We start from the raw sequence: 140,201 nt of genomic DNA on the forward strand, positions 1-140,201 counted from the left end.
CTTCGGGATGTCAAGAAACTTAAACTCCGGCTCTCCATTTAGTGAACAGGCCCCATGTTCCCCCCCCCCACGCTGTTTATTAACCCATGTGTTCCTAGTGCAAAGCAGGCCAAGACACTCATGAGCTCGAATGTTTATTGAACAAATACCGTGTTTGTCCCGGCGGGAGCCGTGAGATTTAAATAACACTAGTATAAAAAGAAACCAAAAATACAGGTTCCGGGTATCTAGCATGGAGCCCCGGGGTGGGTGGGCTTGGTAAGGGTCGCGTGCAGCGGATACACAGGTTTTGTAACTTAATCTCCATCTTCAGGATTCGGCCCATCTGGACACGTGGCGTTATCTGGTGAATACAGGGGTAAAAAGGCGAGGTTCCCAGCCACGCCACGAAGGGGTGATATTACCTCCCCAATGGCGGCCATTACTAAAGCTTCACTTGGTGGGAACTGTTCACGGCCCTCGGAAACGGCCACTTGGACAGTTTTTTCTACAAAGAATAATAATTGCAGCTTCATTATAAATAGTGTTTTGATCCATTCCCGGTGGACCCTCCTAGAACGAGGGGCCACAAGACTCAAGATTCATAGTCGAGATGGGAGTGGGGATGGGAGTCGAGGTCTCGGGCGGGATCGCAGTCAGGGTCACAGTCTGGGAGTGGGGATGGCAGGCGGGATCGCAGTCAGGATAGCAGGCGGGATGGGAGTCGGGGTCCCAGGCGGGATGGCAGTCGTGATTTTGCACCTGGTAATGGGATTGGCTTTTCCTCCAATCACACGTTACGTTCCAATCAGCATCGGGTCTTATGATGACATTAAGGGTTTTGGAGACTTGTCATCAGATTCCTTCAATCTTTTCCACTTTCACCAAGTGGGCACTTTGGGCACATTTAGACTCACACAGGCCGCTTCCCCTAACCCCTAACCTATGCTTTAGTAGGTTAACAGCCCAGGATATACCCCTGGCAGCAACTTTACCCCGGGCGTATGACCCTTTCGCTCAATTGGCGGATAAATCACCAGTTCCGGAAGAATTTCTGCACCACGACGGCTGCCTCTGACGAGAAAACCTTATTTCATGTTCGTATGACGCGACACGTGTGTAGCTGCACAACCATTTATGAGAAAAACTACCCTTTGGCTGAATTTGGAGTGGAATCTGCCCCACGGAGGTCACTTGGGGCGTTTCGAGCCCCAGCCTGCAAGGACTGTTACTGAAGTTATGTGGCTGTGAAAGGGTTAAAAAAAACCAACCGAGTTAATGGGGGCTGCGTTAAGACCCCCCTGCACTGTAAATGCTAAAGACTATTACCCTGCTCATGCGCCGCCATCATTGTCAATATCGCTAATGCACAAAGAGTGAAGTTACGGGGAGGGATAAGCACAGTGATAACACCTTCAGGAGTCCATTCTTCCCACGTCTATCCAGTATGGCGGGACCAGCGCACCAGTCACGCGCTCTTTGTGTAGCCAAAGATCCCCACCGGGAACTGCTTGACGTGCGTCGGCCATTGCGCTGCCAGCTGGAAGAACTTGACGTCGTTCCATTCCACGCCATCGATGTTCACTGAGATGAGGAGGACATGGCGGCCACAAGGCGGAAAGGAGAAGAAAATGGGAGTCACACGCGGGCCACCGAGGACGCACCACTGAGCCCCCCCCCATCGCATACACAGCCTGCGCCACCCATTGCCTCGCATTAACTGAACACGGGGAAGGGGTGCAGCCATGTTGCTCCAAGAGAAGAAGGAGTCTTTATTTGACGTTGATACCATTTTTGGGTCAACACGGAAAAAAGTGTAAAGTTGCATAAGCTTTTGGGGCTTCAGAGGTCTCTTCTTCACATGAATCACAAGTAGACTAAGCTTAGCCGCGGCCATCTGGAGAAGAGACCTCTGAGGTCCCAAAAAGTTATGCAACGTTTTTTTCTGTGTTGGACCAATAAAAGCTACCTGCGTCGACCAAGACTCCATTTTTGTTTACTGGAGGATACTTTTTATCACACATTTTATCGTTAATCTGGAATTAAACCAATTTCATCCCATTTACTCCCGGTATAGAGTCCTAATCCGCTGACAGGCTCAGCGGGCATCATACCTTTATTAGCTAAATGAATTGCATTAGATTGCAAGCTCTTGAGACTGCGTAGGTCTCTTCTTTATACATACTCTACAGATGACATTATCAGAAAGAGGAGCGGGAGTATTATGCTTAACCCTTTTGCTACTAACTCCTAGCGACAAAGGGGCTTCTATAAATACAACAATAAAGACACAATGGGTTAAACATAAGTCAATCCACCAATGAGAAGGTTCCCCAGTCTACAAGTACCTGGCCCAATAAAACCAGTCCTCTTTCTTTGCTGCTCCCAGGAGCGGACCGTGATCTATGCTCTACAATCATTATACCTACAGTGGAGGAAACAATGATTTGACCCCCTGCTGATTTTGTGCGTTTGCCGCTGACAGACGGGATCCGTATATAATTTTAATAATTTATTTGAACAGTGAGAGACAGACCAAAAACTCCAGAATAATGCATTTCACATACATTATAAATTGATTTGCATTTTACTAGTGAAATAAGTATTTGATCCCCTATCAATCAGTAAGATGTCCGGCTCCCGGGTGTCTTTTGTACAGGAAACGGGCTGTCTCTTAAAGGGAGTGCTCCGAATCTCAGCTTGTTGCCTGTATAAAAGACACCTGTCCACAGAAGCAATTAATCAGATTCCAAACTCTCCACCATGGCCAAGACCAAAGAGGTGTCCAAGGATGTCAGGGACAAGATTGTAGACCTACACAAGGCTGGAATGGGCTACAAGACCATCGCCAAGCAGCCACCAAGGTGACAACAGTTGGTGCGATTATTCGCAAATGGAAGAAACACAAAATGACTGTCAATCTCCCTCGGTCTGCGGCTCCATGCAAGATCTCACCTCGTGGAGTTTCAATGATCATGAGAACGGCGAGGAATCAGCCCAGAACTACACGGGAGGATCTTGTCAACGATCTCAAGGCAGCTGGGACCATCATCACCAAGAAAACAAATGGTAACACGCTACGCCGTGAAGGACTGAAATCCTGCAGCGCACGCAAGGTCCCCCTGCTCAAGAAAGCACATGTACAGCCCGTCAGAAGTCTGCCAACGAACATCTGAATGATTCAGAGGAGAACTGGGTCAAAGTGTTGTGGTCAGATGAGACCCAAATCCAGCTATCTGGCATCAACTCAACTCGCCGTGTTTGGAGGACGAGGAATGCTGCCTATGACCCCAAGAACACCATCCCCACCATCAAACAGAGAGGTGGAAACATCACCGCATCAAAGGGACGATGGATGGGTCATGTACCCTCAAATCTTGGGTGAGAACCTCCTTCCCTCAGCCAGGGCATTGGAAATGGGTCGTGGATGGGTATTCCAGCATGACAATGACCCAAAACACACGGCCAAGGTAACAAAGAAGTGGCTCAAGAAGAAGCACATTAAGGTCCTGGTGTGGCCTCTCCAGACCTTAATCCCATAGAAAATCTGTGGAGGCACTTACCCCCATCTTGTCCTATTTTGATCGGCCCCTGAGGTCCTCTATTCTGCCTACTGTTTATGCCTGGGCGGATATATGCTGACACGATTTCTGTTGCCTTACTTTTGGTATGTCAATGTGGTACGTAATGTGTTATATTTCCTGCATTATTTTTGCCGCTGTACATGCCCTGTGTTCGACAATGATGGCCCACTGCGTTGGGCTTTATATCTGCCTGTGCTCTGCGGACTTATGGACCCCTCTTTTTTTTTTTTTTTTTTGTCGTCCCTTCCCACTTATCTCCTGTTCTGTTGTTATGATAAAACAATAAACATATATTTACAAAAAAAAGAACATCTGTGGAGGGATCTGAAGGTTCGAGTTGCCAAATGTCAGCCTAGAAACCTTGATGACTTGGAGAGGATTTGCAAAGAGGACAGAATCCCTCCTGAGATGTGTGCAAACCTGGGGGCAACTCAGAAACGTCTGACCTCTGTGATTCTGTCACATCCTTTCCAGGCTGCAGAGCTCCATATCTCTAGTTTCCCCTGTTTTGCTACAATCCATTCTTGTATTTCCTTATGCTCTGTCCTGAACTTCTGATTCTTTGATTCCAGTTCTGCTCTTAGCTTAGCACTCGTTATGTTTGTCTCAGTCAGCTGTCTATAGGTCTTTCTCTATGTGTTTAGATTCAATGTTTAGTGTATTTATTCAGTAGGCAGGGTTTAGTGTTAGGACTGACCGATATATTGGAGTACTTTGGCGTAGTGGTGGGCTAAGCATACTATGGCCATATGTGATGAATCTGTAATCTTATGATCTTAGAAAGGGGTTCTTTTCATGTCCTTGTCTGTTTAGTCCTGTTATTTCTGTATAGTCTTGTCATGTGTATCCTGGTCAGTCTTGTCAGCCCTGTACTCTGTTGTCGTGTCCTGTGCCCCGGTAGAGGGTGTGCCCTGTGCAGCGGTAGAGGGGGTGTCCTGTGCCCCGGTAGAGGGGGTGCCCTGTGCAGCGGTAGAGGGGGTGTCCTGTGCCCCGGTAGAGGGGGTGTCCTGTGCCCCAGTAGAGGGGGTGTCCTGTGCCCCGGTAGAGGGGGTGTCCTGTGCCCCGGTAGAGGGGGTGCCCTGTGCAGCGGTAGAGGGGGTGTCCTGTGCCCCGGTAGAGGGGGTGTCCTGTGCCCCAGTAGAGGGGGTGTCCTGTGCCCCGGTAGAGGGGGTGTCCTGTGCCCCGGTAGAGGGGGTTTCCTGTCCTATTTATGTTGGATCTTGTGTGTAGCCTGTCCCTATAACCTGTATTCCTGATTCTGTCCTTAGCTGCAAGATATCTCTGTATCCTGTTATCTGTGCTGGATACCTCCCGCTGCTATTTCAGCGTCCTGGTATGTAGCCACACAATCCTGATGGCCCAACACTCGGGGAAGTGTGGTTACTCTGCACCAGACTCTGTCCCTCTGCTACTGCGCGGTGACTCCTGGAATTCCATCATTGGCCGCTGTGGGTCATTACAGTCGTCTGTATAGACCTTGTTCATGACAGATTCCAACAAGGTTTTCACCAACAAGTACCAAGTCATGTTTTACAAAGGGGGTAAAATACTTATTTCACTGAGTAAAATGCAAATCAATTTATAATGTATGTGAAATGCGTTATTCTGGATTATTTGTTGTTCTGTCTCTTGCTGTTCAGATGAACGATTCAAATTATAGACGGATCCCGTCTGCGGCAAACGCACAAAATCAGCAGGGGGTCAAATCATTATTTCCTTCACAGCATATATATTATACCTATACTGTATATTATACCTATACATTATACCTATACTGTACATTATACACATACATATTATACCTATACTGTACATTATACACATCCATATTATACCTATACATTACATTATACCTATACTGTACATTATACACATACATATTTTACCTATACATTATATCATACCTATACTGTACATTATGCACATACATATTATACCTATACATTACATTATACCTATACTGTACATTATACACATACATATTATACCTATACATTATATCATACCTATACTGTACATTATGCACATACATATTATACCTATACATTATACCTATGCTCTACATTATACACATACATATTATACCTATACTTTATACTATTCCTTTACATTATACCTATGCATATTATACCTATACTTAGCAGCCTCCTGATCTTCACCAACTAACCGACCAATTGCAGCTTCTGATGGCCAACAATTTTGTGTCTTCGCTTTTGCCATTAATGTGTTTATTTGGGGGTCTGTCTCTCTTCTGCCCAGTTTCTCATTGTCTATTTTACCCCTTCTAATTGCCCTTTTGTGGTATTTGTAGATTGTTATTTATACCCAGACGGGTGCCGTCATGTAACAGGTTCAAATACTTGGGAAGACTGTGGAACCTTCTTGTTGGTACCAAGGGGATGGGTTCTGGGCGTAGGTTTGGGTCCCTCTGCCCCTTTAATGTATTGTTACGTCCCCGGCACAGAGTGGACATGGGACTGTGACAGAGGTGTCGCCCCCCTGGTTAATTTGAATATTGTTATTTGTACATTACCCAGTGGAATCACCATCGGTTGGTTCCGGTCACTCACCTCGCAGCATGGTGTTCTGGTTCTTGGCCGTGCAGATCAGGCGACTTATGCCCTCGATTACTTGACTACGAGATTCAGCCTCTTTCTCCTTCTGTTTCTTACTGAGAAACATGACTGGGGGGGACAGGAGATGATGAGCTACAAAGGGAAGGATCCTTAAACAAGTCACTATCATTAGTAGCAAGTGGCCCTAGGAGTGTCAGACCCTTAAACAAGTCACTATCATTAGTAACCAGTGGCCCTAGGAGGGTCAGACCCTTAAACATGGCCCTATTATTAGTACCCAGTGACCCTTAAAGGGCCTGACATAACTATCATTCATGGAGGGTGGTCCTCGATGGGGTGGTTCCAAAGACATGGCTTGGACCTTCGCATAATTTGGCAATGTACACTTGTGGTGACCCCATGGTTACTTGTACCATCCACAAGGATTGCAGAAGCTTATTAGAGATGTATGAGGAGGCCACTCGCACTCCCTCACCCCAAGCAGACATATGCAGCATGCTAGGGACCGGCACCTAGAACCAATTGCCCCGACTAGTCTTGAATCACATTTTACTTATTAACTGTTTCGTAAACTTTCTTAGGGCCCCATTACTCTATTTGTCACTCACCCTTCTTGTTCTTTTCCTGAGTAACGATGGTCATGGCCATGGAGTTGAGTAGAGTGGTCTCCCCTGGCAGGGGCAGTCGGGTGACCTGCAGTGAGCGGAAATTGCTTTTCATGGTGTTTTTGGTGGCCGTGTCTCTCCTGTCACCGTCCTTCCTGCGCTCTGTTCCCTGCCATTGCCAATAGTCCACCTGCAGTCCCATCACCTCGGTACCTGGGGCCAGGGTTCTGCGGCCACAAACAGACCACACTGTAACCCTGACAGCTGTCACCCCACGGGAAGCACCCCAAGCCTCTCACTCACTCGTCCGTTCCAATGAAAGCCAAAGACCACAAAAGCAAGAAATAGTTGGAACAAGCAGAGGCAGGAGAGATATTAAGAGCTGTCACTCCCATGCTGGTGTGGATCTGAGGGTCCAGCGCTCCCACCTGCTGATACGGGGCCCCCACCTGTATGCCAGCGGCTCATGTAATTCAGCTCCTAACCCAGGAACCCCATGATATTTCTCACTCTGCCCCACTCTCACCTCACCCCAGCTTCTGTCAATCTGCCCCGCTCTCACCCCAGCTGCTGTCACTCTGCCCCGCTCTCACCCCAGCTGCTGTCACTCTGCCCCACTCTCACCTCACCCCAGCTTCTGTCACTCTGCCCCGCTCTCACCCCAGCTGCTGTCACTCTGCCCCGCTCTCACCCCAGCTGCTGTCACTCTGCCCCACTCTCACCTCACCCCAGCTGCTGTCACTCTGCCCCGCTCTCACCTCACCCCAGCTGCTGTCACTCTGCCTGCTCTCACCTCACCCCAGCTGCTGTCACTCTGCCCCGCTCTCACCCCAGCTGCTGTCACTCTGCCCCACTCTCACCTCACCCCAGCTGCTGTCACTCTGCCCCGCTCTCACCTCACCCCAGCTGCTGTCACTCTGCCTGCTCTCACCTCACCCCAGCTGCTGTCACTCTGCCCCGCTCTCACCCCAGCTGCTGTCACTCTGCCCCACTCTCACCTCACCCCAGCTGCTGTCACTCTGCCTGCTCTCACCTCACCCCAGCTGCTGTCACTCTGCCTGCTCTCACCCCAGCTGTTTAGCCCCATCAGCTCCTTTCCGCTTCTACCTAACCTCACCACATCACGATTTTGTGACACCACTACCTCTCCAGCTCCTCTACACCCCTACTGACCACCCGCAGGCTCTCATTCTAAAAAAGGTGCCTTCTTACCCAGCGTTAGACAGGCCGCTGCTGACGGAGGGAGACGGGGGAGGAGTAGACACTGGGTCCTTACTCACTGAAGTACTCCCACCGGGTGATGAGGAGGAGTTCAAGAGAGAAGGACTACAGACGGAAGCTTCATCTGAGTCCACTGAGAGAGGGTGGAAAGGTGATAAGAGGCGATGGAGGCGAGAGGGTGGTATAAACATATCCAAAATGAGAAAATCGTGACCATGGAGAAGGGAGAGATGAACAGATGGAGAAGAAGGGACGGATGAACATATGGAGGAGAAAGGAGAGATGAACAGATGGAGGAGAAATAGAAAAGGAAACAGAGAAAGGCATTAACAGAGCTGCTGACGGTGCCATAACATGTCATAGACACCTGCACTACAATCACTGACCGCCTGACACGCACCGAGCCAAGGAGTTCTAGGGTCTCTTACAGCCATAGGGCCATACTGCCCTCCCGCAGCCTCTGGGCCATGCTACCCTCCCGCAGCCTCTGGGCCATACTACCCTCCCGCAGCCTCTGGGCCATGCTACCCTCACGCAGCCTATGGGCCATGCTACCCTCCCGCAGCCTATGGGACATACTGCCCTCCCGTGACCCCTGGGATATGCTGCCCTTTTATGTGGTGCCATCCCAGGACCCCTGGGAAATGCTGCCCTCCCATGACCCCTGGGACGTGCTGCCCTCCCATGACCCCTGGGACATGCTGCCCTCCCATGACCCCTGGGACATGCTGCCCTCCCATGACCACTGGGACGTGCTGCCCTCCCATGACCACTGGGACGTGCTGCCCTCCCACGACCCCTGGGACGTGCTGCCATCCCATGACGTATGACCCACTCTCAAATGCAATAACCATACCTGATGCCGCCAGAGGCTGCTCCACAATCCCAACCTTAACCACCTGAGAAAACATAAATACAGAGCAGAGAAATGTTAGACAGATGCACTGAGCAACAAACCGGGGAGCGGTCTGCAGGATAAAAACTATCCAGCTTGGAGGAGAGAAGAAAAAGATGGGATGTCGGAGACAGGGATATATGGGGGAGTGAAGAGAGAGAAAGATGGGGGAGAGAAAGATGGGGGAGAGAAGAGAGAGACGGGGAAAAGAGAGGGAGAGAGGATAAGAGAAGGAGACGGGGGAGAGAAGAGAGGGCATTGGAGAGAGAAAGATGGGGGAGGGAAGAGAGAGACGGGATGAGGAAGATAGAGAGAGACAGGAAAACAAGAGGGAGTGGAGATCAGGGAAAGAGATGGGGGAGAGAAGATAGAGGGAATGGGAGAGAGAAAGATGACGGGGAGAAGAAAGAGAGGTGATGGGAGAAAGAATAGATAACCTAGGGTATTCAAATGCTTGTATTTTAACTCTTTCCATGCACTAATTCTCCCACCAGCCTTTGTCAAAGAATGTGGTAGTTTTGTGTGGGTTTTTTTCCATACACATTGTATTTCAGGTATACATTTACAGCTCCTGTCACTCAACACCCCATTATGTGTTCAGCAACATCTCCCGAGTACAGTGATACCACCCATGCATTGGCTGGGTTGTTTGGAATTTTGACATATGGTCAGTCTGTGCCCATGTCCTAATACAATGCTAGCATTTTAACTTTTTCCATGCCAGGGTTTTTGGGAAGATACAGGGCTAATTTAAGGACTTGCTCATAAAAATAAACTTTTTCATTTTTTATATTTTTGGACTTTTTTTCCATGTTGTTGGAACTGGATGGTTCCCCCATGCTGACATCATTGGAGAATTATTTTTACATGTTACCATGTTACCACATTTTCATTGATTTATTTTTAGCTATTTTATTTATATAATTTTTTATATATTTTACTAATCACATTGGACTCGCATAATTGAATGCAGTAACCAATGTTCCATCTAATTTTTCTTAGTTGGCATGCGCAGAAAATTTCTCTTGTGGAAAAATTTTCACAGAGCAGAAATTTTGTGCGCACAATATCCGCGGCGCATAAAGTTTCAAAAAAATTATTATTTTTTTCTTTTTTGGGGAAAAACTGTTGTGCGCACAATTTTTGGACGTGTGCGCTCTCTAAAAAAGCTATGTGCGCGCGCACAAGCGCACAGCTTAGAGGGAACACTGGCAGTAACTGTATTCAACCTGCAGGGGGTCTGCATAGTGGGCACCACCATTTTGCGAGAGGAGAGATCACAGTGGGTTTTTTCGGTGTCGCTGAATACTGCAACATCGTCTGGGAGAAAAAAAGCGATCTTTGATTGCTTTCTGAGTCCGGTTAACCCCATGACATGCCAAGCATTTCAACTGTCTTTATGGGGATGCATTTCGGTAATGTCAAGGAGTTAAATTGCGCATAAGGCTGAATTTACTAGAATTGATGAAAAAAATGAAGAAAAAACCCCAAAACCCAGCTATGTGAGAAGTGTAACTTACCCCAATAAACGGAATAAACTTCTGGCAGGAATCCTCTTCAGCGCTATTGGGGCAAGAAAGGTAGGGGCACAGGGGCAGCAGGGCACATGGGTGTGTGGGAAAGTAGGGTAAAAGAATGTGAAGATACAGGGGGGTATTAGGAGGCATATAGAAATACAGAGAACAAGGCATTTAACCCGATGCAATGACACGTGGCATGAGGAAGTAGGGGCATGGCATGTGAAAAAAGAGGAGTGGTATGATAAAAAAGGGGGGCGGCATGAACAAGAAGAGATGAAGCATGAGAAAATAGGGGCGTGACATGGGAAGTAAGGGTGTGGTATGAGATTGAAGGGGTTGGATATGATAAAGTGGGGTGCACAGAAAGTAACACGTAGAAAGGGACCCACAGAATACGGGGGATGCAGCAAGTGAAACAAGAAAGATGGGAAAGGGGCAAAAAACAAAATGAAATCTGGGGTTAATAAAAGCAGAAATAGTTCCCACCTGATGCCATTCGACATTTATAAAAATAACATAATCCACTTTATATCTGGTGACATGTGGAACTAATCTGTAGTATAACCACAAAACATAGACACGGCACAGTGACAGCCGGAACGGATCTACGGTATAACCACAAAACATAGACACGGCACAGTGACAGCCGGAACGGATCTACGGTATAACCACAAAACATAGACACGGCACAGTGACAGCCGGAACGGATCTACGGTATAACCACAAAACATAGACACGGCACAGCGACAGCCGGAACGGATCTACGGTATAACCACAAAACATAGACACGGCACAGCGACAGCCGGAACGGATCTACGGTATAACCACAAAACATACACACGGCACAGCGACAGCCGGAACGGATCTACGGTATAACCACAAAACATAGACACGGCACAGCGACAGCCGGAACGGATCTACGGTATAACCACAAAACATAGACACGGCACAGCGACAGCCGGAACGGATCTACGGTATAACCACAAAACATACACACGGCACAGCGACAGCCGGAACGGATCTACGGTATAACCACAAAACATACACACGGCACAGTGACAGCCGGAACGGATCTACGGTATAACCACAAAACATAGACACGGCACAGCGACAGCCGGAACGGATCTACGGTATAACCACAAAACATAGACACGGCACAGTGACAGCCGGAACGGATCTACGGTATAACCACAAAACATAGACACGGCACAGTGACAGCCGGAACGGATCTACGGTATAACCACAAAACATAGACACGGCACAGCGACAGCCGGAACGGATCTACGGTATAACCACAAAACATAGACACGGCACAGCGACAGCCGGAACGGATCTACGGTATAACCACAAAACATACACACGGCACAGTGACAGCCGGAACGGATCTACGGTATAACCACAAAACATAGACACGGCACAGTGACAGCCGGAACGGATCTACGGTATAACCACAAAACATAGACACGGCACAGCGACAGCCGGAACGGATCTACGGTATAACCACAAAACATAGACACGGCACAGCGACAGCCGGAACGGATCTACGGTATAACCACAAAACATACACACGGCACAGTAACAGCCGGAACGGATCTACGGTATAACCACAAAACATACACACGGCACAGTGACAGCCGGAACGGATCTACGGTATAACCACAAAACATACACACGGCACAGCGACAGCCGGAACGGATCTACGGTATAACCACAAAACATACACACGGCACAGCGACAGCCGGAACAGATCTACGGTATAACCACAAAACATACACACGGCACAGCGACAGCCGGAACGGATCTACGGTATAACCACAAAACATACACACGGCACAGTGACAGCCGGAACGGATCTACGGTATAACCACAAAACATACACACGGCACAGTGACAGCCGGAACGGATCTACGGTATAACCACAAAATATACACACGGCACAGCGACAGCCGGAACAGATCTACGGTATAACCACAAAACATACACACGGCACAGCGACAGCCGGAACAGATCTACGGTATAACCACAAAACATACACACGGCACAGTGACAGCTGGAACGGATCTACGGTATAACCACAAAACATACACACGGCACAGTGACAGCCGGAACGGATCTACGGTATAACCACAAAACATACACACGGCACAGTGACAGCCGGAACAGATTGACGGAGTAACCACCATACATGCACACGTACCAGTCCATATACACACAGCACAGTGACAGCCACAACGGGCCATGGAATAACATGGTATATACATAGGGCGCTGTAACGGATACTGATCAGAAGTATAACTACTGTACATACACACAGCACGGTGAGAGCCGGAATGTGTCGTGGTATAACCACAGTACATACACAGTACATACATACAGTATGGTAACAACTGGAACAGATCGACGGGTACAACTGCCATACACACATATTAACATAGAACACGCTGGCAGATCGGCCCCATCAGCCCCCCGTCTAGTCGCCCGTTTCTCCTGCTGTAAAGACTCAAACCTTAATCAGTCGTTGGTCTCATCTTAGATTCAGGAGCCATATGTCTATCCCATGCATGTTTAATACCCTCACTGTATTACCCTCTACCACCTCTGCTGGGAGGCTGTTCCACTTATCTACCACCCTCTCACTATAGTGGTAGATTAGTGGCACATGACAGACTTATCAGAGTATACCCACTCCACATACAGACAGAACATGGACAGACTGAACGAAGTCAGTATAGCCGCTGTACATAAACTGTACAGCTGTAACAGGCGCTCACATGAACGGTACAGTCAGAATGGAGCAGTGATACACAGAAGTCACGCAGCAAAGTGACAGCCGGAATGTTATTAGCGCTCTCTGCCCGCTGCACACACGATCCGGCTTTCATTAATTAGAGCACAAAGTCACAATCACAAGCCTTGATTACTCACAATAAGCCTCAATCACAGCGAGTGCACGGTTTTCACGGACAATGACCGAGCAGAGCCCGTATCACACGGACTCAGGGAGATCTTACAGTCTAAAGACAGCCAGGGAGTCACTCGTCAAACAGAGCGGCCACTCACACAGTCAACAGATCAATGTGGAGCCAGATGGCAATGAGCCTGAAACACAGTCGCATGTGACGGGCCGACAGTAATGAGTCAAATGGGAGGACAGAGAGAGACGTGAGCAGTGGGGCAGGAAGGCAAGAGATGCTGGGGGAGAGGCAAGTGCAGACCGGCACAAGCAGGACCAAAGCCTGGCAAGCAGCAGGGGACACAGGACTTTCTGGAGATGGATGAGCGATTCAGGCAACATTAGTAGGGTAGAGGGTGATGAGCAGTAGAAGACGGAGAGTATTAGAGGGTACGAGGGGCAACAGTACCTGGTATAAAAATCAAAGTAAAGACTTCTCTTCCTGGACAGCCAGAAACCAAAGAAACATGAGGTGAGAATCATACATGCCACACAGACACGGCTGGAAGCGTGTAACTGGCCGTGCCACAAACCACTGCAACCAGCCAGATGCATGATGTCACCTTACAGGACACCGCAGCCAATCAGACGTATGAGGTCACTCAACAGGACACCGCAGCCAATCAGACGTATGAGGTCACTCAACAGGACACCGCAGCCAATCAGACGTATGAGGTCAGTCAACAGGACACTGCAGCCAATCAGAAGTATGAAGTCACTCAACAGGACACTGCAGCCAATCAGAAGTATGAGGTCACTCAACAGGACACTGCAGCCAATCAGAAGTATGAGGTCACTCCACAGGACACTGCTGCCAATCAGACCTATGAGATCACTCAACCGGACACTGCTGCCAATCAGACGTATGAGGTCACACAACAGGACACTGCAGCCAATCAGACGTATGAGGTCACACAACAGGACACTGCAGCCAATCAGACGTATGAGGTCAGTCCACAAGACACTGCTGCCAATCAGAAGTATGAGGTCACTCAACAGGACACTGCTGCCAATCAGACGTATGAGGTCAGTCCACAAGACACTGCTGCCAATCAGAAGTATGAGGTCACCTAACAGGACACTGCTGCCAATCAGACGTATGAAGTCACTCAACAGGACACTGCATCCAATCAGACCTATGAGATCACTCAACCGGACACTGCTGCCAATCAGACGTATGAGGTCAGTCCACAGGACACTGCAGCCAATCAGACGTATGAGGTCAGTCCACAGGACACTGCTGCCAATCAGACGTATGAGATCACTCAACCGGACACTGCTGCCAATCAGACGTATGAGGTCACACAACAGGACACTGCAGCCAATCAGACGTATGAGGTCAGTCCACAGGACACTGCAGCCAATCAGAAGTATGAGGTCACTCAACAAGACACTGCTGTCAATCAGACGTATGAGGTCACCTAGCAGGACACTGCTGGGAATCAGACTATGAGGTCAGCTAATGGGACACTTATGCTGGATGGATATACACAGACTGTCCAGGGCATCTGCCTCCGTGCGTGATCTCAAGACGTTTTATATCCATCATGAAATCTCTCCAGCTCTCCCTACAGCGTGGGCCAGATCCCAGGAATGATCCCAGCCACCCCCGGGGACAAATACTCTGCAGATATCTCTTCAACAAGAATAGATCTTTCACAACAATCCCAAAAACCTGCATAAAGTAGACCCCCAGATATCAGCTAACTACAGCAACAGATCCCCAGCAGGGAACTAACTCTGTCAGCAGATCCCCAACAATCACCTTACAGTAACAGATCCCCAACAATCATCTTACAGTAATAGATCCCCAACAACCATCTTACAGTAACAGATCCCCAACAACCATTTTACAGTAACAGATCCCCAACAATCACCTTACAGTAACAGATCCCCAACAATCACCTTACAGTAACAGATCCCCAACAACCATCTTACAGTAACAGATCCCCAACAACCATCTTACAGTAACAGATCCCCAACAACCATCTTACAGTAACAGATCCCCAACAATCATCTTACAGTAACAGATTCCCAACAACCAGCTTACAGTAACAGATCCCCAACAATCACCTTACAGTAACAGATCCCCAACAACCATCTTACAGTAACAGATCCCCAACAACCATCTTACAGTAACAGATCCCCAACAATCACCTTACAGTAACAGATCCCCAACAACCATCTTACAGTAAAAGATCCCCAACAATCACCTTACAGTAACAGATCCCCAACAATCATCTTACAGTAACAGATCCCCAACAACCATCTTACAGTAACAGATCCCCAACAACCATCTTACAGTAACAGATCCCCAACAACCATCTTACAGTAAAAGATCCCCAACAATCACCTTACAGTAACAGATCCCCAACAATCATCTTACAGTAACAGATCCCCAACAACCATCTTACAGTAACAGATCCCCAACAACCATCTTACAGTAAAAGATCCCCAACAATCACCTTACAGTAACAGATCCCCAACAATCATCTTACAGTAACAGATCCCCAACAACCATCTTACAGTAACAGATCCCCAACAATCACCTTACAGTAACAGATCCCCAACAACCATCTTACAGTAACAGATCCCCAACAATCATCTTACAGTAACAGATCCCCAACAATCACCTTACAGTAACAGATCCCCAACAATCACCTTCCAGTAACAGATCCCCAACAACCATCTTACAGTAACAGATCCCCAACAATCATCTTACAGTAACAGATCCCCAACAACCACCTTACAGTAACAGATCCTGTCAGATATTTTATGATAGAAAAGATGCATTCTATATATTCTGTATTTTACATGAGCACAAAATGGAGTCAAAGCCATTTTATTTTACTTAATCATATAGTGATTATTTCTGTCTTTGTTCCTCTATAATTGAGAACAAAGAAGTATTCATGTATATAGATGTTTCAGTGTATATATGATACAATTAATGTTATCTTCCATGAGAAAGTTAAGGAGTAGACACTACATATCCTTAGGAATGTAAATTGGAATGGGGGATACGTCTTAAGACCCCCAAAACATAATTTACTACCTAGGAGGCAACGTCTGGAGATATGGGTGACTACAAAGACCTGATTTACTATCTAGGAGGTAACATCTAAAGATAAAGTGACCATGGATGAATTCCAAACACATATGTAACGGTCTTAAATTATTTCTCAGACCAGAGCGTCTCTCACAGGTAAATTAAGAAATTACAACGGTGTAAATATGAGTAGAAATCCTAATTTTAATGGGTAAAACCCACCGTTATGATTGGAGAATTCCAATCAAGAGGTGGAGGCTATGATAATAAGCTCTGTTTTTAAGCTTATGTCTTGGAAAAAAAAAAAGAAAAAAAAGAGAAAAAGGAAAAGGACGGAATTATTCACCAAATTTACCCCAGAGAATTGGAATCTTAAGATCCTGGCACCATATTTCACTCTTGGAGTTACTTTGAGTCCCAACCTATATACCTTTTAGAAAGTTATATTCTTTCCCACTTAATTTATTACCACTGAACCTGGATTAACTTCTACAAGGACCGGTGGGACAACAGCAACAAGTGGTGGTAAATATAATTGTTTTATTATTCTGAATAGAGATGAATTTTGTCTTCTTCGTATAGAATTCCCTGTTTCCGGGAAATAGTATATTGCATTATTGTATATGGCGGCTTGTGAGACTGCAGCTTATAACCCGTGATAATAACAATAATGAAAAGGTATTTTTACCTGTAGATGAAGTTTGACATTATTTGCATCTATTAGGAATTTCACTAATACTCAGACATTATTAAATTATTTTTAATTTGTTATATTAGTTGAACTAATATTAGAGAGATAGTGATATTTTTATTACTGCCCTGATTATTATAAATTTGTGGTTGCTGAGTGGACTGGAAATTAATTGTGTGTTAGACTCATATAGTACTAATTCATATTGATAACTATCGATAATATATTGTATTTGAATTGATTCATTTTTGACATGTTTTAAGAACTTTGTGTTTTACATTATGCACTGTGTGACCCATATATAGATTTTATAAATTGTATTTACAATAAATATTTTTTGATTGATTATTTTGGTGATATATATCTGATTTGAATTATAATTTTCGGCGATCTGAAAGAATTTAGGATCGGAGATAAAATATAGGGTATCTGTCACGACACAGCGTACAGAGGAGACTCCGTAGTCAGGTAGGACCGCAGGGATGGTCCAGAGAGCCGAGGTCAGGATACCGGAGAGCAGGATAAACGAGGAGCAAGCCGAGGTCAGGATACCAGAGATCAGGATAGTCAAACAAGCCGAGGTCAAATACAGGAATCAAGCAGGAAAACGCTATCTGGGTGCTAGCACAGGGCATAGACGACCATCAGAAGGCAAGGTCTCAGTGTACTGAAGTCTCTAAAGTAGGCACAGGAAGTTTAGGCACTAATTGGAGATTTCCCGCCAAAATTTCAAAGTGCCGTTACGTCACTTCCTGCGCGGGCGATACAGACCGACGGATAAATCCTCGGCGAAGATTCTCCTCTATATACGAATCCATAGCTTGGGTCTCCGGGATGGAGAGTGGGTAAACCCGCCCCCGGGGTGGCATGGTCCCAGGAAGCAAGTCAATGGGGCAATCGTACGGCCTGTGTGGTGGCAGCTTTTCAGCCTCCTTCTTATCGAATACGTCCGCGAAGTCCTGGTACTGTTCAGGCAGAGAAGAGGTCTCCTTTAAAGAAGCTGTAACCGCGGCATGCCTTAGAGGGGTGAGGCAATGTGTTTTACAGGACGCACTCCAGGCCGTGATCTGAGTTGTAGTCCAATCAATAGCAGGATTATGCACCTGTAACCACGGAAATCCCAATATAACGGGAATGGAGGGTGAGCGGATGATGAGTAGTTGTAAACGTTCATTGTGCACAATCCCGACGGCGAGGTTGAGTGGTGCTGTAGAGCGAGAAATTTGATCAGGACAAAGTGGTCTGCCATCAATAGCCTCAACAGCTAACGGTACGGGCAGGGACAGGGTGGGAATGTGTTGTTGCTCACAAAACACTGAGTCAATGAAGTTACCGGCAGCGCCGGAATCCAGGAAAGCCTCAGTGTCAACTGATCCAGAATCCCAGACCAGACGGACCGGGACAGTCATGCGGGTAGTGAACGTGTTCGGGGAATAGTTCACCACACCTATGGTAGGTTCCCCTGGCCTACCTAGGTGCGAGCGTTTCCCGGCCTACTAGGACAGTGTCCAATGAAGTGACCCGAGAGTCCGCAGTAAAAGCATAATCCCTCTCGTCTCCGCCTGTTCCTCTCACGTTCGGAGACCCGAGTGGTTCCCAACTGCATGGGTTCCTCAGACGGTTCGTTCGAGGGATCGGCAGATGAAAACAGTGGCAAGAGGCGTGTAGTAGATCTCCCACCCTTGTCATGTAATTTCAAACTCTCACGTTGGGCTTGCCTCTGACGGAGACGCAGGTCAATTTGGGAAATATACGAAATCACGGAATCTAGGTCCGTGGGCAAGTCTCTGGCAGCAGTCTCATCCTTGAGGGTCTCAGAAAGTCCATTCAGGAAAGCAGCTACTAATGCCTCATTAGTCCAGTTCACCTCTCCCATCAGGGTCCGGAACTCAATAGCGTACTCCAGAAGTGAACGGGAACCCTGACGGATGGTGAAGAGCGAATTAGAAGCAGTGGCCCTTCTACCCGGAGTATCAAATGCGGCACGTAGACTGGAAACAAATTCGGCATAGGAGCGCACTGCAGAGACGTTCCTCTCCCAAAGCGGTGAAGCCCATGCCAAGGCTTTATCCGTAAGGAGTGAAATGATGTATCCCACCTTGGCACGCTCAGTGGGAAAGGCATAAGGAGACAGTTCGAAGTGTATCTCACACTGATTCAGGAAACCTCGACAGGTTGCAGGATCACCATTGTAGCGTTGAGGTGGAGGCAAGTGAGCAGGAACCGTGGCTACTGGTAACGGTGGTGGAGTAGGAGCCGCCACAGGTTGCGGTGCTTGCTGCGCAGGATCAGTACGCTGAAGCAAGGTCTGAAGGGCTTGAGCAAATTGATCCAGACGGTGATCCATCTCGTCAAGTCGAGCCTCAGTGGACCCTTGTCCTACCGAAGCGGGTCTCATAATGGCCTTCTGATTCTGTCACGACACAGCGTACAGAGGAGACTCCGTAGTCAGGTAGGACCGCAGGGATGGTCCAGAGAGCCGAGGTCAGGATACCGGAGAGCAGGATAAACGAGGAGCAAGCCGAGGTCAGGATACCAGAGATCAGGATAGTCAAACAAGCCGAGGTCAAATACAGGAATCAAGCAGGAAAACGCTATCTGGGTGCTAGCACAGGGCATAGACGACCAGCAGAAGGCAAGGTCTCAGTGTACTGAAGTCTCTAAAGTAGGCACAGGAAGTTTAGGCACTAATTGGAGATTTCCCGCCAAAATTTCAAAGTGCCGTTACGTCACTTCCTGCGCAGCCATCTTGTGGTTGGCGATTGCGTAATCTTCCTATATAATTAGATGTAGTCTCCGCGGGCGCCACTAGGTGGCGTGAAGAAGAACGCGTCCGGACACCAGAGCTGGACCTGTGCTCTGGCTGAAGCTGCTGGGAACGCGACGTGGATGAGGTAAGTTCCCCCTCAATCTGCAGCGGCTGCCTCCGCTGTGCAGAAGCGGGGGGTCTCCCCCTTCTCCGCGGCGGTTGCGTCTGCTGTGCAGAAGCGGGGGGTCTCCCCCTTCTGCGCGGGGACTGAGGCTGCCGTGCGGAAGCAGGGGGTCTTCCCCTACCTCGCGGCGGCTGCTGCTGCCGTTCAGAAGCGGGGGGTCTCCCTCTTCTTCGCGGCAGCTGCGGCTGCCGGACCGAAGCGGGGGGTCTCCCCCTACCTCGCGGCGGTTGCTGTTGCCGGCCGGGGGACCCAGCGGATCTCCCTGCCGGTAGCGTGACAGTATCTCCTTATATTAATATTGTGGATGTGGTACTACCATCTTACAGTAACAGATCCCCAACAATCACCTTACAGTAACAGATCCCCAACAATCACCTTACAGTAACAGATCCCCAACAACCATCTTACAGTAACAGATCCCCAACAATCATCTTACAGTAACAGATCCCCAACAATCACCTTACAGTAACAGATCCCCAACAATCACCTTACAGTAACAGATCCCCAACAACCATCTTACAGTAACAGATCCCCAACAATCATCTTACAGTAACAGATCCCCAACAATCACCTTACAGTAACAGATCCCCAACAACCATCTTACAGTAACAGATCCCCAACAACCATCTTACTGTAACAGATCCCCAACAACCATCTTACTGTAACAGATCACCAACAACCATCTTACAGTAACAGATCCCCAATAATCACCTTACAGTAACAGATCACCAACAACCATCTTACTGTAACAGATCCCCAATAATCACCTTACAGTAACAGATCCCCAATAATCACCTTACAGTAACATATCCCCAACAACCATCTTACAGTAACAGATCCCCAACAATCACCTTACAATAACAGATCCCCAACAACCATCTTACAGTAACAGATCCCCAACAACCATCTTACAGTAACAGATCCCCAACAATCACCATATAGTAACAGATCCCCAACAAGGATCTAGACTACCTACTAGAGCAGATCACAAACAATGATCCCAATAGGATGAGATACTAAGCAGGGACCCATAAGACCTGCCGGAACAGATCATCACCAGAAAGCTCCAGTCACTTGTAGTAGAGCTCCAGATATCCAGGGGTGAGCCTAGGGGTAACGGCCCCCGGGTGCTGTACTTCTCCGACACCCACGCGCATTCTGATCCACAAACTCTCTCTATGTCATAAAGCAAGTACTTACCCCAGCCATCGTTCCCATGCTGACATCTCTGCTCCTTCCCGGCTTACTGACACAGCAGCAAGCAGGGCCTCTCCAGCTACACTCCCACGCAGCTGCAGCCGGAGGTTAACAGGAGGGAGGGGGCGCTCGCTCCGTTGCCAGGGAGACGCGTCTCTCTCTAGCTGCCGGCAGAATCCAGTGAGACGCAGGACACGCTCCACCGTTGCCATAGCAACACGTTTCAAATACTGACGTCATTTTGGCGCCAAATTTGAACGTATTTAGACGCTTTAGTCCCAGTATCTTTGCTGAAGTATCAGTTGAAGTTGAATTCCTATACTGAAGCGTTCTCTGTGTTTTGACCCTTTGTGTACCAGACCCTATTCTCGCTTACCGACCATTATCTATTTGCTGCCTGCCTTTGACCCCCTGCTTGTTTTTTGACTCTGCCTCTGCTCGTGCCCTATTGTACCTCGCCTGGATTTGTGTCCTGTGTGTATTGGAGTTTTTTGCTATTAGGAACCTTTCGCTTACCAGCTCACTTACGGATCGTGACACTCTAACACCGTACTCTTACAAGTACACACGCTACGTCCCTTCACTCCCTCATGCCACCTACCCCAGACTCACCTCGGAAACTCTAACTCCAGACGCTGACCCACTAACACACACTGACACCAAACTCTACTCACGCTAACACAATCTACAAGCGTAAATACACTGTTTAACACCATGCAGTAACACGCACACACATGCTAATGCCATATCCCAACACACGCTGTAATGCCATACAATAACACATTCCAGCCAGCAACATAAGCTCACACACGCTACAACATACACTAATACACGCGTTCAACTGTCATGCAAGTAACACACACTCACAATAACACCATACACTCTCACACGCTACAACATACACTAATACACACATTCTACTGTCATACAGTAACACACACTCACAATAACACCATACACTCACACACGCTACAACATACACTAATACACACATTCTACTGTCATACAGTAACACACACTCACAATAACACCATACACTCACACACGCTACAACATACACTAATACACACATTCTACTGTCATACAGTAACACACACACGCTACAACATACACTAATACAGACATACTACTGTCATACGGTAACCCACACTCACTCATTCACAATAACACCATACACTAATACACACGTACTACTGTCATACAGTAACTCACACTCACTCACAATAACACCATACACTCACACATGCTACAACATACACTAATACACACATACTACTGTCATACCGTAACCCACACTCACTCACTCACAATAACACCATACACTAATACACACGTACTACTGTCATACAGTAACTCACACTCACTCACAATAACACCATACACTCACACACGCTACAACATACACTAATACACAAATACTACTGTCATACAGTAACACACACTAACTCACAATAACACCATACACTAATACACACGTACTACTGTCATACAGTAACTCACACTCACAATAACACCATACACTCACACACGCTACAACATACACTAATACACACGTACTACTGTCATACAGTAACTCACACTCACTCACAATAACACCATACACTAATACACACGTACTACTGTCATACAGTAAATCACACTCACTCACTCACAATAACACCATACACTCACACACACTACAACATACACTAATACACACGTACTACTGTCATACAGTAACTCACACTCACTCACTCGCAATAACACCATACACTCACACAAGTTACAACATACACTAATACACACGTACTACTGTCGTACAGTAACCCACACTTACAATAACACTATACACTCACACACGCTACAACATACACTAATACACACATTCTACTGTCATACAGTAACACACACTCACAATAACACCATACACTCACACACGCTACAACATACACTAATACACACATTCTACTGTCATACAGTAACACACACACGCTACAACATACACTAATACAGACATACTACTGTCATACAGTAACTCACACTCACTCACTCACAATAACACCATACACTAATACACACGTACTACTGTCATACAGTAACTCACACTCACTCACAATAACACCATACACTCACACACGCTACAACATACACTAATACACAAATACTACTGTCATACAGTAACACACACTAACTCACAATAACACCATACACTAATACACACGTACTACTGTCATACAGTAACTCACACTCACAATAACACCATACACTCACACACGCTACAACATACACTAATACACACGTACTACTGTCATACAGTAACCCACACTCACTCACTCACAATAACACCATACACTCACACACACGCTACAACATACACTAATACACACGTACTACTGTCATACAGTAACTCACACTCACTCACAATAACACCATACACTAATACACACATACTACTGTCATACAGTAAATCACACTCACTCACTCACAATAACACCATACACTCACACACACTACAACATACACTAATACACACGTACTACTGTCATACAGTAACTCACACTCACTCACTCGCAATAACACCATACACTCACACACACGCTACAACATACACTAATACACACGTACTACTGTCATACAGTAACCCACACTCACTCACAATAACACCATACACTCACATGTATATTATGCACACACACTTCCTCTCTCATCACCATTAGTCAGGGGTAAATCTGGTTTGAACACTGATGCCGCGGCACGGCGTCTCGCTGAGATGGACCGGTAAGGCTGACAGATAATAACCGGTTAATAGGCCGGGGATGAGGGTATTTACCGGCCAATTGCAGCACCAAAGAGAACTTCAAGCAGCCTGATGCTGGGCAACTGCAGCCCGATGCTGGGCAAGTGGAGGCTGTTTATGGACGCCTGGGGGGAGAAATCACACACACCACACAGCCTTTGTACCCCGAGCACACCATTGTGGGTCTGTGCTAAAGGTGTAAACACACAGAGTGTGGTCAGGCAATAAACATTCGCATCATCACAGATCCCTGGCGGCGCACGCTCCCGCTCACCTCCGCTGCCGGTAAGTCAGCATTGCTTCAGAAATGGAGAGCTGGTGTGTGACGGACGCCCCGGTCAGATACTGCGACACTCGTCCCGCCACATCCAGACGGTCTATAGGTGACAGGACACGGAATCACAACTCTTCTACAAAATGGTTGCCAGATTTCTACCTGCCCCAAGGAGGGCAGAAACTCTCACCTGACGCGGGAGGCTCCGTTTGGCAAAACACGTCCCTCCACGCTAAATCCATGAAAAGGGAGCTGTATTTACTGTCGATGGAGGCCAGGTACTTTGCCACAGGGTGAGGGCCTGCAAGAGAGAACACATAAACACACCCAGGCCAGGGGGCAGAAACAGAGTGCGGGGTGAATAGTTTGTGCACGGAGGGGGATTATGTTCTGTGTTGGATTATGTTAGATGAGGGTGTTAGAAAAATGTTTATGTGATCGTAAATATTATTGCTGTCAAAGACAAAAGAAAGCAGGGAATGTCTAGTCTATGATATATGGACGAGCATTATTTCAACCAACAGAGGGGTAATATGTTCTGTGTTGGATTATGTTAGATGAGGGGTAATATGTTCTGTGTTGGATTATGTTAGATGAGGGGTAATATGTTCTGTGTTGGATTATGTTAGATGAGGGGTAATATGTTCTGTGTTGGATTATGTTAGATGAGGGGTAATATGTTCTGTGTTGGATTATGTTAGATGAGGGGGATTATGTTCTGTGTTGGATTATGTTAGATGAGGGGTAATATGTTCTGTGTTGGATTATGTTAGATGAGGGGTAATATGTTCTGTGTTGGATTATGTTAGATGAGGGGTAATATGTTCTGTGTTGGATTATGTTAGATGAGGGGGATTATGTTCTGTGTTGGATTATGTTAGATGAGGGGTAATATGTTCTGTGTTGGATTATGTTAGATTAGGGGTAATATGTTCTGTGTTGGATTATGTTAGATGAGGGTTAATATGTTCTGTGTTGGATTATGTTAGATGAGGGGTAATATGTTCTGTGTTGGATTATGTTAGATGAGGGGTAATATGTTCTGTGTTGGATTATGTTAGATGAGGGGTAATATGTTCTGTGTTGGATTATGTTAGATGAGGGGGATTATGTTCTGTGTTGGATTATGTTAGATCAGGGGTAATATGTTCTGTGTTGGATTATGTTAGATTAGGGGTAATATGTTCTGTGTTGGATTATGTTAGATGAGGGGTAATATGTTCTGTGTTGGATTATGTTAGATGAGGGGTAATATGTTCTGTGTTGGATTATGTTAGATGAGGGGTAATATGTTCTGTGTTGGATTATGTTAGATGAGGGGTAATATGTTCTGTGTTGGATTATGTTAGATTAGGGGTAATATGTGTGACAGAACCCTCCATCACTGGGGTCCCTGGAGAGGCCTGAGAGCCAGCCTCCTCCCTATCGACTATGGGCCCAGGCCTTGTAGAGACTTCTGTGTGTGGATACAGGGGTTCAGTCTGCTGATGTACCCCATGTTTTAGCACTCAGAGTCTCAGAACTGTAACGTCAGCTGGACATCCTGTGGTAGGAAGAAGGCTGATTATCTGTACATTGTTAATGGTATAGGTGTGAAGTGTTTCCCCTGTTATTGTGTGAGTTAGCCCTTGTCTTAAGACCCCCTGTAGGTATGACTTGGTGTCACTGCTGCATACCTAATTATCCATTACATAACAGGTAGCTGTTAATCCTGTGAGCTCCTGTTATCCCTGTGTCCTGGCCATTGTCTGTCTTAAGCCAATTACATGTCTATCGTCATTCCACGTCTACGTCCCCAATTAATGTAATTATTTACGTCTCATGTCATTCTGTCCTTCCCCCGGATATTGTGTTGCAGGATTTGATCTAATTACTTCCTTCCTGCCATGGTAATTAGATCATGTGATATTTGTCTTGCCCCTTTTCTTACTTGTGTATATATAGCTCTGTCTTTGGTTTTAATAAATGAGTCCTGCTTTCACCTCAACATGAGTGTTGCCTGATGTTTGGGGTGGGCTGTAGCCACACTGTGTAGCTAAGCTTCGGATAGCCACAGTGCCAATGCGGCTTCGGTGCAGCGACGTCCCTCCTTCTATCTACAACGCTGGTTCTGCCCGGTGCTGAAGGGGTTACTTGTTGGTGTCCCGTCAGGAGGAAGCAACGTTTGGCGGGAGTACCCAGTCGGGGTACAGGTCGGTCCCGTCACATTGGTGGCAAGCGGTGGGATGCTTCCTTAAAGAAATTTGTTATGGTCTGATTTCCGGGGCCGGAAGTTTCCTCTTTCACACCGGAGCGGGGACATCCAAAGCACCAGGATTGGTCACCCTTCGGGCAGAGAAGGAGCAACGCCAGGATCCTCAGCTATGGAACTGGAGTTCAGACGGCGTATGCAGGAGGCACGGGCCCAACCCGATGGACCTGTATCCGCTGAGGACGAGCTGCGGTGGAGGGATCATATCCGTCGGCAACTCTGGTGGGAGACTCTGCGATGGGAACAGGAATACTTGGGTAAGTGCCTCCCAACCAGCGAGGACATTTACTGGTTCCAGCTGGAGGCACGAATGCCGTTGCTGGGAAAGCAGCCCAGGGAGGAATGGGTGTCCGAGTTAGACGGGCTGGTCCAAACCGAGATGATGTGGGATGACGGATACAGGGCGTTACGATGGTATGCAGCCGAGGCGGGTTGGTGCCTGGAAGGTACAGAGCCCACGGAGGGCTATGACTTTGGCGGCCTAGGATTGTTATGGGATAGTCTTCAGGAGGACCTGGATTTCGGCAGTACAGTGGAGTGGCGGATTATGGACATCCGAGATTTCAGGGAATTGGACCTCCCAGGTGCACTGAGAGGTGATTTTGACTTTTTAACTACACAGGAGTGGGAACTGGAAAAAGCATATAAAAAACTGTTTGACCGTGTTCACCAGTATGCCCCAGTGTCCATGGATTTTGTCGATTATTCATCCGAGGATGTTAACCCAGGATGGGGGGATGAGGCTGCGGTCTTCCCACCGGGGTCCTCCGAATGCTGGGTAGTTCGCTCAGATCCACAACCCCCAGCTGAAGCGCCGACAACAGGGTGGGGAGCCCCTGGCCTCTGCCCCGTATCTGGAACAACAACAGGAATCCAGGGAGATGCGGTAGCTAGCCCACATCCCCAGCGGCAGCAGGAGCACGAGGGAGTGGAGGGTGCTGTCCCTCCTCCCCAGCGGCTGTTGGATAACCCGGGAGACAGCGCAGTCGGGTCATCTCCCCAGCGGCAGATGGAGAACCAGGGAGGGGATGCAGGCGGCATCACTCCCCAGCGGGTGGGCGAGTGTCCAGGAGATGGTGGAGCCGGCCAGTCTCCCCAGTGGCAGCTCACAACTCTGGGAGCGGAGGAACCTGTTCTCCCTCCCCAGCGGCAGATCCCAGTTGAGGGAGCTGAGAGTGTCGTCCCTCCTCCCCAGCGGCTGACAGATGAACTGGAAGACGGCGCAGCCGGCTCATCTCCCCAGCGGCAGATCCCAATCGATGGAGCCGAGGGTGTCGTCCCTCCTCCCCAGCGGCTGACGGATGACCCGGGAGACGGCACAGCCGGCCCATGTTCCCAGCAGCAGAAGGAGCATCAAGGAGGGGGTGCAGGTGGCATCACTCCCCAGCGGTCAAGTGAGTGCACAGGAGATGGCGCAGACGGCCAGTCTCCCCAGCAGCAGCTCACAGATTCGGAAGTGGAGGAACCTGTCCTCCCTTCCCAGCCACAGATCCCAGTTCAGGGAGCCGAGGGTGTCTTCCCTCCTCCCCAGTGGCGGGCAGATGACCTGGGAGATGGCGCTGCCAACCCATCACCACAGCGACAACAGGAGCCCCAGGGAGAAGATGCAGGCATCATCACTCCCCAGCGACTGGGAAGATTCCAGAGAGAAGGTGCTGTAGGCACTTCTCTCCAGCGGCAGTTGTATTTTTCTGGAGAGTCAGAGGTGGGGCGGGGGAATACTGCTCTTGGAGGGGCAGATTATTTGGGGCACCAGTTTCGGGAGGGCATTGATGGGCCAAGTGAATTAACTGACTACGGAGTCAACCCGTTTGGGGTTTCCTCCTGTGTCAGTCCTATTTGGAAGGGGGAGAAGTGTGACAGAACCCTCCATCACTGGGGTCCCTGGAGAGGCCTGAGAGCCAGCCTCCTCCCTATCGACTATGGGCCCAGGCCTTGTAGAGACTTCTGTGTGTGGATACAGGGGTTCAGTCTGCTGATGTACCCCATGTTTTAGCACTCAGAGTCTCAGAACTGTAACGTCAGCTGGACATCCTGTGGTAGGAAGAAGGCTGATTATCTGTACATTGTTAATGGTATAGGTGTGAAGTGTTTCCCCTGTTATTGTGTGAGTTAGCCCTTGTCTTAAGACCCCCTGTAGGTATGACTTGGTGTCACTGCTGCATACCTAATTATCCATTACATAACAGGTAGCTGTTAATCCTGTGAGCTCCTGTTATCCCTGTGTCCTGGCCATTGTCTGTCTTAAGCCAATTACATGTCTATCGTCATTCCACGTCTACGTCCCCAATTAATGTAATTATTTACGTCTCATGTCATTCTGTCCTTCCCCCGGATATTGTGTTGCAGGATTTGATCTAATTACTTCCTTCCTGCCATGGTAATTAGATCATGTGATATTTGTCTTGCCCCTTTTCTTACTTGTGTATATATAGCTCTGTCTTTGGTTTTAATAAATGAGTCCTGCTTTCACCTCAACATGAGTGTTGCCTGATGTTTGGGGTGGGCTGTAGCCACACTGTGTAGCTAAGCTTCGGATAGCCACAGTGCCAATGCGGCTTCGGTGCAGCGACGTCCCTCCTTCTATCTACAACGCTGGTTCTGCCCGGTGCTGAAGGGGTTACTTGTTGGTGTCCCGTCAGGAGGAAGCAACGTTTGGCGGGAGTACCCAGTCGGGGTACAGGTCGGTCCCGTCACAATATGTTCTGTGTTGGATTATGTTAGATTAGGGGTAACATGTGCTGTGTTGGATTATGTTAGATTATGGGTTCTGGGTGCTCACGGTTTGTTCTCACCTAGTGGCAGAATGAGGAAGCGCAGGTAGCTGAGCCAGTCCGGCGTTTTCCCGGCCAGTTGTTCCACAAAGAACCTGAGGATGACGCTCAGATAACTCTGATCCCCGGCAATCAGGACCCTCACCGGGGGCGGCATCAGAGAGTTACAGTTACAGCTGGAGAACAAGAGACAGCGATCAGGACTGGGTAAGTGGAGATGAGAGAGACGTCACTTGTCTGACGACCACTTACTATCTCTGAATGCGAGTAATGATGCCGCTGAAGGCAGCCTGAACGTCTGCCGAGGAACACGTGGACACCGTCATGAGCTTCCCCTTCAGCTGCTCGTTGAGATACTGTGGAGGGGGGCAACAAAGCCAGAAATCAAAGTGACGGGGTGTTACAGCGAGTTTGTGTATTAGTATGCCTGTCAGGGGAAGGATGGCCCGGGGGGGGGGGTGGTATTTCCCTTGGACTGCCCCATGTTATTCGAACCGGGCTGCTACAACTTGGAGTGTCCACCTGGCGCAGGTAGGAGCGTAACTACTCATTACCTGACCGTGTGGTGAAAGCTCCGTTCCAGGTTAGGGTGCTAAGTGCGATGGAGTGAAGTTTGAAATGCGAGTGGAGAGAATGGGATACAGTAGGTATGTTCTGTTAGAGTGTGTGTCAGTTTGTGTGAGTGTGCGTTAATGTGAGAGTGCATGTGCTAGGGGCTGGGAAGCAATTAGCATTACCTGCCTGAACCTGGTTTACCTGCCCCTCCATCTCCTACCAATCCATGCCAGGGTAAATGCCACCCCATGATATGGCCCTCCATCTCGTACCAAACTTCCCCCCAGGATCCACCCCCTCATGTCCTACCTGCCCCTGCCACTCGGAGGTGCTGAGCAGGACGATGCTGTCTGGAAGATGCTGTTCAGATCCCAGGATCTCGTTCAGTTCATCAAACACCGACTTCCGTGGCACCTGAGAGCACGACCAACAACACACACTCACTACGCAGCGGGGCGTCTAATTACACGCGTGTAGGCAAAGCTTTGCATGTTTTCAATTCTAAATATAAAGGTATTTGGGGATTTGCCATTTGGTCTGCACTTCTCTACCGGCTATGAAACCACAATGAGCCCAAGGGACTCTTCACAGAGGCCATGTGCCCCTTTACCTGTCGAGACAAGTACTTAACAGCCAATATTTACTGTATTTTGTTAAACGTTCTTATTGGCTGAAGATCTCGAAGGTGCGTGAGACTGACCGTGTTAGCGCTACACGCCCCAGGGGTGAAGATGCATTTGCTGAGGGGTCCGGCCTGGCAGCCAGGGGTATGGATAATATATTGAAGCTTCTGGCTGTGGAACGCGTCTGGCTAAAGAGAAGGGCCTCCGTGTGACAGGTTCACCAGACTTCGGGTCTCGTCGGTGGCATCTCATCTGCTCCGCATTTGTCCTTCGACTCACAATAAACTAATGGAGCGACACGGCCTCTTTAAACATATCCACCAAACACCTTCCATTTATTGCCCCAGGAAACACGAACAGCCCCTGCCTGGATCTAAATGCCCTAAACAGGAGCTAAATGACCTCCGATAAGACCAGTAGCGTGGAGGGGCAGATAGGTGACACTCACCTGACTGCAGAGCCGAGAGTCCGGGGAGCTCTCCCCTTCCAAGCTGCTTCCTCGGTCACTCTGGGCCCGGGAGCTCTGCCGATCCTTCATAGAGATGCTGCGAGGGCCGCGGGTTAATTTGTTTTCCTGTCTGGGGGTGGAAGGTCAAGCTGCAACTTCTAACCGAGCAGATCATTACCCCCAGACAGCTCTCCAGAGTGATAACATTACAGACGTTGCCCTGTATTAGCCGCCGGCTCACCTACCCCTAACGACCCACCACACTGCCCCTCGTACCCTCCCATCAGTGTCACTAAACACTTCATCCGCTTACCTGGGAGACATGATGATCTGTGACTCGGCCCTGCCAAGCATGCCCAGGTGTGGCACCCTCTCTGCGCCATCCCAGGTGGTGAGATCGGTAGCCAGGACCCCCCCTGGGGCAGAATCATTGCCTTCCTAATAAAGGATAAAAAGCGATTGTGTGAAGGAGACGCGTAACACTCCGATACACGCGGTGTATCTTCATTTAGTTTTCTATATATTATAGCATCCTCCAGCAGGGCGGCCCCCCTGAGCTCTGTGCTCGATGCTCGGATGTGCACGTATACCACGTCTAAGGCACCTGCTAGGGAGGAGAGGCTCGATAGTAAATAACAAGACACCAATATATACCAAACTAGAGAAGGAAACACAGGACTCGGGCAAAACCAGCCAGCGAGACCCACAAAACTTTCCATCTTCGCATATTAAAAAAAATATATATATAAAATGCATGCTGGGAAGGGAGTGACAACACCGCATGCTGGCAGGTCAGCATTATAAGGGTTAACACGGTGGGTCAGTGGACCGATCCCTAACGGGTAACTCACCATCGCAGGACGGGTGTCAACGTCCTCAGATCGCGATGTTCCTGGAACTCGCAAACCATCAGCATCCTGCGAAACGACACAGATCGGTTACACGGCGGTCCGGCGGTAGGTTATCGGGGGATACAGAGAGCATGCGCGGCCCCAAACGGCTCCTGCGCTATTAGAAGTTTCCGCCGTCTGTTCGCTTTCACCAAAATCCCCAATCCTTTCCACATTATAATTCAAAGCCACCGCTTTGGTAAATCAGGAAATAATCCTGATCCACTCCGCACCGTTAGCAGGATCATGTGATTGGCCAACGACAAAGTGAACGTCTGCGCGGGGTCCAGAACGGGCAATGTCTCGGCACGAAGATCGGGAAAAAAGAGGCCAATATGGCAAAAGCCTTGGTATTTGTGTCTGGATCAGGTACTCCCAGCGGATCGGGACTCCAGACATCGTGTGGATCGCAGCAATTGCATGATGCACACTAAAGAAAATCGGAATTTATGGGGTCCTCAAGCTTCTCGCTTTAACTATTAACTTCTTCAGGAGAAGCTACAGGTCCTGACGCCCCCTTTTACCCGATCCGTCCAAAGGGATTATAACCCTAACCCTCCCCTCCACTTATGATGACTTCTACAGTTTTTCCTCGAAGCAGATCTCAAGCTGCTGCCTTTAGTTTGACTAAAACTTTTTAGGTGACTCAACCTTCCATTCTGGTTCCTCTGAGGCTGCAAGAAGAACCCAAGACTTCTACCATCTCTCCTGACATCCAGATTCATCGAAGTCACATTCTAATCGTTATTAGGAGAACCCCGGGATCCACAGCAGTTTTCGGAGAGCTCCATTCTGGCCATAGCACATCGCGCAGGCGCAAGCTATGCCAGTGGCACGCGCCGTCTCTACTTACTGCACTGAAGGTCTTGTCGGTCCCTTTCTGGCTGTTAATGCTGCCGATCTCTGTCTGGGATCCGGAGTTCGAAATCCCCTCGAAATATCGTCTGAAAGGCAGAAAAGTAAATCCAGGAAAGATCGTGCAGATCCCCTCCCCCATTTCCTAATTAACTAAACACCTTCAGTCCCCTATGGACGTACATGAAGGTCCTAAAAGGCATTCAATCAATCCCTTCAGGACGGACAGGTACAGCTCCCACTGCTGGATTCCTGCTGACTGATCGTTTGTAAAGGCTGCCGGCGCGAGGGACGCCGTTAGGTAGGGAATGCCCTGATGATGTCCCCTGTTCGATCTGTCCAAACCCTGCTGCGATATCTGATCCCCCGCATTTCAATCCTCAATGCATCCCATTGCGCTGGCTCTACATGTAAAAAATAGGGGTCATCTGGGGGTCTCTCACCTTAACGTGGGTTTCGGGGTGCTCATGACACTGTCGTTGTCCTCAATGTCGAAGCCGCTCTCGCTGTTGTTGCACTCGTCCAGACTGTCGTACAATAGCCCCAGCTCCTCCTCCTCATCCGGCTCCCGACATGTGTGCTCCGTGTCAAGAGGCTGCCCGCGAGCCGAGGAAAACGAGAGAAGACAGAGAATGACACAAAAATCTGCGAGCCGATGGGAGATTCTCGTCAGCGCCCGCGGCTCGTACTCACGTCGTCATTCACCTTGAACCTCTTCAGTAACGATACAAACTTCTGCTTGAAATTTGGCTGCAAAAGAAGAAAAATAACATTTTACCCGAAGTTACAAGGCGAATACGGCCACAAAGCACCGGGCACTCTAATGCGCATGTCCGGCTGATGCAAACATAGAAACCCAGATTGGCCCCATTTGGCCCCGTCTAGTCGCCCGTTTCTCCTGCAGTAAAGACGCAAACCTTAATCAGTCGTTGGTCTCGTCTTAGATTCAGGAGCCGTATTGTTGGTTCAATTAATGGACGAATTCTCCTCAGAAAGAGTTTTAATTTATTTAGATCATGCGCAGAATCGAGACAAGGCACACAACACACATACATCGCAGCGTTGTCTGATTACATGTTTAGATTACATGGTTTATATAACCTCTTATCTACTTCTAATATATATATATTCTGATTGGTTACTTTTCAAGCAGGTAACGCCTCTTAAGCTGCATAATTAAGAACGGCCTAGACTTGACCCTTTGCACATATATATATATATATATATATATAGAAAAGGCATAGAGTAGACGTCTTGGCGCGGTTTCATGGATAACCCATGAATATATCATAGACTAGACATTTCATGTTTTCTTATGTCTTTGTCAGCATTAATATTTACGATAACACAAGCATTTTTCTAACACATATGTCTATACCATGCATGTTTAATACCCTCACTGTATTACCCTCTGCCACCAGAGCCGTAGCTAGCTCCTTTTGTGCCCGAAGCAAGAATGAAAAATTGTGCCTGCCCGCACACACTCCCTTTACACACACCTGCCCATAAACACACATATACACATACACTGCCCTTACACACCCCTGCCTTTACACACACATATGCACATACACACACACCAGTTTACACACAAATACCTACACTGCTCGTACACACACCTGCCCATACACACAAAAGCTTACAAAAACACATACATACACACATACACTGCCCTTACACCCCTTTTCTCCCCATCTCTTACCTTTCTCATCTTCTATCCTCCATCTAATTTTGGGAGCGTGAGGTCTGTCACTCCAGGCCTCTGCTTTCGTGCTCCCTCATCACTATGCGCCGGCTATTTATGCAGAGTGCGGGGATGACATCATATCCTGTCGCTTGGCATCATTTGCTGGCATGTAGTGATGAGGGAAGTGACAGACCTTGCGCTCCCTAATGTTGGGCCGGTTAGAGGGAGATTGTGATCTCCCGACCAGTCCTGCAGGCTGCAGCTGCTAATCGGGTTTGTGCCCCCTGGCAGCTGTGCATGAGGCGAGTGCCCCTCTCACCTCACCTCAATCTGTCTACCACTTCTGCTGGGAGGCTGCTGAACTTATCCACCACCCTCTCTGTAAAATAAAACTTCCTTGCGTCACACAAAATGTACATAGCCCCTTGATACAAGCAGCAGGAATAATACCCTCGGCTCGCCTGAGCACCTTACGCACAGGGCTCTTCCAGAACATAAATCACCAGATATTTGGAATCCAGAATATGAAACGCAGGGATTTTCTGGACAAGTTTTCTATGTTTTTATTATTCTAGAGCTGAGCAAAGCAACTAACAAAGAGTTACCTGAGGACCCACCATTACCTGCCGGGGACCTCCCCATTACCTGCCGGGGACCCCACATTACCTGCCGGGGACCTCCCCATTACCTGCCGGGGACCTCCCCATTACCTGCCGGGGACCCCACATTACCTGCCGGTTAAGAGACGTGCTGCGCATTAACTTCCTGCCGAGCTTCTTTGGTTTCCTGATCTCATCCTCCTCGTCGTCCACGTCCTGCAGAGAGGGAAGATCCACCATTACTCACCTTGTGAGATGAGATATAACAGAGTCTAATAACTGCACCCTTCATCAATCCCAAACGCCCCGGACACCAGCAGAGGGGTACAGAACAGAGCTCACTGCAAAGACAGGAACACTGCCGGGAGAGGAGCTCGGTGCTGTTTATATACAGAAACTTGAGCTGAATGCTGTAGACCTGTAACCACTACTCCGTATAACAACATGTTTTAATCCAATGATTTCCAGTCCAATGATCTCCAGTCCACGCATTCCACTAAAGCTCTCTGTATGGCACGCTCTGTGCTGCACACCCTCCGCCTCCCGCGCACCTCGAAGGCGTGTGACATCTGAGCGGTGATAGTTGGCACTGATGTATTGCGTTCTCACCTGACCCTGGCACTCGTCACTTCCCTCTGGCTCTGAGGAGTAGCTGTCCTCGTACTCCTCTTCCTCCCAGTAACGGTCCATATCTGGAAAAGATGGCCAGCCGCGGACTGATTTATGGAGCTACAGGGCACTGGGGTCTTAGCCACTCATATGCCCACCACGTGACATGCACCTTGGTACTACTGACACCCTTATACCTCTCCCTTATATTCCGAGACCTCTCTCCCCCTCCCTGCCCCGCCACGTCTCCTCTACTTTTCCCTTATATTCTGATAAATCGCCTCTGCCCCCTCCCTGCCCCTGCCACGTCTCCTCTACTTTTCCCTTATATTCTGATAAATCGCCTCTGCCCCCTCCCTGCCCATGCCAAGTCTCCTCTACCTCTCCCTTCTATTCTGACGAGTCCCCTCTGCCTCTGCCCCTGCCCTATAGCTGCCAAGTCTCCCCTACCTCTCCCTTATATTCCGAGTCCCCTCTGCCTCTGCCCCTCCCTTATATTCCGAGTCCTCTTTGCCCCTGCCAAGTCTCCTCTACCTCTCCCTTGTATTCCAAGTCATCTTTGCCCCTGCCAAGTCTCCTCTACTTCTCCCTTATATTCCGAGTCCTCTCTGCTCCTGCCGAGTTTCCTCTACCTCTCCCTTATATTCCGAGTCCTCTTTGCCCCTGCCAAGTCTCTTCTAGCTCTCCCTCATATTCCGAGTCCTCTTTTCCCCTGCCAAGTCTCTTCTATCTCTCCCTCATATTCCGAGTCCTCTCTGCCCCTGCCAAGTCTCCTCGACCCCTCCCTTATATTCTGAGTCATCTTGGCTTCCTCCCTGCCTCTTGATGAGTCCTCTCTGCCCTCTCACTGCCTCTTGAGGAGTCCCTTGTGCCCCCTCCCTGCCTTCAGACAGATGTCCCTGCCCTCTCTCCCTGCTCAGGTGTCTCAGTAGACTGTTGGTGTCTCTTACCCAGGCCCTTGATCTTCGGCCGCGCCGGCACGTTCACCTCCTCGTGGTCGATGGGCTGACTGGACAGGGACAGGATGCTGATCTCAGCCACGCGGACAGTGGGCTCCTTCCTGCTGCTGTGAAGATCCAAGACTCTCATACCCTCCGTTGGGTGCTGCATCACCTGCGGAAGAGCGGCACGTAAGAGCAGAGACCACACAAAGAATGGAGATGCAGGGAGGACGGGGGGCTTCTAACCTCAGCCATGTTTATAACTCCAATAGCCAGAGACTTGTACCCCAGGATGGTGCGGTTCTTGTATCGCTTCCTCCTCTGTAACATGATCTGCAGCTTGTTGGCATCTCGCTTTAAGAAGTGCGGGTACTGGAGGAGAAAGAGGCCATGGACAGTTAGCCACGGGGCAGTTAAGCAATGTGAGGGAAATAATACCCCGAGAGGCTGCCGCTGGTTAACCGCAGACTGTATCGGGGCAAGAAAGTACCGTATTTGCTGGATTTTAAGACAAAGTTTTTTCAGAAGATATTATCTGGGGGAAAAACCATCATTCTATAATCGAGGTCGTCTTTTATTCAGACCTCAGATCCGCCACAAAGTCACTCAAGTTATGGGCTTATCACTCACCCTCGCTGTCGGGGTAACGGAGCGGATCCCGGGGAGAATTGGCCAAAGAAAGAAGACAGAAGAACGAGAAGAGACAGAAGAAGCAGAGCTGCGGGAAGAAGACAGGGACACGGAAGCGGTCGGAGGAGGAGGAGGTAGGGAGACACTGAGAGGGAGCATGAGAGAGAGTGTAAATAAAGAGGGTGTGAAACAGTGTTAGAGTGAGTTAGTGTGTGAAAGAGAGTTAGTGTTAGAGAGAGTGAGTGTGTGAAAGAGAGTTAGTGTTAGAGAGAGTGAGTGTGTGAAAGAGAGTTAGTGTTAGAGAGAGTGAGTGTGTGAAAGAGAGTTAGTGTTAGAGAGAGTGAGTGTGTGAAAGAGAGTTAGTGTTAGAGAAAATGAGAGTGAGAGAAAGCGTGAGTGAGAGCAACAAAAGAAAAATGAGTGGTTATGATTTTCACAACATAGAGTCATCACATGATTAGGTTAATATCAAGATCCAAAGTTTGAGGGCATCTTATAATCGAGTAAATACGGTACCTCGGGAATGAATTAACAGCACAGGCATGAGATACCCCACACGGGGTGACCCAGGGGCATGGATCTGCAGTGGAATACCTCCTACTAACACACTCTGACCCTTAATTCTGTACTGAAAGGCATCACCCCTCAGGGAGTGCAGTACAGACGTCCCCTCGCTCAGATCCACCAATCGAGTGTAAGAACGGATAATGAGTTTCACCTGCAGGGAGAAGCTCAGCTCCAGCTCTGTCTCCATCACACCACAAGGGGGCAGCACATACTCGTTGGAGCGCAGGACTCGCTTGGATCCCTGTAACAAAGGAGTTAGTACTGACTAGAGTAGCGTGGCCAGCTGTCAGTGTGCTCACACCTGTAGTGAACCCCAGAGCCCACAGATCCTCACCGTGCTGTCAGTCTACCCTGCGCTGTTTACCTGTAATTTCACAGCGATGACGACAGAGCTGAGGTCACGATCCAGTTCTTTGAGAACCAGGAGCTTCTTCAGGGTCAGACTGCAGAGTCTGCGAGAAAGAAAGAGACTGAACCGTTACACAGACCCAGGGGCAGAAAACAGAGAGCAACCTGCCCCCAGCGCCCCACCCCATGACATACACCGTGTCCTACCCCCAGCACCCCACGACATACACCGTGTCCTACCCCCAGCACCCTGCATCCCACCCCACCACATCACGACATACACCGTGTCCTACCCCCAGCACCCTGCATCCCACCCCACGACACACACCGTGTCCTACCCCCAGAACCCTGCATCCCACCACACGACACACCGTGTCCTACCCCCAGCACCCCACCCCACGACACACACCGTGTCCTACCCCCTGTTACAGGGTCACCGTACCCAAGGCTGGGTACCCCTGTTTGAGGGCTGAGGAATCACCAGTCAGTCCCTCATACGGATAGCACTCAGCTATCCACGGATCATCCAGACCACCATTCGTAGTTGTGAAGAACCATGTCTCATCTTCACTGTTATGATTATTATTATTTGTACCCTGTTTGAATGTGGCTGCAGCTCCGGCCTTCAAAGAGACGATCCTATAATCTGGCTGGGGCTCTTAATCAGCCAGCACAGCCCTGTCTGCCCAGACGGCACCCGCACTACAGGGGGGATAACACAGGTGGGGGAACCCATTGTATCCCTTAATCCCCTCACCTGATACATCCCCTGTATACCGATGGGATTTGTGATGGGATGTGGCTGATGGGATTTGTGATGGGATGTGGCTGATAGGATTGGGTTGGGTTCGGTGCACAGTGAATGTAGATTGTATATAAATTCTGTGTGTTTGTAATAAAGAGAGTTCTGTTTTTAACCTCAAAGCATGAAGTCCTGTCTCATGATTGAGGGAAGTGCTGGTCTGTGACTGCTTTCTTCGGACAGCCACAGCGTGTCCGCTTACTGGGAGAGGGAAGGAGCTGACGGGCGGATGTGTCCAGTCTGGGGCACAGGACGATCCGTCACAGTAGTAAACCAAGAAGAGCTCTCTTTATTACAAACACACAGAACTTATATACAATCTCAATGCAATGTGTACCGAACCCAACCCCCAATCCCATCAGCCACATCCCATCACAAATCCCATCAGTATACAGGGGATGTATCAGGTGAGGGGATTACAGAATACAATGGGTTCCCCCACCTGTGTTATCCCCCCTGTAGTGCGGGTGCCGTCTGGGCAGACAGGGCTGTGTTGGTTGATTAAGAGCCCCAGCCAGATTATAGGATCGTCTCTTTGAAGGCTGGAGCTGAAGCCACATCAGTCTCTGGGCCGAATACACAATAAAACGTCTTATAAAATATTACCGGGTCATGGTATACGGAACCAGACACAAAAGCGCTCCGTGACCCGGCTAAACTTCATATGACACATGAGCCAGCTAGCCTGGCCCTGTCACACCCCCAGCACCCCACCACATACACAGTGTCCTACCCCCAGCACCCCACCACATACACCGTGTCCTACCCCCAGCACTCCAAGACACACACCGTGTCCTACCCCCAGCACCCTGCATCCCACCCCACCACATCACGACATACACCGTGTCCTACCCCCAGCACCCTGCATCCCACCACATACGCCGTGTCCTACCCCCAGCACTCCAAGACACACACCGTGTCCTACCCCCAGCACCCTGCATCCCACCCCACCACATCACGACATACACCGTGTCCTACCCCCAGCACCCTGCATCCCACCCCACCACATACACCGTGTCCTACCCCCAGCACCCTGCATCCCACCCCACCACGACATACACCGTGTCCTACCCCCAGCACCCCACCACATCACGACATACACCGTGTCCTACCCCCAGCACCCTGCATCCCACCCCACCACATCACGACATACACCGTGTCCTACCCCCAGCACCCCACCACATACACCGTGTCCTACCCCAAGCACCCTGCATCCCACCCCACGACACACACCGTGTCCTACCCCCAGCACCCTGCATCCCACCGCATACACGTGTCCTACCCCCAGCACCCTGCATCCCACCCCAGCACCCCACGACATACACCGTGTCCTACCCCCAGCACCCTGCATCCCATCCCACGACATACACCATGTCCTACCCCCAGCACCCCACGACATACACCGTGTCCTACCCCCAGCACCCTACCCCACGACATACACCATGTCCTACCCCCAGCACCCTGCATCCCACCCCACCACATACACCGTGTCCTACCCCCAGCACCCTACCCCACGACACACACCATGTCCTACCCCCAGCACCCTGCATCCCACCCCACGACATACACCGTGTCCTACCCCCAGCACCCTGCATCCCACCCCACGACATACACCGTGTCCTACCCCCAGCACCCTGCACCCCACCCCACCACCCCACGACATACACCATGTCCTACCTGTCAAGGAGCTGGCTAGTCCGACCGACTACCTCCGCTGTCTTGTGCTCCCTTAGCCTGGGACACCACACTTTCCCCGGTTCCCCAGTCACTCGCCGAGACTCAGTGTCGGGTAAAACCAAACGAAGACTGATTTATTTCTCACACACAGAACTGCATATATCCATCAAAACACACATTAACATAAAACAAGATATTGGGACACAAACCGCCCCCTTAATCTGTCTCCCAGAGACAACAGGGACAGTAACGGGATTAACAATACAATAGGTGGGAGACTGATTTATACAACATTACTAAAAGAATGGTGGTCACTCCCTGGTGGCAGATCCTGGCTGTCTGCTGGAGATAATCCCCTCAGCCAGTGATGAGATGATACTGCTGGGGGTAGCCACAGAAGTCTTTACAGACCCAGGGCCCATAGTCAATAGGGAGGAGGCTGGCAGTCAGGCCTCTCCAGTGGTCCCAGTGATGGAGGCTTCCGCCACAATTCTCCCCCCTCCGAATTGGACTGACACAGGAGGAAACCCCAAACGGGTTGACTCCGTAGTCAGTCAGTTCATTTGGCCCATCAATGCCCTCCCAAAATTGGTGCTCCTGCTGCTGCTGGGGAGATGGGCCGGCTGCGCCATCTCCCAGGTACCGCTGGGGAGTGATGCCGCCTGCATCCCCTCCCTGGTGCTCCTGCTGTCGTTGAGGAGGGAGGTCAGGTCGATCCGGTCCCGGAATTAGGTTCTGCCGCTGGGGAGATGGACCGGCTGTTCCACCTTCCTGCTTCTGCTGGGGAGGCGGGTCGGCCGCTGTATCTCCCTGAATTCCTGCAGCTTTGGTAGGTGCTGGGAAGAGGCCAGCGATGCTCTGCCCTGTTGCCAGCGCTCCAGCTGGGGTTAGGGCATCTTCTGGGTCGGCCTGCCGCTGGGGAGGGAGGACCGGTTCCTCCGCTCCCGGACATGTGAGCTGCCGCTGAGGAGAAGGGCCGGGTGCCGCATCTCCCTGGATCCCTGTAGCCCCAGGTGTGGGGCAGAAGCCAGCAGCGCTCTGCCCTGTTGCCAGCTCTTCAGCTGGGGCTAAGGGATCTGGGCAGACTGCCCAGCATTCTGAGGACCCAGGTGTGGAGACCGCAGTGTTATCCACCCCTCTTGGGTTAACATCCTCAGATGTAAAATCAATTAGATCCACAATCTCTGGATCCGGTTGTGGTGTAAAGTCACATAGCTCTGGTATCGGATCTGGATTAGCTACCCAGTATCCCTGTGACTCAGGGGTGGAGACCGCAGTCCCATCCACCCCGCCTGAGTCAACATCCTCAGCTGACCACTCAATAACATCCACAAAATCCACAAAATCCCTGGACACTGGAGCATTCTGTTGAACACCGTCGAACAGTTTTTTATACGCCTTTTCCAGTTCCCACTCCTGTGTAATTAAAAAGTCTAAATCACCTTTAAGTCCTAGTGCATCTGGGAGATCCCACTCCCTGAAATCCCGGATGTCCTCAATCCGCCACTCCGCTGTACTGCCGAAGTCTGGATCCTCCTGAAGACTATCCCATAATAATCCCAGGCCACCAAAGTCATAGCCCTCTGGAGAACATTCTTTCGCAGTTCCCCAATATGCTTGCTTTCCGTCACACTACCCCCAGCACCCTGCATCCCACCACATACACCGTGTTCTACCCCCAGCACCCTGCATCCCACCACATACACCGTGTCCTACCCCAAGCACCCTACCCCACCACATCACGACATACACCGTATCCTACCCCCAGCACCCTGCATCCCACCCCACGACATACACCATGTCCTACCCCCAGCACCCCACCACATCACGACATACACCGTGTCCTACCCCCAGCACCCTGCATCCCACCCCACCACATCACGACATACACCGTGTCCTACCCCCAGCACCCCACCACATACACCGTGTCCTACCCCAAGCACCCTGCATCCCACCCCACGACACACACCGTGTCCTACCCCCAGCACCCTGCATCCCACCGCATACACGTGTCCTACCCCCAGCACCCTGCATCCCACCCCAGCACCCCACGACATACACCGTGTCCTACCCCCAGCACCCTGCATCCCATCCCACGACATACACCATGTCCTACCCCCAGCACCCCACGACATACACCGTGTCCTACCCCCAGCACCCTACCCCACGACATACACCATGTCCTACCCCCAGCACCCTGCATCCCACCCCACCACATACACCATGTCCTACCTGTTACAGGGTCACCGTACCCAAGGCTGGGTCCCCCTGTTTGAGGGCTGAGGAATCACCAGTCAGTCCCTCATACGGATAGCACTCAGCTATCCACGGATCATCCAGACCACCATTCGTAGTAAACCAAGAAGAACTCTCTTTATTACAAACACACAGAACTTTATACAATCTCAATGCAATGTGTACCAAACCCAACCCCCAATCCCATCAGCCACATCCCATCACAAATCCCATCAGTATACAGGGGATGTATCAGGTGAGGGGATTACAGAATACAATGGGTTCCCCCACCTGTGTTATCCCCCCTGTAGTGCGGGTGCCGTCTGGGCAGACAGGGGTGTGTTGGCTGATTAAGAGCCCCCGCCAGATTATAGGATTGTCTCTTTGAAGGCTGGAGCTGAAGCCACATTCAGTCTCTGGGCCGAATACACAATAAAACGTCTTATAAAATATTACCGGGTCACGGTATACGGAACCGGACACAAAAGTGCTCCATGACCCGGCTAAACTTCATATGGCACATGAGCCAGCTAGCCTGGCCCTGTCACAGATCTCCCCCTTGACCAACGGTCCGGCAGACCAGGCAGATCCTCACGGGTCTGCTACAGGCTGTCCGAGTGGACAAAGTTCAAAGGTGCAGGCCTTAGTTCATGGCCCCCTTTGTCAGAAGCATCCATAGAAGGTGGGCCAGGGCCCTGGTTGCCCAAAAAGATAGTCAGTAGTCCTCTGTGAATTGGAGGGCGGTCCCAGCTCAGCCGGGGGCACATGGCTATCCCCCTCACCAGGATAACAGGGGCACCTGGAGGCTCTTGCTCCCTAGTATTGGGAACTGAGTCTGGAGCAGCTGCCAGGCCAGGGCGGTTGCATGGAAGGAAAGCCCTGCTGATCGGGCCGGGGGCACTCGGGGCACCAGGGAAATACGTAGAGGTAGTAAGAGGGGCCTCTACCGGGACACTGGAGTGACCTAGGGGACACTCTGGGACAGGAACGGGTGCCCTTACGGGGTTATTGGGCGAGCTAAGCAGCTCTGCAGGGTACTCAGGGGACCCAGGGGAATAGTCCGGGGCAGGGACAGGTGCCAATACTGGACCACCGGGAGGGTTAAGCAGACCCTCGATCTTCCTCTCTGGGACAGGTGCCTCTGCCTGGGCACGGGGAGAGTCAGAGGAACACTCTGGGACAGTGACCTGGGCTTCTACCAGGACACTTGGGGAACCAGGGATCACTTCGGAGACTAGACCTGGTGCCTGTATTAGGTCACCGGAAGGACCTAGGAAAGTACACAGCCCCTTCGGCGTCCTTACTAGTTCAGGAGCCGGTACCTCTCTCAGGTCACAGGTACTCTCAGGGGCGCACGCAGAACCAAACAGCTCTGCGGTAATCTCAGGGAGACAAGGGGGATACATAGCGATAGGGACCTGGGCTTCTCCCAGGATACTCAGGGAATCGGAGAACACTTCGGAGAACACAGGGATAGGAACCAGGGCCTGCGCCAGGCTACTGAAAGGACCCAGGGAACTCGGCAGCCCCTCTAGCGCCCTCGCTAGGTCGGGGAACGGTGTCTCTACCGGGTCACCGGGGACTTCATAGGGAACCTCTGGGGCAGTGACCCGGGCTTCTTCCAGGACACTCGGGAAATCAGGGGGACAGTCTGGGGCACTGGCTTCTACGGGCATAGCTAGGGGGATTGTGCCACTTACTCGGGCGGTGGGGACAGTCATCTCTTCTGCCGGGGTACAGCAGCCAGGGTTGTTGGTGGGGACTTGGGTCGGAGCTTTTGGCTTCCTCCTCCGCTTCTTCTTGCTGGCGAGGAACTCGGTTCTTCTCGCCAGGACAGGGGCAATGGAGTAGGTGAAGAGGACCTCGGTCCCACCCCCACAAGTTGTAGTATCATGCTCCCAGTCTCCTTGTAACTCCTGGAGCTCCACTCTCCGCAGCAATTCTTTATAGTCCCTCTCGAGCTGCCATTCCTCTTGGACCAGGCAATCCATAACCGCCTCCAGCTCGGGGGGAATAGCATAAACCAGGACTTCTGCACGGTTGTCCCAGATTGTATCCCTGCGGTACTGGCAGGGGCTTCCAAAGGACGAGTCAAATTGGAAGGCATCATATATCAGTCCTGGGTCGACGGGGCTATACAGCATTAGAGGGTCGCTGTGGTCTTCACCTGCTAACTGCTGGGAGAATCCCTGGTAGCGGCTCTGGAGGTCGAGCTCTGCATATATGAGACCTCTCAATTTTTCTTCCCACTCCGGCAACGGGTTCTCCCCCAGGAGTGGAACTCGTAGATCCCACATTGTCCAGTACTGTGCCCAGTATGATTCGAAGTGGGGATGGGAGAAATCATCCCTCCAGTCTGCGGGCGCAGACTAACTGCCATTGCTGGTGTTCCAGCTCACACACCTCGGCTGTAACCTGGTCTCTCTCATCCTCTGGTTCTCGGAAGGATTGGATATTCTGGTGGAATATTTTGGTGTTCTGTTCCCCTAGTCTGGGAGATACAGACCCACTCTGGCTCAATTCCGGGTGACACATTTCAATCACCGTCATCACTTGCTCCGATGTATCCCTGGGTACAGGGATAAGTGCCATAGAATGTTCTTTTGTAGAGCACTCAGTCCGAGGCTCTCCTCTGGGACATCCTGGTGGCGGTCCATCTCTCTGCAGTCCGCAATCAGAGTAACCTTTCCTTTGCTACAAGCCTCCAGGAGCTCTCTCGGTGTCTCTCGTCTGCAATCCCAGTTGGTGGTTTGGATTTCACCCAAGTCGTGGGATTCTTCCCACCGCTGCCACCAATGTTACAGGGTTACCGTACCCAAGGCTGGGTCCCTCTGTTTGAGGGCTGAGGAATCACCAGTCAGTCCCTCATACGGATAGCACTCAGCTATCCACGGATCATCCAGACCACCATTCGTAGTAAACCAAGAAGAACTCTCTTTATTAAAAACACACAGAACTTTATACAATCTCAATGCAATGTGTACCAAACCCAACCCCCAATCCCATCAGCCACATCCCATCACAAATCCCATCAGTATACAGGGGATGTATCAGGTGAGGGGATTACAGAATACAATGGGTTCCCCCACCTGTGTTATCCCCCCTGTAGTGCGGGTGCCGTCTGGGCAGACAGGGCTGTGTTGGCTGATTAAGAGCCCCAGCCAGATTATAGGATCGTCTCTTTGAAGGCTGGAGCTGCAGCCACATTCAGTCTCTGGGCCGAATACACAATAAAACGTCTTATAAAATATTACCGGGTCACGGTATACGGAACCGGACACAAAAGTGCTCCATGATCCGGCTAAACTGGCCCTGTCACACTACCACCAGCACCCTGCATCCCACGACACACACCGTGTTCTACCCCCAGCATCCCACCCCTTCAACAAATATACCGTCTCCTACCCCCAGCACCCTGCATCGCACCCCATGACATACACCGTGTCCTACCCCCAGCATAATTAAAATACACACAAACTCACTAACAAACTTACTCCAACAAGATACACTTACACACAAAAGTTCCCTCACACCACTAACCCTAACCCACATACTAACACCATACACATGCAGTAACAAATACTCACACTAAACACACTAACATGCAAACTCTACCACCTTACAGTGATATAGACAGGCCCACCGCTGGCCCCTGTGTATAATGCACAGAAATGTCAGACACTGGTGTGAATGGTGTTACTGGGAACATTCGGCTGAACGGATTAGAAAGCTGTAATTAGATGGTGGGGGGTCGAGTTGGCAGAAGTCACAACCCCCCATCTAGCACTCGTTCCAAGTCTAACTGCTAATCCCATCATCCAGATTAACGCTGATCAGCGAGGCTCCAGCAGATGGTGCAGAGCGAGCTGTCTCTCCAACAACGCAAGCAGTTCAACACACACACAACTGTCACCACCGCCCACAGCCCAGACACAAGCCTCGCACGACTGCCTCGCACACTCACACCGGCAGAACAAGGCAAAAGACAAGAGAACCGTTATTAATTATTATTAATATCTTCAAATACTGTGTAAAAAGTAACCCCTCACTGGGCGCATACCGCAGAGATCACCACCGTGTCTCCCTCTGTATCCCTGCGCACACACCGTGTCTCCCTCTGTATCCCGGCGCACACCGTGTCTCCCTCTGTATCCCTGCGCACACACCGTGTCTCCCGCTGTATCCCGGCGCACACACCGTGTCTCCCCCTGTATCCCAGCGCACACACCGTGTCTCCCCCTGTATCCCGGCGCACACACCGTGTCTCCCTCTGTATCCCGGCGCACACACCGTGTCTCCCTTGTATCCCGGCGCACACACCGTGTCTCCCCCTGTATCCCGGCGCACACACACCGTGTCTCCCCCTGTATCCCGGCGCACATACCGTGTCTCCCCCTGTATCCCGGAACGCACACACCGTGTCTCCTTCTGTATCCCGGCGCACACACCGTGTCTCCCCCTGTATCCCGGCGCACACACCGTGTCTCCCCCTGTATTCCGGCGCACACACCGTGTCTCCCCTGTATCCCGGAACGTACACACCGTGTCTCCCTCTGTGTCACGGAGCTGGCTAGTCCGACCGACTACCTCCGCTGTCTTGTGCTCCCTTAGCCTGGGACAACACACTTTCCCCGGTTCCCTAGTCACTAGCCGAGACTCAGTGTAGGGTAAAACCAAACGAAGACTGATTTATTTTGGACACACAGGACTGGATATATCCAGCAAAACACACATTAACATAAAACAAGATATTGGGACACAAACCGCCCCCTTAATCTCCCTCTCAGAGACAACAGGGGCAGTAACAGGATTAACAATACAATAGGTGTGTGGGGGGGGAAGACTGATTTATACAACATTAAACATCAAAGAATGGTGGTCACTCCCTGGTGGCAGATCCTGGCTGTCTGCTGGAGATAATCCCCTCAGCCAGTGATGAGATGATACTGCTGGGGGTAGCCACAGAAGTCTCTACAAACCCAGGGCCCATAGTCAATAGGGAGGAGGCTGGCAGTCAGGCTTCTCCAGTGGCCCCAGGTATGGAGGCTTCCGTCACACTCTGTATCCCGGAACGCACACACTGTGTCTCCTTCTGTATCCTGGCGCACACCGTGTCTCCCCCTGTATCCCGGCACACAACGTGTCTCCCCCTGTATCTCGGCGCACACACCGTGTCTCCCTCTGTATCCCGGCGCACACACCGTGTCTCCCGCTGTATCCCGGCACACAATGTGTCTCCTTCTGTATCCCGGCGCACACCGTGTCTCCATCTGTATCCCGGCGCACACACCGTGTCTCCCTCTGTATCCCGGCGCACACACCGTGTCTCCCGCTGTATCACAGCGCACACACCGTGTCTCCCCCTGTATCCCGGCGCACACACCGTGTCTCCCCCTGTATCCCGGCGCACACACCGTGTCTCCCTCTGTATCCCGGCGCACACACCGTGTCTCCCACTGTATCCCGGCGCACACACCGTGTCTCCCCCTGTATCCCGGCGCACACACCGTGTCTCCCACTGTATCCCGGCGCACACACCGTGTCTCCCTCTGTATCCCGGCGCACACACCGTGTCTCCCTCTGTATCCCGGCGCACACAACGTGTCTCCCTCTGTATCCCGGAACGCACACACTGTGTCTCCTTTTGTATCCCGGCGCACACCGTGTCTCCCCCTGTATCCCGGCACACAACGTGTCTCCCCCTGTATCCCGGCGCACACACCGTGTCTCCCGCTGTATCCCGGCACACAATGTGTCTCCCCCTGTATCCTGGCGCGCACACCGTGTCTCCTTCTGTATCCCGGCGCACACACCGTGTCTCCCCCTGTATCCCGGCGCACACAACGTGTCTCCCCCTGTATCCCGGTGCACACACCGTGTCTCCCTCTGTATCCCGGCGCACACCGTGTCTCCCCCTGTATCCCTGCGCACACACCGTGTCTCCCTCTGTATCCCGGCGCACACACCGTGTCTCCCCCTGTATCCCGGCGCACACACCTTGTCTCCCCCTGTATCCCGGCGCACACACCGTGTCTCCCTCTGTATCCCGGCGCACACACCGTGTCTCCCACTGTATCCCGGCGCACACACCGTGTCTCCCCCTGTATCCCGGCGCACACACCGTGTCTCCCCCTGTATCCCGGCGCACACACCGTGTCTCCCTCTGTATCCCGGCGCACACACCGTGTCTCCCACTTTATCCCGGCGCACACACCGTGTCTCCCCCTGTATCCCGGCGCACACACCATGTCTCCCACTGTATCCCGGCGCACACACCGTGTCTCCCTCTGTATCCCGGCGCACACACCGTGTCTCCCTCTGTATCCCGGCGCACACAACGTGTCTCCCTCTGTATCCCGGAACGCACACACTGTGTCTCCTTTTGTATCCCGGCGCACACCGTGTCTCCCCCTGTATCCCGGCACACAACGTGTCTCCCCCTGTATCCCGGCGCACACACCGTGTCTCCCGCTGTATCCCGGCGCACAATGTGTCTCCCTCTGTATCCCGGTGCACACACCGTGTCTCCCGCTGTATCCCAGCGCACACCGTGTCTCCCCCTGTATCCCGGCGCACACACCGTGTCTCCCTCTGTATCCCGGCGCACACACCGTGTCTCCCCTGTATCCCGGCGCACACACCGTGTCTCCTTCTGTATCCCGGCGCACACCGTGTCTCCCTCTGTATCCCGGCGCACACACCGTGTCTCCCTCTGTATCCCGGCGCACACACCGTGTCTCCCGCTGTATCCCGGCGCACACACCTTGTCTCCCCCTGTATCCCAGCGCACACACCGTGTCTCCCACTGTATCCCGGCGCACACACCGTGTCTCCCTCTGTATCCCGGCGCACACACACTGTGTCTCTCCTGTATCCCGGCGCACACACCGTGTCTCCCTCTGTATCCCGGCGCACACACCGTGTCTCCCTCTGTATCCCGGCGCACACACCGTGCCTCCCCCTGTATCCTGGCGCGCACACCGTGTCTCCTTCTGTATCCCTGCGCACACACCGTGTCTCCCCCCGTATCCCGGCGCACACAACGTGTCTCCCCCTGTATCCCGGCGCACACACCGTGTCTCCCTCTGTATCCTGGCGCACACCGTGTCTCCCCCTGTATCCCTGCGCACACACCGTGTCTCCCTCTGTATCCCGGCGCACACACCGTGTCTCCCCTGTATCCCGGCGCACACACCGTGTCTCCCTCTGTATCCCGGCGCACACACCGTGTCTCCCTCTGTATCCCGGCGCACACACCGTGTCTCCCCCTGTATCCCGGCGCACACACCGTGTCTCCTTCTGTATCCCGGCGCACACACCGTGTGTCCCCCTGTATCCCGGCACACACACCATGTCTCCCTCTGTCAGCACAGTCCTGCAAATTAAAAATAACCAACACATTGAATTGAATTCCCATGAGGCTCAGCCAGACATACTACTTCCGTGATGCCGACTGAGCATCATGGGAAGTGCAGTTAACAGTAGATAAAGCTGCAGATGTTAGCTGTGAATTACAATTCCTATGATGCTCAGACAGCCAGGTGTCCACCATGACTAGGCATCATGGGAGTTGTAATTCACAACTAACTGTCACATCATCTGCTGTTAACTACAGTTCACATGAGGCTCAGCCAGACATACTGCTTCCATGATGCTGGCTGAGCATCATGGGAAGAGCAATCAATAGTAAAGCTGCAGATGCTAGCTGTGAACTACAATTCCTATGATTCTCAGCCAGACAGGTGTCCACCATAATGCTGACTGAGTATCATTGGTAGAGTAGTCCACAGCAGCAGAGATTCTTTCTTTAATGAAAAAAGGCTAATTTTATCCTCCCTCCCACGACCCTTACACACTGCCTTTACACACACCTGCCCATAAACACGCATATACACATACACTGTCCTTACACACACACACATATACACATATGCTGCCCTTACATTGTCAGATATTTTATCACAGAAAACATGTATTTCTATATTCTGTGATTTTACACAAAATGGAGTTAGAGCCATTTTATTTTATTTAATCATATAGTGATTATTTCTTTTTGTCCTTGTTCTCTCTATAATTGAGAACAAAGGAGTATTCATGTATAATGATGTTTCAGCGTATGTATGATACAATTAATGTTATCTTCCATGAGAAAGTTAAGGAGTAGACACTGCGTATCTTTAGAAATGTAACTTGGAATGGGGGATACATGGTAAGACTACCAAGACCTGAGTTACTATCTAGGAAGTAACATTTGGCGATTAGGGTGACCAAGGATAAATTCCAAACACATATGTAATGGTTTTAAGTTAATTCTTAGACCAGAGCGTCTCTCACAGGTAAATTAAGAAATTACAACGGTGTAAATATGAGTAAAAATCCTAATTATAATGGGTAAAACCCACCGTTATGATTGGAGAATTCCAATCAAAAGGTGGAGGCTATGATAATAAGCCCTGTCTTTAAAAGCTTAAAGATCGCACCCTGAAATGGACAGACCCTGACGGACTTATTCACCAAATTTACCCCAGATTCTGGCACCATATTTCACTCTTAGAGTTACTTGGAGTCCTAACCTATATAATTTGTAGAAAGTTATATTCTTGCCCACTTAATTTCTTGACAATGAATCTGGATTAATTTCTACAAGGACCAGTTGGACAACAGCAACAAGTGGTGGTAAATATAATTGTTTTATTATTCTGAATAGAGATGAATTTTGTCTTCTTCGTATAGAATTCCCTGTTTCCGGGAAATAGTATATTGCATTATTGTATATGGCGGCTTGTGAGACTGCAGCTTATAACCCGTGATAATAACAATAATGAAAAGGTATTTTTACCTATAGACGAAGTTTGACATTATTTGCATCTATTAGGAACTTCACTAATACTCTTAGACACAATTAAATTATTATAATTTGTCATGTTAGTTAAACTAATATAAGAGAAATAGTGATATCTTTATTACTGCCCTGATTATTATCAATTTTTGGTTGCTGAGTGGACTGGAAATTAATTGTGTGTTAGACTCATAAAATAACGATTCATATTGATAACTATCGATAATATACTGTATTTGAATTGATTTATTTTTTACATGTTTTAAGAATTTTGTGTTTTATATTATGCACTGTGTGACTCATATAGATATTTTATAAATTGTGTTTACAATAAATAATATTTTTATTGACTATCGTGGCGATATCTATCTAATTTGAATTATAATTTTCGGCGATCTGTAAGAATTTAGGATCGGAGATAAAATATAGGGTATCTCCTTAAATTAATATTGTGGATGTGGTACTACAAGATTTGGTAGCGTCGTTATTTTGTGTGTGTGACGAAATATTGGTTTTGCCTATTTTGTCTCATTAATATCCCTAACAACATACACATAAACATATACACTGCCCTGACACATTACTGCTTATACACACTGCCTTTACACACACCTGCCCATAAACACACATATACACATACCCTGCCCTTCATACACGACTGCCCATACACACACCTGCTCATAAACACACATACACTGCCCTTACACACACATATACACTTCCCTTACACACACACATATGCACGTGCACTGCCCTTTCACACACACACACACACACACGCATACACTGCCTTTACACACGCATATACACACACACTGCCCTTACACGCACCTGCCTTCACACACACATATACACAGCCCTTACACACCACCTTACAAATACCTATACTGCTCTTACATACACCTGCCCATACACACACAAGCTTACAAAAACACATACATTCATATACATACACACACACTGCCCTTACAACCCTTTCTCCCCATCTCTTACCTCATCCTCCATCCTGTGGTGGGAGCGCGAGGCCTGTCACTTCAGACCTCGCTTTACTACTCACCACTACGCGCCGGCTATTCAACTGCCCGAGAATAGCCTCTCTGCCATACGGTATAACTAACAAGGAGCTCTCCATCAGGAGTTATGACTTTACTACAGTATATATATACCTGGGACCTGTCTACATTACCAAATAGTGACAACCCAATAGCCCATCGCATAGATTCGGCTGATCCTGCTTCGAAAGGCGGCAGCCAAACAGCTGAAATAACATTTCTATAATAATAATAGAAATGTAAAGATATTCAGAACCAAGTCACCTGCATTCAAGCAGAGATTCCCCTTAAGTCTGGCCCATTTCTCTGAGAAATGAATAAAGAGACTTGTTGTGTGAGATCACGACGGAGAAACGATAAGTGACCGTTATCCTCACTCAACACCCCTAATCCGCTAACTCTAATTACACTTCAGGAAGAGGATGACACAGCGTGCTAATCTCCGAGCGGCAACTCTCACAGCGCTCAGCCGGACAGCATGTAACGCATTCCTCCACAGAGCGCTAAACACCCGACACGCTAAAAACCCAAGGACACTGTCTGCGCAACATACTCACCTACAGAGTCCCAAACACCCGACATGCTAAAAACCCAACAACACTGCACAACACGCAACATACTTACCTGCAGAGTGCCATACACCCAACGCTCTAAAAACCCAACGACACTGCACAACACGCAACATACCTGCAGAGTGCTAAACACCCGACACGCAAAAAAACCAATGACACTGCAAAACACGCAACATACTCACCTGCAAAGTGCTAGACACTTTGGACTAGAATGATTATTAGATTCAACGATACTCAGGACCTCATGCAGGACCTGCCACCAAACACGCACGACACTGTCTGTAGAACATGCAACATGCTAACCTGCAGAGTGCTAGACACCCAACATGCTAAAAACCCAACAACATGGTCTGCACAACATGCTAACCTGCAGAGTGCTAAACACCCAATATGATAAAAAAAAAACAACGGCACTGTCTGCACAAGCAACACGCTAACCTGCAGAGTGCTAGACACCCAACATGCTAAAAACCCAACAACACGGTCTGCACAACACACTAACCTGCAGAGTGCTACACACCCAACACGCTAAAAACCCAACGACACTGTCTGGACAACACGCTAACCTGCCAATTAGCTCCATGCAGAGCACTCAACACCCAACACAGTCACTGTGTACAGTCCTTATCTAACCACTGCTATAAACACCTCTACTCCCTGTGCTATACCGTGTACAGTCCTTATCTACCACCGCTATAAACACCTCTAGTCTCATGTACAGTCCCTATCTACCCCCCGCTATAAACACCTCTACTCCCTGTGCTATACAGTCCTTATCTACCCCACTATAAACACCTCCAGTCCCTGTGCTACACCGTGTATAGTCCTTATCTACCCCCGCTATAAACACCTCTAGTCTCTGTGAGCACCATGTACAGTCCTTATCTACCCCACTATAAACACCTCCAGTCCCTGTGCTACACCGTGTACAGTCCTTATGTAACCCGCTATAAACACCTCTAGTCTCTGTGAGCACCATGTACAGTCCTTATCTACCCCACTATAAACAACTCCAGTCCCTGTGCTACACCGTGTACAGTCCTTATCTACCCCCTGCTATAAACACCTCTACTCCCTGTGCTATACCATGTAGAGTCCTTATCTACCCCCCCCCGCTATAAACACCTCTACTCCCTGTGCTATACCATGTACAGTCCTTATCTACCCCCGCTATAAACACCTCTAGTCCCTGTGGTACACCGTGTACAGTCCTTATCTACCCCTGCTATAAACACCTCTAGTCCCTGTGGTACACCGTGTACAGTCTGTGACAGGGCCAGGCTAGCTGGCTCATGTGTCATATGAAGTTTAGCCGGGTCACGGAGCGCTTTTGTGTCCGGTTCTGTATACCGTGACCCGGTAATATATTGTGTTTATTGTGTAACCGGCCCAGAGACTGATGTGGATTCAGCCCCAGCCTTCAAAGAGACGATCCTATAATCCGGCTGGGGCTCTTAATCAGCCAGCACAGCCCTGTCTACCCAGACGGCACCCGCACTACAGGGGGGATAACACAGGTGGGGAAACCCATTGTATTCTGTAATCCCCTCACCTGATACATCCCCTGTATACTGATGGGATTTGTGATGGGATGTGGCTGATGGGATTGGGGGTTGGGTTCGGTACACATTGCATTGAGATTGTATATAAATTCTGTGTGTTTGTAATAAAGAGAGTTCTTCTTGGTTTACTACGAATGGTGGTCTGGATGATCCGTGGATAGCTGAGTGCGATCCGTATGAGGGACTGACTGGTGATTCCTCAGCCCTCAAACAGGGGACCCGGCCTTGGGTACGGTGACCCTGTAACATTGGTTGGCAGCGGTGGGAAGAATCCCACGACTTGGGTGAAATCCAAACCACCAACTGGGATTGCAGACGAGAGACACCAAGAGAGCTCCTGGAGGTTTGTAGCAAAGGAAAGGCTACTCTGATTGCGGACTGCAGAGAGATGGACCGGCACCAGGATGCCCCAGAGGAGAGCCTCGGACTGAGTGCTCTACAAAAGAACATTCTATGGCACCTATCCCTGTACCCAGGAGGGGCTACATCGGAGCAAGTGACGGCGGTGATTAAAATGTGTCACCAGGAACTAAGCCAGAGTGGGTCTGTATCTCCCAGACTAGGGGAACAGAACACCAAAATATCATACCAGGATATCCAACCCTTCCGAGAACCAGAGGGTGAGACAGACCGGGTTACAGCCGAGGTGTGTGAGCTGGAACACCAGCAATGGCAGTTAGAGTCTGCGCCTGCAGACTGGAGGGATGATTTCTCCCATCCCCACTTCGAATCATACTGGGCACAGTACTGGACAATGTGGGATATACGAGTTCCACTCCTGGGGGAGAACCCGTTGCCGGAGTGGGAAGAAGAATTGAGGGGTCTCATATATGCAGAGCTCGACCTCCAGAGCCGCTACCAGGGATTCTCCCAGCAGTTAGCAGGTGAAGACCACAGCGACCCTCTGATGCTGTATAGCCCCGTCGACCCAGGACTGATATATGATGCCTTCCAATTTGACTCGTCCTTCGGAAGCCCCTGCCAGTACCGCAGGGATACAATCTGGGACAACCGTGCAGAAGTCCTGGTTTATGCTATTCCCCCCGAGCTGGAGGCTGTTATGGATTGCCTGGTCCAAGAGGAATGGCAGCTCGAGAGGGACTATAAAGAATTGCTGCAGAGAGTGGAGCTCCAGGAGTTACAAGGAGACTGGGAGCATGGTACTACAACTTGCAGGAGTGGGACCGAGGTCCTCTTCACCTACTCCGCGGCCCCTGCCCTGGCGAGAAGAACCGAGGTCCTCGCCAGCAAGAAGAAGCGGAGGAGGAAGCCAAAAGCTCCGACCCAAGTCCCCACCAACAACCCTGGCTGCTCTACCCCGGTAGAAGAGATGACTGTCCCCACCGCCCGAGTAAGTGGCACAATTCCCCTCACCAAACCCCTAGCTATGCCCGTAGAAGCCAGTGCCCCAGACTGTCCCCCTGATTTCCCGAGTGTCCTGGAAGAAACCCGGGTCACTGCCCCAGAGGTTCCCTATGAAGTCCCCGGTGACCCGGTAGAGGCACCATTCCCTAACCTAGCGAGGACGCCAGAGGGGCTGCCGAGTTCCCTGGGTCCTCTCAGTAGCCTGGCGCAGGCCCTGGTTCCTATCCCTGTGTTCTCCGAAGTGATCCCTGGTTCCCCAAGTGTCCTCCTAGAAGCCCAGGTCACTGTCCCAGAGTGTTCCTCTGACTCTCTCCGTGCCCAGGCAGAGGCACCTGTCCCAGAGAGGAAGATCGAGGGTCTGCTTAACCCTCCCGGTGGTCCAGTATTGGCACCTGTCCCTGCCCCGGAGTATTCCCCTGGGTCCCCTGAGTACCCCGCAGTGCTGCTTAGCTCGCCTAATAACCCCGTAAGGGCACCCGTTCCTGTCCCAGAGTGTCCCCTAGGTCACTCCAGTGTCCCGGTAGAGGCCCCTCTTACTACCTCTACGTGTTTCCCTGGTTCCCCGAGTAACCCCGGCCCGATCAGCAGGGTTTTCCATCCATGCAACCACCCTGGCCTGGCAGCTGCCCCAGACTCAGTTCCCAAGACTAGGGAGCAGGAGTCTCCACGTGCCCCTGTTACCCCGGTGAGGGGGATAGCCATGTGCCCCCGGCTGAGCTGGGACCGTCCTCCAATTCACAGAGGACTACTGACTATCCTTTTGGGCAACCAGGGCCCTGGCCCACCTTCAATGGATGATTCTGACAAAGGGGGCCATGAACTAAGTCCTGCACCTTTGAACTTTGTCCACTCGGACAGCCTGCAGCAGACCCGTGTGGATCTGCCTGGTCTGCCGGACCGTTGGTCAAGGGGGAGATCTGTGACAGGGCCAGGCTAGCTGGCTCATATGTCATATGAAGTTTAGCCGGGTCACGGAGCACTTTTGTGTCCGGTTCTGTATACCGTGACCCGGTAATATATTATATTGTGTTTATTGTGTAACCGGCCCAGAGACTGATGTGGATTCAGCCCCAGCCTTCAAAGAGACGATCCTATAATCTGGCTGGGGCTCTTAATCAGCCAGCACAGCCCTGTCTGCCCAGACGGCCCCCGCACTACAGGGGGGATAACACAGGTGGGGGAACCCATTGTATTCTGTAATCCCCTCACCTGATACATCCCCTGTATACTGATGGGATTTGTGATGGGATGTGGCTGATGGGATTGGGGGTTGGGTTCGGTACACATTGCATTGAGATTGTATATAAATTCTGTGTGTTTGTAATAAAGAGAGTTCTTCTTGGTTTGCTACGAATGGTGGTCTGGATGATCCGTGGATAGCTGAGTGCGATCCGTATGAGGGACTGACTGGTGATTCCTCAGCCCTCAAACAGGGGACCCAGCCTTGGGTACGGTGACCCTGTAACACAGTCCTTATCTACCCCCGCTATAAAGACCTCTAGTCCCTGTGCTACACCGTGTACAGTCCTTATCTACCCCCGCTATAAACACCTCTACTCCCTGTGCTATACCATGTACAGTCCTTATCTACCCCACTATAAACAACTCCAGTCCCTGTGCTACACCGTGTACAGTCCTTATCTACCCCACTATAAACAACTCCAGTCCCTGTGCTACACCGTGTACAGTCCTTATCTACCCCACTATAAACAACTCCAGTCCCTGTGCTACACCGTGTACAGTCCTTATCTACCCCCGCTATAAACACCTCTAGTCCCTGTGCTACACCGTGTACAGTCCTTATCTACCCCCGCTATAAACACCTCTAGTCCCTGTGCTACACCGTGTACAGTCCTTATCTACCCCACTATAAACAACTCCAGTCCCTGTGCTACACCGTGTACAGTCCTTATCTACCCCACTATAAACAACTCCAGTCCCTGTGCTACACCGTGTACAGTCCTTATCTACCCCACTATAAACAACTCCAGTCCCTGTGCTACACCGTGTACAGTCCTTATCTACCCCCGCTATAAACACCTCTAGTCCCTGTGCTACACCGTGTACAGTCCTTATCTACCCCCGCTATAAACACCTCTACTCCCTGTGCTATACCGTGTACAGTCCTTATCTACCCCCGCTATAAACACCTCTAGTCCCTGTGCTACACCGTGTACAGTCCTTTGCCTTATCTACTACTACAATGATCTCTAGTCCCTGGGTTACCCTGACCTCGACTCATAGTTGCCCTATGTTACAGGGTCACCGTACCCAAGGCTGGGTACCCCTGTTTGAGGGCTGAGGAATCACCAGTCAGTCCCTCATACGGATAGCACTCAGCTATCCACGGATCATCCAGACCACCATTCGTAGCAAACCAAGAAGAACTCTCTTTATTACAAACACACAGAATTTATATACAATCTCAATGCAATGTGTACCGAACCCAACCCCCAATCCCATCAGCCACATCCCATCACAAATCCCATCAGTATACAGGGGATGTATCAGGTGAGGGGATTACAGAATACAATGGGTTCCCCCACCTGTGTTATCCCCCCTGTAGTGCGGGTGCCGTCTGGGCAGACAGGGCTGTGCTGGCTGATTAAGAGCCCCAGCCAGATTATAGGATCGTCTCTTTGAAGGCTGGGGCTGAATCCACATCAGTCTCTGGGCCGGTTACACAATAAACACAATATAATATATTACTGGGTCACAGTATACAGAACCGGACACAAAAGTGCTCCGTGACCCGGCTAAACTTCATATGACACATGAGCCAGCTAGCCTGGCCCTGTCACAGATCTCCCCCTTGACCAACGGTCCGGCAGACCAGGCAGATCCACACGGGTCTGCTGCAGGCTGTCCGAGTGGACAAAGTTCAAAGGTGCAGGCCTTAGTTCATGGCCCCCTTTGTCAGAATCATCCATTGAAGGTGGGCCAGGGCCCTGGTTGCCCAAAAGGATAGTCAGTAGTCCTCTGTGAATTGGAGGACGGTCCCAGCTCACCCGGGGGCACATGGCTATCCCCCTCACCGGGGTAACAGGGGCACGTGGAGACTCTTGCTCCCTAGTCTTGGGAACTGAGTCTGGGGCAGCTGCCAGGCCAGGGTGGTTGCATGGAAGGAAAACCCTGCTGATCGGGCCGGGGGCACTCGGGGAACCAGGGAAACACGTAGAGGTAGTAAGAGGGGCCTCTACCGGGACACTGGAGTGACCTAGGGGACACTCTGGGACAGGAACAGGTGCCCTTACAGGGTTATTGGGCGAGCTAAGCAGCTCTGCGGGGTACTCAGGGGACCCAGGGGAATACTCCGGGGCAGGGACAGGTGCCAATACTGGACCACCGGGAGGGTTAAGCAGACCCTCGATCTTCCTCTCTGGGACAGATGCCTCTGCCTGGGCACGGGGAGAGTCAGAGGAACACTCTGGGACAGTGACCTGGGCTTCTAGGAGGACACTTGGGGAACCAGGGATCACTTCGGAGAACACAGGGATAGGAACCAGGGCCTGCGCCAGGCTACTGAGAGGACCCAGGGAACTCGGCAGCCCCTCTGGCGTCCTCGCTAGTTTAGGGAATGGTGCCTCTACCGGGTCACCGGGGACTTCACAGGGAACCTCTGGGGCAGTGACCCGGGCTTCTCCCAGGACACTCGGGAAATCAGGGGGACAATCTGGGGCCCTGGCTTCTACGAGCATAGCTAGGGGTTTGGTGAGGGGGATTGTGCCACTTACTCGGGAGGTGGGGACAGTCATCTCTTCTGCCGTGGTATAGCAGCCAGGGTTGTTGGTGAGGACTTGGGTCGGAGCTTTTGGCTTCCTCCTCCGCTTCTTTTTGCTGGCGAGGACCTCGGTTCTTCTCGCCAGGGCAGGGGCCGAGGAGTAGGTGAAGAGGACCTCGGTCCCACTCCCGCAAGTTGTAGTACCATGCTCCCAGTCTCCTTGTAACTCCTGGAGCTCCACTCTCCGCAGTGCTCCGTGACCCGGCTAAACTTCATATGACACATGAGCCAGCTAGCCTGGCCCTGTCACAGATCTCCCCCTTGACCAACGGTCCGGCAGACCAGGCAGATCCACACGGGTCTGCTGCAGGCTGTCCGAGTGGACAAAGTTCAAAGGTGCAGGCCTTAGTTCATGGCCCCCTTTGTCAGAATCATCCATTGAAGGTGGGCCAGGGCCCTGGTTGCCCAAAAGGATAGTCAGTAGTCCTCTGTGAATTGGAGGACGGTCCCAGCTCACCCGGGGGCACATGGCTATCCCCCTCACCGGGGTAACAGGGGCACGTGGAGACTCTTGCTCCCTAGTCTTGGGAACTGAGTCTGGGGCAGCTGCCAGGCCAGGGTGGTTGCATGGAAGGAAAACCCTGCTGATCGGGCCGGGGGCACTCGGGGAACCAGGGAAACACGTAGAGGTAGTAAGAGGGGCCTCTACCGGGACACTGGAGTGACCTAGGGGACACTCTGGGACAGGAACAGGTGCCCTTACAGGGTTATTGGGCGAGCTAAGCAGCTCTGCGGGGTACTCAGGGGACCCAGGGGAATACTCCGGGGCAGGGACAGGTGCCAATACTGGACCACCGGGAGGGTTAAGCAGACCCTCGATCTTCCTCTCTGGGACAGATGCCTCTGCCTGGGCACGGGGAGAGTCAGAGGAACACTCTGGGACAGTGACCTGGGCTTCTAGGAGGACACTTGGGGAACCAGGGATCACTTCGGAGAACACAGGGATAGGAACCAGGGCCTGCGCCAGGCTACTGAGAGGACCCAGGGAACTCGGCAGCCCCTCTGGCGTCCTCGCTAGTTTAGGGAATGGTGCCTCTACCGGGTCACCGGGGACTTCACAGGGAACCTCTGGGGCAGTGACCCGGGCTTCTCCCAGGACACTCGGGAAATCAGGGGGACAATCTGGGGCCCTGGCTTCTACGAGCATAGCTAGGGGTTTGGTGAGGGGGATTGTGCCACTTACTCGGGAGGTGGGGACAGTCATCTCTTCTGCCGTGGTATAGCAGCCAGGGTTGTTGGTGAGGACTTGGGTCGGAGCTTTTGGCTTCCTCCTCCGCTTCTTTTTGCTGGCGAGGACCTCGGTTCTTCTCGCCAGGGCAGGGGCCGAGGAGTAGGTGAAGAGGACCTCGGTCCCACTCCCGCAAGTTGTAGTACCATGCTCCCAGTCTCCTTGTAACTCCTGGAGCTCCACTCTCCGCAGCAATTCTTTATAGTCCCTCTCGAGCTGCCATTCCTCTTGGACCAGGCAATCCATAACAGCCTCCAGCTCGGGGGGAATAGCATAAACCAGGACTTCTGCACGGTTGTCCCAGATTGTATCCCTGCGGTACTGGCAGGGGCTTCCGAAGGACGAGTCAAATTGGAAGGCATCATATATCAGTCCTGGGTCGACGGGGCTATACAGCATCAGAGGGTCGCTGTGGTCTTCACCTGCTAACTGCTGGGAGAATCCCTGGTAGCGGCTCTGGAGGTCGAGCTCTGCATATATGAGACCCCTCAATTCGTCTTCCCACTCCGGCAACGGGTTGTCCCCCAGGAGTGGAACTCGTAGATCCCACATTGTCCAGTACTGTGCCCAGTACGTTTCAAAGTGGGGATGGGAGAAATCATCCCTCCAGTCTGCAGGCGCAGACTCTAACTGCCTCTGCTGGTGTTCCAGCTCACACACCTCGGCTGTAACCCAGTCTGTCTCACCCTCTGGTTCTCGGAAGGGTTGGATATCCTGGTATGATATTTTGGTGGTCTGTTCCCCTAGTCTGGGAGATACAGACCCACTCTGGCTCAGTTCCTGGTGACACATTTTAATCACCGCCGTCACTTGCTCCGATGTAGCCCCTCCTGGGTACAGGGATAGGTGCCATAGAATGTTCTTTTGTAGAGCACTCAGTCCGAGGCTCTCCTCTGGGGCATCCTGGTGCCGGTCCATCTCTCTGCAGTCCGCAATCAGAGTAGCCTTTCCTTTGCTACAAACCTCCAGGAGCTCTCTTGGTGTCTCTCGTCTGCAATCCCAGTTGGTGGTTTGGATTTCACCCAAGTCGTGGGATTCTTCCCACCGCTGCCACCAATGTTACAGGGTCACCGTACCCAAGGCTGGGTACCCCTGTTTGAGGGCTGAGGAATCACCAGTCAGTCCCTCATACGGATAGCACTCAGCTATCCACGGATCATCCAGACCACCATTCGTAGCAAACCAAGAAGAACTCTCTTTATTACAAACACACAGAACTTATATACAATCTCAATGCAATGTGTACCGAACCCAACCCCCAATCCCATCAGCCACATCCCATCACAAATCCCATCAGTATACAGGGGATGTATCAGGTGAGGGGATTACAGAATACAATGGGTTCCCCCACCTGTGTTATCCCCCCTGTAGTGCGGGTGCCGTCTGGGCAGACAGGGCTGTGCTGGCTGATTAAGAGCCCCAGCCAGATTATAGGATCGTCTCTTTGAAGGCTGGGGCTGAATCCACATCAGTCTCTGGGCCGGTTACACAATAAACACAATATAATATATTACCGGGTCACAGTATACAGAACCGGACACAAAAGTGCTCCGTGACCCGGCTAAACTTCATATGACACATGAGCCAGCTAGCCTGGCCCTGTCACACCCTATTTCTGGAAGATGGTGAAATCCAGACCCAGACCCACCGGTCAGACACTTCTATAATACAGACGGTGAGCCCCATGATACTCTGGGCCTCCAGAGAGAGAATCCATCTTTAATTTCGGGCTTGTCAGTGGTTGCTTGATGCAAGGCACGGAATGGAAGCGGTCTAGAAATAGCCTGTTTCGGGTGTTTTCACAGAAGGATATCAGGAAGCGGTGTGAAACAACGTGTTGATTTGCTGCCGAGGACATATTCATTTAATGGCTTCCTGAAGGTAATTTATTTTACAGGCTGAAGAATGCATATTGAACACAAGGTACTTTACTTCACATTCTTTATGGGTGAGACTCCCTGGGACACTAAAGGGTCCATTTAATCACCTAGACACTGACTAATGACAGAGGAACGGACTTCATTAGAATTGCCGGAAAGCATCAGCTCAGTGTGGTGTTTGAGCAGCGAAAGTCACCCAAAATATCACAACAACAACGGCGACATCCAGGTCTGCAGAAAGGGAGTTTATTGGGGCAAAATGAGATAAAACCAGGTTTTTAGTCAGGTTTTAGCACTGGGGGTTATATTACAGTATACAGCGCCGGGGGTTATATTACTGTGAGATAAACAGATATACAGCGCTGGGGGTTATAGTACTGTATACAGCGCTGGGGGGTATATTACTGTATGCAGTGCTGGGGGTTATATTACTGTATACAGCGCTGGGGGGTTATTACTGTATACAGCGCTGGGGTTATATTACTATATACAGCGCTGGGGTTTATTACTGTATACAGGGCTGGGGGGTTATGTTACTGTATACAGCACTGGGGGTTATATTACTGTATACAGCACTGGGTGTTATATTACTGTATACAGCGCTGGGGGGTTATATTACTGTACACAGCGCAGGGGGTTACATTACTGTACACAGTGCTGGGGGGTTATATTACAGTATACAGCGCTGGGGGTTATATTACTGTATACAGCACTGGGGGTTATATTACTGTACACAGTGCTGGGGGGTTATATTACTGTATACAGCGCTGGGGTTATATTACTGTATACAGCGCTGGGGTTATATTACTGTATACAGCGCTGGGGTTATATTACTGTATACAGCGCTGGGGGTTATATTACTGTATACAGCGCTGGGGGGTTATTACTGTATACAGCGCTGGGTGTTATATTACTGTATACAGTGCTGGGGGGTTATTACTGTATACAGTGCTGGGGGTTATTATTGTATATTATTCCTCTAGATATGTTTTTACACGTCACCTTTGTCTCCTTCTTACCTGGGAACACAACTTGGGGAACATCTGTCCACCTCCCAGGTTGCAAAGAGGTTCATAGGAACAGGAAGTGAGCTGGGTCCTCCAGTGTCTGCCACGGTGCCAGCCACGCCAGCATCATTCCCTCCTCTGAGTGCCGACAAGGTGCTCCCTCCATTGCCGGACAGATTCAGCGAATTTACGGGGTGAGTCATGCCGACAAGAACTCCTCCGCCTCTGTCCACCATCATTGCCACCGGGGCCAACGGCAATCACATGAACTCTGAGAGAGAGAGAGAGAGAGAGAGAGAGAGAGATGACTAAGCTGGCATAGAAATCACTAAGACTGTAAGCTCTACGGCCTTCTTCTCTAATGTACGTATTATATGGCTGCACTTATTGTACTGTGAATTGTAAAGCACGGGGAATGGTATCATGCCAGTAACAGGTTGTCAGACACGGTAGCGCCTGGACATGGCCAGTCAATACGTAACCTGTTGGGGTATTCGTGGATCTGGAAGCCTCGGGTACAGATCAACTAAATAACACACAAACCCAGCACTGCAGGTACAGATCAACTAAATAACACACAAACCCAGCACTGCAGGTACAGATCAACTAAACAACACAAAAACCCAGCACTGCAGGTACAGATCAACTAAATAACACACAAACCCAGCACTGCAGGTACAGATCAGCTAAATAACACACAAACCCAGCACTGCAGGTACAGATCAACTAAACAACACACAAACCCAGCATTGCAGGTACAGATCAACTAAATAACACACAAACCCAGCACTGCAGGTACAGATCAACTAAACAACACACAAACCCAGCACTGCAGGTACAGATCAGCTAAATAACACACAACCCCTGCACTGCAGGTACAGATCAACTAAACAACACACAAACCCAGCACTGCAGGTACAGATCAACTAAACAACACACAACCCCTGCACTGCAGGTACAGATCAACTAAACAATACACAAACCCAGCGCTGCAGGTACAGATAAACTAAACAACACACAAACCCTGCGCTGCAGGTACAGATAAACTAAACAACACACAAACCCTGCGCTGCAGGTACAGATCAACTAAATAACACACAAACCCTGCACTGCAGGTACAGATCAGCTAAACAACACACAAACCCAGCACTGCAGGTACAGATCAACTAAATAACACACAAACCCTGCACTGCAGGTACAGATCAACTAAACAACACACAAACCCAGCACTGCAGGTACAGATCAACTAAATAACACACAAACCCAGCACTGCAGGTACAGATCAACTAAATAACACACAAACCCAGCACTGCAGGTACAGATCAGCTAAATAACACACAAACCCAGCACTGCAGGTACAGATCAACTAAACAACACACAAACAATGCACTGCAGGTACAGATCAGCTAAATAACACACAAACCCAGCACTGCAGGTACAGATCAACTAAATAACACACAAACCCTGCACTGCAGGTACAGATCAACTAAACAACACACAAACCCAGCACTGCAGGTACAGATCAGCTAAATAACACACAAACCCAGCACTGCAGGTACAGATCAACTAAATAACACACAAACCCAGCACTGCAGGTACAGATCAACTAAATAACACACAAACCCAGCACTGGAGGTACAGATCAACTAAATAACACACAAACCCAGCACTGCAGGTACAGATCAACTAAATAACACACAAACCCAGGACTGCAGGTACAGATCAACTAAATAACACACAAACCCAGCACTGCAGGTACAGATAAACTAAATAACACACAAACCCAGCACTGCAGGTACAGATCAACTAAACAACACACAAACCCAGCACTGCAGGTACAGATCAACTTAACAACACACAAACCCAGCACTGCAGGTACAGATCAACTAAATAACACACAAACCCAGCACTGCAGGTACAGATCAGCTAAATAACACACAAACTCAGCATTGAAGGTACAGATCAGCTAAATAACACACAAACCCAGCACTGCAGGTACAGATCAACTAAATAACAGATCGCAAACTCAAAAGGCCAGACCTGACACCCAGATTGCAGATGACTTGCCATTTTTTCCCCAAAACAGCATGTCTGTGCCACTTTGTCCCCAAACAGCTTCTTACTGCCCCAAGCAGCCTGCCTGTGCCCTCTTTGTCCCTAAACGGCCTGCTTGTGCCATCTTTGCCTCGAAACAGCCTGCCTGTGCCATCTTTGCCCACAAACATCCTGCCTCTGCCCTCCTTGCCCCCAACACTTATACAGTAATGCTAACACACAAACACTTAAACATTCACGCTATCACATACCTATACATTCATACATACTCATTCATACTCCCACACCCCCTTCATCACCTGCTGCTTAGTCTGTAGCTCTCGCACTGTGCGAACAACTTCTCTTTTAGCACCCAGGGAAATCAGTAATGCAACGTGATGTGACCCCGCTGCGTTCCTGCTTCCTCTGGGCGGTAATAGCGAGGTTACTCGTATGGTGTAAGTGTTACAGGGTCACCGTACCCAAGGCTGGGTCCCCCTGTTTGAGGGCTGAGGAATCACCAGTCAGTCCCTCATACGGATCGCACTCAGCTATCCACGGATCATCCAGACCACCATTCGTAGCAAACCAAGAAGAACTTATATACAATCTCAATGCAATGTGTACCGAACCCAACCCCCAATCCCATCAGCCACATCCCATCACAAATCCCATCAGTATACAGGGGATGTATCAGGTGAGGGGATTACAGAATACAATGGGTTCCCCCACCTGTGTTATCCCCCCTGTAGTGCAGGTGCCGTCTGGGCAGACAGGGCTGTGTTGGCTGATTAAGAGCCCCAGCCAGATTATAGGATCGTCTCTTTGAAGGCTGGGGCTGAATCCACATCAGTCTCTGGGCCGGTTACACAATAAACACAATATAATATATTACCGGGTCACAGTATACAGAACCGGACACAAAAGTGCTCCGTGACCCGGCTAAACTTCATATGACACATGAGCCAGCTAGCCTGGCCCTGTCACAGTAAGAACAACACAGAGGTACCTGCAGTGGCAGGGCTGGTTGCAGTTGTGACATCTGCAACCATGGCTGTTGCAGGCTTAAGAGGCATCTGCTATGGACCCCCAGGAATGACTAGCCCCAAGGCAACTGCCCCTTTTGCCCCATGTTAAAGACGGCCCCGTATAGCTTGGAGGAGACTAGAGGGATACAATAGAAACGTTTAAATACATAAAGGCAATCAACACAATAAAGGAGGAGAGGGAAACTACCGCAAGAAGAGGACATTACTTTACTGAGAGGGTAGTGGATGCATTGGATAGCCTTCGGGCAGAAGATGGGATAGGCATAAGGCTTTACTAGATACAAGATAAGGCCGGGACTAAGGAAAGTATTTAGAAATGGGGCAGAGTAGACAGCGAATGGTTCTTATCTGTCGACACGTTCTGCGTTTCTACGAGGGACATTCAAAAAGTTTCCGCACTTTTTTTTAACTATATTTATTTCAAAACAAACTGCATCATAAACAAATGACATCACTTTTCTACACAGTCATTGTGACCGGGAACACAAAACTTCAACCGTCAGGCAGGACTAGCGTCGAAGACAGCAGAAAACACAGCTCTTTGGGAACCTCTGCAGCGCTGTAGTATACAGAAGCATAGCAATACAGTGCAATACAACACTGGCAAGGGCAGCACCGAGGCTTACCCCAATTTTTTTTGAAGCCCCGAGGTCAGTGCTTTGCTGTGAAGAAAAAATAAAAAAGTGCCAAGTTCCTAAGTGCCGTAAGGCCACAGTGGACACCAGGTCCCCTTCTGCATTTTCTCCCAAATGAAATGCGGCCCCTTCCTCCCTCCCCAGCCATAAGGCCTGCAGGAGGGCCGGATGTTCTTGGTCCTTCCCTGCAAGGGTTGGGACCACTAGAATATTTGTTTAGAGAAGGGGGGCCGCTCAAAAGAGCTACCTAACTTCCCTCACCAGAAAAAAAACAGACAAATTTAGGGGACCCAGCTCCACCGTTGCCTTTCAGTGAGTTAACAATCGTGTTCTGTGTCCATCCGTTCCGGTTCTACCGACAAAACTTAAATATCAAAAAGTAAAAACCACAAGTGCTCTGCGTAAAAACAGTGCAAATCGTGTGAAACCAAAATATTTACAAAGTGCTCCCCACACAAAAATAAAAAGTGCATGGAGGGGTCCGAGGTGCAAAAGGTGCTTACCGGCATGTGACTCGTAAAAAGTGAAGCGCGTTTAACCTCACATGTTCACCCTGTGCACAGTTCTGGACCAGAGACTTGGGACCTAAAACATCCTGGGGGTTCATGCTTTCCCTCTCTCAAAGATACTCGCTTGATCTTAGCCAAAATCGAGGCTTACTCCAATAACAAGACAAAACCCATATTGAGGTAAAACAGGAACTAACTTTATTGGGGAAACAAGAGCCTCCAAGAGCCTTTTTAATAGACTGGCAGTGAGTTATGACCAGCATGCATCACACCATATGCAGATCATATGCAAATTATGCAACCAACACCAACTCCTGCCATCAGAACCAATAATATTGGTAAGACATGCAGGGGGAAATTGGGATCCAGAGAGCTCCGTCTCTCTCGCTGTTGCCACCCTGTACCCCTAATCAGATACAGGGTGACTTACAGATAAATCCAAGCAAGGGAAGCAGATATTGCACTGCAATTAGTGTCCGCTGTCGCCTGCTGGAATTATGTAATGCAATCCAGGGGTCCACAGTCTATAATGGGAAAAACAGCCTCCAGGCGCCCCCCAAGTTCCAAGTCACGGAGGCTTCCGTGACAGTCATCTTCCTTTGCGATGCAATCTTCCCAACGTCGTATTAACTTTTCCCCAGAAGACGGTCAACATCAACTTTCCTGCCGACGGCTGCAAAAATCTTCACCTTCTTCACTATAACGAGCCATGTCGTTATATAACGAGCCATGAACCAACGTCTAAGCGCTTCTGCTCCTCGGCACCCCCCGGCACACACTTTACTGAACGTAAGGATGTCATGAATCAGGGCATCAGCAGATCCAATACTCTCATTCAGCTTTCCCGCAACCTCTTCAACTGTTATTCTTCTATTTTCACGAATAAGTTCCAGGGTTCTTTCTTCATTCCTCGGGGTCGTGGCTGTAGTTGGATGTCCGGAGCGCTCTGCATCCCTCACACCAGTACAGCCATTCACGAACGTTTCAATCCACTCATAGACGAGAGAGATCTTTATCCCCATACTGAGCTCACATGCCACGATGAATTTGTGCTCCCGGCGCACCTTCTACCCACAAAAAGCGTAAAAATCGTATGACAGAACGCTGCTCCTCTTTGGTGTAATTTATACGTTTCGCAGCCATCTTGACCCCAGGGTGAAAACTCTTATACTAAACGGCAAGTCAAGGGCAGCCAGCTTGCCAGACAGAACTAGTCACATGACACGCTGAGACGTTAAATCACTACTCCTCCCGCCTTTACCCCTTCCAAACAAAATATAAAAGTGAGGAAACTTTTCGAACGTCCCTCGTACGTAACAAAGCACAGCATAGCAACAACAATTACTGGAGCAAAACCTAAGTGCAACTGACACCTTTACCTTCTTAATGGTCATCATACAGCCTGTAACTTACTGTATTATTGTCACACACACCCTGTCAGTCACTGTATTATTGTCACACACACCCTGTCAGTCACTGTATTATCGTCACACCCCCCTGTCAGTCACTGTATTATTGTCACACACACCCTGTCAGTCACTGTATTATCGTCACACCCCCCTGTCAGTCACTGTATTATCGTCACACCCCCCTGTCAGTCACTGTATTAGTGTAACACACCCAGTCAGTCACTGTATTAGTGTCACACACCGGTCAGTCACTGTATTATTGTCACACCCCCCCCTGTCAGTCACTGTATTATCGTCACACCCCCCTGTCAGTCACTGTATTATCGTCACACCCCCCTGTCAGTCACTGTATTAGTGTAACACACCCGGCCAGTCACTGTATTAGTGTCACACACCCGTCAGTCACTGTATTATTGTCACACACACCGTCAGTCACTGTATTAGTGTAACACACACACCATCAGTCACTGTATTATCATCACACACCCCATCAGTCACTGTATTAGTGTCACACACCCCATCAGTCACTGTATTAGTGTCACACACCCCGTCAGTCACTGTATTAGTGTCACACACCCCGTCAGTCACTGTATTAGTGTCACACACCCATCAGTCACTGTATTAGTGTCACACACCCCATCAGTCACTGTATTAGTGTCACACACACACTGTCAGTCACTGTTTTATTGTCACACACCCCATCGGTCACTGTATTATTGTCACACACACCGTCAGCCACTGTATTAGTGTCACACATTCGCCAGTCACTGTATTATCGTCACACACACCGTCAGTCACTATATTAGTATCACACACCCTGTCAGTCATTGTATTACTGTCACACACTCCATCAGACACTGTATTATTTGTCACACACCCCGTCAGTCAATGTATTATCGTCACACACACCCTGTCAGTCATTGTATTAGTGTCACACACTCCCTGTCAGTCACTGTATGTTAGTGTTAATATTATTTATTGTTTTATATAGCGGCATCAAATTCCGTAGCGCTGTACAATGGGTAGACAGGACATAAAGTATTAGTGTCACACACCCCATCAGTCACTGTATTAGTGTCACACACCATCAGGCACTGTCACACACACACACTGAGGTCACACACCGTCAGTCTGTGTATTAGTGTCACACACACCCTGCTGTCACACACACATCCTGTCAGTCACTGTATTAGTCACACACACACTGATGTCACACACAAACTGTCAGTCACTGTATTAGTGTCACACACACACCCTGTCAGTCTGTGTATTAGTGTCATACACACCCTGATGTCACACACACACACACACACCCTGTCAGTCATTGTATTAGTGCCACGCACACCCTGTAAGTCTGAGTATTCAAGTCACACACACACACTGATGCCACACACACACCTTGATGTCACACGGTGCGGTGTGGCTCTTGGGACCGTCACGATATCCCCTGCCCAGCCCCGACTGCTACTCACCCGATCCGTTAGATTCTGCTCCGTTCTGTCACATTGGGCGGGGCTGGAGCCGGGTACCAAGAATGGGCGTGGTCCGCTGTCTGATGGTTAGGGGCATGTCTTTCACGGCCTTTTTTTAAGAAATGTAGGCGTATTCAGTACGTGTGAGGTGTGGCTAATCCTGCGTGTTGCACTAGGATGGGGCGGGGCTAACTATGCGAGGAGGCGCTGGGAATGTTATTAACGGCGATAAAGCCGAGCGCTCACAAAGAGATCTGCTTCTGTCAATCAAACGGCGGTCCAGTCAAGCGGGGCGTGGCCATTAACCAGTGCCTGCGATGGCCGGGTCACGTGGTGCTGCTGTGATTGAGGGTCGCAGAGGCGGGAATTCTCCTCACAGATGGGGGTGAGGGGCAAAAGGAAGGCATGTTTACCCCTATCCTATGAGAGGCCAGGGGGCTGTTACCCCCAGCTGTGAAAGGCCAGCATATTACACAACCACCATTCCTCCCTCATAGCATCTTATTTACCCCTCACCTGTCAATTTGAAAAACTGCCACCTACATCGTAAAATCAATACAGATGCCACTAAAGCCGTGTCCTGGCCCTCATTATCTCCCATCTTGACTAAATGCCCTCTGGTGATGTTAGCCTTTGTATTCTCCTTCCCCTGGAATTCATTTCCACAACTAATCCGACTCACTTTCTCTCCAGTCCTTCTGACAGATTCACTAACCTCCTACCACCCGTCTCACCTTTCCCAGCTCAACTTTTACCCTTTACCCCTTACCCCTCAGTCAGTTCTTCGGTAATCTTATTTGTTGACCAACGTTTACCCTGAGATGTAGTAGTATGGCTGGTCCACCTCAGATGTTTCCCCTCTTGTGAAATACAGTATACCCCCATCACCTTCTGGATCGTAAGTTCTTTAGGGAAGGGTCTTCCGTGCTTGAACGCGCCCTTGTTTTTTCTGTAAATCTAAATTTTTCTGTCAGACTCTCCCCTAATTACCCCAACACAGACTGGAAGTGATTTCTCAAAGGGAAACAAGTGTTTGACCGTGTTAGATGTCACAATTAATGAGGACACCAACTAGAGAGGACCCCTGTCTGGATCTGGGAATAACTGATAATGTAGATTTTTTCAAATATTCCAGTACGGGGGCATTTGGGGAACAAATACTATAACGTGGGGGACATTTGGAGATTAATTCACAAAAGCAAACTATTAGAGGATCCACCAAAGAAGACGACTTCATCAGGTTAAGGTCGTCATTTATACCCAAAAGCCCTGAGTTTTGTGTGATTTTTTTACATTATTATTATTTATTGTTTTATATAGCACCATCAAATTCTGTAGCTCTGTACAATGGGTAGACAGGACATAACAAGTAGTATGCAACATAACTTTGACTTACAAGTATTGTTTTTACTTTTAGTGGGAGGGCTAAGGGATATTGCATAGCTGATTGCAATACGTTAGATCAGCCAGCAGGTGCACCAACCTGACAACTCTACAGGGTCTAGAAGGACCCTGCTGAGTCTCTCCTATCCCCAAGTGAACTTCTCGTGAGTGCAAGCAGTGACTCCTACCGGAAGGAAATGATTCATAATGTGATTGGTCATTCCTTATATAACAGTGTACCGTTGCTCACACGATCAGGAAGCCAGTGATGGTGGCTTCTGCTGACAGGGGGGGTCCAGGCTGTCAATACCTGATATCCCGTGTAACGGCAGGAAATGTGCCAGCAGTTGCAACAAAGTTGTCACGTCTTAAAGAGCGTCTTCACACAGTTTTTAAGGGGTGTGAACGAGTTAAGGCATATTATTATTAGTAGTGCCAGTACCAGTGGGTCTTGAGAGATATTTTGAAAGACTGAAAGCAGTGGGAAAATGCATAAACTGGGGAAGGGCATTTTGGAGGATGAGGGCAGCCCTTGGGAAGTAAACATGCATTAGACCTATACATCAGAGCAAATATCATTGGAGGAATGGAGAGACCAGGTTGGAGCATATTTGCAGATGAGTGAGGATATGTAAGTAGGGGAACTGCTATGAAGTCTGGCAGCGCCATTCATGATGGATTGTAAAGGGGCAAGACGGGTATAAGGGTGACTACCCAAGATGTGATATAACAAGGGAATGAACAAGAGCATTAGTTGTATCTTCTGCTAGGAAGGGTCTAATGGGGGCAGTGTTTTTAAGATGAAGACACCAGTTTTTTTAAAACAAAATGTGAGGGGTGAATGAAAGTACAGTGTTGTCAAAACCCTGGGTTGCCAAGATCCGTTTGTTTTAATTATGTGGTTCTTGTTTTCCCTTTTGTATCACCAGTGTGTCACATGCCCTTTTGCCTGACCGGGTCCTGGCCATAATCCTCTGGAACTGTTTCTCGGCTAGGACCCAAGCAATTGCCCGCTGACTTTAACCCCTCATAACCCGGACACCATTGACCCCACCAGGGTGCTCTTGTTGTAGAGTGAACCCACAGGTGGTTTGAAGAGGGAGCCTCCTATGGAACCCCAGTTTCTATGACTTCCAAGAGAGCAGGGTTCAGCCGGCGCAATGCACGCCCGGCTATATAGCGGTCCGTCCTGGGGAAACTTTAAACTGCTACTGCTCGGGGTCGCAAAAGCGGATCATGACGCTTTTTGGACAGAAAATTCTAGGGACCCCGAGCTATCCATAAACAACGGTTTTGGGTAATAAGGACAGAGATTGGTGGCCTGAGTATGGTGCCATGCTGTCTGGGCAGGGCATTGATATGTTAATGTTTATTATGTCCCTTTCATTGTTACAGTGGTGTATATAAGGCTGTGTGTTTTCCAATAAAGTGTGGTAATTTACCTGGACATTAGTCTCGTCTTCAGGGACCTGCTATATCACTCATTGTCCTTTTCAAGGCAATTACAGCACTGTATTTCCCTACATCTTGGGGGGCTACGGTGCTGTAATTGAGGGAATAGTAGCATTGGAAGGCTACTTACAGACATGCCGTTAGAAACAGAGGCAAGGCATGTAGTTACACAAGCCAAGAGGGAGGGGGAGAGATCAGAGAGGAGCAGCAGATACTGTCAATGTCATCATCATATAGGTGATACGGAAAGCCAAAAGATGAATTAGTTTGCTAAGTGAGGTACTGTAAAGTGAAAACAGGAGGGGCCCTAGAACTGAGCCGTGGCGTAGGTGAAGGGGAGAGGAAGTGTTACTAGAAAGGGAGACCCCAAATGGTGCATTTAGAATGGTAGGATGTGAACCAGGAGAGACCAAGGTCATGAAGGGATTGAAGAAGAAGACGGTGGTAAAAAGCAGCAGCAAGGTAAATTTAGTTGCTTTAATAAGGGTAGTCTCAGTAGAATGTCGAGAGCAGAATCCAGATTGAAGAGGCTCAACTAAATTGGGTATACAAGTTGTTCAACAATCTTGGAGGTGAGAGGAAGTAGAGACTTGGGACAGTAGTTTGGGTTGTGATTTGTGAAAGACAGACAGGTCTTGTCAAACCAACTTATTAGCATTCTATGAAGAAGTTAGCAAAAATATAGATCTGGGTGTTTGGTCGTAGATGTGATTTATCTGGACTTTGCTAAGGCATTTGACACGGTTCCACAAAAAATGTTACTCTACAAATTAACAGAAATAGGCTCAGGGGCAAATGTCTGGATCGAAAATTGACTAAAAGATAGAATGCAGAAAGTTGTTGCGAATGGATAAAAATGTAACAAAAAACAAAGATAACTCCAGCTCACCATTTAGATGTTTTGCAGAGACTCTTCAAATTGCAGGGAGCACGGGATAGAAGGCCGAGCCATATCCTCGGTTAATCCAAATGACAGTTTAGATAGAAGATCCAGCTCCACAAATAAGGGTTAAAAATTCAAAATTTAATTAGACCAGTTAAAACATGATAGACAAAAAAAGAGAAAAAAGAGAGATGTGCTCAAGTGATTGAGCACATCTCTCTTTTTTCTCTTTTTTTGTCTATCATGTTTTAACTGGTCTAATTAAATTTTGAATTTTTAACCCTTATTTGTGGAGCTGGATCTTCTATCTAAACTGTTGCGAATGGATGTTTCTCAGACTGTACACAGGTATTAAGTGGAGTCCCTCAGGGGTCTATCCTGGGTCTTCCCCTTTTTAATTTATTTATAAATGATCTCCCAAGCTGCAATGAGAGCCATGTCACAGTTTTTGCCAATGACACAAAATTGGGCAGGATAATTCAGACTAATTTGATGTTTCTTCTTTGCAGGAGGATTTAGACATAGTTGGGGACTGGGTGGACAAGTGGCGGATGAGGTTCAACATAGATAAATGCATTATGGTAAAAATAAGAAACAATGCAACCTATGCTATGAATGGAATATCCCTGAGAAAAACTACCAATGAGAAGGATTTAGGAATAATGGTAGACAACAGACTTGGCAGCCAGGGCCGGCCCGACAATGGAGCCGAGTGGGGCAACCGCTCCAGGCGGCACTTTTGAAGGGGCGGCACTTTTTTTTTTTAAAGCGAAAGAGAGAGAAAGGGGCGCCGAGTGGTTTTCGCTTACCAAGCTGTTAGTACCCGCTCGGCGCCCCTCTCTCTCTCCTCTGCGGCGAGTGTCCCTGTTCGGTCTCAGTGCCGGCTTGTAATGCTGAGTGCCGAACAGGGAGACTCGCCGCAGGACTGCTGAAAGCAAGGTAAGTACAAGGGGGAGGGAGAGGAAGGGTAGATAATGGGGGGGGGGGGGCGGCAGGGACGGAGGAAGCGTAGATAAGGGGGAGGAGGGTAGATAATGGGGGGGGCGGCAGGGACGGAGGGAGAGGAAGGGTAGATGGGGGGGCATTTTAAAATTCGCCCCAGGCGGCATTTTGCCTTGGGTCGGCCCTGTTGGCAGCAGTGCGCAATGCCAGTCAGCAGCTGTAAGGCCCAATAAGGTTTTAGCATGCATAAAATAGGGTATTGATTCACGGGAGGAGGATATCATCTTGCCTCTTTACAGGTCAATAGTAAGACCTCATCTTGAATATGCGGTGCAATTCTGGGCACCGGTCCTTAAAAAGGACATTATGGAACTAGGAAAAGCGCAGAGAGAGAGACATACACTCACCAGCATATAACAGACACAAAGTGCTGAAAGGCAGTTTACATCTCAGCGCCACAGGATCCCGCAGCCCCTGAAAACAAAATGTGATGTCAGCAAAAAGTGTGTTCTCGGGAGGGGTGGACGGCCTCCAAACACATACAAACTAGTTTAATGTATTAACAATGTATTTACAGAGAATGACACAAATTACACTTTTTAAGATCGCAAAGGACACCCAAAGTCTTGTGTTTACCCTGGTCCTTTGTTACTGGGCAGGTCGTAGCCTCCATGCTTCTGCCTCTGATTATTGCTGCTGGTCACATGCCTACTGTCTTTACTTTGTTTTTACCTTTTTATTGTTTTGATGGGCTTGTTTTTTAGCATTTCGCTTGGTGCGAGAAATGGGTTATATTTGGTTAACAAGGTGTTTCTGGGTTCAGACACATACTATTGTCTTAGGGATAATTGGTTCAATCCATGTGGCGCAAACGATAACAAGAAAATGCTTCTTTGATAAGAATACGGAGGGTTCAAGACTGGTGAAGCCGTGAAGGGCCAACGCTCAGGGACAATTAGAACCATTATGCTATTCACAAACAATATTCATAATTCCAGTTGTCATTGCACACATGTTACATGTGTTTACTTGTATCATAGATGGTGCACACATTATGGTACTTGGTGGTAAATATTTTTTATCTGCCGTATGTTTCAAAAGAATGTAATTTTATTTAAAAAAGCTTTGTCTGTCTTTCCTGCGGAATCTTGTACTGAATCAACAGGGCAAATGCTCTTTAGTGAGGTCAGTTTAGTTTCTTCTAATGATTGGAATATTTTAATATTAGGATTTTATCCCGCTCCCTGAGGTGCCTGACATTGGCTACATCCAAACCTTGTACCCCAACTCCCATTACCACCTTGGTTGCTACATGTTACAAGTAGTCCTAAGTCCTAAGACTCCCCAAGTCTGTTCAGAGAATAAGAAGTATTTTCATGACACAATCAGGAATAATAATGGTCAATAATGGTTTTTAAATTACATAGAAATCTTGAAACAACCAAATAGGCAATTGGTTTTGGAACATTCACAGGAAGATCTTGTAGTTGGTGGGGCCCCTCAGGGACTGGCATTGGGACCCATCCTTTTTCAATATTTTCGTGAAATGTAAAAATGTCTTAATGGTAAAATCTGTCTTTTTGTAGCTGATACAGGTCTGCGGCAGGGCAGCCGTTCCTGGGGGAACTAGCCAAGTGGTAAGTGAATGGGAGAATGGGGTGAGAGTGCGGCAGCTTCAGTTTGATGTTGTTAAATGTAAAATAGTGTCCTTAGCACGTAAAATGCAAAAGAAAAATATAGCATTCGAGTCACCACAGAAGAAAGGGACTCGGGATAATTTTTTTGGGGGGGGTGAAAGATAAGCAGGCAATTAAAAATAAAAAGGGGTGGAAAAAAAGCAAGCCGGGTGTATAGTGAGAGGCATCAGTAGCAGGAAGAGGGAGGTAGTTCGGCCACTTGAAAGATCTCTGTTCAGACCCCAACTCCAGTAATGGCGACAGTTCTGGAGACCCCGTCTGCAGAAGGATACCGACATTCCGGAGAGAGTTCTGAGACAGGCAACTAAAATGGGGAACGGTCTGCAGGATTATCATTATTATTATTCTTTATTTCTCAAGCGCCGACAGATTCCGCAGCGCTGTACAAGGTAAAAATGTTACAGATAATGACAGGTACAATACAACAATTGACAAACATATACACGAGGAATGAGGGGACTTCTATCTAGGTGATAAAAATTATAAGGAAAGACTCAATATGTGCGACTTAGGGGAGAGAAGAGGGGATGGGAGAGAGACGTTTAAATACATTGGTATTGCAGGAGGGAAGTTTATTTGGAAGGAAGGAAAAAGTTACAACAATAGACCGGAATCAAACACTAGAGGGTCAGAGTCTCATATGGAATGGAAGGATGTTTTACTTTACTGAGAGATAAATGAAGCAAAACCTCCCTGCATTACATCTAAAAATTCAGTAAACTTACGGGAGTATCCATCTCACCTCCCATGAATGAGTAAGTCAGGCAGCTGCCCGTATTGGCAAACATTATAGTTATCATCATGTTTAAGACGCAAATGTATTTGTAGAGTTTCCAAAACAACAGAAGATGACTTTATTAAGGAGTTTTGTAGAAGTCTTTGTAGAACTAGAGCTATGTGTCTGAGACCAGCAGGAATTGCACATTTTGTATTCTGTGTACATGCTGAGCAGCGTTCTTGCCTCTGATATGTGGGATGTGTCATCAAGCAGCAGGAAAATGCCTCTTTGTTCCCATGTATGAAGCCCATTCAGCGATTGTTATACACACTGTTCAGGCGCAGACAAAAACTGGGATTCATGCTTATTGTTAGAAACCTTATTCATCTCCCACAGAGCTCTCCATTCACTTGGAATACTTGGATAACATTATAGATTTAGTTCTTTCATATGATGAATTTGTACGTTGGTGGATCCTGACAGTATTTACCATTAAGGGGATACGTTATTTTGTATCAAGCAAAACTCGCAGGAACTGGATTAAAGTGTAACACATGAAATCACTAAGAAGTGTGCGATTAGTGGTGGGGTTTGTAATCAATGACCTGTGTCGGTCTGTATAAAGCTTGCGCTGAGTGACCAGTTTGTGCAACACTAAGAGAAACAAAGGTAAGTTCATAACTGCATTGTTTAGATTGTACAAGGACTTGGTCGCATTCCCACCCCACTTATATGAGGACAGTAGTGAACATGCGGAATCCTTCTGCGTTGAAATAATCAGTGGGGGTAGAACTGCCAAGAAAATATTAGTGGGTATTTGTTACAAACCACCAAACATTGAAGAAAAGAAGGAATCACAACTGTCAATAAAAATAGAAAATGCTTCTCAACTAGGGAGAACTATAATTATGGCGGATTTTAATCATTTGGATTGGAGAAATGGAACAGTTCCACCAAGGAGATGAGATTTTTGGGTATGATGAAAGTAACTGGGATGTATTAACTAGGATCAAGCTTTTTTCAGGTAAAAATACTGAAGAAAATGGAACATCTGGAAGAGACAACAGATAAGCACATTCCTTCGTGAAACAAATACGGAAAATATGGATTAACAGAGATAAGAAACATCATAAAAAACCAAAGCAAAGTCTTTAAGAAAGAAGGGATCAGGTGAGCTGAAATGGAGACTGGAAAAAGAGAAACCAAAACAAATTTTCATGTATATTAACAACAAAAAGATGAAAACAGAAAATGTAGGACAACCAAAAGCCAAAGGAGGCCCACCGGTTACAGAAGATAAGATGAAAGCAGAGCTGCTCAATTCATTTTTCTCTTCATTCCAAAGAGGAATCAGCTTCATGGATTGCACAAGTAAAGGAGACCATAGTGTCACCTGCCACATAGACATGGCTGACACAGAGCGATGGAATACTCTGAAGGCCAATAAAGATCTTGGACCAGATAAGATTCACCCTTGGGTAGCTAAAGAGCTTAGTAATTGACAAAGCTTTATATTAAATTTTTAAGGATTCCATTTTGACTGGAAATGTGCTAATAGATTGATGAATAGCAAACGTGATGACTATGCTGAGACCCAGGCAACTTTCTACTAACAGGCAGCAGCGGGGTAACAGTATAGGGTGCTCACGGGATATTTATGCTGCTATAGTGTTAGGGTGAATGGGTGTTAGTGTATAGTGTTAGGGTGAGTGGGTGTTAGTGTATAGTGTTAGGGTGAGTGGAAGTTAATGTATGGTGATAGGGTGAGTGGGTGTTAGTGTATAATGTTATGCTGATTGGGTGCTAGTGTATGTAACTGAAGGGAAGTTATACTTCTCTGCCTCCAACAGTGACCCCGCTCTTATATGAGGAGCAGACTGCTGTACAAGCAGACAGGCAGCAGCGGGGGTAACAGTATAGGGTGCTCACGGGATATTTATGCTGCTTTTATTTACACCACATTTATAAAAAATCTGTGCCATTAACACCTCGGGTGCTGGGAAGTTACTGCGAGAAACACCAAGCTCTCAGCGGCTTCTCTCACACAACAGTTTTTTTCTCTTTAATAATTGGAAGTTTAGGGTTTCGGTTACACTCTGGTCCTCATTTACATCCCACTATTTACCTGTCGCCTGATTTGGATGGACGTGTACCTACGACTAAGTCCAGCATTTTGGACGAATGGAAGTAACTACTACCTGGCTGAGGAACTTTTGCTTGGTGTCCTTTGGCGTTATATGTCTTCGTTATTAATAAAAGTTATTTTTTATACCTACTGATGCTCCAGCTCACTACCTCATTTTGCACATTAGGTGCCTATTTGGGATTTTTTCTTTCTTTTTATTTGTAATATGATGGCTTAAGGCCTGGACCCAGGAGGCAACACTTACTACTGTGTAGTTGCTGCACTATGAACTCATACATACGTCATAGGAAGTTTAATGTAATGTTTAAATCACTAGAGTGTTATCTGCAAACCATGCCCCGTTCCCAAATTAGCACCCCCCATAATATAAGCCCCAACGTCCATTACACAACAGAATCAGTTCTAACCTCTAAAGTCCTCAAAAAAGAAAAAATATATATAAACAATCCCGTTAAAATGAAGAATGTTCAAAATGTAAAAAATTCCCAATAGTTAATATTTCATTGAAAAAGTTCCATGTTTGCAGTCACTTTCTTCATTCTCCCGATTAGCATCCTTGGCTAAAGGAAATTTCCTGAAATAATACCCTCTAATCCCACATAGTGAAGACGGTGACATCAGAAGAGAGGGAGCCATTATTTAGGGGATTTACTGTGAAATTGATTGAATATTTATAGGAAACATGATTATATGATTATAAATACAGCGCAACCTGCGCAGATACTCCGTACGGACACCCGGAAATGACTGGCCAAATATCACCTTTTATATCGAGTCATTTGAATATTTGGCTGAATATAAGAAAAAGCTCAGGACCAATAGGATGTGAGAACAGATTTGATTGGCTCTTATTTGCCGTCGGATTCTATGTTCTTGTTTCCCGTTCTGGACAATCATAGACGCTGCGACTAAAACTCAACTTTTACTAATGCGACCCATAAAGATGGATAGAGAGCCCCCTGGTGGCCAGACGCTGAATTCAAATCTAGGTGTAAAGGATTCATAAGACTCCAATGTGAGGTGTGTGGGTGTGGCTTTGGTAAGTCATACATGCCAATCAAAGAACTCTGTTATTGGATTTGCACTAAAGAGGTATGAAACGTGAAAATATATGATTAATGGAAAAAAGGAAAATAAGGGAGACACGTTTTACTTCCACTGCTCCCCAGGTCGCCCACCATTACATCCCCAAATATGAAACATCCAAATTCCTTTGTCGAATTCCTGGTGCGCAAAGGCCTGCAGTACAGTATTGTCCAAAATGTCTGTATATATATATATATATATATATATATATATATATATATATATATATATATATATATATATATATTGCTTGGGACAATGGGGTGGCTCCTTTCTATCCATGATACATGGTCGCCCCAGTGAGTTGCCCCTAGAGTGTAATGACAATCCCCTGATTCTCAGCCATTACACAAACACAGGGGCCGAAAGAGACTCCTGTCTGTTGTCCTGTCTTGCCCAGGGGTCCCTCTGATGACAGCTAGCGGTACAGTGTGTGTTGACCCGACCTCTGAAGGACAACGTAACATTACAGCAACAGTAGGAGACACAATGCTGAATCCAGTGGTTAGGGGTGGGTGTCCATAAATATTTCCATGGCAACGTCAGTGCCGTGTTCGCAGATAACCAATAAATGGCTTTGATATTATTCTTCCCATTGGTGTAACGACCCTGGATTATTTGATCATTCCTGGATACCCCCTGCCTTGACATCTCGCCTGTGACACATGACTATCCTTCTGCTCCCCAGACCTGCTCTCCTGGGAACGGACTATTTCTCGGTACCGTAGGTTGTGGAAGGGGGTTATGTGTCTTAAAACTGATACGATCCACGGAAACTGATGGAACATTCCTGCTGATTTTGCCACCTGGTATCAGAACGGCTTCTTACACATAACCCCTAAAGTGTCGCAACAAACCTCATCCCGTCCTCTCAAAATAAATGTCCCCTGTTTTCTCTCCCCACCTCTCTATCCCATTCGCTCTCTCTTATCTCCCTGTCTCTCTGTCTCTGCTTCCCATCCCCACTCTCTCTCCCTGTTGCTCTCTCCCAACCATCACCCCTCTCTTCTGTCCCACATCTCTCTATTCCATCCCTATTCTCTCCCCATCTCTCTCTGTGTCCCCTCTGTCTCTTTCCCCATCACTCTACTCTCCCACATCTCTCTATTCCAGGGCTCGACAAATCCCAGGCGACGGGTCGTCATGGCGACTCAGAATTTTGTCCTGGCGCCTAGGTGTTTGTCAGCCTGTGATCGCGGGGGCGCTGCTGCTGCTGTCTGCCCAGGAGTCTGGGCAGACAGAACAGCCACTCCGAGCCCGCCCCCCCGAGCCTGAGAACACTCCCACGGAGTTTTCAGCTGCCACAGGCAGCTTCAGGAAAGGGGGTTGAGTGTTGACCTGACATAACACCCCCCTGCTGCCTGATCTCTCCATGAGAGCGAAAGTGCAGCGTTAACCCATTCAATGCCGCGGCATTTTAGGGGTTAATTCCCGTTTTGTACGGGGCTCTGCTGCTGGTGGTCTGCCAGGCAGGCCAGCAACAGCAAAAACGAGCCCCCACAAGCCCTGTGATGACTCCTGTAGTCTATAGACCAGCTATTGCGTCCCAGCTGCCAGAGGCAGCTTCAGGGACAGGGGGAGAGGGTTCTTTGGTCTCCACATGAGTGTGGGGACCTGACACAACACCCCCCTGCTGCCTGATCGCTCCATGAGAGCGACAGTGCAGCGTTAACCCCTTCAATTCCACAATTGTGTATAACACATTTGTGGCATTGCAGGGGTTAACATTTGTCCCCACAAGCTTGTGGGGACTAAATATCAGTCAATGCTGTGCTCCAATGGAACATCAGCATTGAAAGCGTTAAAAAAAAAAAAAAAAATTGCAAAAAAACCCAAACCAGCACTGACCTGAAAGTCCAGGGTGCCTCCAGGTCAAATGCTGTGAGTTTAGTAAGTGGGCTGATGATGATCAGATCACTCCTGACCAACTGTTAGTTTAAAAAAAAATCCTGGCTCCTAACTTTTTTAGCTGGCACCTAGATTCACAACAAATTTGTCAAGCCCTGCTTTGTTCACATGTAATGAGACCTTTGAGGCGGGAGGCGAGTCCTGAAATGGTGTGAATTATACACAGAATTCCCCGTGGATGTAGAGAGAAATATGGAGGACGCGTCTCCCTCTGACAGCCTTTTCATGTTACCGCGTGTTAACATGGTAACATGTGTTTAATAGACTTAGGCACCAGGGGGCTCTTCGTGTTCGTCTTCGTGCTCGTCTTCGTCAAAAAAAAAATCTTCGTATTCCGCGAATATTCGCCCGTTCCTGTCTTCTCTTCGTGCGAATATTCGTTTTTTCTTCGTTTTTTCCGGTTAAGGGGTTAATACGGGGTTAACGCGTACCGCAGCAGCTCTGGCGCCAGTAGTTTAAATGTGCGTATCAGCAACTCTATTGGTCGCCAGCAGGGGGCCTCCTGCTGGGGACCAATGAGCTCACTACCATATATATAGCTAATATATTCTCGGGCAGAATATTATGCTACTCAGTGTAAAACCAACAGAGGGCAGCATTCTGTCCAAAGATATATTAGCCATATGTGGCAGTGTGCTCATTTTCATTTATTAATTATTTAAATAAAATATATCCCCATGATCCGCTGGTCTCCCCGCTGCAACAGTTAAATGTCCGCACTCGCGGACATTAATTCTGTCGAACTTGCAAACTCTTTTTTTCTATTTATTTTGGGGTTTTTTTGTATTAAACCATTACACGAAAGGATCATGGGAATATATTTTATTTGAATAAATGCAAATGAGCACACTGCCACATATGGCTAATATATGCTCGGACAGAATGCTGCCCTCTGTTGGTTTTACATTAAGTAGCATTGTTCCATATGCTTGAAATCCAGTTATTTATTATGCTACTTAATGTAAAACCAACAGAGGGCAGCATTCTGTCCGAAGACATATGGCTAATATATGTTCGGACAGAATGCTGCCCTCTGTTGGTTTTACATTAAGTAGCATTGTTCCATATGCTTGAAAGAAATCCAAAGTTATTATGCAACTTAATTTAAAACCAACAGAGGGCAGCATTCTGTCCGAACATATATTAGCCATATGTGGCAGTGTGCTCATTTGCATTTATTCAAATAAAATATATTCCCATGATCCTTTCGTGTAATGGTTTAATACAAAAAAACCCCCAAATAAATAGAAAAAAAGAGTTTGCAAGTTCGACAGAATTAATGTCTGCGAGAATTAATGTTGCAGCGGGGAGACCAGCGGATCATGGGGATATATTTTATTTAAATAATTAATAAATGAAAATGAGCACACTACCACATATGGCTAATATATCATCGGACAGAATGCTGCCCTCTGTTGGTTTTACACTGAGTAGCATAATAACTTTGAATTTCAAGCATATGCTACTTAATGTAAAACCAACAGAGGGCAGCATTGTGTCCGAAGTTATAATAAGTTATTTATGCTAAGTTAAATGTCCGTACCGGCGACTTTGTTGGTCGCTGGCACGGACTTTTAACTGTTGCAGCAGGGTCCCAGGTTGATTTTTTTTTTCTGCCTAGCAACTAGTGGTAAGGGGCCGTGCGAGTGAGCCTATTGGTCGCTTGCACAGCCCTTTACCCTACGGATTTCTGCTCCCGTTATCCAACGCAGCATCGCAGGGGTTAACGGGAGCGGAAATCAGGAGTTAAAAGGCCGTGCGAGTGAGCCCTATTGGTCACCTGCAGGGTCTTCCTCTGGCATCAACCAATTGGTTGATGCCAGAGGAAGACCCTGCAGGTGACCAATAGGCTCACTCACACTGCCCTGTAACCCCTGACGACGAACCTGCGGATTTCCACTTCAGTCAACTCCCGCGATGCTGTGAAGATAAGGTAAGTTAGATGGGGAAGGGACCGGGGAGAATAGTAGACGAAGGCGAAGATTCTTCGTGTGTGAGTCTTCGTCTACGTTTTACCGGCACTGTCTTCTCTTCTTCATGTCTTCGGAATGAACACGAAAACGCACTCTTCGTGTTCATTTTCATGTTCGCCCGAAGACGAATGCACAAGTCTAGTGTTTAATACAATTATTTAGTTTTATTCATGGAACACTTTACCTCTAATCAGTAATTAGCGGAATTACAGTCTCTTCTTCATATGTAAATTAACCTCTTCCTATCGGTGATTTGCTAAAATAAATGATTATCAAATAAACTTTTATCAGAGAAAAATAAATAGATCTGGAAATTACAAAACACGCCAAGGAAAAGTCACCACCCGGCTGCGATGAGTGTGTTCGAGTGTATGTAATTTGGCTGAGAGTATTTAGTGCATTAGTTTACTTTTGAGAGGTCAGTATTTTTGAATCTGCATCAGTTTGGCTGAGAGTGGTCGTTGTGTTTGAGTCTGGGTAAGTTTGGCTGAGAGTGGTCGGTGTCTTTGAGTCTGCATCAGTTTGGCTCAGAGTGGTCATTGTGTTTGAGTCTGCGTCAGTTTGGCTGAGTGTGGTCGGTGTGTTTGAGTCTGCATCGATTTGGCTGAGAGTGGTCGGTGTGTTTGGATCAGTGCAGCAATGTGTGTGAGTGAACTTGTAAGAGGATGAGAGGTGTTAGGAAGGTGAAGGACATGAAGGTGGTGGGGCATCTCTGGAGCTTTAAAAGCTGTTAGAAGAAAGCTTATGTGATCGTAAATATTATTCCTGACAAAGACATAAGAAAGCAGGGAATGTCTAGTCAATGATATATGGACGAGTTTCCGCCAACACGTCTACTCTAAGTTGTTCTATATATATATGTGCAAAGGGTCAAGTCTAGGCCATTCTTAATTATGCAGCTTAAAGAGGTGTAACTTGCTTGAAAAGTAACCAATCATAATAATGCATGCTATTAGAAGTAGATAAGATGCTATATAAACCATGTAATTCAAACATGTAATCAGACAACGCTTCGACTTTTGTGTGTTGTGTGCCTTGTCTCGATTATGCGCATGATCTAATTAAAGGAAACTCTTTCTGAGGAGAATTCGACCATTATTTCAACCAACATTTTGGTGCCCCATGTGAGGAGGTCCTGACCGGAGACGGGGACGACAGTCCTGAGGAACTGCACCTCGAGAATCTGCATCTGGGGTAATATAAGTCCTCCAGCTAAGATTGCTGTTAAACAGAGGCACTTTGCGACATCGTCCCTGAAACCGGCAGCATCCTCCCGAAGATTTATTACGGTCTTCTCTTCAGAAATGTGAGTAAGAAAAATATTTCTGGGAAATATTATAAGAGGTCAAAGTCTGTCAGGGACTACTGAAATAAATAACTGCGTATGCATTCGATAATAAGGAATAGTACTTGGAGTACTGAAGCTGATCAGGAGAAATGTGCACAGGTAGTTAGTCATTATTTTTGTGATAGCGAATTGTTGTTTGTAATTGTGACAATACTGTTGATGTTGGTTGCGGCTTGTATTATTGTGAAAGAGTATCACAAGACCTTAAAGAGAAGAGCTCTTATGGTCCAGGGACAGCTATACCAACCCATGTCACAAATCTTGTCTGAATGAATCTGTGTGAATGACTGTTCAGGAGTCCTTTACGGCGAACGAACAGTTAATAAGGTTGTTGTTAATACGCCCCCCGGCATTTGTGAGAAGCTCTCTGTGATCAAGTGCTGGGATTGCAAGTGAACAACTTCGCTGCGGGAGTGATTTTCCTGCCTTTACTGTCTAGGAACGGTATCTTATAAATACCAAGAGCTCTTTGTTTAACCCTGTCCAGACGTGGTATCTTATAAATACCAAGAACTCTCTGTTTAACCCTGTCCAGACGTGGTATCTTATAAATACCAAAAGATTTTCCTTGTTTTCTGTCTTGCGGTGAGATTGTATCATGGGGAAATCCCACAGTAAGGGAAAGAAACAAAAGGATGAAAGTGTTTTCTTGTGGATAAAGAAGAAACCACTGAAAGAAGACAAACAGTTTATGTATAAACTTAATCAAGAAAATGTTTAGGCATAAATTCACATTGTTCAGGTATAGTGCACTTAAAAATAGAGGGTGAATCCCTCAGGTTTCGGATGGTTGGACCATCCTGGTAGAATCTAGACTCGGAGTGGTTGGACCACTCGGTGAATGTGTGGATTTAGAAGAAACTACGTAGTGACTAAATTATAACATTCCAAATTCTATACCATGTTTCCAGCTGGTTCCAGAATCTGTTAAATGTATGTCTTGTCTGTTATCTGTGATCGATCATAAATTATATGTAGAGTCGACATTAGAAAAGCCTTTTTATCTTTTTATTCTAATGCTTTTATGCTTTTTCCAGAATTAATTTAAATAAGGGTTAATAATTTAAAAGCTAAAATTTATAATTAGCACATATTTTGTTTTTAAGGTAATAAGATATCCTGTATACCTGTCTGTGGTTTTTATGATATATATTCTTGTTTTATTTTTTGTTCAAATTAATATGCTTAAAGTAACATTATAAGTAACGCACCTCCTTATGGAGTAATCAAGGTCAGATATATCCGTTAACCATGTGGGTACATAGAACATGAACAGAGGAGGATATTAAAAAAGCTACTGAGCATGTTAAAAATCCAAAAGAGGATCCCCAACAGTTTGAGACTGATATCCGAGGGCTCTGTAACAGTTATCAATTAAATGGTAATGGTGAAGAAATAGAGAGAGAGTGTGTCGACGAATTTTGAAATCAGATTAGAGTTTAGTAGAACTGAACTGGAATGGGTCCGATAATCTAAATCCAAGACACCCACTCCCAGGGGACAGTGCTGATTTAAATAATCGATTAAATGTCTTTATAACTGCTTGCACAAACAGATGGGCTTGTAGAACAAATTGGAGGGAGATAAATAGATATAAGCAGCAACTAAAAATGTGTTTGTGTCTGGGACACGTAAAGAGATAAATGCGAATGTCAGTTAACATATGGTGAACCTCTGTACTGCGACGTTGAATGATGTGTTGGAATATGCTAAGCATTCTGAAAAGTGGCACAAAGAATGGGAGAAAAAGAAAGTGAGAGTAATGTTAGCAGGAGAGGAGTATGAAGGAACGTTGACAGGGAATAACAAAAGTGGGAGAGAGAGGTTTCGAGGTCGTGGTGGCTGGAGCAGACGGTCGTACCGAGGTAGAAGAGGTAGAGGTGATAGATGGTCACAAGGATGTTATAATTGTGGAAAGGAAGGTCATTGGGCAAAAGAGTGTCCCGAGCCAGACAAGAGAAAGCAGAATTCCCCAGAACAATGACTAATACAGGAAAAAGAGACATTGGATCTCAGTAATGTTCATGATGTGTTGTTATTGTCAAACTTGCCTGAAATTGATTTAATTGTAAATAACAAACGTGTAACATTTTTGGTTGATTCAGGGCCTTCGCGAACCCTATTGAATCATCCCACCTGCACGGGCATACAGAAAGGGACTGGTAAAATTCACATAAAGGGAGTAAATGGGAGGACACATACCGAAAGCTTATCTGTTCCCCTCCAAATACAACATCCAGAGTCTGGAAAAATAATTACCGCCAGTGTAATATTATCTGAGGTATGTCCCGTAAATCTTCTAGGAAGAGATCTGATTAGAGAGTTGGGAGTGCACATTGCACCCGTGGGAGACAAGTTTGATGTTACAGTGGGGGGAAGAAGAAATAACTATCAAGGACGGCATGATCATTACTACTATGCTTTAAACATAGATTTTACTGAAAATAAGGGAAATATAATACAGGCTTTAGAACTTGTACATAAAACATTGGAGATCTGTGATCATTTACAAGTTCAGCATTCAAATGATTTTCATTGTACAATGTATGTTAAGAAAACAGCAGGAGGAGACGAGTATTATGAATCTAAAAGATGAACAAAGTACTGTAATACAGACAGAATACTTTTACTGGACAAAGGACATTATCCTAAGGGCATTATCTGGTATATTAACACCCCGAATAACCACACTTTTTGTCTCTGTGTAAACACTACATTTGTCTCTGTGTAAACAGCAAACTGATCAGTAGAAGTCTGTGGGAGATATGGTGTTGCGATGTGAGATTAATCACTCGTGGAAAAGAGATAAAGGAGATATTCAATGCAATACTGAAGTAAGAGAGGTAAATTATCTAATCATTTATTAGCCCAGGCGGCTGAGTTAACGGCTCTCATAGAGGCATGCAAATGGGCAGTAGACAAACGGGTAAATATCTATACCGACAGTCAATATGTATTTTCTACTATACATGTGTTTCCACAACAATGGAAAAAAAGAGGTATGATTACCTCCACAGGGAAACCAATAAATCATAAAGCCCTGATTGAAGAACTATTAACAGTTATAAATCTACCAAAGGAAGTAGCTGTAATAAAGTGTGCAGCCCATACCAACAGCAAGGATCCTATAGCATTAGGCAATAACTGTGCAGATATTGAAGCAAAAAGAATTGCTCAAGAGATGTTTGCCATAATCACTAACGAGATACAAATTAATCACCAGGTTCTGTATGATATGCAGCAGGCTGCCCCTATATCTGAAAAACGATATTGGTGGTCTAAAAAAGCGACTCTATGTAAGAAAATGTTTCACATTAACAACAAACCAATATTGCCAAAATCATTGGTTCGCTATGCAGCCTTATTGAGTCATGGGCTGAGCCATGCCTCAACAGGAGGGATGGTAATAGATAGATAAGGTGTTCCAAAATTACTCTAAAAAACAAAAACAAATTTTGTGTGCTAATTGTCTTCATGATAAAAGAAATCATTCCTAGATTTGGAACACCAGAAAGAATATACAGTCATTTTGTCAATCAACTAATCTCCAGATTTGCACAAGTATTTGGTATACAATTAAAGAATCATTGTGCCTATCATCCTCAGTCAGCAGGGTTGGTAGAAAGAAACAATGGAACAATAAATAATAAATTAAAAAAGACCATGGCAGAAACCGGGAAGAATTGGGTTTCTTGCCTACCTATGGTAAAATTGAGTATGCGTATTACACCCAACAAGCAGGGTCTCACCCCATTTGAAGTAATGTACGGGAGACCCTATAGTTTGCCACAGATAAAGGTAAAAGAGGCAAATGATGAAACTGAATTGACCCTAGCAGATTATATGGCAAAAATGTTGAACACCAGATCAATACAAACTGTTAATTCTCTTCCAGAAAAACAAGAGCCAATTCCTGAGAAATTGAGTGTTGGAGATTGGGTACTAATAAGGATAATCAAATGAAAGAATTGGTCATCACTGAGGTGGGAAGGATCGTACCAAGTACTACTAACCACCCCCACGGCATGTAAGATAGCTGAGAGGAGTTGTTGGATACATCAGTCGCACTGTAAGAAGGTAACACCACTTGCTGGTAGTCACTCATTAAGTCTGGGTACAAAGGGGGGTCCAGACGATAGGTTGGACTCGTCTCAAGCCAGTGAAGAAATCCATTCCCCGAACCCTGAGTTGACGGCCAGGTAGGATGAAGGGGTGGTGCCTGCTTATAGTTTATTGGGTAGTGACTGATGCTTTTACAATAATTCCTTATTCTAATGCTAATGCTAAGTGGGATCAAATGGGAAGATACCAAAGCACAAAATCTGACTTTTTCATTAGCAGGAGATAGTTCCATTGTCATTGATCTGTGTAAACTGATCCATTGTGAAAATATTGGGCAAGCAAGAAAATACGCTAAGGCCGATGTATATGTATGCTGGATGCCCGAAAAGCCCCCTGGAAAACGAAGTATAACATCATGTCTTGGTTGGGATTATGCTATGTGGACAACAGCTAGTCGAGATTGGGGATATGATACCCGGGGCAAGAGCGAGTAAAATCAAAACGAGATTATCTGTAAAAAGATTACAATCTGAATGTACCACCTATGATAATTGTAATAAATTACTATTTACTTTAAAAGAACCTATGAAGACGGATGAAAGACTATATACCATAGGCGCGTAGGTTTCTGATAATAAAGCTGTTAGATAAGACTTATACCCCACCTGGAAACGGAACTTGTCATATATTGGACTTGTTTCCCAAGGTTAAGAGACCTGAATTACCTCTAACAGTGCAAATATATGGGGGAAATTACACCTGTATGAAACTTCAGGGTAATAGCAGCTATTTTGATTATAAAGATTTGTCTAATTCACTGTGTGTCGAGACTTTTTCCACAGGACTGAGACAGCCAACCCAGATGAGAGCAGATATTTGGTGGTTGTGCGGAGACCAAAGCCCTTTAAGGACTAACATCCTTATCAAATGAATTTGCCGAGAATGCAGGAATACATAATGTGTTCACCTCTTGGTTAGAAGGATGGTTCGGGCGATGGTCGGGAATGATAATGTCCGGAATAATTACTATCACTATAGTATCCGCAGTATTGATATTCGGAGGATGCTGTTTTAGTCCATGTTGCAGAGGATTTTTGAATAAGACAATTGATAAAGCTGTAAATCAGACTATGTACTCCCAGATCAACAAAGAAGATTGTGATCAATTATTAAAAGTATCTGAGACTCTACATATTAATGACGTTATTGACATGAAAGATGAATTATCAGTGCTAATGACGGATACTGAAGATGAAGAGTCTGATATTGAATAATATTTTGATAAACAGGAGGGAAATGTTAGAAGAAAGCTTATGTGATCGTAAATATTATTCCTGACAAAGACATAAGAAAGCAGGGAATGTCTAGTCAATGATATATGGACGAGTTTCCGCCAACACGTCTACTCTAAGTTGTTCTATATATATATGTGCAAAGGGTCAAGTCTAGGCCATTCTTAATTATGCAGCTTAAAGAGGTGTAACTTGCTTGAAAAGTAACCAATCATAATAATGCATGCTATTAGAAGTAGATAAGATGCTATATAAACCATGTAATTCAAACATGTAATCAGACAACGCTTCGACTTTTGTGTGTTGTATGCCTTGTCTCGATTATGCGCATGATCTAATTAAAGGAAACTCTTTCTGAGGAGAATTCGACCATTATTTCAACCAACAAAAGCTCTCATGACAAATAACCAAAGTAACTGGAACTGGAATGATCGCGTCAAGCAATAAATCGACTTAAAGGTCTCCCCCGAGCATTAAGCTGCAAGGGCGCTCACTGCCACAAACACGTCAGAGGCAAGCAGCGGACCAGGGGAGGAGCGGCCCCCGGAAAGACATTTATCCATAGGCATTTATATAGATATAGATATATATATCTCGTTTCCAGCTTGAAACCCACGATGTGCGAATCAATTGCCTCCTGTTCCCAGCAGAACTCCTTACTTAGTGCCCTTTTACTTTCATATATATATATACACGCAGCACTTTGTAAATGCGTTAGGCAGGTGTGAAAAAGAAAATGCTGAAAAGTAAAAATACTTTCAAAAATAGACATGTTAATAGCTTATTTTTAGCAAATGTGAGTGAACATTCTCCTTTAATAAACTGAAATGTATTGTAAGGGCGACGTTTCGGTAATATTGTGAATTGCAGGTGAGGACATGCAAATTTTCATTTAACACACATTCCTTCAACCACAGCTTGAAAATGTTTAACACACTTGTGTGCACAACATAGGGTTAATTTCTAATTTGATCTCAGACACATCTCTCTGCAGCGGAACTGGAGGCTAAATTCTGCTCTGTGACGACGTGATGAACCCAACGATCCCCAAAAACCTTATACCAGGGTGATGGACTTGGGGTGGAAGTCTCAGGGTCCTTGAATGTCACAGCATTCTAATTTGTCAAAAATATTAATATATTAATATCCAAAAAAAATTCTGTTAATTAAAGAGTTTTTCTGTCCTACTTCATAAACAACCTTTCTGTGTCAGACTCCGCAGGTCAATTGGCATGAAATGTTTTAACTCTCTTTAATTCACAGTTTAGTGAATAAATCCCAAAGTGACATCGAATGAACACAGTAAGTAATGGGGTAGGGTCGGGTACATGCAGTGACAATCCCTAAATGTTTCATTGTAGTCATTGAATGAATATAATTTTTAATATGAATATCAGTATTTTTGGGTTTGCCCGATGAGCAGGTGCTTCAAACGTTTTTGAATTTCTTGGTGTCTGACCCTGCGATGGTTAATGACTGGGGTTGAGGGTATTAGAGTCTCTCCTGTGTACCGATTAAACACATCTGTATACCAGGTGGTATCTGGCCTGAAATGGATCCATATTAATTGATCCCATGATAACCTGCACCCAGTAGGGTAATTAGACTTCTTTTCCCATTTGGATGAAGCAGATCCCAGTGAGAAGATCATCACTGAAATACTCCGTCAGCATGCGCGTCACTGCCCTTAATGTCAAAGCCCAGGCACTTCATGGCACGAGGATTGAAAAAGCACAGACTTTAGTTCTCAGGTTCTGAGATCTCCAGTGGATCCCTCTTCATGGGGCCATCAAGTAATCTTGTGTTGGGAGGTGTCGTATGATCCCCGTTTCTATGCATGGGGTAATGTTAATCGCTCTCCTTTTCCCTTCCTCTCCATTTTCTCCCCTTTTCCATCTTAATTTCTTTTTCCTTCTCTCTTTTCCTCCTCGAATTGCTGTCCTTCTCCTTCCCATCTGTGCTGAGTTATTGTAATATTGAGCAGCTCATCATTTTATAGTTTGGGATTTTGTTAATTTTCCAATTGAAATAAACAGTATTACTTATATTATATTACTTTTCCATATTCTATAGCTCCAAACACGCAAAAAAATGAACCAAACAGCCGTGACCCACTTTGTCCTCTTGAGCTTCTCGGACCGGCCCGGCAGGCAGATACTCCTGGGGATCTTCTTCCTGTCCCTGTATCTTGTAACAGTCATTGGCAATCTGCTCATCATTTTGCTGGTTTGTTTCGACCCTAAGCTCCAAACCCCCATGTATTTTTTCCTTGGGAACCTCTCTTTTTTGGACATCTGCTTTAGCTCAACCACAGTCCCCAAACTGGTGGCCAATCTCCTCTCCACGACGAAGACCATTTCCTTGAAGGACTGCATGGCCCAGCTGTACTGCTTCTTTTCCATTGGAAATACAGAGAGTTTCGTGATGGCGGTCATGGCTTTTGACCGCTATGTAGCAATCTGTAGACCTCTCCACTACACAGTGATAATGAGCCAAGAAACCTGCTTCGTCCTTCTGGTCTTATGCTGGACATTGTCTTTTCTCCATTCGCTCATCTACAGCCTAATGGCATCTAGACTTTCCTTCTGTGGGACAAACATCCTCGAGCATTTCTTCTGCGACATTCCTCCAATTCTTTACATCACCTGCTCAGACACCTCCGCGTTTAAGCTGGTTCTTTACTCCGAAGGGTCATTGGTGGTGGGTTCCAGCTTTGTAGGCATCATTGTGTCGTATCTGTACATCCTGAAATCCATATTAAACATTTCCTCCTCTGGCCACCGCTGGAAATTATTCTCCACCTGCTCTTCCCATTTAGCCGTGGTCTCGCTCTTCTACGGGACGGACTTATTCACGTACATGGGACTCTCCCGGAGACGCAGCGCTCTCTATAACCAGCTCGTGAGCGTGATGTACGCAGTGGTCGCTCCGCTGCTAAATCCGTTTATCTACAGCCTTCGAAACAATGATGTCAAAACAGCTTTCCAGCGGGTGCTTTTAAAGGGCCGTTAACCCTTATTTATACAGTGAAAAAAATTATTATTATTTTTATTATTATTATCCTTTATTTATATAGCGCCAACAGTTTACGCAGCGCCTAATACAATACATAAATTCAAGGGATATGACAAGACAAGAATTGACAGACTAAGACAAACTGATACATTTGGTGGATACATTTCTGCTTTTAACTCAAATTCTATATTTCTGTTAAGAAATCATTCCAGACACAACAAAGCATTCAGGTTTAATGGAAGTAAAAATGAAGCGCGAGTTATGGGGTAAGAGTGTAAAAAGGTCATGAGTTTGTATATTTATTTTAAAAAAGTTTCTTCCAGATTTTTTCATCTTTAGTAATTGAGGTGAATGTAGAGAATTTAAGGATGACACTTTTCAGCCCCCCCCAATAAAACGCCCAGCTCTGTAATCAGCAGCAGGTTAAATACATACATGTCCTGGAAAACGTGTTAATGGATAGAAATGATTCCAGAAACCTATAGATAAATCATTGGGACACAGATCCCGCTGGCAGATCGGCCCCTCTGGCTCACTCTATTACCCTCTACGGCTTCTGCTGGAAGGCTGTTCCATTTATCCACCACCCTTAATCAGTTGTTGGTCTCGTCTTAGATTCAGGAGACATATGTCTATCCCACGCATGTTTACAGGTCTGTAATTCGGCTGCTCAGTGGAATGTGACATTAATGTAATTCCGTAATTTGTGACCTCGTTCTGAAATGTGGGTAAAATGACGGGTAAAGGAGGCATCTGATGTTTCCGGGTCTTTTCACAATCCCAAGGAAAATAAAACGAGTATATAAAATATTATGTCCTGTCCACTCTTCACTTCACTTTTTTTACACAATTTTTTTCAGCAGATTATAGAAAAACTAAAGCCGTCTGCAAAGGTACATATATAACTCTTTACGACACATATAGAAGGCAGGTCGGGGGTGCAGGTGAGTTGGGGGTGCAGGCATGTCGGGGGTGCAGGCGTGTCAGGGGTGCAGGCGGGCCGGGGGTGCAGGCGAGTTGGGGGTGCAGGCGGGTCGGGGATGCAGGCAGGTCTGGGGTGCAGGCGAGTCGGGGGTGCAGGCAGGTCTGGGGTGCAGGCGAGTCGGGGGTGCAGGCGAGTCGGGGGTGCAGGCGGGTCGGGGGTGCAGGCGGGTCGGGGGTGCAGGCGGGTCGTGGGGTGCTGTCCTTGTCCTTGTCTACCACCACAATGTCGGTGCCAGTACCTGCGTGTCCATCTGGATCTGAGCACTGCTGTTCTCCGCAACCTTCTGTGGAATTTGGCCGGTTTAGCAGATGTTCCTGTACACAACGCCAGCTACTTGGTTCTGCCATTCAGTGTACCCGGGCCACCATGTATTGGATGGTCCCAGAAGCCTCTCTGCACCTTGGGTCCTGCTTGGTGCGGCATGTGCCTGCCTCTATGGAGCTATGGATTTCCCAATGTCAGCCACCTCAGCTATTTGTCGAATGTACATCCCAAGTCAGAAAAGGTGCTTTTTTTCAAATGATTCACAAAATATATATATATATATATATATATATATATATATTTTATAGAAAATAAGATGGTATGATTCAAATAATGACATCTAAAAAAAACCATATATAACTTGTGTGGGTTCAGTAAATGAGAGAGAAGAAAATTACAGCTAAACACGAAAACAACCTCGATCGAGAACAAAAAGAGAAAAAAACAGCTCGGCCCTTAAAGGGTTAAGGGGTCTTTTTTGAGAATGTTATATCTTTCCCTATTATTTATTAATCTAGTGGCCTCTTCATGATAATATTTACCGGGAAGGATCGTTCGCCCTCCCCCCCCACCATTGTCGGCTGGCTTGAAAACTCTGGTTTTATCATATTTTAAATGTTTTCATGATTCCTGGTCTTTTTTTTACTATGTGTATATTTCACTTTGTTTTGGATTTTTTTCTCCCTCGTCAATAACTAAATATATTAAATATCTCCATAGCCCCAGATTTTTCTGAATATGAGAATAAACAAGCCTTTTCTTTAAGGAACGTGTGAATACATTTATTCTCTGTATTATGGGTATTTATTGGGACCGAGTGAATTTCTGTAAATCCGCATATAAAGAGAATGTGCCAAGTTTAGCTGCGGGGGGCAAACTAAAGGCCCCGTTTAATGAGCTTTATGCGGTTTTTGTTTAAATTGTTTTATAAACACTGATCGTGGATGTTTTCTGCCCCTTGTTTCTCTGTTATGTAGATCTCCCCCCCGTGTTGCCTCTTTTTCTAGGTTGTGGCCCCGTGTTTGAGTGCCGTGTAATGTGAGGAGATTGTATCCGTGCCCCACAAGGGGCTGCAGTCTGAAGAAGTCGTTGATGTAGAGACGCGTTCGCTGTTGTTGTTAAGGTTTGAATCGGTTCTGTACAGGTATACGGTTAGGATTGGTGTCGGTGAATTTCCTTCCCTTCATTCTCAGTTTGTGTAATTATAATGAATATATCCTGCGGCCGGCTAACATTATCCTTTTATGAAATGGTGGAAAACTGTAGCAAATCATTTCCAAAATACTTTAATAATCTATCTATGCTGGAATAAAAGCTGAAAAAAGTGTATACATTTCTGCACAAAAACCTACAGAAAAAATACAGAGCAATGCGTTGGTGGAAGAAGCCCAAAAAATCATGTTTTGGCTAAATTTATAGAGATTGGAGGCCAAATAGCTGCCTCCCGGTTGCCCAGCGATCCCAATGAAACCCCCCAGGCTGTCTGCTTTCCAGAAATATATATCTGTTTGGGTGATAAATGTTTCCAACGGTCATCAGTACCATTTCAAATCAGCAAAATAACCATAAAACCTGCAAAAAAAGCAGTGAGTAACAATGTATCCCTCGTAATGTTTGCCCCATTACTGCCAGAAAGAGAATAGAATTCCGTCTCCTGAGTATCAGGTGCTTCCCAAATCAGGACACCTCAAATACTACATCTTGGGAGAATTAACTTTAACAACAATTAACTGAACAATAAACGGATCAGCTCCCTAATTCCCTGCAAACGAACAAATAACAAGAAAATAATAATCCTCACAGCGCCCAGCAATAGACTCCGATCCGGCTGGAAAAGACCTTAAAGGTTTCTTCTATCTTTACTAGATTTTTATTTTGTATCAAATGTGTTTTTGTAACATGGAGGATGTTAAATAAAGTTAAAAAAAACAAAACCCCGATGTTTTAATTTAAGCCCTGTGCGGCCGCAGACCCCTAAGGCCGGCCCCTTAGAGTGGCTGACCCGGTTGCAGTTGCGGCGGGCTTAAGGGGCCCTGCGTTAATGAGGCCGCATAGGCCCAGTCAGTCCGGTCCTGACTGGGCCTATTTTAAGGTAGGGGCCTGGAGCTGCAGCTCCATCAGCCCCTAAGTCAATCCAGCCCTGCCGCGGGCCCGGTCGCAGTTGCTGCTTGCTCCAGCAACAAGGTAAGTAGGGTGAGGGAGGGGGGTGCAGTGAGAAGGGGCAGAGGGGGGTTAGATAGTGAGAAATGGGGAGAGGGGATAGATAGTGAGAGGGAGTACATAGTGAAAAGGAGGAACATAGTGATAAGGGGCAGATAAGTTGGGGAGAGGGGGTAGTGTGAATGCGGATGAGAATGAATGAATAAATGTGTGGATGAATTGTGTGAATGCGTATGACAATGAATTCATGTGTGGATGAATTGCTTGAATGATTTGTGAGACTGCATTAATGAATGTGTTAATGATTTGTGTGAATGAGTGAATGCAAAGGTGGTACATGAAGGGTGGGCTTTAACAATAAATAAATAAAAAATGGGCTGCTCAGGCTTAAATGTCCCATTCCGGGCCTGATAGCGGGTTATATTGTTGAGTAAAAACAGCAGTATAATTCTCTTTGTATCAGTAGCTGCCGGAATCGCTGCCCTGCAGCTGCACTCGAGGCGGTTTGGTAGAAAAAATATCAGTTAAATCCGTTACAAATCCAATGAAAACAGGGCTCTTCACCTTACAACGGGCAACATATGATATTTAGAAATGTTTTTGGGACACAAAGGAATTGCGCGTCTCTTCCTGACTGCACTGAAACCGCGTGATTTATTTTGGTTATTCGTAGGATTTGTTATCAGCTTTAAAACACTAAAACCCACAAAAGAATGAGATCCAGTAAGTCCGCTGATAGGATCTGCATCTATAGTACATCTGATTCATTTTATGAGAAGGAAGCTAATCTGCCTGCAGGAACGCGGTCCTGCCTTAATATTCATGCAATCCAGAAAGTCTATACCCAAAAAGTCAAATGATATTCCTGCATTTCCTAAACACAAAAACCTTAAGGTTCCTATGAATGAAGAAGTTTGTTGGCCGTTGATGACTCCGGTGTTGTTGTTTTTTTTTGCAGGGACCGACGGGAATTTCCAGGAGGAACATAGTAATAAGGGGCAGATAAGATGGGGAGAGGGGGTAGTGTGAATGCGGATGAGAATGAATGAATAAATGTGTGGATGAATTGTGTGAATGCGTATGACAATTAATGAATTCATGTGTGGATGAATTGCTTGAATGATTTGTGAGACTGCATTAATGAATCCACGAGAATCCAACCCAACATCTAATGGTAAGATATAGACGTCTCTCAGATGGGCATCCATGCTTCAGAAGCGTGTGATCTGTGTTATGTGTGTATGTGTACAATGCACACGCATGATTTAATTACCCGTAAGAAAGATGAAACGTTGAATATTAGATAAGAGAGGTTACAGTATCCGCTCCTCATGTAACTGTAATTTGGGGCTGGCTTTATCTGTAACTCGGGGATAATAGAAAGATATTGTATAGAGAACATGCAGCTAACATTCCTTTTTCCTGTTTATGTCACAAAGGATCTCTGGCGATCGGAGGATTCCGTTCACTGATTACACGAATGGCACAATCAGGTACGCTATGTGTTTTCTTTTAACATTAATGATAACCGTATGGAATAGCAAACTACACAATAATAGAAAATGCTCTCATAGTGGAGTAACTGGACCCGGAAAAAGAAACGTGTCATTTCTAACTCCTCTACACTAAGATATAAGCACAACGTTAGAGATAAAAGACATGTTCTATTAATGCCTTCGGGGAGAGGAAGGTCTGGAAGCGACAATGTGTCCTACTTTCAGAAGAGGACAGAAATGACCATTTTCTCGTATCTCATTTAGTAGCAGATCCTATTTTTCTTTAAGCTTTAATATAGAAATCTGTCTGTGTGTGTATATAAATATGTATATATCCAGGGCCGGCCTTAGGGGTGTGCGACCTGTGCGGCCGCACAGGGCGCCATGGCAACAGGGGCGCCTGCCCGGGACTTAAATTAAAACATTGTTTTTTTTTTGTTTTTTTTTTATTAACTTTATTTAACATCCTCCATATTAAATAAAGTTGTTTTAACTTTATTTAACATGGATGGATGTTAAATAAAGTTAAAACAAACAAACAAAAAGATGTTTCAATTTAAGTCCCGGACAGGGGCGCCGAGCGGTTGCTTGTGAAGTTTTCAGCGACCGCTCGGCGCCCCTCGCTCTCCGTCTCATGCTGAACGCCGGAATTATTCCGGCGCTCAGCTGTGAAGCGTGCACCGCGGGAGATCGGGAAGACAGACGCCTCCGTAAGGATAGGGAGAAGGGGCAGAGGGAGGGGGCAGTGAGAAGGGGCAGAGGGGGGGCAGTGAGAAGGGGCAGGGGGGGAGGCAGTGAGAAGGGGCAGAGGGGGGCAGTGAGAAGGGGCAGGGGGGAGGCAGTGAGAAGGGGCAGAGGGGGGGCAGTGAGAAGGGGCAGAGGGGGGGCAGTGAGAAGGGGATGGGGGGCGCCAGAAGTGTGGTCCGCACAGGGCGCCAGAACACTTAAGGCCGGCTCTGTATATATCTCCACATTCTTCTTGTGCTAAGAAATATTTTTGCTTTCTCTACAGTTCATTCACGACCGGTGTTGAGGATCGTGCAGAACGCATGCATCTGTGTTATATGCGCAATGGCAACCGGACTGGGGGTCTATTTCTACGTACAGTAAGTTATACAAATTGTTGGCAATTCAAATGCTGCGGAGAGACATCCAACGCAACGCACTATATAAAAAATGAGCAAACAGCATGTATACTATACACGGGGAGAAACACCCCGATGCTGCTGGAATCCATTTCTTCCTTAACGGGTTTATTATTCTTATTTTAGGTTTCGCCACTGTAGACAACAAAAAAACATTTCTGAACGGTATGCAGGAGAAACTGGACTGAGACCACCGGATGAAGAGTCCCTCCGCTTCTTAACTTCCTTGGGTAACATATATTAACAATAATGAATAATAGAAAGAGTATACGTTTATTTTGACCGTATGATGTCATCAAACTTGGACTTTTAAAATTTATTGCTGGAACTTAACTCACCCGTCTTAAAAAGAAATGATTTCACAATATAAATAGAATATCAATTATTTGCTACTGTTAAAAAAAATGAAAAATAAGGTTGAAAGTCACATTATAGGAAACATTTCTTTGAAGCTTGGGAATCATAGGGTTTTTACGTTTTTTATGTACACGTTGTCGAGGGACTATCCATAACATATTAACCGATTTGCTTTCTTTTATTTTTTATTTTTTTTAGTAAGTCCATCAATTTCCAGTCTCCAAGAACAGGAGAGTGAAGAAAGAATTGAAAAGAAACCAAAAACATCCAGCAGTTTCTTTCAGGATTTGATGGCATCGTCAGGAAGAGACCGGACTGACAGAAGGAAAAAAAAGATTTATGTTGAAGAGGAGGGTGAAGAGGAGGACTATGAGAAAAAGGAGGAACGGGCGAGAATGAAGAGAAAGGAGTACTATAAGGAAAAGGAGGAATGGGAGAGAATAAAAACAAAGAAGGACTATAAAGAAAAGGAGGAATGGGAGGGAATGGAGACAAAAAAGGAGAGGAAGAAAAGGGAGAGGAAGGAGAAAAGGGAGGAAAAGAAGGAAAGGGAGAAATGGGAGAGAAAGGATAAAAAGGAGGAAAGGAAGGAAAAGGAGAAAAAGGAGATAAGGGAGAAAAAGGAGGAGAAGAAGGACAGGAAAGAAAAGGAGAAACGGGAGAGAAAGGATAAAAAGAAGGAAAGGAAGAAAAAGGAGAAAGGGGAGAAGGGAGAAAAAGGAGGAGAAGAAGGAAAAGGAGAGAAAGGAGAGAAAGGAGCGAATGGAGAAAAGGAAAAAAGAGCTTAAAGAGATCAAAAAGATGCAAAATCTAAGAAAGCCAAAGCCAACAACGCGAACAGCGGAAATTGAAGTCAAAGGCAAAAATGAAGAAAATGAAGAAACCTAAATTGAACATTGCCAAAAAACTGAAATCCAAGAAACTGAACATACCAAAACGGAAGAAAAAATGATTTCAGTTTAGAAAATTTAGGAAATGAAAGTCATGGAGGGCGAAGCAAACAGACTGTAAACCTGACTATGGTTTCCTAATCATCAAGGAAGCCAGAATCTCGTTTTAATGATGCCCGGCCCACATGCCAACTCTTCATTTCATTTCATTCACCCCCTTTCTCCCGTTGGATAATTCTCCATGAACTCTTCATTTCACTTCATTCACCCCCTTTCTCCAGTTGGATAATTCTCCATGAACTCTCGGACTGCTATCATTTGGAGAGTTTGCTATCCAAGCAGCGCTCCCTAAGCCGACCTCCTTCCATTCGCTCGATAACCTTGTATGTGGATCCGTATCACCTGCTTTCACACAATCTGAATAAATCACATCCACTGAAACTCTCTGTTTTGGGTTTTACTCACCACTTCATAGAAAGCAATTAAGTTCGTCCGGCATAAAACTGAGTTGAATAATAATAATATTGTTTCGGACAGAATGCTGCCCTCTATTGGTTATACATTGAGTAGCGTTGTTCCATATGCTTGAAATCCAAAGTTATTATGCTACTTAATGTATCTTACCAATAGAGGGCAGCATTCTGTCCGAACACATATTAGCCATATATGCTAGCGTGCTCATTTGCATTTATTCAAATAAAATATATTCCCATGATCCTTTCATGTAACGGTTTAATTAAAGAAAAACCCCAAAATAAATAGAAAAAAAGTTTGCAAGTTCGACAGAATTAATGTCTGCGAGTGCGGAGGAGGGGGGGGGAGGAGGCGCCCTCTTCTGGACAGAGGTTCTGGAGGGGCTCGCCTCAGTCGCACTGTCCTCCTCCTCCTCCTCCTTTTTGCTTCCTTTTTCTGGCTCCGGCTCCCTTTGGCGGCTTCTCCAGGGGGTTGTCTGCAGCGAAAACAAGAGGGGGGAAGGGTCGGGGTCTGCAGCAGCTCTAACCCCGTCCCCAGCTGCTGCAGACCCTACCCTTTTCCAGTGCCAACATTTTACACCTAAGATCATAAAAAGTACCTCACAAAATTTTTTCTTTTAAAAAACTGCGGTGGGAAGAAAACGCACGAAATCTCGGACAGTTCATCATACAGCCTTGCGACAAACGAGCAAAAGGCCCGCTAACTGCAGCATATGGCCGATCAGACTTTCCACCATAAAGAAGGAGCACAGTGCGGCATTTGAGCGGCAAAAGTCAATCCAAAAACAGAAGACTAGACATTTTGCAAAAAATGAAGTCTGCAACCTGATCTTTCCACATGCATAGAGCAAAAAACAAACAGCAAAAAAGCTATGATCACTGAACGTATAAAGGGCGTATTAGTCTCTTCCATGCTGAAAAGCGGCCCCTTAAGCACGTGGTGAGTACTTTTTCCAGATGTTTCACTATTGATATTTGAGGAAATTAATAATATAACTGCACATGTGAGGAACAGAGATCTCAATGTTAAACATTTAAGGACAGTTTTTTTTGTTTATTATTCTTATAAAGAACAATAGGGGATATGTTTGAAATCATATGTACAGGCTTATTTGCATACAATCTGGAGGGTGTGGCCTAACTCTGCTTCGTTAAAACATTACTACAACCCACCAAAGCATTCGCTGGAGCCTCATTGCTTCTTTCCAATTTCGGAAACTTTACCCCATCGCTATCACAAACCCCAAATAGTACACAGCATGATACAGGCAGGATATTTCACACTTCTGGATGCGACGCGTTCCTTAGCCAGGACAAAGCTTGTAACAGCAAAGAAGCCCGGCAAATGCAAGGCATCAAAAAATTGATTAAGACTCATGGTTGTTCTTCCCCACAGACATCTTTAGTAAAAGGTGAGAGATTTATTCAGCCTGAAGAAAAACCAGAGTATACCCAAACATACCGCAGGGCAACGGCCCGGCCACAGGCAGTGCTCCTCGAGGTTAAGGTGTGATCATTGGAACCTTTAACACATGCAAAACACAATTGCAAAGCAATTGGAACTATTTAATATTGGGCTGTTTTAACGTCTTATTAAACTAACAATAAGGCGGGGCGTTTCTCGGTGCATCATGGGTATTCAAATGAGGCGGCAGCTCAAACAAACCTTCCAGCAGTCTTAGTGACTGGGGCGCGAGGTTGCTTCTCTGAAACAATTTTGTTTGCTTTAAGAAAAGAAAATACGAAGATTGTAACTCCCCACCGCTTACCTACGGGGGTCTGCAACTTCCCCTTCTGCTGCAGCCACCAGACGTTCCTGGCACACATTCTTTGGGCTGTGTTACAAGGAATTTGTATCTCATTATCACTTTGTAGATTAACAAACCAGACAGGCACACAACCTGACCCCACTAGATGTGTGAAGACCTCCTGACACCTCATTTTATGACTCCAATCCACCTCTGATCCAATCCAATCCACCTACTGACTGATCCCAGAACCTTGCCTTTCTGATGTTATCTGCTTTCCATTCTTAACCATGTTATCTGACTGATTCTTAAAGAGAGGTCTTTCACATTGTTGTATAACATGCCTGATGAAGGGACCTGAGAGGTCTTGAAAGCTTGCAATCTATATTTACTCAGTTAGCCAATAAAGGTATCATTCAAACTTAAATTATTAATGTGAACAAACCTAAAGTCGCTCAGTTTCAGAGAGTAATAGGGCCCTCCTCACCTGTTGTCTCTGTAAGTCAGATTGTTATCTTACATCCTACTTGTTATGTCCTGTCTACCCATTGTACAGAGCTACGGAATTTGATGGCGCTATATAAAAGAATAAATAATATTAAGGGTCACCTATCAGCTGATGGCGGGACGCAGAGGATACAGCTTCACATTAAAACCTAGTTTAATTATTACTATTATTAATTATTGCTAATTATTCTCTGTACAGGCGCCGTTACCATTAGTTCAGAAATAGTCCATTTATCCGCCTCTGGCTGCCGCCATTTAATAACAGCCTTTCAGTGACTTCACAGGTTCGCCACGCGGCCTCCCATACTAATTAAAAGCAGCTCATTAAAGCTGGTGTTTGGGCAAAGTTTGTTACCGTGGATAATTGAGGCCACATAGACTTATTATTAATATATAGCGAGGATGTGCGCCGGCGTCTGGTGAATTACCCCCCAGCGGATTCTGCAAATCCAGCAGCTGCCGCGGTCGGTAGATATTTAACCTTTTTATGACCGCGGTATCGGCTCGGGGTAATTTTGGAGAAATAATCAGATCTCACAGGAAACACATTGTTTATATATTTAACCAGGGCTGTCCTCTTACCACCTACCTCTGGCTCACCTTTCCCGGCCTCACTCCTGCCGTCAGTCTGTACAGATGGCCATATATCATATACATACCATTAATTTTGCTTACACTTAGATACAGTCATGCAGATTTTGCCTCTTGTGTAATAAACTCCTGCCATCCTCTAGATTATTACACAGAATACCTATAACCCGATATACCTACAATAACGAGAATACCTACAAATCTCTGTGCACTCAATGGGCTTCCCCAATTTCCACTGCATCATAGGGGGTACGAATATGGCAAGGAGACGGATGGTCATTCTGGGTATGACGTCATGCCTTCCAGTCTCTGCAATTCTCCTGCTGTTTTCTTATCATTCCTTTTTGGTTCTTTCAGAGACTCCACCAGCTCATGATTGAATTCTTGGACAACATTCTGATTCATTCACACGACCTTCCCACCCATCAAGAGCACACAATGAAGGTGTTGGAATGTCTAAGGGGCAACAGACTCCGTTCTACAACCCCAGGCACTGGAGTTCAAATAGACTTGAATAGGATAAGTTCCAACTATTCTCCATTGTGAGATCAGCTGGCTGGTATAAAAGCCTGATCATTGCTATCACACAGCCTGAGCACAATGTAAGTTTAGTCTATTGCCCCAATTACCCAACACATCCCCCTATGATATAAACGGCAACTGAAAAGGGACCCCTGTAGCCCTTAGCAGAAGGGGTTACATGACCCTGCCTGCATTAATGAAGGTACTCCTGTCTCACCCCCCCTTTTTGTCAGTATGCATGGGTTAATGCCCTCTGGGTGACCCCGTGTACTGTAAGGAAATTAGGGGCAGGTCCACTCTATGGTGGGAATATTCCCACCAAGGATGTTCATGAGATGAAGGGTCCCTTTTAAGTGCCAGGTGAGAAAACCCATGAGGGGTTAATATCTGGATCTTGGTTAGATGTTAGAGTTAAAGTTGGTTTATGGTGACGACAGAAGGTGACACGGCTTAAACCCGACCCGCTGGGTTGAAGAATGACCAGCGGTATCTGGTGGGTGGTTGCGGTGGATAACCTTTGTTTACAAAGTTTATAGGAGCATTGGGGACCCTACAGCAGGGTTATCTGCTATTTGTCTGTTTTCTCAATAAACGGACATCAATTATGGTTACTCCAGCTAAGAAATAGAAGAAGGATGCGTCTTGGAAGTAATACTTTAATAATATCATTTATCAAACAAATAGGACCCATTTGATTAATGACATCCCTCCCAGCATATGAAAACGCATGGGCGGCGGGTTCTCTGTGGAAGGCTGAACAATTCATCTAAAGCGTCCTCCATGACCTGGTCTAGGACGTACATTTTGTCAGACCTTGGTAAGAAGCGACTGCAGAATGTCTGCCTATAACATCACCCTTTGGTTGAGCATCCAGGTACCATGACCAACAAAACTAAGCTGTGTCTCATGGAAAAAGAAAAAACTAAGGGTAAATCCAAATCAGACCGAGTTGTAGAACAGGCCAAAAAGTCGAGGGAAGTTTTGCAATGTCCAAAAACAAGCCAAAGTCTAATACCTGTAAGGACTTACCTCCACCTGTGCTCAACCTCCACCTGTGGGCTGTTACCTCCACCTGTGGGCTGGCTCCAGACCTTCCCGTGTAGCGAGTAAATGTTCTGCACCCACACCTGAAATTGCGTGTTCCAACAGTAACACTGTCGGGATGCTTGCTGGAAAGGTAGGGAGCCTAGAACAGGGTAGCACCAGATGGAAGGAATAAGCCAAATACAAAGTCCGAGTGATAAATCCGGGTCAGGGCAGGCAGCGAAGGAGCAATAACGAGGAACAAGCCGAAGTCGAATACCAGGAGGTCAAACACAAAAAGGCAGGATAAATGGGGAATCACACAGAGCAGAACACAAGGCACTAGAAGCTCAATAACTAAGCTCAGACTGGAGGGTGAGCTGGGTTTTTATATCCTACAGGCCAGGTTCCTCCCACTGACTCACAGGTGTTACCACCTACACCTGTGAGCATAAGTAAGGTTACTTTTGTCTGCCCTGCACTACCGTGCGGCGGAGAGCAGATGGCGCATGAGGACGGGATCGTGCGGGAGCGCGCCTTGCAGCAATTGCCTTGCAGCAATTGCCGTGCGCGGCCGCAACGGCGTGGCCGAGTTGTGGCCGAGTGATCCGCCGTGTGGCTGGCGGCACGGGAGACACGGTAGGAGGACGGTGACGCAGTCCGCTCCGCAACGGAGCACGGCGTCCAGCCGAAGACCCCGGTAAGGGGTATGATGAGGGGCTGGGGGCCTGACAGATCCTCCCCCTTAGACGCGACCTCTGGGCTCGACATGGTGCTGGGCGGCCAGGATGGGCCCGATGGAAAGCTCGTAGCTTGGCAGGAGCGTGGATGTTGGACAAAGGTTCCCAGGATCGTTCCTCTGGACCATAGCCTTTCCAAAGGATTAAGTATTCGAGGCGACCATAACGAATCCTCGTATTCTTCAGCATCAGCAACTGGGACAGGAGAAGGAGGGGCGTGAGTTGACGATTCCGAGCTTGGGTACCATTTCTTGAGGAGACACACATGAAATCTAGGGTGTACACGCCAAGACGGAGGAAGGTCAAGGCGAACTGCCACTGGGCCAATTAAGGAGGTGATGGAAAATGGTCCAACGTATTTGGGGTTCAGTTTTTTTCGCAGGACCGGGTAATTTGAGGTTGGATGTAGAGAGCCAAACTTTGTCCCCAACTTGATAACAAGGAGCGGGTCTGCGCCTGCGATCAGCATATCGCTTGTATTCCTTTTGGGCTCGGGAGAGATGTGATTTGAGGGTGTTCAGACCCTGGTGAATGAGGAGTATACGTTCAGCAACAGACGGAACGGTTTGAGAGGCAGGTAAGTCAGGATGCAACTTGAGCTCGTATCCACAGTTGGCTTTGAAGGGAGACATCCCAATGGATCGTTGATAGCGGCTGTTGTAGCAGAACTCAGCCAGAGGTAGCATCGGGAACCAGTCGTCTTGAACAGACGATATAACATAGGTCTCCAGTATTTGGTTTGTCCTCTCGGTTTGACCATTGGTATGCGGATGGTATGTGGTGGATAAACGACGGTCAATATGTAGTCCATTACAGAAGGCGTTCCAGAAGCGAAATGTGAACTGGACCCCCCTATCGGAGAGAATAGAACGTGGAATCCCATGAAGACGAAAAATAGCGTTAATGAAGAGCTCAGCGGTAGTGGAGGCAGTGGGTGTTCCTGATGTGGGTACAAAGTGGGCCATCTTGGTGAGCCGGTCAACTACCACCATGATGGTGTCGCAGTGGTGAAACAAGGGTAGGTCGACAATGAAGTCTACAGTCACATCGGACCAAGGTTGTTCAGGAATGGGTAAAGGTTGTAACAGTCCAGCAGGTTTCGTGGCATTCCCTTTTGAACGGGCACAGGTATCGCATGATTGTACGTATAGCCGTACGTCTCGCCCCATGTTTGGCCACCAATAGGTGCGTTGGGCCAATTTTAAGGTGCTTTTGACGCCTCCATGCCCAGCTAAGGGGTGGTCATGTACAGAATGAAGGACAACGGTTCTAGCTTTGGCGGGCACAAAAAGGAGTTTGTCCTTATATAAGAGTCCATGTTCGTAACGCAGAGGAGGAAGACCAGTGGTTTGTTCGGGATCCCGACTGTTTTCACGGATTTGGTTGAGGATGGAGCCTTGCGTGGCTAAAAAATGACCAGGCTGAAGAATGGTGTGGGTAGGTGAGGGACCCTCTTCGACGGGATCATGCAGTCGGGAGAGAGCATCAGCCTTTTTATTTTGAGCCCCCGGGCGATAGGTGATGTGGAGTTGAAAACGAGTGAAGTAGAGGGCCCACCGCGCTTGTCTAGGACACAAGCGGCGTGCCGACCGTAGATACTCCAGGTTGCGGTGATCGGTAAACACCGTGATAGGATGATCGGCCCCTTCCAGAAGATGTCGCCATTCCTGTAAAGCAAGTAAAATGGCTAGCAGCTCCCGATCTCCGACACCGTAGTTCCGTTCAGCAGGACTGAGACGTCTGGAGAAAAAAGAAACTGGGTGGAGGAGGCTCTTCTCTCTGTGACGCTGTGAAAGCACGGCACCCACCACTGTTTCCGAGGCATCAACCTCCAGGAAGTAGGCTTTGCGGGGATCTGGAAGGACGAGGATGGGTGCTTCAGTGAACCTCCTTTTCAACTCATCGAAGGCCTGTTGGGCTTGTGGGGTCCATGCGAAGCGAGCATCCTTCTTGGTTAGGCATGTGACACGTTGCATGATTCGGGAAAAGCCTTTGATGAAGCGCCGGTAGAAGTTGGCGAACCCTAGGAACCGTTGGACTGCCTTCACTGAAGTTGGTACAGGCCATTGTAGTATGGTTGAGATTTTCCTGGGGTCCATCTCTATCCTCCCCGGTGTGATGATGTAGCCCAGAAATTCCACTTTTGTAGTTTCGAATACACAATTCTCCAACTTTGCATATAGTCGATGTTGTTGGAGACGTGTTAGCACTTGAATCAAGTGTTGTCTGTGTTCCGCCAAGTTGGGTGACTAGATCAGTATATCGTCTAAGTAGATGACCACGAACCTGTCGAGCATGTCCCTGAACACATCATTCAAAAAATGTTGAAAAGTAGCGGGTGCATTGCATAACCCGAATGGCATTACCCGATACTCAAAGTGGCCATATTGAGTCCGGAACGCTGTCTTCCATTCATCCCCTTTGCGGATACGTACAAGATTGTACGCCCCCAGTAGATCAAGTTTGGATAAGATACGAGCCTCACGTAGCCGATCCATCAATTCAGGGATTAGAGGAAGAGGATAGTTATTCTTTATCGTTATCTTGTTGATTTCCCTATAGTCCACGCAGGGTCTTAGACCTCCATCCTTCTTTCCAACAAAGAATATCCCGGCGCCGGCTGGGGATGTTGAAGACCTGATAAAGCCCTTCTTTAAATTGTCATCCAGATAGTCCTTGAGCACCACCAGTTCAGGTTCTGATAGCGGAAAAATGCGACCGAACGGTATGGCCGCTCGGGGTTGCAAGTCTATAGGGCAGTCATAGGGTCGATGTGGGGGTAAGTGCTCAGCCTCCTTTTTATCGAACACCTTGCGGAAAACCATGTAGGGAGCGGGGAGTTGAAGACTTGAGCTTTCTCCCGGGGTGACTCCATTGGTGGGAGTCAAAATGGAGTTAGATAGACACTGATGGCGACAATAGCGAGATGTAAACGAGATAGTACCGGTGGCCCATCGTATGAGAGGATCATGGAGGCGGAGCCACTGTAAACCCAGGATCAGAGGAAACAAAGGTGATTTGACTAAGTTAAACTTTATTGTTTCACAGTGTTTGACACCAGATATCAACGATATATAGACACAGTCTCTTTGATGACAGGTCCCGATTGAATGTTGCTCCCGTCCACGAGTTGAATCGTCAGTGGATGGTGCTTGACTTGCGTGGGTATGCAGAGGGAGTCTGCCAAAGACAGGTCAATAAAGCATTCGCTGGCACCCGAGTCGATAATAGCGGTTAAAGCAATCTTCTTATCTCCCCACTGAGATAGGTGAGGAGCGTTATTTCCGAGGAGCGTTATTTCCCAAAAGCGTTGACGCCAAGTAAGTAGGCGGCTTACCTTGGGAGGCTAGTTCGGGGCAGTTGCGCACGATATGGCCCGCACCACAGTAGAGACACAAATTGGCTTGGCGTCTTCTATTCTTCTCAGCGGCGGAGAGAGGTCCTTGAGTCATCCCGATTTGCATGGGTTCCTCGGCTGGAAGTTGTGGTGGGTTGTCAGGAGTGCGAGTAGGCACTGGGGAGCACAAGAAAGGTGTGGAAGGAGCGGCACGTTCCAGTCGTCGTTCCCGAAGACGTCGGCCCATTTGGGTGACGAGGAAGATAACTTCTTCCAGGGTGCCGGGAACCCCTACCCGAGCTAGCTCATCCTTGAGTGTGTCAGACAGGCCTAGGTGGAATTGATGCAATAAAGCAGGTTCATTCCATGCAGTTTCAACTGCAACCCGCCGGAATTCTGCAGTATAGTCCTCAACGGGTCGACGTCCTTGCTTCAGGGCACGCAAAGTGGTTTCTGCTGAAGCCATTCTATGGGGATCGTCGTGCAAGTGCAGTTACATTTAGCTTGGACACACAAGAGCTGGGGCGAATCTCCTAAGTGACATCTCTAAGTGAGGAGTTACAAGCAAAGAAGGAGTTAAAAAGCAAGAAGGAGGGTAAAGTATAAATCCTTGTGATTCCATATATTTATATATATATATTGCACCTTACTGTCTGTTTTTGCCAGTTATTTGAGCTATCCCCATTGCCAAGTTGTCCTCCATGTTTGACAATGCGGTCAGGTGTACATCTTGCTCAATGTATGCAATCCTTGATCAGCGCTTCGAGGGTGCATATTGCTGTGCGAGATGTGTGCGGGTTGCTCATTTGGAAGCACAAATCCTGAGTCTAGAGGAGCAACTGGCAACACTGAGATCTATTGACAACTTGGAGAGGAGTCTGCTGCTCACTGAGCAAGCTCTCTCGGGGGTAGAGGTGGGGGAGGATAGCGGGATGGAGGTACAGGACAGTCGGGCAGCTAGCTGGGTTACAGTTAGAAGGCGGGGTAGGGGGAAAAGCGCCAGGGAGGCTAGTCCTGATCTAGCACACCCCAACAAGTTTGCCCGGTTGGCAGATGAGGGGGATGTTAGTTCAGAGTTAGCAGTACTGCAGCAAGTCACTGCCTCTGACCACCAGAGGGGTGTCTGCTCCAGTAAGGAGGGAAGGAGGAGCGCAGGGCAGGCCAGACAGGTGCTGGTAGTGGGGGACTCAATTATTAGGAGGACAGACAGGGCGATCGGTCACAAAGACCGGGATCGCCGAACAGTGTGTTGTCTGCCTGGCGCTCAAGTTCGGCACATCGCGGATCGGGTTGACAGATTACTGGGAGGGGCTGGAGAAGACCCAGCAGTCATGGTGCACATTGGCACCAATGACAAAGTGAGAGGTAGGCGGAGTGTCCTTAAAAATGATTTCAGGGACTTAGGTAGCAAGCTTAAGGCAAGGACCTCCAAGGTAGTATTTTCTGAAATATTACCTGTACCACGTGCCACACCAGAGAGGCAGCGGGAGATAAGGGAGCTAAACAAGTGGCTCAGAAGCTGGTGTAGGGAGGAGGGGTTTGGGTTCATGGAGAACTGGGCCGACTTCTCTGTCGGATACAGGCTCTACGGTAGGGACGGGCTGCACCTCAATGGGGAGGGTGCAGCTGTGCTCGGGGAGAAGATGGCCAGAAGGGTGGAGGAGTGTTTAAACTAGGTAAAGGGGGGGAGGGGAAACTAAAATATAGAAGGGGAAGATAGTGTAGATAGAAAGCTGGGGCTTATAAATGTACCTGGGGGTGGAGCGGAGGGAGGGGTTAGAATAGTCAATAGGGATAGGCTTCATAGGGAAAAAAACCATACACCTCTAAATTGTATGCTTACTAATGCCAGAAGTCTGACCAATAAAACTGACGAACTGGAGTTAATAATGTCTGAAGAAAACTATGACATAGTGGGTATAACAGAGACATGGTTGGATGATAGCTATGACTGGGCGGTTAACATACAGGGTTATAGTCTATTCAGGAAGGATCGAAAAAAATGAAAAGGGGGAGGAGTTTGCCTTTATGTAAAGTCCAGCCTAAAGGCCACACTGCGGGAGAATATATGTGAGGGAAATGATAATGTGGAGTCATTATGGGTAGAAATATATGGAAAGAAAAATAATAAAATACTGATCGGGGTTTGCTATAAGCCACCAAATATAATGGAAGCAGCAGAAGATCAATTATTAAAGCAAATAAACAAGGCAGCAAATAACAATGAGGTGGTTATTATGGGGGACTTTAACTATCCCGACATAAACTGGGAAACAGAGACCTGTGAATCTCATAAAGGAAACTGGTTTCTGACTATAAGTAAGGATAATTATCTGTCCCAAATGGTACAGGACCCGACCAGAGGGGGCGCCCTACTGGACTTAATATTAACCAACAGACCTGACAGAGTAACTAATGTGCAGGTCAGGGGGCATCTAGGAAATAGTGATCACAATATGATACATTATAACTTGTCCTTCAATAAGGGAACTCTTAGAGGAGCCACAAGAACTATGAACTTTAGGAAGGCAAAGTTTGATCAACTAAGAGAAGCCCTTAACACTGTAAATTGGGAAAATGTCCTCAAAAACAAGAGTACAGACACTCAATGGGAGATTTTTAAGCATATCTTAAATTCTCACTGTGAAAGGTACATACCGTATGGGAATAAAAGAGTCAGGAACAAGAGAAAACCAATGTGGATAAATAAAAATGTAAAGGGGGCAATAAATGGCAAAAAAAGGCATTTAAGCTACTAAAACAGGAAGGCAGTGAGGAAGCACTAAAAAGCTATTGGGAAAAAAATAAAATATGTAAAAATCAGATAAAAGCAGCAAAAGTGGAGACAGAAAGACTCATTGCCAAAGAGAGTAGGACAAACCCCAAAATGTTCTTTAACTATATAAATAGTAAAAAGGTTAAAAATGAAAGCGTTGGCCCCTTAAAAAGTAATGAGGGAGAAGTTATAGACGGGGATCAGGAAAAAGCTAATCTATTAAATATATTCTTCTCTGCTGTATTCACAGAGGAAAATGAAATGCCAGGTAATATACAGCAGGATGAGATAAACGCCCCAGTACATGTCGCCTGTCTAACCCAGGAAGAAGTGCAGTGCCGCCTAAAAAAAATCAAAATAGACAAATCACCAGGTCCAGATGGCATTCACCCCCGCGTTCTAAGGGAGTTAAGTAATGTAATAGACAGACCCCTATTTCTAATATTCAAGGACTCTATAGTGACAGGGTCTGTTTCCCAGGACTGGCGCATAGCAAATGTTGTGCCAATATTCAAAAAGGGGAAAAAAAGTGACCCGGGGAATTATAGGCCTGTTAGTTTAACTTCTGTTGTGTGTAAACTGTTTGAGGGTTTCCTAAGAGATGCTATTTTGGAGAATCTCAATGAAAATAAGTGTATGACTCCATATCAGCATTGGGTTTACAAGGGATCGTTCCTGTCAAACTAACCTGATCAGCTTTTATGTGGAGGTGAGCTCAAGGCTGGATAGGGGTGAATCGCTGGATGTCGTATATCTTGATTTTTCCAAAGCATTTGATACGGTGCCACATAAAAGGCTGGTACATAAAATGAGAATGCTTGGGCTGGGGGAGAATGTGTGTATGTGGGTAAGTAACTGGCTCAGTGATAGGAAACAGAGGGTGGTTATTAATGGTACATACTCTGAGTGGGTTACTGTTGCTAGTGGGGTACCACAGGGGTCAGTTTTGGGTCCTATTCTTTTTAATATATTTATTAATGACCTTGTAGAGGGATTGTATAGTAAAGTATCAATCTTTGCAGACGATACTAAGCTCTGTAACGTGCACGATTACAAATGGATCTGCATAGGTTGGAGGCTTGGGCTGGGATGTGGCAGATGAGGTTCAACACAGATAAATGTAAGGTTATCCAGGCTGGGAATATGTATTAAATGGGAAAACACTGGGGACGACTGACATGGAAAAGGACTTAGGAGTTTTAGTTAACAGTAAATTTACCTGTAGCGACCAGTGTCAGGCAGCTGCTGCTAAGGCAAATAAAATCATGGGGTGCATCAAAAGGGGCATAGATGCCCACGACAAGGAAATAATTCTACCACTGTCACTAGTCAGACCACACATGGAATACTGTGTACAGTACTGGGCACCAGTGTACAAGAAAGATATAGTGGAGCTGGAGAGGGTTCAAAGACGGGCAACCAGAGTAATAAGGGGAATGGGAGGACTACAGTACCCAGAAAGATTATCAGAATTAGGGTTATTTAGTTTGGAAAAAAGACGGCTTAGGGGGGATTTAATAACTATGTATAAATATATAAGGGGACAGTACAGAGATCACTCCCAGGACCTATTTATACCCAGGACTGTATCTATAACAAGGGGACATCCTCTACGGTTGGAGGAAAGAAGGTTTCTACACCAGCACAGACAGGGGTTCTTTACAGTAAGAGCGGTGAGATTATGGAACTCTCTGCCAGAGGAAGTGGTAATGGTAAACTCAATAAAAGAGTTCAAAAGGAGCCTGGACATGTTTCTTGAAAGCAATAATATTACAAGTTCTGGATATTAGATTAATAGGGACAGAACGTTGATCCAGGGATTTATTCTGATTGCCATATTTGGAGTTGGGAAGGAATTTTCCCCCTGGTATGGGGCAATTGGCATCTGCTTCATAAGGGTTTTTTTGCCTTCCTCTGGATCAACACAGTAGGGACACAATATGTATATAGGTTGAACTTGATGCACTTTGGTCTTTTTTCAACCTTATGAACTATGTTACTATGTTACTATGTTACAAAGCGTCCATAGCCCGACGAAAGGCTTGCCATGTGACTAGAGCCGGGTGGTTTACATGTAGGAAGGTGGTGTGCCCATGTCATAGGGCCGCCTGTCAACAAGGAGATAGCCGTACGGACTTGTACGAAATCAGTGGCGTTCGTTCTTGGTTTCAGCGCGAAGAGGAGTTCACAGGCCGTGATAAAAGATTGATACCGTGTACGGTCTCCATCAAATCGTTCGGGTAGCTTGACCTGTGGCTCTGGTGCAGCGCCCGCCCCCTCGTCATGGAGACCCTGATAAGGAATCGGGGGAGGCGGTGGAACCCCCATAGGAGGGCCCGCTTGCAGTGCTTGGACTTGAGTCTGAAGCTGGTGTTGCTGATCCTGTACACCCTGAACAGTCTGTGTCAGCGTAACAAGTTGCTGGGTCAAAGCTTGAATGGCTTCGGCCACTCCTGCAGGCTCCATGGCTTAGTTATTCTGTCGGGATGCTTGCTGGAAAGGTAGGGAGCGTAGAGCAGGGTAGCACCAGATGGGAGGAATAAGCCAAATACAAAGTCTGAGTGATAAATCCGGGTCAGGGCAGGCAGCGAAGGAGCAATAACGAGAAACAAGCCGAAGTCGAATACCAGGAGGTCAAACACAAAAAGGCAGGATAAATGGGGAATCACACAGAGCAGAACACAAGGCACTAGAAGCTCAATAACTAAGCTCAGACTGGAGGGTGAGCTGGGTTTTTATATCCTACAGGCCAGGTTCCTCCCACTGACTCACAGGTGTTACCACCTACACCTGTGAGCATAAGTAAGGTTACTTTTGTCTGTCCTGCACTACCGTGCGGCGGACAGCAGATGGCGCATGAGGACGGGATCGTGCGGGAGCGGCCTTGCAGCAATTGCCGTGCGCGGCCGCAACTGCGTGGGGGCCGAGTGATACCCCGGTAAGGGGTATGATGAGGGGCTGGGGGCCTGACAAACACGCTCTTATAACCTTGGATGACCTCTGCCTCAATCTATTCCTATTTAAGCTTGGGACTTCCACTTCTGGGTTACCCTTGGTTGGTGTATTCTGAAGATTTGCTCGTGCGTAGATTTTGTGGCTTCTCCATTTTTGACCTGGCTTGCTGACTTTGCTCCTGTTTTACACTGCCAGTCTCTTGATTCATTGCAGAGTCACGGGATCCCCCAGTGGGTGCAGTAAACATGGAGACTGGTCAGTGCAGCCCATCTGGCCAAGAAGGTCCTACACAGGCTTTGATTGCTTTAAATAGATCCCAATGCAGCAGAACTCAGTGATCATTAGGCTGGGCTGGAACCAAGTCCAAGTTCCTACAGCTTTTCAGTCCTGGTCGCTTATTGAGTCGTCTGCCTCAGTTCCTCAATATAACAAACATCAAACAAATCAAAGCAGCTCCTTCACTGTACCTCACCTGACTCACTCGTCGTGAGGGTGATCTGACCAGCCAAGGCCCAAGGAGGGCCACACTGCCACTAGTTTTTTTTCTAAGTACCAACTAACTGGTCAAAGATTAGTTACTGTTTTGAATCTTTCATTAAAGATATACCGCTTTATAAATTGCATGACGTTATGGTTCATTTATTATATATTTATGTAATGCTAATTCATTACAGTGACAAAAGCATGCTGAAATATAACTAATAGACAACAAGAAATGGTATATTACATTTGTCAGAATTTGGTTTAACAAAAAATAAATAAATAGAAATTGGCAGCTCAGTCTAAAATGTCCGGGCCTATTTTTTGTCCCAGTCTGGGCCTGCTAGAAGCAAAACGTTTTGGAGATAAGGAGAACTTCCCTTCATCGTGGTTAGCGCCATAGCACCTCATGCTGTAGGGTACTTTCTGAACAGACCTGTGGGGTCCAGTCCTTAGGAAAATATATTTGTTGTGTGACATTTAGAATGTTTCATGCAGCAATAAGTGCGTTGTTATGTTAGGAAGGCATTTAACTCTGTAGGACTTACAGGTAAACGTTTGAGTAAAGAAACTATTAAATGCGTCTGGTGTTGCAGGTCAAGGGAATTGTTTTCCGTTTGGCGTATTGGGGTTGGAACTCAGTTTTGAATAATTTCACCGGGGCCAACCCTTCCCACTGAGTGATCGCATGGTTTGATTGGGTAAATGTATTTCACATTAAACTACACATCTTGCAGGGCTAGCTTCAGAGCTCTCCGGAGATAAGCCCTCAAAATGAGAGTGAAGTTAGTGATATGTATGAAGGTATGCACAGACATTATGATAGGAGGTGAAGGTTTCAGCCACAAAAAATATGAGATAAAACGTGACGTGAACGTTTCCTGTCACCAAAGACTTATGTTTTAGGAAATAAACCAGCACTAGTCCTTACTCATCCGTACTGTAACAAGGTGCGGGGTGTTGTCGTGGAAGGGGTATACATTCCCCCTCGATTTTGCAGGGTTTTATACGACATATAGGGCAGGCTGGTTCTCCACCCCGCAGTTTACATGCACCTGGACTGACACGGGTTCCAGGCCGGGAGTTTAAGCTGACTCCAATGCACTGGTCAGCTGCCAGTAATTAGCAGTAGTGATGGGAAGTTCGGATCATTAAAGTGAATCGGATCATTTCGATTCGTTCACTGAAATGATCCGATTCATGATCCGAATCTTCGGATCACTCAGTGTGCCTGCACGGAGTTACTGTTTTCCAGTAACTCCGTGCAGGCACACTAACGATTGGCCCCGCCCCTTTCATTATGAATGCTCCCCCCTGCCTCCAGTGATGTCAATGAAGGCAGAGAGTCGTTCAAAGATTCGGATCTTACAGGGATCCGAATCTTACAGTGATCCGGATCACTGTAAGATCCGGATCACTGTAAGATCCGGATCACTGTAAGATCCGGATCATTGTAAGATCCGGATCTTTGAACGACTCTCTGCCTTCATTGGCATTCTAATCATTCAGAGAATATCACCTTACTGTTATAAATAATACATTAATAATCACTGCCCCCAGGATTTACATTCCCCTTTACCTGCAACTGCACCTTAAGCTAACTTTATTAAATTAATTAAATTAACCCTCACCATTAAATTAACCCTAAACACCCCATCAACCTGACTGCCCCTAAAATTAACCCTTAACACCCCATCAACCATGACTGCTCCTAAAATTAACCCTTAACACCCCATTAACCATAACTGCCCCCAAATTAACCCTAAATACCCCATTAAGCATAACTGCCCCTAAATTAACCCTAAACACCCCGTTAAGCATAACTGCCCCCAAATTAACCCTAAACACCCCATTAAGCATAACTGCCCCCAAATTAACCCTAAACACCCCATTAAGCATAACTGCCCCTAAATTATCCCTAAACACCCCATTAAGCATAACTGCCCCTAAATTAACACTAAAGACCCCATCAACCATACCAATTTATTAGGTAATTTATCTGGAGTACATGCAATTAATTTAGGGGCAGTTATGGTTAATGGAGTATTTAGGGTTAATTTCAGGGGCCGTTATGGTTAATGGGGTCTTTAGGGTTAATTTCAGGGGCCGTTATGGTTAATGGGATCTTTACGGTTAATTTCAGGGGCAGTTATGGTTGATGGGGTATAAGGGTTAATTTTATGCTGATGACTGAGGGTTAATTTAATTAATTTAATAAAGTTAACTGTATGAGTAACTGGGGCTTGGCACTGAATGGGTTAAGGGATTTGAGGCTAAGTCCAGTAACATTTGTTCACACCTTTCCTTTTGGAGCCAGAACCCAAAATAAAACTTGATTACCCCATGCTGTGTATTGTCACCTTGGACAGGAAGGGATTCCTGTGGAAGGGTGAAAGGCCAGACATCCTGGCAACATCTCCCTGGGGTGTGGAGACAGGGTATCAATAGACACAGGGTAAAATTATTAAATGTATAATGTCCAAAATATGATGGGCCCCATCGTACATTGCATCCTTATGCCTGCGACGTGCTGGTTTCAGGGAGACCAAACACGCCATGCAGGCATGACCATAACAAGTGTTATGCGAACGTGTCCTTGTGCCAACTGATACAGGTGTGGAGTTTGGTATGAAAATGATCACTAGGACCAGAGAATTATGATGATCCTGGTGTCATAATTATGCCAAGCTCAGCCAGCGTCATATTACGTATTTTGTGATCCCAGACCAAAGATGAGAAGATATAACCCCGCCTTCAGAAGGTCATAGTTCTGAACCCCCTACTCCCATCCCCTTGCTCAGGTAACAGGAAAAGGGCGGTCTTGGGGGGGGGGATAAAAAGGTGGGCAATTGGAAATGGGAGAGAGCCTGTTTTTACCATCACAGAGACAACATCAAGGCTCCAAGGAAGTATGGTATGATACTCTGTTTTATCCCTTTTATTTTACACTGTTTTGTACTATCTAAGTCTATGTCTCTTTTTATATGCATTTTTATGTAACAGCACTGTGACCCATTTTATACTCAGATTAAACATTTTTAATCAGTTCTGTCTTTGTCCTCTAATCGAATTCAGCCTGGAGATAGCCTTTTGTATACATATAAATACGTCACGTTACTAAGCGGTTAACTATATAGATATCAGTTTGGGGATTGTGTAGTTATCGCGGTCTGATTGTTTTTGGGTAACCTAAGACGCCCGGTTTTAAAGTTCTTGGTGGTGGCAGCGTTTTGGGGTGACTGGTTGGGGTTGGTGGTGGTTGCTTGGTGCCCTGCGGGGAAAGTGACCAAACGCGTCTGGTTGGCGTTTAACCCTTGGTACACCCATACTCCCACGTCGCGGCTCGGCCGATAGCCCTGCCCGTGACACTGATGACTGAGGGTTAATTTAATTAATTTAATAAAGTTAACTGTAGGTGCAGTTATAGGTAAAGGGGGGCCAAGTCAGGGGAATCTAAATCCTGGGGGCAGTGTGAACATTATTAATGTATTTATTTATAAAAGTATGGTATCAGTAATATTCTCTGAATGATTCGAATCTCTGTAAGATTCGGATCCTTGTAAGATCCGGATCCCTGTAAGATTCGAATCATTCGACTCTTCGGATCATTCGACTCTTCGGATCATTCGACTCTTCGGATCATTCGACTCTTCGGATCATTCGACTCTTTGAACGACTCTCTGACTCTATGAGTCATCGTTCCTGTGTGAATTAATGAGCTGTAACCTGACCCCAGAGTCTGTGTCTGAGTGCTCTGCAGATGACTCACAGCTCTAGGATCAGGTTACAGCTGCATGATTCACAGACTGAACCGCTACAAATGAATCGTTCAGTCTAGTGAACCGATTCATCCGGATCACTAAAAAGAACCGGATCAAATGAACGATTCGTTCATGATCCGGACATCACTAATTAGCTGCACTGACTGCAATATAACCTGACCTGTTGGACAGAGGAAAAAAAGAAGAGAGTTTGTTTGGAAGCAGCAGAGCTTGCTATGCACAAAAGAGACCATCAAAGAGGTTGGTGGGATTATGTTTTGTTTTAGTTTAGACCCTTAGTAGTGAGGGAGTTATATGTTAGTAAGCGCTCAGACGAGCTAGGCTTTTGTTTGTAGCGAATTTGTGTTCTATGTAATCCTGTAAATATCTTCATACGTGGACTACAAATAAATCGTGGGTGATTACCTAACTGAGATGTGGCGTTAATACCCTAGAGGACCGTGCTGTTTGGTACCCTGTGTGGGTGCAGGATCACAGTACCTATTACACTTAAACCCAAACCAGGGTCACTGCCGTCTTTCCTGGGGACGTGTTGCCAATATAGACTTTTTGAGAATATTTTTCACCACCTGGTTGCGCAGGCTGTATATAAAAGGATTTAACATGGGAATTATTATTGCAAAAACCATGCTTACAAGACGATCATAGGTGGGCGAGTAGATTGATGGGGGACGGAAATAAATGAAGATAACCGTTCCATAGAACAGACAGATAACAGTGAGGTGGGACGAGCACGAGGAGAAGGCTTTACTTCTGCCGGTGGAAGTCTTCAGTTTGAATATAGCTCGAGCAATGAGGACGTAGGACACCAGGATGAGGAGAAAAGGGACCATGATGGCGAGAGATGCCTCGGTAAAAATTAACAGCTCGTTAAAAGTGGTGCTGGAGCAGGAGAGTTTAATTAGAACCGTTGCATCACAGAAGAAGTGGGGGATCAGTCGCTTCTCACAGTAGGTCAGGAGAGAGATGGTGTATGTGTGTAAGAATGAGTGAAGGGAGGCAAATGTCCAGCAGCCCCAAACCATCATGATCAGTAGCTTCTTGATCATAATTGATCTGTATTGCAATGGCTTACAAATGGCCAAATATCGGTCAAAAGCCATGACTGCCAACAGAAAATTCTCAGTGTTTCCAAGAGACAGAAAAAAATACATCTGGACAAAGCAGCCGGTAAAAGAGATGGTTGTCACCCCATGAAGGACACCGCCCAGCAGTCTTGGTACTGTGACTGTAGAGAAAGATATGTCAACAAGGGACAGATTCCCCAGGAAGAAGTACATGGGAGTGTGAAGCTGGGGGGACAGCTTAATAGCACTTAGTAGGGTGGCGTTTCCCGTCCACGTCAGGGTGTAAATGACCAGAAAGACACAGAACAGAGCGGCATGGTTATAATGAAGGTCCGAGAACCCAAGAAAAATAAAATTTGATGTCAGATTGAGACTCTCCATCAGAAAATGTCTAAAAATCAGAAAGATGGTTAACATTTCACATTGGATTTGTCATTTATGTTAACGAAACATTTTGTGGTAAATCACTTAGAAGGGAGAACCTCTTTGTGTCATAGGATGCCCCTAACAATAATATTGGTAGATGGTGTTAAGGATGAGTTATTTCAGATGCAGCAATTGTAATACCTATAATTTACCCAAAGTCCTCCTCAAATCCCAAAGACTAAACCTGGTTCTTTTTGGCACAGATAAAAGACACTTCCTGTCTGTACCATATGTCGGGACAAAACAAATAGCTCCTTCCAATTAAAAACCTACCCATTCCCTCCCCCCTCAAAGGAATGTAGGGGGTGATGTCCATCTAAGCATCCTTTGGGTACTACTGTTGTCCAAAGCAAAGACATGTGGGGGAAAAATAATAACTTACCTTTTTTAGGGCTCATCCTGCAATGATCCACAAAGCCATCGATCCTCGGTTTTGTCTGGAAGAAAGGGGCTATCCAAATCATAATATAATAGTAAAAATCTAATGTTTGCTTTAGACTAACTAACTAAAAAAAACTAAGTGGCTCCATCTGAGGGCAGCAGATTGAAAAATGGGCTCTGGTTACATTGTGAATGATTTATCTCTAGTTTACGGATTTGCAGGAAACTCACTTGCCCTCCCCTGAAAGTCACAAAATATAATGTTGCAGGGTCCCCAAGTTGTTTTGCGAGTGTTAACGTGCGAGGGCATGCAACTTTTTAGTGATTAGACCCGTTATATGCGGTAAATGAGCTTCTAAGGTGCCATTAGCTGCTGAACTTCTAAAGCTTTTCAGCAATATTAAATGTTTTTTTTTTAATAAACTCAAATACATGTCATGTTATGGTTGCTGTTTACAAAATGTTCCCATCCTTGAATATTGAAGAAAAGTTTTTGACTTGTTAGTTTAAAAATGAAAAACAAATGAAGGCAATATCTCACAGGTGGGAGCTATTGTAACAACTACTTTCTACAGCAAGGACTTAAACAAATGCAATTGCTTTAATATACAAGGTTTAAGAATACACACAACAATATAAAACATAATTTCACATACAAAACAAGCAGTACATCACCTCCAAGCCTCTGAATTGGTTTATATATGGCAAGGGTTTCTTTTCCTCTTCCTTATGATTAGGTTAGAATATAATAAAACCTAACATGTTTTACCCACAAAGAGAGGCTTCCTCAGAGGGTAAATAGCGAATAAAAGTCCTGCCAATGGAAAGAAATTGAAATAATTAAAAAAATGCATTTAACTTCCAGTACAAACACTGTTGCTGTATAACTGTGTAATACATTAAGCATCCTATAATATTATTATTATCCTTTATTTATATAGCGCCAACAGTTTACGCAGCGCTTAATACAATACATAAATTCAAGGGATATGACAAGACAAAAATTGACAGACTAAGACAAACCGATACATTTGGTGGAGAAAGCCCTGCTCGCAAGCTTACAATCTAGAGGGAAATGGGGTGACAAACATAAGGCATAGAGAAAGGGTGAGAGGTATTGTAGGGGGTATCAGTGACGGGTGAGAGGTATTGTGGGGGTTGTATCGATGACAAGGAAGTTCTAGCAGCTAAGATGGCGCGGCTTCTCTGAAGAAGTGGGTTTTTAGATGTTTCTTGAAAGTTGGGAGGGAGGGAGAATGCTGAAGGTTCCTTGGGAGTAGATTCCAGAGATATGGGGCAGCTCGAGTGAAATCTTGTAGACGGGAAAAGGAAGAGGTGATGAGTGAGGAGGAGAGCCTTAGCCCATGGGAGGAACGTAGGGATCGAGTAGGAGAGTATTTGCTAATGAGGTCAGAAATGTACGGAGGAGCAGTATTATGGATGGCCTTATATGTCAGTACCAGGATCTTAAATTTGGCGAGGGACTGAATGTGAGGGATGAAGGAGAGGTTTGAGTCAAGGATGACCCCAAGGCATCTATTGCAGCTATTGTTCATAAAGCACACATTATATCTTAAGTATCCTTGTTAAATACAACTTTACAAATACATAATTGGTTGGTCAAAGTGAAGTCATATGAAAAACCCAACAAAAAATGTGTGCTTAATACAGGGCTCGACAAATCCCAGGCGCCAGGTCGCCATGGCGACTCAGAATTTTGTCCTGGCGCCTAGGTGTTTGTCAGCCTGTGATCGCGGGGGCGCTGCTGCTGCTGTCTGCCCAGGAGTCTGGGCAGACAGCACAGCCACTCAGATCCCGAGCCTGAGAACACTCCCACGGAGTGATCCTGTAGGCTGAAACCACGATTGCATGAAAACCTGCAATCGCGTTTTCAGCTGCCACAGGCAGTTTCAGGAAAGGAGGTTGAGTGTGGGGACCTGACACAACACCCCCCTGCTGCCTGATCGCTCCATGAGAGCGAAAGTGCAGCGTTAACCCCTTCAATGCCGCGATCACGGCATTTTAGGGGTTAATTCCCGTTTTGTACGGGGCTCTGCTGCTGGTGGTCTGCCTGGAAGCCCAGGCAGGCCAGCAACAGCAAAAATGACCCCCCACAAGCCCTGTGATGACTCCTGTAGTCATGGAAGCCTACAGCAGTCATCAAAGAGACCCCCCCTGCAATGGCTGGTCTGTAGACCAGCAATTGCGTCCCAGCTGCCAGATGAAGCTTCAGGGACAGGGGGAGAGGGTTCTTTGGTCTCCACATGAGTGTGGGGACCTGACACAACACCCCCCTGCTGCCTGATCGCTCCATGAGAGCGACAGTGCAGCGTTAACCCCTTCAATTCCACAATTGTGTATAACACATTCGTGGCATTGCAGGGGTTAACATTTGTCCCCACAAGCTTGTGGGGACTAAATATCAGTCAATGCTGTGCTCCAATGGAACATCAGCATTGAAAGCGTTAAAAAAAAAAAAAAAAATTGGCAAAAAAACCCAAAACCCAGCATTGACCTGGAAGTCCAGGGTGCCTCCAGGTCAAATGCTGTGAGTTTAGTAAGTGGGCTGATGATGATTAGATCACTCCTAACCAACTGTTAGTTTAAAAGAAAATCCTGGCTCCTAACTTTTTTATTTGGCGCCTAGATTCACAACAAATTTGTCAAGCCCTGGCTTAATACCATCATCATCCCCATCGCTCCAATTTTGTTGATTGTGGACCATTGATAAGTTGGTTTATGAAAGAAAGGGAACACCAACAGAGAGGTGTTTCAAAAATGAATCCCAATTTGACCCCCCTTAGGAGTGAGACAAAGGTCTGGTGAACAGAGTAATATTCTGTTAAGTAATTGATTTAACCCTCTGGGCAGGAGAAGTACAGGAAAATGATAATAGGGATATTTTTTAGGGGCAACTCCAAAAGCAGAGGCTATTTAGAGAATTGGCTGATTACTAAAAAGAATAAAAGAGAGAGCAGAAAGGGGAGCCATAGGAGAAGGGAGATAATGAGAAATAAAATAGATGGGAATAAAAGGAAGAAATAATAAGAAAGTTGAAAAATTGGAAAACGGGAAAGGGGAGGGATATTGAATAAGAAGAAAGATAGGGAGAAAGAGAATATATAATGAGAAGGAAGAGAGATTGGGACAAATGGGTGGGAAGATACAAAGAAATTAGAGAGAAGGAGATGAAGAGGAGGAGAGATAGAAAAAGAAGAAAGATAAAGAGAAAAGGGAGAATTGAGATAAACAGGAAGGAGAGGAGAAAGGGGAGAGATGGGGAGGAAGAGAAAAAGGGGGAGATAATGAAAGAAGTGGATGGGGATGAAAGGGAGACATAAAGAGAAACAGAAGAGGTAAGATAAAGAAAAAGAGGATAGATAATGAGGATCAAAGAAAAGGAGAGAGATAAACAATAAAGGAGAGAGGTAGAGAGAAAAGGGAGCAATAAAGGGAAAGAGTAGGAGAGATAAAGAAGAGGGGTGATAAACAGGGAGGCAAATGTAGGGAAAAAGATGAGGTAAAAGAGGAAAAATAAAGAGAAAAGGAGGAGATATAGAGAGAACAAAGAGATATAAAAAAGAAAGGGCAGTGATAAAGAGAAACGGGAAAGATAGAAAGGAGAGCTATCGAGAAAGAGGAGGAGAGATAAAGTGAAGGGGTGAGATAAAGAAAAGGAGGGGAGATAAATAGAAATGGGGAGATGAATAGACAGGAGAGATGGCGAGAAAAGGGGGAGAGATAAAAAGAAAGATACAGAGAAAATGGAGAGATGATATAAAGAGGAATGGAACAGGAACAGGAGAGATAAAAATAAGAGAGATAAAGAGAAAGGGAAAAGGGTAGAGATAAAGTGGGGACAAAAAGAAAAAACGTGAAGTAAAGAGAAAAAGGAGCAGTAAAGAGAAAGGGGGAAAGTAAGAGATAAAGAGAAAAGGAAGAGAGAAAAATGAGGAGAGATAAAGGGTCTAAGAGTTCCAGTCAGACAGAACTCGACCAACTGCCCCTTCTCTACGACGTCCAGAAAAGGGCATTGAAATATTGGATTCACCTGAATAACAGCAGAACACAGTTCTAAAGCTACATAGCAATGACCAACTAGGACACGCCAACAAACCCTGTGCCATTAAACAAGCTCTGCTCTCACTACAAGCCGAGTGTAAGACACAGGCTGCCTCAACAAAGCACCAGATAATACATTAATAAGGAAGAAGAAATGTCTAGAAATGTCCTAGACCGGAAAGATGAAATAAGGGAATCCACAACGATGACCGTCGACCAATCCCTAACACCATACCTGCCTCTACAACACCCCAAACACAGGCAGGTTCTCACCCGCAACTCATTAAGTGCCCACAATCTCCCAATAGAGACCGGCAAAAAAAACTGCAACAAATGGAGAGCAGAATGTCCCAGCGGAGCGAGCAGGGAACGGTGAAAACGAAATCCGCTTCTTACTACAAAGTAATAAATATTGTGACGTGAAAAGAGATTGTTTCCTTTGAAAATTTGGGGTTGATAAAGAGAACAAATCACCCCCCGGCCCTTTAGACACAAGTGATAGCCAGAGGGCAATAAGCAATATTCTCTGTACCCCGGGGTTGCTGGGTGGGGGCATTAGGAGGGTGTTCATGATCACACATTACACGCTGATATTATTAGATGGCTTGATGAAAGAGAGATCCTGCTTCCTACGTTTGTCAACCCAGAAATGCTGAGTAATTTGGGGTAAATGTGGTTTATGTGGAAATTAACCAGAGCATTCGATGTGGTGCCTCGCCTATGATTTCTGTGTAAATAAAGAGGATTTCAGAGGCAGCTCGGAATTAAAAAGCGAGACATTCGGAAGACGATGTTTCTTCCTTGCGAATTTTTTGGCGAATTGGGCAGCAGAGAGTTAACACAGATATGGATTTATGTGATTTGGGAAATACTCGATTCATAAAATCAAGTAACAATTAAACATACAAAATAAAACCCCCTTATGGAATCCAGTCAACCATCCGCACCAAAAACAATCACTTTTAGCAGAGCGCATAAAAAAAAAACATTAAAAAAACTAAAAAAAAACATTAAACTGACATACTGCATTTACAGAAATGGATGAACACCAGGAGAAGGCATCAGACCCGCTGGGGGCTTATGGACTGATTGTTGCCCACAAGAGACAGAAGTGACCTGATATGGTAATATCACCATGATAGGGTTAAAGATCTATCCTAAAGAGAAATGGATTTACAGGTTGGGAAGACTGGGGAGAGAAGGGTTAAGCGCTGATTTTGATGTAAAATGCTTTTTAATCCTGAGGTGAGAGATTTTAAAAGAAATGAATTCATTATATTTGTGGTAAATTTAACTCTTTGTATTATTAAATATTTTTGGTAAGTGTGGAATTTAGTGTTTAAATTAATTTCCACGGCGATGTGAGAAACGGTAACCACAGCGGCTTCTGGGTGTATGAAGTGGAGTCCCGGAGAGACCGCCATTAACTCCTTATTGTAAGTGACGGCATCATCTATTTTATGTTTCCAATCGATATTTTATCTATATAGTAGCGGTTTTTGGCTACGTTACCCTACCAGGTTCCTTCTTTCTCTCCGTGGATCTGATTCCTTGGCGTTTGTGGACCTGCGCAATTTACCCGTTTCTGTAAATAAACAGTATGACGCCATGTTGGTTTAATATTTTTATGTGCATTTATGTTAAAATGACTTTTTCAGTCTTTACATTAAATAGGTTTACGCCGGCCGGACCCTTGTATGAGTTTTATTTAAGGGTAATATTCTCATAGCGGAACGCGTCGGTCACCGGCTGTGAGGCCAGTGATATTATATCTCATATAATCATTATGTATATATTATCAGATATATTACTCTATAAAAAGGAAGAGAGAAAACTTTACACCTTTAACGTGAGACTGGCATCTCTCATATTATATATATATATATATATATATATATATATATATATATATATATATATATATATATATATAATGGTGTGATGCATCCTGATAACATCAACGTATTTATTTTGCTGAATTAAAAGACTTTTTGTTTAAAAGAGAACGTTCCTTCATCACACGGGACACTTCCTCACTTTTCAATAAACCATTTGTTCCTTTACATTATTCTGGTCGCCCACCTACTACGTTTTCTTTCTCGCTGTTGTCTCTTCCTGGCCGTTTTCCCGAGTAATAAAGATGGTGGCTGCGTTAATATTTGGCGGACTTGTTATTTGGATATGTGTGATCCTGCTGAACATGGACATTAAACCCGCCCTGACAATATCCCGCTTACTTCGAGAGATACGCGGAGCAGAAGGGGAGCATTTCCACAAGAGAATGTTCTGGATCTAGAAGGCAGTGGAGGTCGGCGGCGCTCTCTGCGCACGCTCCGAATGATGTTTAAATTCAGACCAAGGGAGCTTTATATGAAATAGTATTTGTGTATCTGTCCTCCGCCTTCCAGCGAGATCCTCTGGCCCCAAGTGGCACGTTCTCCTTGTGAATTATAATTATCCTCGGAGGAGAAAGTAATGCGAATGAGACCTTGAGATAAGACAGGAACCCGAAGACACTTAGTCCCCCCTCAGAACGAAAGCAACTTCTTCTCTAGTTAAGCCTCATATCCCCGACTATGGGACAATTCATCCTTATCATGGACGCTATACTTTACACAATGAGGCTTGAAGCTCTCACCTGACCTTTCAGGTAATACATTATATATATTATATAATATATATTATTATAATACATGCTTTCTAATTGGTGGAGACGCTATCCAGACATCGAAAAGAGAGTATGTTTTTTTCTGGAAAATATTCCCCAAAACATCTAGAATACAAGTGAAATGAATTAAAAACTGCTGCTATCACTGCACTTTAAGACCCACCAGGAGGAAAATGATTCCTCATGAAATACCTGATAACATCTTAGCCTGGAACACTACGGGGAGGCCACGTGGTGGGCTATGGAAGGTGAGTGTGTATTTCTGCTGACTTTTAAGAGTTATAGGCAGTTTATCATCATCATCCTGCTTAATTCATTATTTAGATATTTACGTGACGGGAGCGACCTGTACCGCGACTGGGTACACCCGCCAGACCATGCTTTCTTCTCCTTCCACCATCAGGCAGGACTAGCGTCAAAGACAGCAGGAAACACAGCTCCTTGGGAACCTCTGCGGCGCTGTAGTATACAGAAGCATAGCAATACAGTGCTTTACCGCCCTGGCAAGGGCAGCACTGAGGTAACTATTTCAGTAACTAATACTATATAACTATATACTATATATATAATACTATAACATTTCAGTAACTAATACTATATAACATTTCAGTAATGATACTATATAACATTTCAGTAACTAATACTATAACATTTCAGTAACTAATACTATATAACATTTCAGTAATGATACTATGTAACATTTCAGTACCTAATATCTGAGCAGCTCGGCCCATCCCTCTATCTGACAAACACTCCCCAGGAAAAGTAATGGAATACTTCCAGCAACTATTTCAACAGACAATAACAATCAACCGACCATCCCATTAAAATTCCTGTATACCCATTTTTATTTTTAATGACTACACGTGGTAGAATGCTTATACACCCCCACGCACCGGGGCCCCCAATGTCCATAGACCTGCATGGGAGAACATATACTCCTGTATGACCACCTGCCATTTTTAAATTTACTGACCATTCCCGTGGCGCACAAAGGGTGCTTGGATGAACCTTATCACCCTTACCTGGGTAGGTAGGTAAATGGGGTTTTTGATATGAATAATGCCGCTTCTATTATACAGTAACACCTCTTCTATGTTACAGGGTAGGGATGAGGCACTGGTTGGTGTTGGGGTAAATACAAAGTATGTATATTTGTAATTAATATGTGCTTGATTAAGTTTATGTGTGTATATATGTATGTATGATAGCTGCAAGCCACTTAGGGGGGAAGTAACAGGAAAGACAGCTGTAAGAAGATATCACACCTATACACTATGTAGAGAAGGAAGGAAATGCATCACCTGGAGATAGGCATGGGAAACATAGCAAGTCAATAACATCACACGGTGGGGTCTTGGGAACAGAGGACAGGGACCTCATTTACACATCAATAGAGAAATCCCTTAAAAAGACATTGTAGAAACGCATAGAAAAAGACTGGATTGGTGAGTCTCACCCTTGGCACATCACCCACACAGCATACACACTTAGCAGCAGATATTAGATAGATGGGATGTTTGTGAGTGGTATGAATGATTGTCATCTGTATATCACTGTAACTCTGGTTTTGTCTTTGCTGTAACATTAATCTGGGTAGATTCTAATTAAAGCTCTCTCTCTGGTAAGAATCTTGGGTTGGCTGTTTTATTGTAATATCAGGTAGAAAACCTTAGTAGAACTAGACATATATATTATCTGGAAAAGGGGATACGGTTATATGTAGTTCTTGGAGGAGGTAACAAGGGTATTACATTTATCATTAATACACAACGCAGAACGGATTATTCTCCACGCATATCAATTGGTGGTATTGGTTTGAGAGAGGAGAAGTATATACAACATATTGGTGCCGTGACTCTTGGCCAGAAGAACTTTACAGAGTCTGCCTGGAGTGTGGTGAGTATAACTGTTATTATATTATATTGCTGTGATTTGTTCGTTTGATATGACATGCAACATGGAGGATGCAAAAGTTACTTATTCTAAAAATGTTAAGAAATGGCTTCTGAATTATATTAAGAGACATGGTGGTCCTTATGAAATCCCACAGGACTGTAAACAGTCATGGGAGATGTTGCAGAAGTTTTTGGGAGAGACATTATTTGAAAAAAAGGTGTCGGAGAGTAAAAGAAAAGGTTGCATTGTGCAAGGACTACTCTCTTGTTGTTTAAGATTAGAAGAAATTGTGAAAGCAAAGGAGGATAAATTGGCAGAGCTGAATGTTTCAATTAAAGTAAAATCTGAGAAGCATGATGAGATGTATAACGCGTTAAATAATAAGATTGTTGATCTTAGAGTGAAAACTGCTTTGGATTTTGCTGCTCGTTGGATAGCGGAGCAGCACAAATCAATGAAAGAGCAAAAAGAACTTTTGGAAGCAAAAGTTCTAGGTTTAAACATTGAAGTTGAGAAGTGTAAGCTTTTTGCACAGAATGCTGCAGCTTTATGTGTAAGCAACCAGCAGACTTTGCAAGAAATTGAGGAATTGCGTAGTGCAAATGAGTGCCTTACTCAGAGGCTGAGGGATGCAGAGGGGGAGATTAGGACCCTGGCAGCCTGCAGTAAGAGGGAGGCTGATCCTGTGCATTGCACAGCTAACGGTAACAAGTTAAATGTACAGCTACAGAAAAGAAATTATGTTGTGGCTGCAGTTGAAATAGATGGGCAAGGTTTAGATGAGAAGCAAAGTAATGCTAATCATAAAATAATCCGAAATCACAGCAAAATCATTGCAAAGCCTGTGTCTGTATTAAGCCCCTCGCTTCAGAGACAGTTGTATCAGAGCAGGCTACAACATAAATTTCAAGGACCCACAGGTAAAAGGGAAGCCTTTAAATGTTTTGCTTGTGGTAAAGTAGGACATTTTGCCAGAAATTGCCACTCTCACTCTGCTAAAGAACACGATGTTCAGGAAAGACCCATGGTTGATAGTTGGAGGCAGGTAGATAAGAGTTGTTTTAATTACACTAGGTGGGGATCTCAGGGAAGAGGTAATGATGTTAGGAAAGACTATATCAAGCCTTGGATTCCCTACCATGTTATTAAGGCACAGAAAGAAAGAGTTGAAAAACAGAATAAAACTAGTGTGGTCTTCTAGATTTGTTTTCATTTGTTGTTGTAACATATGATGCTAATCTATTTGTTTTAAAGTATTTGTTTTTCAGAAAAAGAAGAGATGATACTAAATGAAAAAAAAAAAAAAAAAGGAAGAAAGTAAACAAACCCGTGGATCGGGACATTAACATGTTATTTCTTGCAGGAAATTAACATTTTATAAGAGGGAGGAAAGACGTTCAGAAGAAAAAGGAGAAATCAGAGTAACTTTAAGAGTAAAGGGGCAATCGCCAGAAGTTACATTTAAGGATAAGCATACCATGGTTGGGGCTATAGGGGGATGGATAGTGGTACAGTGTAATATTTCAATGCCTAAGTCTAACCTTCCCTCTGAATTTGCAGTTTGGAGCTATCCAGGACGGAGTGATATGCATAAGAGTACCAGTACATTTTGGACCAATACCACAAAGGAAGTGAGAATAAAGATGCTGCTGGAAAGAAATTTTACATTAACCCAGGATGGTTCTGTGACATGCAACCCAAATCACAGTGGACTGCATACTATAGTAGACTCAGAAATTAAAGTACAACTTACTAACTCACAGGACTGCCCAACAACCACCCCCTGGCCAGAGCATGGATTATTCATACAACCAACACAAACGGTCGCTTATACAGATGTGTCTTATGTAACATTACCTTTATTGTTAAATTTTTCTTCATTTAATATACCAGAGAGCTGCCCAGAAATGTTGAAAGAATGGTTTAAAAAGGTGTTTCAAGCACATATTAATCTATTCTGGGATGCTACACAAGGGCTTCGTTTTAGAGAGAGAGAAAAAAGGGATCTGGATACTGATATAATATCAGGATTCAGTTTGGGGACCTCAATTTGGAATAGAGGAGACATAGAGGATCTAAACTCACGAGAACAAAAATTTGTAGATGGGTTGCAACAAATTTTACTTAAAGAGGGACGTGTGGAATTTAACACTCTAGCCGAAACTGATCTATCAATACAGAACATTCACACAGTTGCTGCAGATTTGCAATGGATTAATGTATCTGTAAATGCTCTGAGAGAATCAGTTGAGAATAATGATGTGTCCAAGGCTATGGTATGTGGTATAGTCGGAAATCTACTAGTTGAACACCTAAATTTAGGCCTCCAAGAAATAAAACAAGGGGAATGGCCCAGAATTGTGAATTCTACCCTAGTTTTTGATCTGGTTAGGGAATTTGGCATAGATTGCCAGAATGTAGTCCTTTCCAAAATTAAAAGTCTACAGAGTTGGTGCAATAAGTGTAAAGTAGGGAAAAAGGTAATTCCATTACTAATCGACATTCCAGTTTGGACAGAACAGCCTGTACCTGTTTATAAGATGACTATGCTGGGTGAGTTAGACGTGGCTAATGGCACTAATGTTTTAAAACAACTCCTGCCACAAACCCGCTTGGTGGTAAAAGAAAACCAGTTATGGAAGATTATTAACCCCAGTTGCTGTGACAGACGTAAAAATGCTTGGCTTTGTTCCTGTGTACTAGAACCCCTAGTCCGGTCAGATGGATGCATAATGGAGAGCTCAGGGAGCTGCCCAGTTCACCTTCACAGAACTGTAAATGGATGGAAAAGGGTGGTACATGGGCAGGGCCCTACGATCTGTGCACTGGGTGTATCTAAAATTCTCTGGCAACAAACTGTACCTTGTAATGTACCTGCTACAGGATGGTGTGTTAATCTCACCTATGGCTCCATGAAAGTGGGTAAGGAGATCATAAGAGCTAACATTCAACTCACACAGGTATCTGTGAACATGGTACAGGAGGAGCTGGGAAATTGGAATAAGATGATTCCCTCACTATTTAAAACAATCCCGCCACTTAACATAGATTTGGATACATTATTTAAAAGAAATAATAGAAGGGTTGTGCAATTACAAGATCTGGTGAAACAAAATTTAGCCAGCACTAAAGAAATTACACACAGCTTTCAAGAGCCCTGGTGGAGCATTCCCTACAATGTATATACACACCCAGGATTAAGAACTGCTTCTGTAATATTTGTATTCCTGCAATTTGTATTAATTTGCTCCTTATTCATCCTATATTGCTTCTGGAGGAAAGAACTGAAAAAAACACACACCAAGCAGGAACGATTAGAGCTAGCATCGATTGTAGGGATATAAAATACCAGTATATTGGTTCTTGTAATACTGTTTGGGTTTGAGTTGGTATATGTCTTTATGAATAAGTTCCTATATGGATCTTATTCAAGTGGGGGAGTGTTGGGGTAAATACAAAGTATGTATATTTGTAATTAATATGTGCTTGATTAAGTTTATGTGTGTATATATGTATGTATGATAGCTGCAAGCCACTTAGGGGGGAAGTAACAGGAAAGACAGCTGTAAGAAGATATCACACCTATACACTATGTAGAGAAGGAAGGAAATGCATCACCTGGAGATAGGCATGGGAAACATAGCAAGTCAATAACATCACACGGTGGGGTCTTGGGAACAGAGGACAGGGACCTCATTTACACATCAATAGAGAAATCCCTTAAAAAGACATTGTAGAAACGCATAGAAAAAGACTGGATTGGTGAGTCTCACCTTTGGCACATCACCCACACAGCATACACACTTAGCAGCAGATATTAGATAGATGGGATGTTTGTGAGTGGTATGAATGATTGTCATCTGTATATCACTGTAACTCTGGTTTTGTCTTTGCTGTAACATTAATCTGGGTAGATTCTAATTAAAGCTCTCTCTCTGGTAAGAATCTTGGGTTGGCTGTTTTATTGTAATATCAGGTAGAAAACCTTAGTAGAACTAGACATATATATTATCTGGAAAAGGGGATACGGTTATATGTAGTTCTTGGAGGAGGTAACAAGGGTATTACATTTATCATTAATACACAACGCAGAACGGATTATTCTCCACGCATATCAATTGGTGGTATTGGTTTGAGAGAGGAGAAGTATATACAACAGTTGGGGTCCCTTAAAAGTGTTTTTTAATATGTAAAGCATGACTTGGGGTTAATTTTATCATATTTAACCTATAGTCACCACCACATTATGGGCCTAGGGCAGCAAGTCCAGGGGTGCCAGCAGTCCCTCTTCCACAAAATTCAGGGGGCATATTGTCTTCTTGGGTGATAATAGCCCCTTGTGCACCACTGCTCAATGGGACAGCTACAAGAGAGATGTCTGATCTCCCCAACCGGTCTGTTAACAACATGGAGGACTGTGCAGAAGGGGCACAGCCTTCATAGGAAGCAGTAAAAGGTGCCGTGTACCTATAAGACATGGAGCATGTCATACACTGTCGCCCGTATCTCTGAACACGGGATGGGGAGAGGAGGACATATTTCAGAACTATACCCTCTTCTGTCTTGAGGGTATCTCATCATCTTTCAACATCACTCATCTGGTCTTTGGATGAGCAGCAGACCATCTGTGTTGGCAGCAAATAAAGTCTGAAGCCCTCAGAGAAGGTTCTGGAGCTTTGATCAGTTTGAGGGGCAATAAAAACATCAATATGGGTCAATAAATCGTGAGAGAAAATCTTATAACTATTACCCAACAGAAATAAAAAAGCCAAAACAATCACAATGAAGACATCATCAAACACATAAACTCTCTTCAGTCTGCACGGTATAAAGGAGGGGGCATTAGGGACCCCCAGCCACGTGAACTCATCTTTTCTGTTCTGTAACAGGGAGGGATGGGGACTCCTGGAGGAATACCTCTGTATAATTCACCCTCAGGCCCCCGAGGATCTCACCCTGGGAGGGAGGGAGGGGGGCAAATACACCAATAGCACCTGATATAAGACTTCTGGATTTAAACGGACATCACGCAGCATGCAGCACAGAGCTCTCCCTTCTACATCCCAAACACCTTGTTCTGGAAAAGCTGGCCCTCTGGAAGTAAGTGCCGGATCCTGAGCGGGGTCTTCTGTGTCAGGGGCTCATTTCCAGACGCAGCGGCTTCATCTTCATCCAGAATTTACCCAACTAACCCATCCAAACTACCCCATGAACCCTCTCACCGCCGCGTTATTAGAAATCCTGACATACTGAGGAATAATAATCTCACGGCTACTCCTGGGAGACAAAGATAATTTCTTAATTCCCCTCGATATCCATAAAGAGACAAAGAATGGCAGAGAGGGAAACGCGTGAATCCTGAGACCAGAGTAAGACTCGGAGCAGAGACATATATACATTATGTATAATGTATAGATAAATCGAAATTTACTATGTATAGATATCTTTAGCTTATATTATACCTATATGTATATATAGTAATAATGTTGCATAGAAATATCTTTCAGACTCAACAGTATGTTTTATAGTAGTTAGTTCTAACTTTCGTTATCACATATTGCCGTAGCCATTATATTAAATTATATTCCTATCACATGGAAGCAAAAGAATATGTATTTAATAAATATCATACATTCATACTACAATCATACAACTATAATATGGTAATGTCTTGTTGAATTCAAATAGGGTTAGCTTATTCCAATGAATTTTCTATAGAATGTACATAGGTAATCCGAGGGGACCATATCCCCAAATATTTCTTATTATTTCCAATACTCTGATAATAGCCCTCCTCCATTTTACATTGGAATTGTATCTGTTTATGTATCTCTTCCCAGGATAATTTCCCTGGTTTCTTCCAATTTCTTGCTATAACAAGTTTACTGGCCAGGGCTAATTGAACCAGTAAATTTTTTTTTAGTTTTTGTAGTTTAGTTAAACCAATATGGAATAGAAATATTTGGGGTGATGGATTAATGTCTACATTTAATATTTCTCTTATAATCTTAAATAAGTTTGTGATAATGTTTTCTAGCTCCTCACATTCCCACCACATATGGTACATAGTACCATCTTTTTTCCCACAACGCCAGCATAATATAGAAGTATTTTTATCAAATTTGGAGATTAAATTTGGGGTCCTATACCATCTGTGTATTATTTTATAATGCAGTTCTTGCATACTTAAACAATGGGAGAATTTCCTAATATCATTATAGGCTTGTAGCCAATCCTCTATTGAGTATTTTTCTCCTATATCCTTTTCCCATTTATCTTTATTTGGTTGAGATGTTTCTGTTAAATTTTCTTTCAACAGTTTGCCTTTACATATTAATCGTGATTTATAATGTTTATTTAAATTTTTTTCAAATTCTATAGAACGTGTGATTCCAACTGATTGAAGGAAATGTTATTCTCAAATAATTATAAAATTCTTTATTTGGGATTTCCCATTTCTCTTTCAACGTAGACCATGGAAGGAGAGTATCTAAATTATATAAATCAGATATACGTTTTATATTGAGTTGTGTCCAATTCCTTATATTTAGATCTTTAATATAATTTGTCAATGCTTCTAATGGAGCAGAGTATTGTACTCCTTTCTTGATTTTCATACACTTTTTACATTTGTCTAAAGATATTAGTAGATCTTTAATTACAGTATTATCGATTTTAATGTTTTTAACTAAATCATGGTTTATCCAAATCAAATTAAATGGTTGTGGAAGATTAATATTGTCCATTTCCATTTTAAACCAAGCTGTTTCTTCTAGGTCTATCCCATAACAGATAATGGGTAAACATACAGGTTTCGTGTTGCTCTATTATGTTAGGGTAGGATAGACCACCTTTTGTATGCTATTGGCTGACCTTGTATAGGAAATTCTCGGGGTCTTATCTTGCCATATAAATTTTTGGATAAGATTTTGGATTTGAAGGAGAATAGAGTAAGGAACTCTTAGTGGAATGGCTCTCAAAATATATAAAATTTTTGGGATGCAATTGCATTTAATCTCCCCAGCCATGAGATTTCAAGCCCTTTCCAGTCTAGTAATTTTTTTCTCATTTTATTAAGTAGTATTAGATAGTTATCCCTAATCATTTCTTTCAAATTATAATTAATTAGTATTCCTAAATAATCCAAAGATTTTTTACTCCAATCCACATTTATGTATGATCTTAGAGTTTTAGTTTGTTCTTCCGTTTTGGTAAATAGAGATGATTTGGGTTTTATCGATATTCAGTTTATAGTTGGAATATTTACTGTATTCTTTGATAACTTCTAACACCTGTTTTATTGATTTTTCAGGATGAGGGAGTGTCGAGATAATGTCATCAGCAAAAAGCATCAGTTTATATTGTGTATCTCCAATTTTAATGCCTTCTATTTTAGATGAGTTTCTAATCGCTTGAGCCAATGGCTCGATTGTTAGAATATATACCAGTGGGGCCAAAGGGCATCCCTGTCTCGTGCCGTTGCTGATTTTAAAGCTTTCAGAGGTAAACATAGGTCCAGTTACTAATGCTGAAGAATTATTATATAGTGCTAAAAGGTTATTTTTGTATTGTCCTGAAATACCAAAGGCATCTAGCGTTTCCTCCAGAAATAACCAATCCACCCGATCGAATGCCTTTTCGGCATCTAATTCTATAAAGGCAGTGTGTATATGATTTTTATTAGATAAGTCTACAAGGTTTATTATTTTACGAGTGTTATCTGTTAAAGTTCTGTTTATTACAAATCCTGTTTGATCTGGGTGGATGATTTCTGGCAGGTATATTTTAAGTCTTTCAGCTAAGATCTTCGAGTATATCTTGATGTCTATGTTTATCAGTGAAATTGGTCTATAATTAGAAACTTGATTTGGATCTTTAATTGGTTTTAATATTGGACAAATTGATGCTTGGAGCATTTTGGGTGGGAATTTATTACCTTCAGTTATTTCTTTAAATAAATTAAATAGTAAAGGAATTATAGTTTCTTTAAATATTAAGTAAAATGTTGCCGTATAGCCATCAGGGCCCGGAGCTTTCTTCCTCTCTAGGTTTCCTATTGCTTTATTAATCTTATCTTTATTTATTGGAGCATTTAATGTAGCTAAGGCTTCTTCCGTTATTTTTGGTAGTTTTAGAGATCTAAGATACTTCTTAATATTATTTTGAGATTTAGGAAGATCAGTTAAATTATATAAATATTTATAATAATTTTCAAACCATTGAGCTATCTGTGAAGGATTTAGGTAGATCTCATTTCCTTCTATAATTTTTTTTATAGCTCGTTTGCTATGTTCGAATTTTAATTTATTTGTTAAATATTTTCCCACTCGATTATTTCCATAGTACCAGTTTTGTTTAATTCTTAATAGTCTTTTATTTATTCCCTCCTGTATTTTGTTATTTATTTCATTTCTTAATAAATTG

At 46.2% G+C, this 140,201-nt stretch overlaps 3 protein-coding genes and 1 non-coding gene across 4 annotated transcripts; 1 reads left to right on the top strand and 3 right to left on the bottom strand.

The window, feature by feature from the left end:
- Nucleotides 1-1,447: 1,447 nt before the first annotated feature.
- LOC149271894 (phosphofurin acidic cluster sorting protein 2-like) lies at nt 1,448-64,233 on the bottom strand. The gene is made up of 25 exons (XM_089507017.1): nt 64,043-64,233; nt 38,047-38,134; nt 37,834-37,923; nt 36,732-36,857; nt 36,495-36,657; nt 35,545-35,651; nt 35,068-35,151; nt 33,343-33,399; nt 33,093-33,244; nt 32,648-32,738; nt 31,756-31,821; nt 31,218-31,342; nt 30,905-31,034; nt 30,143-30,247; nt 29,531-29,634; nt 29,300-29,454; nt 24,444-24,554; nt 24,254-24,356; nt 13,743-13,775; nt 10,381-10,423; nt 8,822-8,864; nt 7,957-8,098; nt 6,748-6,971; nt 6,134-6,247; nt 1,448-1,563 (listed from the first exon to the last, which is right to left on the bottom strand). Exons 1-25 carry the CDS (start codon nt 64,231-64,233, stop codon nt 1,448-1,450), a joined length of 2,763 nt encoding a protein of 920 aa, XP_089363143.1.
- A 29,886-nt stretch (nt 64,234-94,119) lies between these two features.
- On the top strand, nt 94,120-95,040 carry LOC149271895 (olfactory receptor 1f45-like). Its single transcript, XM_089507018.1, has one exon. It carries the CDS (start codon nt 94,120-94,122, stop codon nt 95,038-95,040), a length of 921 nt encoding a protein of 306 aa, XP_089363144.1.
- A 9,108-nt stretch (nt 95,041-104,148) lies between these two features.
- On the bottom strand, nt 104,149-104,263 carry LOC149271896 (U5 spliceosomal RNA). Its single transcript, XR_016279642.1, has one exon. It is a non-coding gene; the product is annotated as a U5 spliceosomal RNA (small nuclear RNA).
- Nucleotides 104,264-121,780: 17,517 nt separating this feature from the next.
- LOC149271897 (olfactory receptor 1f45-like) lies at nt 121,781-122,722 on the bottom strand. The gene has a single exon (XM_089507019.1). It carries the CDS (start codon nt 122,720-122,722, stop codon nt 121,781-121,783), a length of 942 nt encoding a protein of 313 aa, XP_089363145.1.
- Between the last annotated feature and the right edge of the window lie 17,479 nt (nt 122,723-140,201).

This window comes from Sceloporus occidentalis, unplaced genomic scaffold (genome assembly GCF_023333645.1).
Source record: "Sceloporus occidentalis isolate IW3139 unplaced genomic scaffold, rSceOcc1.0.p SCAF_451, whole genome shotgun sequence".
NCBI classification, from domain to species: domain Eukaryota; kingdom Metazoa; phylum Chordata; class Lepidosauria; order Squamata; family Phrynosomatidae; genus Sceloporus; species Sceloporus occidentalis.

Coding starts and splice junctions, on each gene's coding strand:
- LOC149271894 (XM_089507017.1), bottom strand. CDS start 64,233: ATGACTCACCCCGTAAATTCGCTGAATCTGTCCGGCAATGGAGGGAGC. Junction 33,400..35,067: donor GCACGTCTCTTAACCGGCAG/GTAATGTGGGGT, acceptor CTTCTTTTGCAG/CCAAATTTCAAGCAGAAGTT. Junction 30,248..30,904: donor ACTCTCGGCTCTGCAGTCAG/GTGAGTGTCACC, acceptor TCGTGCTCTCAG/GTGCCACGGAAGTCGGTGTT.
- LOC149271895 (XM_089507018.1), top strand. CDS start 94,120: ATGAACCAAACAGCCGTGACCCACTTTGTCCTCTTGAGCTTCTCGGAC.
- LOC149271897 (XM_089507019.1), bottom strand. CDS start 122,722: ATGGAGAGTCTCAATCTGACATCAAATTTTATTTTTCTTGGGTTCTCG.